The sequence below is a fragment of the Mobula hypostoma genome, chromosome 11 (assembly GCF_963921235.1).
Source record: "Mobula hypostoma chromosome 11, sMobHyp1.1, whole genome shotgun sequence".
NCBI classification, from domain to species: domain Eukaryota; kingdom Metazoa; phylum Chordata; class Chondrichthyes; order Myliobatiformes; family Myliobatidae; genus Mobula; species Mobula hypostoma.
The window spans coordinates 88,076,550-88,220,728 of NC_086107.1; the positions used below are offsets into that span (position 1 = coordinate 88,076,550).

Here is a 144,179-nt window from a genome sequence, read left to right on the forward strand (position 1 = left end):
CCCACCCTTTGAATCAGCATCACCTTTGCTTGCTTCTTCATTGTTTGTGGTGATAGATTACCACAGTATAATTCAGAAAAAAGTGTTTTCAGTAATGTTTTTAGTTGAATATTTATTTATTGCCCTTCTTCCACAAGTGACAACTTGTAATTTATGGTCCTTTGTTCTAAATCAGTTACCGAACCCAAAACCAGCTCATATCACTCAGGGCAGACACAAACACCAACATTCAAAAACTTGTATGTTATATCTAACCAATGAACACCTCATAAATAACTTCTTAGTTTGAAATGATTCCCAGTCCGGCAGGTTACCTGGAACAGGATTTCTCAACCGGGGATCCACGGAACCCTAGATTTCCCTGAGGGGTCGCTGGGGATTCCATGAGAGATCATGTTTCAAGTAAAATAAAACTTCCTTTTAAAAACTTTCAGGTAGAATGTGTTGTGTCTCCATTTCTGTTGCGTGTTTGTTTTTGTGACGCAGTTTCATTTTTAAAACGGAGGGTGTGTTCTGTTGCAAGATACAATATTATTGGACTGGAAATTTTTGGCTAGGTGTGTTGATTTACTCAATTCCAACAGTAGAAGGGAGACTGAAGAATTTATCGAAGTGTGGGATTGAAGGATCGAGAGGAGTCAGCATCATTTGGCAGTTTAATAAAGGAACAACCTTATTGAGTCTTCATTAGTGGAGTAGCAACCTGCATCGGAGATAACTCTTGCCAAAAAGAGCAAGGAGTTTATGCAACGGTTTGCTCTCTCTATAAAAGAATTTAAGATCAGTTGATTTAAACTGTTTATTTTTGGCATCGTGAATCCTGTGGACCGAACCAGCAGGAAAGTTGCGTCTGTGAAGAAATCCTTCTCCAGAGAAGTCTCTCCTCAGTTGAATGTATAGATCTGTTGGACTTTCAAATTTATCGCTTTAAGAACTATGTTTGACTTTATCGCTTTAAGAATTATTTTCGCATTTAACGCTTTAAGAACCAGAGCTGATTGGCGAATTGGTGAATGGCTGCATACCAGTTAACTTCTGGTTAAAGTTTTCATTTTTTTTTCCCTATCGTTTATCCGTTTTTAATAAATGTTTGGTTGTTTTATATAACCCATCTTGATTGATATTCATTGTTGCCGTTTACGTAACACACCCAATACTCTGTATAAACCCGTAAATTCCTGTTTGTTGTTGTTGAGTGCCGTTGAGTCATTGACAACCCATGGAAACCCTATGGATAGTGTAGTTGTTCATGGGGTTTTCGTGGCAAGATATGGAAGCAGATGATCAAGCTTTTCTTCTGTGCAGATATTGCTGTCCCCCAGGTTGCGATCCAGCTGGATTCGAACTTTTCACCTTGCAGTCCAGTGCTGATGCCATGACATCACCAGCCAGCGTTTACTGTCTTTTTTATTAAAATTAATTGTGACTTCCCTTCCAAGGAACACGTGCTGCTCCGTTTCACCTTTTGAACCTGCTCTTGACAGAGGTTGCCATGGGGGGATGGAAAATGGACACGAGCAGTTGCTGATCAGTAACAAGGGTAAACTCTCTTCTGTACATGTACTGGTTGAAACATTTTACACCCCAAACCAGACCCAAGGCTCCCCTGTCAATCTATGCATAACTTTTCTCTGCAGCAGAAAGGGAACATCAGGCAAAGGCCATTGGCTGGTCACTTCCATCACTCATAATATGTGACATGACTGCACCTATACCATAAGGTGAGGCATCACAGACAAACTACTCTGGATGATGTGGATCACATGTGTCAGTACAGAGTCTGACATCATCATTTCCTTTACTTTTTGAAAGCCATCTCACATTGCTTTGTTCATTGCCATTTCTTCCCAATCTGCAGTAATGAGTTCAAGGGGTGAAGCACAGTAGACAAGCTCGGCTGGAATAAGTTACTGTAGTTAAAAAAAAACCCTCTAGGACCACAACTGTTACACATCCTTTGGCCTTGGGGCATCCACCACACTTGAATTTTCTCAGCACACTTATGTAATCCTTGTACATCAATCACGTGACTACAGTAAATAATGATTGGTTTAAAGAATTCACACTTGTCCTGTAATGCTCTGAGCCAACAGAGTATTGAAATATTAAATACACAGAAAAACTAACTGCAATTTTGCCCTATCACCTGCCCGTCCTTCCTGACAATCTCGATACAAACCTCTTCCGCTTGCATCCAACATCTCTATCCTCAGACCTACCATTCCTTGGCTAAATTAGTTTAAACCCACCTAGTAACTCAAGCAAACCTGCCTGCAAAAATATTCATTCCACCTTGGGTTCAGGTGTAAAGCGTCCTCTTTCTACAGGTCATTCTTGCCCAGAAAAGCTTCCAATGATCCAGAAATTTGAAATACTGGCCCCCACACCAATTTCTTAGCCACTTACACAATGACCTATTAGCTCGTCTCTGGCTTATTTTTATTTGCCTTCACTAAGGAACTGTGATGGTGCCACCAAAGGAAGTGAAACAAGTCATTGATATGACACAGGAAGGGTTGTGGAGTGAGGATGAGCCTCTAGAATGGAGAAGAAGAGAAGAAGCACCAAGATGGTAATCCTGGGATGATTATTATTATGCAAGGCACCCGAGTCAGTAAAATGAGGAATTTGATTGAGAGCTTCAGTTGGGCTGGGTGAACCAACACATTTCTGGGAGTGGCTACAGGCTGGGATCTCATTCAGGGGTTTGGGAGTGGGCTACAGGCTGGGATCTAATCCAGGGAGTTGGAGGTTTCTGTATAAGACAGCAGATCTCTGGGATTGGGTTACCAGCTGGAATCAAATCCAGAGGGTTGGGGTTTTATATGTAGAATAACAGATCTCCAAGATGGGCTACAGACTGGGATCTAATCCAGGGGTTTGGTATGCTATGTGTCTCCATTGGTCTGGGTGCACCATGGATGTTATCTCCTTGCTGTCTAGATATATAAGCCTGGGCGGTATCATACGGACAGCAAGTTATCGCCCATGTAGCAAGCTCCCCCTCTCCATGCATCCGATGACCCCAAAGCAACAACAGAGACCAAATGGTACCGTCTAGCATCAGCAGCACTTCAGGAGTTGCCAGTCAGCACTAAGCTCAACATAAGACTGCCTCAAAGATTCCAGCTCTGGATTCTTCCCGTGGGATATTCTCCCGAAGCTTTCCCAGGAGTGGCTACAGCCACAAAACAGAACAAAACAGAAACTGGGCTGCCATATTTCATTGGTTGAAATCATTATTTGTCATTAACTCCGCTCCTCTATACACAAACAAGAAGTTATTAAAAAGATTCGGAAAAGGTCAACTTACATCATATGAAAATGTTGAATAAATGGCCTCCAAGTTTCTTCAGATTTAACCAAAGGATCACTGTACCACTCCTAATTTTTTCCAAATTTAAACATGTTATAGTTTGGAAAAACCATCGAATTACAGTAGGGGGATTCTTGTAGCATTCTTGATCTTGGACTTGAAAGCCTCTGGCTAGTTAGTTGACACACCAGGTACTTCGTCTGGTCCGATGCTTTCCTTGGCTTCATTTTCTTGAAAACAGCCCACGCATCATCTTCAGACACTGAGACCAAAGGATCATTGGGAGACATGGGGGGCTGTGTGATGGTTCCTCCCAGTTCTGGTGGTCAAGCAAACACAACAGGCATTGCTCTCATGTGGAAGCAAAGGGTGTTGTACATCGCAAGATTTAACTTTGTAGGAGGTTTAAAGCATTCAAAACCTGAAACAGTTGTCAAGCATCCCGTGTTCATTCAAGTCCAATCAGGGATCTCCACTTTGCCCGAGATGGCTTTCTGGAGATCATACCTGCACCCTTTGTAGCATTCTTGATCTCCAGACTTGATTGCCTCTGATCTGGCTCTCAGCAGGTTCTGGATTTCATTATTCATCCAGGGCTTCTAATTGGGGAAAACCCTGAACAATTTCGTGGGGACACACTCATCCACAGTTGTGTTAATTAAGTCCGTAACGACCCAGGAGTAGTCATTCAGGATCTCAGATGAGTTCTTGAACGCGGCCCAGTCCACCGACCCAAGGCAATGCCTTAACCATTCCTCAGACTCCCAAGACCATCTCTGAGTTGTCTTCATCTCTGGAGATTGCTCTTTAGGCTCTGTCTGTATGCAGGTAGCAAGCAGGAGTCCTGCCAAATGATTCGACTTGCCATAATGCGGTCTAAGGAAGGAACGGCGGGCATTCCTTATCGTAGTGTAGCAGTGGTCTAGTGTAATGGGACCTCTGGTGCAACAGGTTACTTACTGGTAATAATTATGCAGCATTTTCTTCAGACAGGCCTGGTTGAAATTGCTGGCTATAGTTTGAAATGCATCGGGCTCGTCCACTTCTTGTTTACAGACAGCATCGAGCAGTTTCACGAGCGCCTGCTTACAGTCAGCCACTGGTGAGATGTAAACTGCAGTCAGGATCACGGATGAGAACTCCCGAGGCAAGTAGAATGATCTACATTTAATCGTTAGTTGTTTTAAATCAGGGGAACAAGAACCAAACATAACCCCAATGTCCGTGTACCAACTAGAACTGACTATAAAGCAGTCCCGCCATCTATTTCCTTACCAGAACGCGAGGTTCGATCCATTCTGAAAATGGTAAAACCTTCTGGTCGGATTGCTGTGTCTAGCGTGTTTGCCGTTACCCAAGTCTCAATGCAACAAACAACTGAGATCTGCCTCTGATACAGCAGTCTTGCCCTGAGATTGTTAATCCTATTTTCAAGTGACACTACATTCTCCAACAAGATGCTCGGAAGAGGAGGCCTCATCCCCTTCGCTTCAGCCTGGTTTGAATCCCGCCTCTCTTGCCGCCTTTTTGGCCGTGGCCATGGAGTTGGCCCTTAAAGGCGCCGCACTGAACTGCTCCGCATTTAACCGTCAAACGTGAAATCTGAATACAATTGATATAGTTTCGTAGTCGGTTGTGAAAGGTGATTTACATGCTGCAAGTTACGGCAAAAGTAGTTTAAATGGAGTATATTTAAGAGGAAAACTGGAGTAATTTCCTGCAGTTCACAGAGAGTCGCTGGTGTACTTTGGCACCATTTTAAAGAACAAAGCTTTTCAAACCACAGTGAGTTCTTCAGTTTTGAGAGAACGTTTTCCATGGTAGGGGGAAGATCCAGAACCATGGGTATCATCTTGGAGTAAGGGTCAGCTCACTTCAGAGGGAGACAAGTAAGAATTTCTCCTTTTGGATCTTAGGAATTCTCATTAAAAGGGACAATGAGATATAGAAGCAGGTAGAGGACATCATGTCTTCTCCACCACTCTATCAGGGCTGAATTTTTTTCTCATCTCCATTCTTCTGCTACCTGAAACCCTTAACCCTTGAAAGCTCTGGGCATTACTCATTGGAATATAGAAATATGAAGGGAAATCTCACTGAAGCATATCCCAATGTTGGAAAACCTAGTTAGAGTGAATTCCCCTTGGTGGGGGAGTCTAGGACCAGGGGCATAGCCTCAAAATAGAGGTGAAGTGTTGTGACCAACGTCACCAGAGAGAGACATTGAACGAGTGAATATCGAAGTGTTTTATTCAAAAAACAAAAACAAGCAGCAAGCATCACATTGAAACACTCTGGGAAGAAGAGAACTGCTCAATCTAATATTACATGATGTTTTTATATGCTAAAGATCAAGGTAACAGTAGGACAATTCTCTAGAGAAGGTCTTTACAGTCCCTTCTTGTCCCACCAGGACAAAAATTATATTTGTTCCAGGAAAAGCCAAACTTTAAGGAGAATCTAATCAAATTGGGTAGTAAAAACCACCATGTAATTTAACTCTTTCCCCAATACCTATCATTTCCCTGTTGTGGATATACATCTTCACTATCATTCTTAATGGCTACCTAGAAAACTCTAAGCAGAGGTTGTTCCAGATATTCGTCTCACAAACACTCACACTACAATTATAGTCAGTTCAATTCTCTGCCGCATTTGAGACACTTTATGACCCCCCCCCACCCCAGTAACAGACTCAAACAGATGCAAGTGTGAGTGCTAAATTCAAAAATACTCACCCACTTAGACTGCTGAAATAGTTGGCCTACAATTGGTTACAGACGTATCATGAATGAGTTCCCAAATGCTGTAGCATAAACAGTTCCTGGAGAGACACTGAAGGTAGTGGCTAGTGGATATAGATGAGTTTTATTCAGCAAAAATGTGCAACAAGCATCATATTCAGACACTGTTGCAAGAAGAGGCCTGATTGATCCAATATTATGTGATGTTTTATATACTAATGATCAAAGATAATAGTAGGATAATTCTATAGTTACAATGTATCTACAATGCTTCCTTTAAATTACATATAGTTTTCAAACACCGTCATACTTTGCACCCACATGCCAGACACCCAAAATCAATGTTAATCCCCCACTGACTCGAGACCACATTCATGCTTATGCAGGCATCTCCATTTCTCTTACACTGATTTGCCTAAGAGCCTCTTAAATATCTATATTGCATCAGGCTCTAGGACTGTCCCCAGCAATGTGTATCACACTCTGTGCAAAATACCTCTCTCTGACATCTCTCCTAAACCTTTCAGCACTCAACTTAAATGGGTGTCCCCTGCTATTGGATGTTGCCGCCCTGGGGAAAAGTCGCTGGCTGTCCAAAATATCTATTCCTCTCATAATATTATCCACTTCAGTAAGGATGATCAACATCTTCACACACTAACCCACCCCTTCAGACCCCTCCCCACCATTATCATTTCCTGTCAGAGTCACCTGGTTTACAGACACTCCTGTGCCTACTATCTCTTATGGACACTCTTTATATAAGCAAGCTAATGTATGTATATTTATTGTTTTTTTTCATATATTACTGGATTCCTTAATGTGTTTTCTTTTGGGTTGCATCATATCCAGAGTAACAATTATTCTGTTCTCTTACACTTGGGGGAGAGGAGAATGAGAGCAAATCATGATATCTCTTTACACCTGTGTACCGGAAGTAACATTAAACTACCTTGAATCTTGAATCAACAAAATTATGGGAGGTAGAGATAGGGAAAATGCTTGCAGGCAGTTTTCCCTCCAGTTGGATGAGACTAGAACTAGAGGTCACAAGTTTAGGGTGAAAGGTGAAATATTTAAGGGGAATCTGACGGGGATCTCCTTCACTCAGAGGGTGGTGTGTGTGTGGAATGAGCAGCCAGTTTACGAAGGTTCAAGTGTAACTTTTAAGAGAGGTTTGGTTAGGTACATGGAAGAGAGAGGTATAGAGTGATATGGTCTGGGAGCTGGTAGATGAGACTACGAAAAAGATCAGGCCAACATGGATTAACCAGAACGAAGTGATTTATGATTCTATGACTCCAATTGTGGTCCAACCACAGTTCTATCGAACTGTAAAATTACCTTGTGGTGTTTCAACTCACTCCACCTACTAATGAAGACCAACAGACCATAGGTCTTCTTAAAGACCCAATCAAACTTGAACATCAAATTTCAGGAATCTATGGGCTTAGCTCCCAAGATCCCTGTTCCTTAATGCTGCTAAGAATAAGCTGGGACAGGGCTAATATTGGAGGTGTCAAACAATGACAAATGTCTTCCAAATTGGAAAAGTGTGGAGTATTGCATTTTCGGAAATTAAACCAGGGTACGACTTTCACAGTGAACAGTAGAACTCTGGAGTGTTGTAGAATATAAGGACCTAAGAGCGCAGGTACATAGTTCACTGAAAATGGGGTCACAGATAGAGTGGGTAGTGAAGGAGGCTTCTGGCATTAGTCTTTTTCTCCCCTCTCCACAACTTGTGGTGCATCAGGCAGCAAACTTGCTATTTCTTTACCATTGTCTGGTTTTTATGAGGCCAAGTTGCTAGCTCGACGCTCAAGCATGGATGGAAAGCGTGTAAGGAGCCGGCTGGATTCAGACCCGTGACCTCTCGTCTTGAAGTTTGGTGCAGATGCCACCACACTACTGGCTGGCTATAAGTCATTAGTCAGGTCACTTAATATAGAATTTGAGAGGTTATGTTGCTGTTGAACAAGATATCAGTCAGACATTACTGAGAGTATCGTGTTCGGTTTCAGTCATTCTGTTACAGAAAGAAAGACGTCATTAAATCAGAAAGAGTACAATTTTGACACCTTGTTTCAGAACGATATGGTTAAATTAGAAAGAATGCAAAAAGAATGAGGATGCTGCTTGTTATAAGGAGGGCTTAGGCAGGCTAGGTCTTTATTCCTTGGCATGCAGGAGAATGAGGAGTGACCTTGTGAAAAGGTTTTCATTTATGAGAGGCATAAGTAATGTGGGTGGTAATAATCTTTACCCCAGGGTCGGGGAGTCTAACCCTAGGGGACATAGGTTTAGGGTGCGGTGGGAAAGACCCAAAAGGACCAGAGGAGCATCTTTTTCACACAGAGGGTGGTGAGTATATTAAACAAGCTGCTAGAGGAAATAGTTGAGAAAGTTACAACAGCATCATTTCGGAAGCAATAACATGGAGGGAAATGGGCAGAATGCAGGAAATTGGGGCCAGCTGGTTGGAGAATGTGGTTGGCATGGACTAGTTGGGCTGAAGGGCCTGAATCCATGCTGTATTGCTGTGTCTCTATTGCCAAGCCCTTCTTATGTCTCATTCTACCTTTCATAAATCCTTTATTGGCCAACGTATAATTCTTAAAAGCCCTGTCTAATATTTATTTCTTTTAAACTTTAAATATACTTGCTTCTTCCTTTTGACCAAATGTTCCACTTCTCTTGTTCCTTCAGCTATACTCACTCAGTGGGATAGACCTACCTAGATGCAAATGTTCCCTAAACAACCTCTACAATTTTGCTGTGCATCTTTCTGAGAACACCTGCTCCCAAGTTCCTGCCCATTGCCACTTGACCTGCTCTTCCCATTTAAATACCTGGCTCTTGGCCTGAAACATCGACTGTTTATGCATTTCCATATTTGCTGCCTGACCTGCTGAGTTCCTCCAGCATTATATGTGTGCTGCTATAGATATCCATCAACTGCAGAATCTATTGTGTTTACATAAGCTAAATAAGTTTTACCAGAGCAAAAAGTGTATATTGCTGCGTTCCTCAAAAATGTTATATGGTAACTTATTGTACGCAACTTTCTTTTGTTCATTCAACAGTCTGTTTACTGTGCAAGGGTTTATTTGATAGTGGCACTGAAGCCTGTGAAGGTACCGTACATCCAGTTGTATAACAAAATGTGAACTGAATCTAAAGTGGTTTTTCCAGAAGAAAGGGAGCATACATTTCCAATGTCCTCAAAATCACAAACAGGTACTACACTTTGTTTAGAACAGTTTTATTTATTGCATTTCATGCTAGAGCACTTAAAATCAGTTATTTGAACATGTAACTTCATTCTTAGAAGATATATGAAGTTGTATGAGAATTGGAAGATTGCAAATATTACTCCACTCTTTAAGAAAAGAGGAAGACAAAAGAAAGGAAATTATAGGCCAGTTAGCCTAACCTCAGTTGTTGGGAAAGAATTGGAGTCTATTATTAAGGATGAGGTTTCATGGTACTTGCAGACTAATGATAAAGTAAGTCAAATTCAGGACAGTTTCTCTTAAGGGAAATCTTGCCTGCAAATCAGAGTTCTTTGAGGAACTAACAAGCAGGTGGACGAAGGAGAGGCAGTGGATGTCATTTACCTGGATTTGCATAAGGCATTTGATAAAGTGCCATACATGAGGCTGTTTAACAAGATAAAATGCTAAGGTGTTACAGGAGAGATACTAGCATGGATAGAGAAATGGCTGACAGGCAGGAGGCAGTGACTGGGAATAAAAGGGACCTTTTCTGGTTGGCTGCCAGTGACTAATGGAGTTCCTCAGGGGTCGGTATTGTGACCACTACTGTTCACATTTTTGGTGAATGATTTGGGTAATGGAATTGATGGCATTGCGGAAAGGTTCATGGATGATCAAAAATAGGTGGAGGGGTAGCAAGTGCTGAGGAAGCAATGTGATTGTTGCAGGACTTAGATAAATTGGAAGGACGGGCAAAAAAGTGGCATATGGAATACAGTGTTGGGAAATGTATAATGCATTTTGGTAAAACAACAATAGTGCAGACTATTATCTAAATGGGGAGAAGGTTCAAACATCAGAGGTGCAGAGAGACTTCGGAGTCTTCATGCAAGTCTCCCAGAAGGTTAATTTACAGGTTGAGTTTGTGATAAAGAAGGCAAATGCAATGTTGGCATTTATTTCAAGGGGGATAGAATATAAAAGCGAGGAGATAAGGCTGATCTTTCATACGACACTAGTCAGGCTGCACTTGGAGTATTGTCAACAGTTTTGGGATCTTTATCTCAAAAAGGATGTGTTGTCTTTGGAGAGAGTCCAGAGGAGGTACACAAGGATGATTCTGGGAATGATAGGGTTAATGCATGAGGAGTGTTTAGCAGCTTTGGCCCTGTACTTACTGGAATTTAGAAGAATGCATGGGGATCTCATTGAAGCCTACAAATGTTGAGAGGACTAGATAGGGTGGATGTGGAGAGGATGTTTCCTGTGGTGGGAGTATCCAGAGCTAGAGGGCACAGCCTCAGAATTGAGGGGGAACATTTTAGAGCAGAGGTAGGGAGGAATGCTTTTACCCGGAGAGTAGTGAATCTGTGGAATGCTCTGCCACAGACTGCGGTGAAGGCCAAGTCCGTGGGTAAAGTTAAAGTGAAAGTTGATCATTTCCTGATCGGTCAGGACATCAAAGGATATGGCGAGAAGGCAGGTGTATGGGTGTGGGATCTGGGATCAGCCATAATGGGCTGAATAGCTTAAATCTGCTCTTTATGGTCTTACGGTATTACAAAATTTCACATCTAGTGTTTCCAGAGCAAAACATATATATTGTCACTTTCCTCAAAGGTGCTATGTGATGTCTTGTTATAAACAATTTTATGTATTCCATGGTCTTGATTATTCCACAACCATTAAACCATAGAAACCATAGAAACTACAGCACAGAAACAGGCCTTTTGGCCCTTCTTGGCTGTCCCAAACCATTTTCTGCCTAGTCCCACTGACCTGCACACGGACCATATCCCTCCATACACCTCCCATCCATGTATCTGACCAATTTATTCTTAAATGTTAAAAAAGAACCCACATTTACCACCTCGTCTAGCAGCTCATTCCATACTCCCACCACTCTCTGTGTGAAGAAGCCCCCCTAATGTTCCCTTTAAACTTTTCCCCCCTCACCCTTAACCCATGTCCTCTGGTATTTTTTCTCCCCTTGCCTCAGTGGAAAAAGCCTGCTTGCATTCACTCTATCTATACTCATCATAATTTTATATACCTCTATCAAATCTCCCCTCATTCTTCTACGCACCAGGGAATAAAGTCCTAACCTATTCAACCTTTCTCTGTAACTGAGTTTCTCAAGTCCCGGCAACATCCTTGTAAACCTTCTCTGCACTCTTTCAACCTTATTTATATCCTTCCTGTAATTTGGTGACCGAAACTGAACACAATACTCCAGATTCGGCCTCACCAATGCCTTATACAACCTCATCATAACATTCCAGCTCTTATACTCAATACTTTGATTAATAAAGGCCAATGTACCAAAAGCTCTCTTTACGACCCTATCTACCTGTGACGCCACTTTTAGGGAATTTTGTACCTGTATTCCCAGATCCCTCTGTTCTACTGCACTCCTCAGTGCCTTACCATTAACCCTGTATGTTCCACCTTGGTTTGTCCCTCCAACGTGCAATACCTCACACTTGTCTGTATTAAACTCCATCTGCCATTTTTCAGCCCATTTTTCCAGCTGGTCCAAGTTCCTCTGCAGGCTCTGAAAACCTTCTTCACTGTCTACTACACCTCCAATCTTTGTATCATCAGCAAATTTGCTGATCCAATTTACAACATTATCATCCAGATCATTGATATAGATGACGAATAACAATGGACCCAGCACTGGTCCCTGTGGCACACCACTAGTCACAGGCCTCCACTCGGAGAAGCAATTCTCTACCACCACTCTCTGGCTTCTTCCATCAAGCCAATGTCTAATCCAATTTACCACCTCTCCATGTATACCTAGCGATTGAATTTTCCTAACTAACCTCCCATGCGGGACCTTGTCAAAGGCCTTACTGAAGTCCATGTAGACAATATCCACTGCCTTCCCTTCATCCACTTTCCTGGTAACCTCCTCGAAAAACTCCAATAGATTGGTCAAACATGACCTACCATGCACAAAGCCATGTTGACTCTCCCTAATAAGTCCCTGTCTATCCAAATGCTTGTAGATTCTGTCTCTTAGTTCTCCCTCCAATAACTTACCTACTACTGACGTTAAACTTACCGGCCTATAATTTCCCGGGTTACACTTCTATCCTTTTTTAAATAACGGAACAACATGAGCCACTCTCCAATCCTCCGGCACTTCACCCGTAGACAGCGACATTTTGAATATTTCTGCCAGGGTCCCCGCAATTTCAACACTAGTCTCCTCCAAGGTCCGAGGGAACACTTTGTCAGGTCCCGGGGATTTATCCACTTTAATTTTCCTCAAGACAGTAAGCATCTCCTCCTTTTCAACCTGTACAGTTTCCATGATCTCACTACTTGTTTCCCTTAATTCCATAGACTTCATGCCAGTTTCCTTAGTAAATACGGACGCAAAAAACCCAGTTAAGATCTCCCCCATTTCCTTTGGTTCTGCACATAGCTGACCACTCTGATCTTCAAGAGGACCAATTTCATCCCTTACAATCTTTTTGCTCTTAATATACCTGTAAAAGCTCTTTGGATTATCCTTCACTTCGACTGCCAAGGCAACCTCATGTCTTCTTTAAGCCCTCCTGATTTCTTTCTTAAATATTTTCTTGCACTTCTTATACTCCTCAAGCACCTTATTTACTCCCTGTTTCCTATACATGTCATACAACTCCCTCTTCTTCTTTAATCAGAGTTGCAATATCCCTTGAGAACCAAGGTTCCTTATTCCTATTCACTTTGCCTTTAACCCTGACAGGAACGTACAAACTCAGCACTCCCAAAATTTCTCCTTTGAAGGCTTCCCACCTACCAATCTCATCCTTGCCAGAGAACAACCTGTCCCAATCCATGCTTTTTAGATCCTTTCTCATTTCTTCAAATTTGGCCTTCTTCCAGTTCAGAACCTCAACCCTAGGACCAGATCTATCCTTGTCCATGATCAAGTTGAAACTAATGGTGTTATGATCACTGGAACCAAAGTGCTCCCCTACACAGACTTCCGTCACTTGTCCTAACTCGTTTCCTAACAGGAGATCCAATATTGCACCCCCTCTAGTTGGTCCCTCTATATGTTGATTTAGAAAACTTTCCTGAACACATTTTACAAACTCTAAACCATCTAGACCCCTAACAGTATGGGAGTCCCAATCAATATATGGAAAATTAAAATCCCCTACCACCACAACTCTGTTTCCTGCAGTTGCCTGCTATCTCTCTGCAGATTTGCTCCTCCAATTCTCGCTGACTATTGGGTGGTCTATAATACAATCCCACTATACGATATATTTACTATATTACTATATATTACTATATGATATATTTGATAGTGACACTTATGCATGGGATATTTTATCCAGTTGTAAAACAAAAATTGTATAGAATCTAGAGTAGTGTTTCCAGAAATAAAAAGCATAAATTTCCAATTTCTTCAAAAACACGAGGAGGTAACTTAGTGTAAGCAGTTTAATTTTCTGTATTAGGAGCCTGATGGTTGTTGGGTAATACATTTTCCTGAACCTAATGGTGTGGGATCGAAAGCATCTTTGCCTCCTGCCCAGTGGGAATAGTTAGGCTGGATGGGAGGTATCTTTGAAGATGGATGCTGCATTCTTGTGTAAATTTGGCTGTGATGGTCAGGGCTGCATCCACCTCTTCCTATAGATTTTTTTCCCCATTCCTGGGCATTGTTGTTTCCATACCCTGTGGTGATGCATCTATAGAGGTTTGTCAATTTTTTTGGTGATAGGCCAAATCTCAGCAAATTTCTTTGTGTATCTACACTGGTCCCAGGACCAATCCTCTGATATGTTAACAGCTGTAATGGGCTAGGTTGATCAGACCCAAAACATTTGAGTGTCCAGGAGGTTTAATAATAATCGTATAAGCACAGCAAGGTCACCTCAGCCTAATTTATAACAAGAGAACATCTGCAGATGCTGGAAATCCAAGCAACACCCACAAAAAATGCTGGAGGAATTCAGCAAGCCAGGCAGCATCTATGGAAAAGAGTAAGCAGTCAAAATGTCGGGTCGAGACCCTTCATCAGGACAGGAGAAAAAAAGATGAGGTCAGAGTAAGAAAGCGGGAGGAGGGGAGGAAGAAATACAAGGTGATCGGTGAAAACCAGGAGCGGGACTGAAGTAAAGAGCTGGGAAGTTGATTGATAAAACGGATAAAGGGCTGGAGAAATGTGAAATCTGATAGGAGAGGAAAAGAAGACCACGGAAGAAAGGGAAGGGTGAAGAGCACCAAAGAGAGGTGATGGGCAGGTAGGAGATAACGTGAGAGAGGGAAATGGGAATTGGGAAGGGGAGCATTAGTGACAGTTCAAGAAATCGATGTTCATTCAATTAGATTGGAGACTACTCCTACTTACTCCGAGTTGCTCCTCCAACTTGAGTGTGACCTCATCGTGGCAGTAGACTGACATGTTGGAATGGGAATGGGAATGGGATGTGGAATTGAAAAAGATGTCCTGAGATCGTGATCCATTATTCCATGCACTCCACATCGCCACATGACCTCATTCACTCCTACAGGTCAGCAGAGTGCTGGAATACTCTCCACATCCCTGGATGACAGTGGCTCAGCACCATCCAGAACAAACCAACCCATTCGATCTGCTCCCCATCCACCTGAAACACAATTGCTGTCCAACACTGACACACAGTGGCTGTTGTGTGCACATCAACACCCTTTATCACAATTTAATTTAATACAGTGTTTGTCCATGTTACTCCAGCAACATCTAACACACACAACACCTCTCTCTCAACCAGGACAAAGGCGGCAGGTAGAGGGGGGCTCCTGGCTCACCCACCAATTCCTAGCTCATACTGACTTGGATATACACTCAGTGGCCACTTTATTAGGTTCAGGAGGTGTATGTCCATGGTGTTTGGCTGCTGTAGCCCATTCACTTCAAGACTGAATTTTCTGTGTGTTCGGAGATGCTGTTGTGCACACCTCTATTGTATCATGTGGCTATTTGATTTACTGTCATCTTCCTGTCAGCTTGAACTAGTCTGGTCATTCTTTTCTGACTTTCCTCATTAACAAGGTGATTTTGGCCGCAGAACTGCCACTCTAAATAACTGGATGTTGTTTCTGTTTTTCACATCATTCCCTTTACATTCTACAGACTTGTGTGTGAAAATCCTCAGAGATCAGCAGTTTCTGAGACACTGAAACCGTTCTGTCTGGCACCAACAATCATTCTATGGTCAAAGACATTCAGATCACTTTTCTGATGTTTGGTCTGAACAACAGCTGAACTTTTTGACCATGTCTGCAGGCATTTATACATTGAGTTGCTGCCACAAAATTGCTTAATTAGATGTTCTTCACAAGCGGTGGGTTTCTGGACCAACTGTGTGGCCTAGCATTTTGCTATCACTAGGAACGGCCTGGAAGACGAGAGCCCTCAGGGCCGGGTGGTTCGAAGTCGGGGAACTGCCCCATGGGTGACCTGGTTCTCACTGATTTCACCGACTAAGACATCGTGGAGGACTGAAACATTAAGACTGTAACGCTGAGATAGCAGGCGGTGTGTTTGCTAACCGTCGTCTGCTGTCAGAGGAAGGCCCCTGTCCCCAGTGTTCACTCTCTTTCGAGAGACAGAGAGAGAGAAGCCGTTGGTCCTCAGTAACACTCCACATCTGCCACAGCATATCACTGCTATCCACAGATAAGGATTGTGATAGAATACTCCCACTTCTCTGGGTGGCGTTAGTCCATGCACTCCATATTTGCCACATTATATCTCTCCTATTTGCATGCTCTTATGCATTGGTTTGCTGCCACATAATAGTGTGATTAGATACTCTTCACATGCTGTGGGTTTCCGGACCAACTGTGCGGCCTAGCACTTTGCTATCTCCTGGATTGGCCTGGAAGATGTGAGCCCCGGGGTCTGGGAGGTCGGATTTTAGGGAAAAACCCCGTAGGTGACCCAGTTCCTCATGATTTTGCCGAATGAAGGGTCGTGGGGGATGAAGACATCGAGAGAGCAGTCAGTGTGTGTGCTAATGGTTGGCTGCTGTCGGAGGAAGGCCCCTGTACTCGAGCGATCCCACTCTCTCTCAGAGAGCATCTGTCGGTCCTTAAGACAGGGGTCAAAGTAGTTGTGACGCGGAAGACTAACATCGGAACAGCGGGTTGCTGGTCTCTGCTCTTGGCAGGAGTGACCTCTTTCTCTCACTGGAGAATGAGAGCCTGTCTGAGATACCGAAGTGCCGGTTTGTGATCTGTAGTTTGATGGACTCTGGATTAAGGACACTTTGGACTCTTCAGCTGCTGCTCACACGGTGGGGGTGTTGGGGGTTTGTCAGTGATTCTGCTGCATGGGTGGTAATTGGGGGTGGGTGGGGTTCGATGTTTTTGCTCCTGCCTGCGCAAGTGGAGGGGGAGGGGAAGCTATAGGGGTCAATGTTTCTATCATTCTGTGGGGTTTCTTTGTTTCATTGACTTCTGTGAAGAGGATGAACTTCTGGTGGTACACTGTATACATTTTCTAATATTAAATGTATTTTGAAATTTTGAGCTTTATTTGCATTAACAAGCAGGTGTATAGGTGTACCTAATAAAGAGACAGAAGATCAAGGAGTGACCCAGGCCCACCCATCTTCTTACCATCAATGCCAACATACTGGAAATTAATACTGAACTCTGTCACACCCAGTCAGTAATTTTTGAGATTTAGAAATCCCCATTTGTTTTTCTGAACTTGATTCTATAAGGTCCTGGAAATGAAATCAATTCTCATGTGTGAGACTTACAATTGCTGGAATCAGTGCAGTCCACCGCTGGTGACAATATATGGAAGGGCACTAAAACTTTCACTGTAACCCCATCAGTCCCCTTTCTCTGTAACTCCCTCTGGCCCTTGTTCTTCTTCCCAACATTATAACCACCCAGCCCAACCAGTCTTTCTCCTGAAATTACCACCAGCTGTTTCACTCCTCCTTAGCAACGTAATGCCCTCAGGCACTAAACCACCTTCATATTTTTGTAAAATCTTCCAGCCCTGTCACTTCTCCCTGTCTCTGTAACTCTCTCACCAATGGTTCTCAATCTTTTTCTGTTTGTGGAACACTTGTGACTTTCATTTACATCTGTGACTCCCCTAACATAGTCTTCGTTCGGTGCAAAAGCTTTTTTCCTCAGTCAACTCAATTCCAGCGCGGATGGAGACCACGCAAGCGGCCGGCCGGACTCGAACTCGGGACTCTCGTCTTGAAGTGCAGTGCTGATGCCACTACACCTGCAGCCGGCAATTTGCGCTTTGGCACAATTTGTGCTTCGGCAGCACATATATTATTCAACAAGATAATAGGTGGGAAATCCAATTAAAAACAACCTTGCTTGCTCCCAGAGCTGTGGAAAATTATTTTCAATATCACTAGTTATCCAGAAATTTTGCTTGCTGCACTTGAATTTTGCTTGGGCTGTTATATCACTCTGCAGCACAATTCTTGTGATATTGATGTTGTGGTGGCAACAACATTCGCATTCAACCCAAAGGGATCCACAGCGCAATCTGGAATAGGCATCTCCAGCAGGTCTCCATATCAGTGTGTAGTTGTTTCAAATGCTCAACATGGAAATCAGATCATCTCCTTGCAGCCAGTTGCTGACAGTGGATAACACAGTATATGCGACAAACACCAGGCACAGCAATTTTAAATGAGCCATGAATCTTCTGTACCTCTCGAAACAGCAACATCCATTGCACAAGCCATTATCTTTTCCAGTGGAATATTGTATTGAAAGAATTAGTTCTTCACATCTTCAAAAAATAGTTTCACCTTTGATATATGTATTAAGCTTTCCGGGAAAAATCATTTCCTCGCTAGCCTGATCATCATTCAAAAACCTACCCATTGTCATCAGAAGAGCTTCATTATCATTTAATGTGCTTTCGTTGATATGTAGGGCAAACTTCTTTACTTGCCATCGTTCAATTAATTGTTTTTCCACATCATCAATATGGCTCGATACTGATTAGTTGCTCAAGGAGATGGCTTGAGTCATTTAATATGTGCCCTGATTCACAACAGCAGAAATGACAACAAAAACTGGAGGCAAAATCAATGATTCACCTATAATATGTGGATTGAAAGCTTTTACAATGAAGTATGAAATTTCCTCGGATGCAAGAAAACATTTTTTCACTAAACATTTGCTTTACTGTCTGCCTTGATTTAAAATTATCACGTAGTTTTTTGAAGTAATCCAGTGACTTGTCTTCGTGTCCTTTTGCAGTGCTTCCAAATGTTTCCTCAGCTTATATAGTCACATACTTTCATTTGACAGTGTGGTCATACAAATTAGCCAAGTGGTATTCCTTTGTCCTGTGATAAAAGCATGGGCAAGATGCTCAAAGGAATATTGCTGATGGTTTTTCTTTGCTGCAGCAGTCATGTATAATCTGATATAAAATATATAATTAAAAGTATATATGTGTGTGAGCGAAAGAGACTTTATTAACAATACAATTGTGTGTGGGCTCTTTAGAAAATTAGTAAACGTTATCAGTGTTATCTCAGATGAAAAGGTATCACTGTTGTTGGATCTCTGTAATTTTCAATTTCTGGTTCTTTTAGGAGTTCAGGAATGAGCAAGAAACTTTGATTCATTGATTCTTCATGAACATTCATTATTAAATTTAAAAAATGATACAGACAAAATAACAAGGCCCGTGAGAGACGAGAGAAATTAAACAGATTCAGTAGATTAAATGAGAAAATGGCACCTTTGAAAAATCTATCACTTTATTCTCGAGATACACTTACTCCTCTCGGCACTGGCTGTTTTCCCAGCCTCATTTTATGCCCTTCTCAGGGTTATGCTGGGCACAGGTTCTGGTGGGGATATTGAGAAATTCTGCCAGAGTCATGATCCAGCTCTGCCTTTCCTGATGCATCACCCCATGATTTGTTTTGGCAGACGTTTGTCTTTCAGCTGCACAACATGACTGCTCCATCTTAGTTGGTTCCTGATGACGTAGGCTTCAATGCTTGTTGTTTTTGCTTCATTTAGCACACCGACATTGGTTCTTCTATCTTTCCAGCTGATATTTAAGATGTTTCAAAGACAACGTTGATGGAACTTTTCAAGTGCCTTCAGATGTCATCAGTATGTTGTCCAGGTTTCTGATGTATACAGGAGCGTTGGGATTACCATTGCTTTGTACACTAACATTTTGGTGTCTGTTCAGATGTCACAATCATGAAAGACTCTTGTTCGGAGACATCCAAAAGCTGTTCCAGCGCATTTAGGACGATATTGGATCTCGTCATTAAGGTCGACATTGGAGGACAGGTGACTTCCAAGATACGGAAAGTGGTCCACGTTTTCCAGGGTTGTTTCGCAAAGTTGAATTGATGGTTCTATCTGATTTGTCTCAATTGGTGACGGTTGATAGATGATCTGAGTCTTCTTGGAATTGATGTTAAGTCAAACATAAAAGAGGCGGACAACAGAAGAGATTCAAAGACGTCTTAAAAGCTAACATGAAGAAATGTAACATTGACATCAACCATTGGGAAATCAATGCAAAGGACAGGAAACTCTGGCAAGCCATCATCCGAGAAGGAACAGCAACTTCCGAAGCCAAGATGTGCAGAATTAGAAGAAATGAGAAGAAAATGGAAAGAGAGGCAGCAACAACCAAAGCCCGATCTGCCATCTGGAACTACCTGTCCTGAAAGCGGAAGAACTTTCAGAGCCAGGATTGGACTCATAAGCCACTTGAGAGCCCAAAAGTAGATCAACAGAACAAAGACCATCATCCTTGACCTCGAGGGATAGCCACGATGACCCCATGATATAACTTCAGTAGTACCTTCCACAGGACACCTGCTTCCCCGTGAGTCCAGCTCCCATCTGGACCCACCTTTGCTCCCTTTCGCCTCCATTTCTCTTTCTCCTCTGCCTCCACCTCTAAGTAGTTTCTTCCTGCACACTTGCAATTTCAACTGCCTCTTGTTCGTCTGCTGCTCCCTTCACACTGATGTCTGCCTACTCATCTCCTTTCTGCTCCTTACTCTCCCCTTTCTGGTGTCCGTTTACTTTAATCAGTTCAAACTCTGCTGGCAGCCTCACTGCTTCCAAAGTTCTTGTACCTGTGTTGAACAACTGCTCTTGTAGAGTTTACATATCTTTGATGTGCCCAAGCCATCAGATAATCATGCACCACCCCGAAGGAATACCTGCTGTGTATATGTATTTACTTGTCTCCCCTTACAGTAGTGTAGTGATTCTATCAGGGCCAGCAGTTCCATCACGTGAGCTGAGGAACCTCCTGGCAATTCTACTGCAGCTAATTCCTCAGATTTCCTTCACCACAGCCCATAGAGTCCGTGGCTTTCCATCTGTAAAAAACTCCTTTTTTTTCCTTTCCAGAGGTGTCTCTGTTACAACAATACCTTTGTCCAGTTCTATTTCCATTTGACACACATATGCCTTCCCTTCTGTTAGGATGGTGCTTGCTGGGTTCATTCCTGTGTCCATTACTATTCTCACTGACTTGTCTGTGGGGACAAAAATTGTCTCTCAAGCTGCCATTCTGCTCCCAGTCTCCCTGTGTTCAGGAGCTCTACAATGAGATGGAGAGTGTGTAGCGTGAGTTGTCCCATCATCACAACAGTTTCACTTAATTGGACAGCCCTCCTTGCACAGTCTTAAGCTGCTATGCAGCTGGGATGTTCTGCTACAATGACTGTGTATTCATTGAATAATATGTCACTGGTCCTCTTGTGTCCCCATGGTCCTGTACCACCACTGCATTGTAATTACTGCTGAATAGGTGAAAGGGACGAGCCGCATCTGGTAACACAAGTGCAGGTGCAGAGACCAGGGCTTTCATGATATTTGTAAAAACCTTTTCCTCATCCGGCACCCATCTCACTTCCTCCAGAGGAAAATGCCCTCCTTTAATTAATGCCTACATTGGCACCACTAGTGCTGAGAACTCTGGTATGAAATTACAGCAATAATTGATTAGACCCCACGCCCCTTCAGGGATGAAGCTGATTGCAGAACGTCCATCATCTGACATGTCCTTCCTCCTGTGGGAAATTCTGTAATCTAGGTACTGTATGATTTGCTTTCCAACCTGAGCCTTGTGTGGACTGATTTTAAACCACTCATCTTGCAATATCTCTAAAACACTGGCTTTCATCCCTAAATTATCTGCTTCATCTTACAAAGCAATTAGTAGATCATCGATATACCGTAAGATATCAGCCAGCAGAGTGTTAGATTGAGCTTTTCCAAAGTCTGCACCATGACCTTATGAGAAATGGACGAGCTATTGTCCAATCACTGGGGGAGTCTTCTCTATGTATACTGCTGCCAACCCTGGGTGAAAACAAATCAATCTTGGGATTTGGGTGCCAAAGGGAACCTCCAAAATTCTTTAATGTTCTGGAAACAGTCCATTCAGGATTGTTACAGGGCTCGCCACGATAGGATGCTATCTTTGTGTGGTCTTATTACAGGCAATATAGTCTATTGTTAACTGATATGATACATCTGGCTTCTTTACTAGTCGTATATGTGAGCTGGTGGTTGACATAATCTCTCTTATTATATCCTGGTCTTTTAGTAGCTTCACTGTACTCTGAACAGTTGTCAGAGCATCAGCTTTTATAGGGCACTGCTTATAGGGTTTTTTGCAGGTCCCTCTCTATTTTACCTGGGTTTATCTTCACTCAACCACAATCTTGTTTGTGTCTAGCCCACACTGCTGGAAACTGCTAACAAAGTAACCCATAGACACCATCCTGGCTCTAGTCCCTTATGATCAGAGCAGATGGAGCCATGCTGGCTATGTTGTCTACTCCATTAGTCCTACATGTTCGCTGCCCCTGACTTGTCCACATTATTTCTCCCTTTCTGGAATCTATAATGGCCCCTCCTCCCTTAGGATGTCCATTCCAAGGGCAGTGCAGTTATTATTTGGACAGACCCAGAAATACATTGGAAGCTGCGCTCTGCTGATTTCAAGTACCTGTGACTTGCTTCCTTCTGCCTTCACTGTTTTCCCTCCTACACCTGTAATTTTAATGGCCTGTCCAGTCATTGGTAAGGGCAGGTCAGTTATCAATACCGATTCCCCTGTGTTGATTGACATATTGCACTGCCGGCCGTCTAACAATGCTGTTGTGTACATCCGTGGGTCAGCAGCACTGGCAATGGAGGCTGCCATCAGCTGTTTGTCTGACCTCACCTGCTCTATAACCTGTCCGGCAGTCAAATCAGAAAGAAAGCACTCTGTTGTGGATTCTGTCTGCTTTGGTGAGTGATTCTCACAACTTCCTCTCTTCTCAGGATAATTGCGTCCAACTGTGGCCTGAGAGGCAACAGCTGTAACAAATCCAATCCTTTACCTACTCCACATGTCTATTCCACAGTTCCTTGTCCAGTTCCCTGGTTGGCAGCACACAAAGAAATTTCTCTGTGACATTACATCAGCTACATCCACTGCAGCCATTTACGTCTTCTCTTCCCTCTCCTCTGGTCTATCTCACTGGCCCATGATACTATCGCGGTGTAGGTCGATACCACTGTTATCCCCAAGTCCAAAACTTCCTGGTGAGCTGTGCTCAGACCTTACTTCACATTTTCAGGGAGACTGGGTCATCCTTCCCTAGATTATCCAACCCTGAATGCTCCTCATACACTTGCTATGTCCGTTCTGCATAATCCATGGCTGGTTTATCAGCTCTCTGAACCACTGACATTATTGCCCCCAGTTACTCTCACCTTCCTTTTAAAGAAGTGATATCTCTCCCCATTGCTGGTGTTCCTGTAGTTGTCCATGTACCATCCAGCACTCCTTGGGCCCTACTGTCCCACATATTCCTAGGGGACTGTGCTTTTGCTAACACAGATATGTCTTTGAGTGCATCTGGCAAATTTCAACTATTTCTTCAAGCTTTATTCAAGAGTTTCCTCAATTCTGAATTCCCACAGGCGACTTTAAGTAAGAGCAGCTCTGACAAAATGCTCTGCTTCTTCCCGGGGGTCAAGGGGTAATGGATGGTTGTAATCAAGGTCAAGGGCTGGTGGGTCATCAGGGTTCTCGACCTGACATTGCCTGACATCAAAAGGTGTCATCCTGACAGGTATATCTAGGTATAACCCTTCCCCCAAATATCTCCACTCTAATTCCCACATTATACAAAATAGAAATGACCGGTAAAAATTAAACAATATATGTACCACAGAGTATGTACTCTGCGATCTGGCACTTATATGTGTCTGAACTCATAATGCCTGTTATATTCTTTTGCATCGAACTGTAACTCCAAGACTCCAACTTATTCTTAAAACACAAGGATTCAGAAATGAGTTTGCTGCTATACAATTCCCAAACTGGTTTAATGGTGTCCTGAGCGGTCAATAGCCACCCTTCGCAAATAGTGACATTGTCTCTCTCTCTCTTTCACACACACACACCTTTTTATGCACCAGTTCAGCTCTCCACTGTGTTTGTGATCCAGTTATGCTGAAGGGTAAGTGTTCTATAATTACATTATGAAATTGAGTATTTCATTTTTGCTGTTTTAAATAAAGTTTCTGTTGATTAAGATAGTCTTGTTATATTAGCCAATGGGATTTGCCTTGTTAACATTTTTATTTCAGTGCTAATGTGTAAAAACCAGAACAGAACAGAGTAGCCGTTTTAGAGAGAGCGCAGAATCAATGGAGGAGAAAGAAGGAAAATGGAATTGGACAATGAACATGGCAGAAGAATGTTGAAATGCTCACATAATCCATTTGGAAGGACAGATACTGCTGTCAGAAGATTTTCACGCAGATTTTAGTTTCACGGAGATTGTACAGATGACCTTCAGTTAGATAATTTGCACATGAACTTGGAGAAAGTTTGAGGCCTTTTCCTTGGATGTTGTGTGAATATTTTTTTCCTGGGGTGAGTTCTACAGGGAAAAACTGTTTCAGTACCATAAGTAAAGGAAGTGAAGCAAACCGGATTGATTGTGCAACAATGAGCTCCAATGATTAAGGTCATGTTATAAAATTGAATTCAATTGACTTTATTTCTTACATCCTTCACCTACATGAGGAGTAAAAATCTTTATGTTACATCTCTGGCTAAATGTGCAATGTGCAAACATAATAATTTATAATAAATAGAACAGTCAATAGAACAGAAATGCACTCTGATGGCCTGATGGAAGAAGCTGTCCCGGAGAATGCTGGTCCTGGCTTTTATGCTGTGGTACCATTTCCCAGATGGTAGCAGCAGGAAGTTTGTGGTTGGGGGTGACTTGGGTCCCCACTGATTCTTCGGGTTCTTTTTACACACCTGTCTTTGAAGATGCCCTGGTCACGGGAAGTTCACAACTACAGATGCACTGGGCTGTCCGCACCACTCTCTGCAGAATCCTGCTATTAAGGGAGGTACAGTTCCCAAACCAGGTAGTGATGCAGCCAGTCAGTATGCTCTGAATTGTGCTCCTGTAGAAAGTTCTTAGGATTTAGGGGCCCATACCAAACTTCCTCAACTATTTGAGGTGAAAGAGACGCTGTTGTGCCTTTTTCACCACACAGCTAGTGTGTACAGACCATGTAAGGTCCTTGGTGATGTGAATGCTGAGGATCTTAAAGCTGTTTATCCTCTCAACCCCAAATCCATTTATGTCAATAAGGGTAAGCCCGTCTTCATTCCTCCTGTAATCCACAACCAGCTCCTTTGTTTTTGCAACATTGAGAGAGAGGTTGTTTTCTTGACGCCACTGTGTCAGAGAGTTGACTTCTTCTCTGTAGGCCACCTCATTATTGTTTGGGTTTAGGCTAATTAATATATTATCGGCAAATTTGATTAGCAGATTAGAGCTGTGCGTGGCGACACAGTCATGGCTCTACAGGGAGTAAAGGAGAGGACTTAGCACACAGTCCTCGGGGCTGTTGTAGACATATATATATTAATGGGTCCTTGTCTTACTTTGTTTGTATTGTTTACTTTGTCAATACAACTTTAATCTCGATGAGTCAAATGACCTAAATGGCCTAATTCTGCTCCTATATCTTATGGTCTGACAAGCTATCTTAGTTTAGTCCCGTATAGTCTATGCAGTTTCTTCATCCACCAACTTTGGTGACAAAGAAAATCACAGGCCTCAATGTGAGAAGTGGACAGTTGAATAAACCCAGAAATCAGAGCTTCTTGGACGTAGTCCTCCTTGGCTTTTCTCCCTGAAGCTGATAGAAAGTAGCACCGTACCTGAGGAGGGCAAGTACTCGGTAGCAGAAAGATGGCATGTCATAGTCCTGACGAGGTGGTAGAGTGGTGGCCTTTTTCTTGCTGAAGACCTCCAGCATGTCTGAATATTCCAGAGGTCTCTAGACAAAACAGATGCACTGGGGTTCCAGCTGGAAGCTTCAACAGATATTACGGGAGGTATTTCAGATGGTGTCTTAGGCCCCTTTTTAAGGCATTTCTTTTTGCACTAGTTTGACCTGCCCACAATGGGCTGCCAGTAATCCAATTGACTCTCCGAATGTGGAATGACATCCAGGGATGACCCACAATGAGTGGCATTTGTGGGGAGCGAATGAGATGGAGCTGGATTGATTCCACATTCTGACCAATTTTCAGCATGAGCAGGGAAGCTTGGTGGCACCAAAGGTCATGGCAACGAGCCGCTGGATGAGATGTGAAAGGAGATTTTCAATCTTCTGGCCAGTCTGTGCTCCAATAAATTTCCCACTGCACAGGAGTCATTAAGGTGTCTGGGGAATGTTTTTGATCTTTCTGTAACAGTGACATGGGAAGCACCACTCCAGCAGGAACTGAACTGAGAGTGAGTCTAGCAACCATCACAGCCCTCCCTACTCTGGACGGATATGTGAGTTTCCCAGCAGTTTGAGACAAGAGGTCCAATAGTGTCCAGCCTCTGCACAGTAAATGAAGTAACTCTCCCTCCTTGTCTCCCTTTCAGCTCGAGAGAGTCTGGTCCAGCACAATTGCAGAGGCTCCTCAGAGTCCTAGCACGAGGAATAACAATAGGAGAGGACAGCAGTTAGTCAAAGGGAGAGTCTGCTCGGTGTAATCCCCTTTGTCTATCCCTTCTTTCCATTAATTGGTTGTTGAATCGAATTGCCCAGTCCATAAGACGGATAAAATCACCAACTGGGTGTCAGGCCACAAGGGCATCCTTTAGCTTGTCACTCAATCCCTTATTGAATAGATCAGTTAGTGCTTCCATATTTCAACTGCTCCCTGTGGCCAAGGTACAAAATTCCATACAATAATCGGCTACAGACCGATTTCTCTGGCACAAGTTGAGGAGCTTTATCACAGACCCATGTCCTCCAGTGGGGTGATAGAACACCCTCCTCTAACTCTCTGAATAGAGGGTTACATTGTATAGTTGGGGAACACTCCTCCCAGAGTGCGGGGACCTGACAATGGCTCTTCGAGGAAGGAGACGGATGATACAAGCGACCCTACTGACTTTCAATAGCAACCTGAATGGCTGTAGCTCAAAGGCCAAGGAGCATTGCACCAGGAATATACAGCATACTTTGGGGTTCTCATCATACCACCTGGGAGCCAGTAGGTGCAGTGATCCCTCACCTGTATTAAATCACAAACACAGGAAAGTCTGCAGATGCTGGAAATACAAAGCAAAAACACACAAAATGCTGGCTGAACTCAGGCAGCAACTATACAAAAGTGTAAACATTCAATGTTTTTGGCCAAGGCCCTTCTTCAGGATAGAGAAGGAAGGGGGGAATGTGTCTCAATAAAGTGTTGGTGGGGTGGAAAGGGTTGCTGGGAGATGAGAGGTGGAAAAGGTGTCATGGTCCGTATCGGGGTCCCTTTAAATTTACCTTGTTTTTGTTAAGATCCGGACCATTGATTCCCTGTTTTTCCGTGTCCCTCGACTTTGGTAATTAGAGGCAATTAACGCTTGGCTGAACCAGTAGCTTATAGTCTCTGGCTTTCAGCAGTTCGGTGCAGGAGCGTCTGCAAAGTCATTTAAGGTACGGTGTGCCGATGTCATCTGGCCGGAGCAAGCCTAGTCTCCGCTGAAGCGAGTGCCGGTAATTCGCCTTTTCTTCACTGGAGCAAACCTGTCCAGTTACCTCACCAAAACGAGCCTGCAAAGTTTCCTCACTGAGTTGGGTCTGTCAGTTAACCTGCCAGAGGGAATCAAGAACCGCTGTCTACTGTTCCCGGGCCGAGTTGAGAGCTCACCACTACTCAGAGGCTCCAAGTCAAGTCCTGGCTCTGGTGGCATTCAAGCACCAAGTCAAGTCCTGCCCCCTGGCAGCATTCGAGCACCAAGCCAAGTCCTGACCCTGGCGGCTTCCCAGTTCTGAGTCAAGTACTGGCCCTGGCGGTCTGTGATTCCTGTCCTACCCCCTTGTCTGAATCCCTTCTCTGCCCCTCTCGCCTCTAGCCCTCATCTGCAGCCCCCGCCTGCACTTCGGTCTAGTTCCATCACCGGAGCTAGATAGGTACTGTCTGGTGTTCATTCATGTTGGTCTTGTCTTGTCTGGTCCTCGCCTCCATGGGGTTAAGTCTGGCCATCTTGCCATTGTGACAAAAGGCCATGGGTAAGAAGGGTCATGGGGTGGAGATAAAGAATCTGGTAGGAGAGGGAAGTGGATAATAGGAGAAAGAGAAGGAGAGGGGGACCTGGGGGAAATAACCTGGGTGATAAGTGAAAGGTACAGTGGCAGCATAACCTCCCTGCTCTTAAATTCATTCTCTCATATATTATTCAACAAGATAATAGGTGGGAAATCCAATTAAAAACAACCTTGCTTGCTCCCAGAGCTGTGGAAAATTGTTTTCAATATCACTAGTTATTCAGAAATTTACTTGTTGCATTTGAATTTTGCTTGGAGTGTTATATCACTCTGCAGGACAATTCTTGTGATATTGATGTTGTGGTAGCAACAGCATTCACATTGACCCCAAACAGATCCACAATCCAATCTGGAATAGGCATCTCCAGCAGGTCTCCATATCAGTGTGCAGTTGTTTCAAATGCTCAACATGGAAATCAGATCATCAGCTTGCAGCCAGTTGCTGACAGTGGATAACACAGTGTATGCGACAAACACTAGGTACAGCAATTTTAAATGAGCCATGAATTCTCTGTAACTTCCTACCATCGAAGCAGCAACATCCGTTGCACAAGCTGTTATATTTTCCAGTGAAATATTGTATTGAAAGAAATATTTTTTCACATCTTCAAAAAATAGTCTCACCTTTGATATCTGTATTGAGCTTTCCGGCAAAAGTCACTTCCTCGCTGGCCTGATCATCATTCGAAAACCTGACCAAGAGCTTCATTATCATTTAATGTGCTTTCGTTAATATGCAAGGCAAACTTCTTTACTTGCCGTTGTACAATTAATTGTTTTTCAACATCATCAATATGGCTCGATACTGATTAGTTGCTCAAGGGGATGGCTTGAATCATTTAATATGTGCCCTGATTCACAACATTGGAAATTACAAAAAAAAAACTGCAGGCAGAATCAATGATCCACCTGTAATATGTGGACTGAAAGCTTTTACAATTAAATATGAAATTTCCTAGGATGCAAGTAAACATTTTTTTCACTAAACCTTTGCTTTACTCTCTCCCTTGATTGAAAATTATCACATAGTTTTTTTTTAAAGTAATCCAGTGACTTGTCTTCTTGTCCTTTTGCAGTACTTCCAAATGTTTTCCCAGCTTATATGGTCACATACTTTCATTTGACAGTGTAGTCATACAAATTAGCCATGTGGTATTCCTTTGTCCTGTGATAAAAGCATGGGCAAGATGCTCAATGGAATATTGCTGATGGTTTTTCTTTGCTGCAGCAGTCATGTATAATCTGATATAAAATATATAATTAAAAGTATATATGTGTGTGAGTGAGAGAGACTTTATTAACAATACAATTGTGTGTGGGCTCTTTAGAAAATTAGTAAATGTTATCAGTGTTATCTCAGATGAAAAAGTATCAGTATTGTTGGATCTCTGTAATTTTCAATTCTTGGTTCTTTTAGGTGTTTAGGAATGAGCAAGAAACTTTGATTCATTGATTCTTCACAATCATTCATTCTTAAATTTATAGAATGATGCAGTCAAAATAACAAGGCCCATGAGAGACGAGGGAAATTAAAGGGATTCAGTAGATTAAATGACAAGATGGCACCTTTGAAAAATCTATCACTTTATTCTCGAGATACACTTACTCCTCTTGGCACTGGCTGGTTTCCCAGCCTCATTTTATGCCCTTCTCAGGGTTATGCTGGGCACAGATTCTGGTGGGGATATTGAGAAATTCTGCCAGAGTCATGATTCAGCTCTGCCTTCCCTGATGCATCACCCCATGATATAACTTCAGTAGTGCCTTCCACAGGACTCCTGCTTCCCTGTGAGTCCAGCTCCCATCTGGACCTTCCTTTGCTCCTTTTCTCCTTCATTTCTCTTTTTCCTCTGCCTCCACCTCTCAGTAGTTTCTTCCTGCACACTCGCAGTTTCAACTGCCTCTTGTTCGTCTGCTGCCCCCTTCACACTGATGTCTGCCCACTCATTTCCTTTCCGCTCCTTACTCTCCCCTTTCCGGTGAGCCTTTACTTTAATCTGTTCAAACTCTACTGGCAGCCTTTACTGCTTCCAAAGTTTTTGTACCCATGCTGAATAACTGCTCCTTTTGAGGTTACATATCCTTGATGTGCCCACGTGATCAGATAATCATGCACCACCCCGAAGGAATACCTGCTGTAATGTATTTACTTGTCTGCCCTTACAGTAGTGTAGTGATTCTATCAGGGCCAGCAGTTCCATCACATGAGCTGAGGAACCTCCTGGCAATTCTACTGCAGCTAATTCCTCAGATTTCCTTCACCACCGCCATACAGTCCGTGGCTTCCCATCTATAAAAAACTACTCTGTTTCCCCTTCCAGAGGTGTTTCTCTTACAACAATACCTTCATCCTGTTCTATTTCTATTTGACACACATGTGCCTTTCCTTCTGTTCGAATGGTGCTTGCTGGGTTCATTCCGGTTTCCATTACTATTCTCAGAGGTGTCTGTGAGGACGAAAACTGTCTCTCAAGCTGCCATTCTTCTCCCAGTCTCCCTGCGTTCAGGAGCTCTACAATGGGATGGAGAGTGTGTAGTGTGAGTAGTCCCATCATCACAACAGGTTCACTTAATTGGACAGCCCTCCTTGCACAGTCTAAAGCTGCTATGCAGCGGGGATGTTCTGCTACGATGACTGTGTATTCATTGAATAATATGTCACTGGTCCTCTTGTGTCCCCATGGTCCTGTACCACCACTGCGTTGTAATTACTGCTGAATAGGTGAAAGGGACGAGCCGCAGCTGGTAACACAAGTGCAGGTGCAGAGACCAGGGCTTTCATGATATTTGTAAAATCCTTTTCCTCATCCGGCACCCATCTTACTTCCTCCAGAGGGAGATGCCCTCCTTTAATTAATGCCTATATTGGCACCACGAGTGCTGAGAACTCCGGTATGAAATTACAGCAATAATTGTTTAGACCCCACACCCCTTCAGGGATGAAGCTGATTGCAGAATGTCCGTCATCTGACATGTCCTTCCTCTCCTGGAAAATTGTGTAGCCTAGGTACTGTATAGCTTGCATTCCGATCTGAGCCTTGTGTGGACTGATTTTAAACCACTCATCCTGCAATATCTCTAAAACACTGGCTTTCATCTCTAAATGGCCTGGTTTATCTTACAAAGCAATTAGTTGATCATCGACATATCATAAGATGATCGACCAGTAGGGTATGAGAAAGAGTTTTTCCAAAGTCTGCACCATGACCTTATGAAAAATGGATGAGCTATTGTGAAATCCTTGGGGGAGTCTTGTCTATGTACCCACCCTGGGTGAAAGCAAATCGGTCGGGATTGAGTGCCAAAGGGAACCTCCAAAATCCTTTAGCAATATCCAGGACTGAGAAAGTTTAATGTCCTGGAAATGGTCCATTCAGGATTGTTACAGGGTTCGCCACAATAGGATGCTATCTTTGTGTGGTCTTATTAAGGGCAATATGGTCTATCCTTAACCGATATGATTCATCTGGCTTCTTTACTAGTCATATAGGTGAGCTAGAGGTTGACACAGTCTCTCTCAGTATATCCTTGTCTGTTAGTAGCTTCACTATACTCTGAACAGTTGTCAGAGCATCAGCTTTTATAGGACACTGCTTATAGGGTTTATGCAGATCCCCCTCTATTTTAACTGGGTTTATCTTCACTCGGCCACAATCTCGTTTGTGTCTAGCCCACACTGTTGGAAACTGCTGACAAAGTAACCCATAGACACCATCCTGGCTCCAGTCCCTGATGATCAGAGCAGACAGAGCCAGGCTGGCGAGGTTGTGTACTCTATTAGTTCTACATGTTCGCTGCCCCTGGCTTGTCCACATTATTTCTCCCTTTCTGGAACCTATAACGGCCCCTCTTCCCTTAGGATGCCAGTTCTGAGAATAGTACACTTATTATTTGGACAGATGCAGAAATACTCTGGAAGCCGCACTCCACTGATTTCAAGTATCTGTGACTTGCTTCTTTCTGCCTTCACTGTTTTCCCTCTTACACCTGTAATATAAATGGCCTGTCCAGTCATTGGTAAGGGTAGGTCAGTTATCAATACCGACGTCAATGTGTTCGCTGACATATTGTACTGCCGGCCGTCTAACAATGCAGTTGTGTACATCCGTGGGTCAGCAGCACTGGCAATGGAGGCTGCCATTAGCTGTTTGTCTGACTTCACCTGCTCTACAACCAAGCCAGCAGTCAAATAAAATAGAAAGGACCCTGCTGTGGATTCTGCCTGCTTTGGGGAGTGATTCTCACAACTTCCTCTCTTTTCAGGCCTCCAACCGTGGCCTGAGAGGCAACAGCTGTAACAAATCCTCTCCTTTACCTATTCCACAGTTCTGTGTCCAGTTCTCCGGTTGCCACTGTAGCTACTTTATGTCTTGTCTTCTCTTCCCCCTCCTCTCGTCTGTCTCACTGGCCCATGATACTATGGCGGTGTAGGTCGATACCACTGCTCTAGCCAAGTCTAAAACCTCCTGGTGTGCTGAGCTCAGGTCTTCCTTCAGCACTTTAAGGAAGTCTGTGTCATTCCTCTCTGGATTATCCAACCTTGAATGCTCCTCATTAGCTCCATATTTACATTCTCTTCATCCATGGCTGGCTCATCAGCTCTCTGAAACACTGACATTATTGTTCCCCAGTTACTCTCACCTCCCCCCAATCGCTGCCTCAGTTCCCTTTAAAAGAAGCGATATCTCGCCTTATTCCTGGTGTTTCCGGTAGTTGTCCATGTACCATCCTGCACTCCTTGGGCCATGCTGTCCCACATATTCCTCGGACACTTTGCTTATGCTTACACAGATATATCTTTGAGGTGCATCTGACAAATTTCAACCATTTCTTCAAGCTTTATTCAAGAGTTTCTTCAATTCTGAATTCCCACAGGCAACTTTAAGTAAGGGCAGCTCTGACAAAATGCTCTGCTTCTTCCCCGAGGTCAAGGGGTAATGGATGTTTGTAATCAAGTTCAAGGGCTGGCGGGTCATCAGGGTTCTCAACCTGACACTGCCTGACATCAAAAGGTGTCATCCTAACAGATCTATCTGGGTATAACCTTTCCCTCAAATACTTCCACACTAATTCCCACATTATACAAAATATAAATGACGGGTAAAAATTAAACAGTACATACTTCAAACCAGAGAGTATGTACTCTGTGATCTGCCACTTATGTGTGTCTGAACTCATAATGCCTGTTATATTCCTTTGCATCTAACTGTAACTCCAAGGCTCCAATTTATTCTTAAAACACAAGGATTCACAAATGAGTCTGCTGCTATACAGTTCCCTGAACTGGTTTAATGGTGCCTCGAGTGGTCAGCAACCACCCTTCGCAAATGGTAGCATTGTCTCTCACACACTCGCACACAATGAGTGGCATTTGTGGGGAGCGAATGAGATGGAGCTGGATAGATTCCACATTCAGCTTGAGCGGGGAAGTTTAGTGGCATCAGGGGTCATGGCATTGAGCCACTGGATGAGATGTGAAAGGGGATTTTCAATCTTCTGGCCAGTCTGTGCTCCAATAAATTTCCCACTGCACAGGAGTCATTAAGGTGTCTGGGGAATGTTTTTGATCTTTCTGTAACAGTGACATGGGAAGCACCACTCCAGCAGGAGCTGAAATGAGAGTGAGTCTAGCAACCATCACAGCCCTCCCTATTCTGAACGGATATGTGAGTTTCCCAGCAGTTTGAGACAAGAGGTCTAATAGTGTCCAGCCTCTGCACAATAAATGCAGCAACTCTCCCTCCTTGTCCCCCTTTCAGCTCGAGAGAGTCTGGTCCAGCAAAATTGCATAGGCTCCTCAAAAGCTGGGTTCTACGGTAGTTGAGGAGGAGTTCTAGCGGGGGGAATAACAATAGGAGAGGACAGTGATTAGTCAAAGGGACAGTCTGCTTGGTATAATCCCCCTTGTCTATTCCTTCTTTCCATTAATTGGCCGTTGAATCGAATTGCCCAGTCCATTAGGTGGACGAAATCACCAACTGGGTCTCAGGCCACAAGGGCATCCTTCAGCTTGTCACTCAATCCCCTATTGAATAGATCAGTTAGTGCTTCCATATTCCAACTGCTGTCTGTGGACAAACTACAAAACTCTAGGCAATAATCAGCTACGGTCCGATTCCCCTGGCACAAGTTGAGGAGCTTCATCACAGACCCATGTCCTCCAGTGGGGTGATAGAACACCCTCCCCAAACTCTCTGAATAGAGGGTTGCACTGTATAGATGGGGGAACACTCCTCCCAGAGTGCGGGGACCTGACAATGGCTATTCCAAGAAGGAGACAGATGATACAAGTGACCCTACTGACTTTCAATAGCAACCTGAATGGCTGTAGCTCAAAGGCCAAGGAGCATTGCACCAGGAATATACAGCATACTTTGGGGTTCTCATCATACCACCTGGGAGCCAGTAGGTGCAGTGATCCCTCACCTGTATTAAATCACAAACACAGGAAAGTCTGCAGATGCTGGAAATACAAAGCAACACACACAAAATGCTGGCTGAACTCAGGCAGCAACTATGCAAAAATGTAAACATTCAATGTTTTTGGCCAAGGGCCTTCAGGATAGAAAAGTGGGGAACATGTCTGAATAAAGTGTTTGTGGGGTGGAAAGGGCTGCTGGGAGGTGAGAGGTGGGAAAGGCCATGGGTGAGAAGGGTCATGGGGTGGAGATTAAAGAATCTGGTAGGAGAGGGAAGTGGACAATAGGAGAAAGAGAAGGAGTGGGGGACCCAGGGGAAATAACCTGGGTGATAAGTGAAAGGTACTGTACCATGGTTTTCAGTCGGGCACCAGACGCTCGGAGAGATTCAGCGGTGGGCGGGTGCCCGGCGCTCGGCCGGGGGCTGTGGTTGAGTGGTCAGCGACTTGGGCCGGCTCCCCCACTGGACTTAGTCTGGTGAGGAGGGTGTGAGGTCACCCAGCAGGACTTAAAAAAAAAGAATTGACAAAGGGCAGATGAGCACCTTGTGAGCCAATGGCCATCTTCCGTGGAAGAGATTAAAGCCTCCCCATGTATCTATGAATTGTATGCTATGCACCTAGTTAGAAGAGATATGATGAACTTGGGTGCTGCACCGTGTGCCTGGACCTGCCCAAGGCCTCCGCCCAAGGAAGGTCTGAGTTCGAAGAAGCAGCCACGGCAGGAAGCCGACACAGCCTCGAGGTCGAGTTCAGCGGGGGCAGCGGTGGGCGGTGCCAAGGCGGCCAGCCAGAACAAACTGGAGGAGAGGCTGTTCTCGGTGCTGTCGCAAGATCGAAGAAGATGGAGGTGCATAGCCGCCAATCCCGGATTCGGGACAGCACCCACTGACTGACTGACAGTGGCAGCATAACCTCCCTGCTCTTAAGTTCAATCTCTCTAGCAATGAAGATCAACATTCCATTTGCCTTCATGATACTTGTTGCACCTGCAAACTAATCTTATGTGGTCTATGCACAAGCACTCCCAAGTCCCTCTGCACAGTAAAATGCTGCAATTTTTTAACCAATTAAATAATAATCTGCTCTTTCATTTTTCATTCCAAAGTGGATGTTCCCACATTTAGCAACATTGTACTCCATCTGCCAGACCCTTGCCTATTCACTTAACCTATCTATATCTCTCTGGAGACTGCCCATATATAACCATATAACAATTACAGCACGGAAACAGGCCATCTCGGCCCTTCTAGTCCATGCCGAACTCTTACTCTTACCTAGTCCCAACGACCGGCACTCAGCCCATAACCCTCCATTCCTTTCCTGTCCATATATGTATCCAATTTAACTTTAAACGACAACATCGAATCTGCCTCAACCACTTCTGCTGGGAGCTCGTTCCACACAACTACCACTCTCTGAGTAAAGAAGTTCCCCCTCATGTTACCCCTAAACTTTTGCCCTTTAACTCTCAACACATGTCCTCTTGTTTGAATCTCCCTCATTCTCAATGGAAAAAGCCTATCCACGTCAACTCTATCTATCCCCCTCATAATTTTAAACACCTCTATCAAGTCCCCCCTCAACCTTCTACAGTCCAAAGAATAAAGACCAAACTTGTTCAACCTTTCTCTGTAACTTAGGAGATGAAACCCAGGCAACATTTTAGTAAATCTCCTCTGCATTCTCTCAATTTTATTGACATCTTTCCTATAATTATCTTAATATCTTTTCCACAATTTAATTATATCCCTCACCAAAAACTTTGATGAAGTTCTATAGATGTACAGTACACTGGAGATACACAAGACTGAGTTAATGACTGGGACCTCACCCACGGTTTCAGAAGGTCACTAATAGAAAGACACATCACTGGGAGTGGATTACAGGCTGGGATCAAGCACAGAGGTTCAAGGGGTTGTATATGGAATAACAGACCCCCAGAAGGAAGTTCATACTGGGATTCAGGTTAAGGGTTGAGGGGTTTATATATAGAATAACCTATCCCTGTGAGTGGACTACAGACTGAAATGTAATCCAGGTTTTTGGGGTAGAACAGATCTCTGGGAATGGATTACATGATGGGTTCTAATTTTGAGTTTGGAGGGTATATACTGTATATTCGATAATAGATACGCACAATGATTTACCAACTGGCATTTAAGTGTCTGATCACAGCAGAAAGCAAAGCTGTGTTTTTGTAGTGACCTAAGTATATTGTTCAGGTTTCACTTCCCATGTTCGTCATTTCTACCTGACTCAAACTTGAATTCTACAAACAATGTAATTTTAAGGTGGCACGCTATAAAGTGTCAACTCCCTCTCAGGGTGTTGTTTCCTGGACAGAGGTGTGTCATTGCAGTCAGGTGACGTGTACATGCTGACAACATTGAAAATAAATCTGGATCCTGGTGAAAGCTCAGTGCCCTTCAGGAAGGAATGCTGGTGAGTACAGGAAGGCAGTGGTCTTCATAACCATGAGTTTGAGGGACAGGAGGATCAAGTGGGCTGGGGTGGGGTTGTGGTTTATACTATAGAACAACAGATAGGCGAGAGTGAATTATAGGCTGAGTCCAAATCCAAAGGTTTGAGGGGGTTGCTGTTGTATTTGTAATATCCTGGTTTAAGACCTGGTTATGCTGTTGAGTAAGTGTTCTTGTAATTACTTTATACAATTGAATATCTCATTCTTGCTGTTTAAAATAAAAATTCAGTTGATTAAGTTAGGCGTGTTATGTTAGCCAATAGAATATGTCTTGTTGATATTTTTTTTGAGAGTTTATGTGAGAAAAAGAGCAGAGTAGCCATTTTAGAGAGGTTGGAAGGAGAAAAAATGAAAATGGAAATGGACAACGAACAGCATTGAAGAACATGTTGAAATGCTCACAGAATCCACTTGGAAGAACAGATGCTGCTGTCAGAAAATCCTTATGCAGACTTTGGTTTCACAGAGAATGTGCAGATAACTTTTAGTTATCTCATTACCACACAACCTTGGAGAAGCTTCAACACTTTTCCTTGCTTGTTGTGTGAATACTTCGTTCCTAGGATGGGTGCTTCAGTGTAAAACCAGTTCAGTACTGTGCGCAAACAAAATGAAACAAACTGGATTGATTACACCACAATCAAAAATATTTTGTCTATATAATTTTAATATAAGTTTATACTGGTGTGAGTTAAATTATTGCTTCCTGGTAAATAGTTGTCCATGGGTGTGTCATTATTCATACTAGTAAGAGTCCTACTTTCCTTTAAAGGGACATTAAAACTTTTATGTTTGAATTTACCCGAATCATACTTAAACTAGATGTGTTTATTTATTAGAAATGGCCTTTTCATCATTATTTCCATGAATTGTAGAGTTATGTTGCTGTTTGCTTGTATTCACAGCAAAAGCTAATTCATTACAAGCCCACGCTGAGAGGGTTACATGTTATATCTGTAATGAGAGAGATATGGAGGGTGGTGAATGTAAGTGCAGAGTAAGGGCCAGAATTAACTCAGCCTCAGACTGGATATAAACAAGACAACACCAACAAAATCCAAAGGCAAAATCACAAACAGTAGTACTGCAAACAGATCTCGTATTATTGAGCACTGATTGCTCAGCATGAGGTCTGTCAGTAGAGGCTTTCCATGAAGGAATGTGGCAGACAATAATTAGCAGTCTGTGTCGTAAAGGGATAATGGCAGCTAACCATACTCTGGGGAATTGGAGTGCCAAAACTTGGATGCCTGCTGCTGTTCACTCAGGACCATGACAGAACCACCTCCTAGGCAATCTCCTGATGACCCAGGGTGATCATGATAGTCCAGGTGAAAGTCCTCAGCCAGCATAGGGTCCAGGATGTCCCATGGAGGAACCAAGCTTCTTCATTCTGGGCCATATCCCTCCCAATTCACAAGGTACTGACTTTTACCTCTAGCTATGCGGGTGTCCAAAAGTCACTGTAATGTGTAGGTGGGTTGTCTTGCTACAATTCTGGGAGGTGGAGGAGTTTTGGGAACTAGAGCCAAGGGGTCGGCACCCAAGAGTTTGAGGAAGAATATGTGGAATGTGGCATGAATCCACATGCTGCTTGGGATTCTGCAAACTTAGCCCAGACCAGGTTGTCACCCTAGGTGGTAGAAATCCCCAAGGCGAGATATGTGAGTGTTCTCTTCAGGTCCTGGCTGACCCTCTCCATTTTCCCATTGGTCTGCAGAAGGATCCTGGATAACAGTCAGGCAGAGCTCACAAAAGGCCTTCTAAAACCTAGAGGCAAACTGGGGGCCATAATCATAGACAATGTGCTGGGGGGTACTGTGAACTCTGAAGTTGTGCTGCAACATGAGCTTGGCGTTCTCTGAAGCTGGTGGTAGTTTGGGAAGGGGTATGAAGCAGCAGGCCTTGGAGAATCATTCTATGATCACCGTGACTACTGTATAACCCTGAGATCCTGGAAGACCAATGACAATGTCCATAGAAATTTGGGATCTAAGGCTAGTTGGAATGGAGAGAGGCTGATGCAGAACATCAGGCTGCGCTTAAGATTATTTCGCGCACAGACATCACACATCCACAGACATCTGCAGTCAAGCCTGGTAAACAGTTACATCTCTTGACAAACTCTAAGATGTGAGTCACCCCTGAATGCCGAGCCTGGTTCAAAGCGTCTCTCCAGTTGAGCATCTCCAAACAAATAGTTTTGGTAACAAAGATACATCCGCAAGGATCATTACCTGGGTCTGCCCCAAGTTGCTCTTGGGCTCAGCATGCTATCAAGTATGTGTTCAGCAGATGTGTTCCACCACTCAAGGGCTGGAAATTATACCTGAATGGTTCTCTTCCCTGATAGTTGCTTCAAACGGTCGAGAGAGGGTTCCTGGTTTATGATATTGTGATCCTGAGTGATACATAATAAGGAAGTTGAACTTATATAAGAATAGGCACCAAATTGCCTCCCTGGAATTCAGCCTCCTCACATCCTGGAGGTAGGCATGGTTTTTGTGGCTGGTCCACATCACAAATAGATGTTTGGACCCCTCTGACCAGTACCTCTAATCCTTCGGCGACAGCTTAACAGCCAACAAATCCTGATCCCAGATGTCATCGTTTGCCTTCGTGGGAGAAAGATGTCTCCAATAGAAGGCCCAGGGATGTAGTTTATGATCTGAGGAGGTCATTGGGACAAGATGGCCCCTACTCCCATGTCCAACATGTTGACCCCCACCACAAAAATCTGGGTGTGGTGGAATGAGGATAGGAGCAGATGTGAACCTTTGTTTTAACTCTGCAAAAGCTGCCTCGGCATCTGAGGTCCAGCAGAAGGGCCCAGTAGATTTCTTGTTGAGGTTGGTGAATGGTGCCACCACTGAAATGAAATTGCAGATGAACTGCCTGAAAAAAACTGGCAAAATCTAGAAACCACTGGAATTCTTTCATGGAGGTGGGTTGCAGACAATTCTGCATAGTCTGGGTCTTATCAGGGTCAATTTGTATGTTGTCATTGGAAAAAACAAACCCAAGGAATGAAACTTGTTAGATGGGATATGATCTTTATGCTTGACAAATAAATGGTTCTTGAGTAGCTGTTGTAGAACCTGCCAGACTTGCTGGACCTGTACTTGAGTGGACTGGGAGAAAATGAGTAAATCATCTAGATCAGGGGCTCTTAACCATTTTTGAAAAATGTCATGAACCTCTTTGGCAGTCGAGTAAAACCTATGGACCTCTTCTCAGAATAATGCATTTAGATATATAATTAATATTCAGTTCAGAGGATACAAAAGAAACCAACTATATTGAAATAAAACTATCCACATTTTTAAAAAGAAATTTGAGATATAGTAATATAATATAATATATATATATATATATATATATATACACATATATATATATATATACATATATATATATATATGTATGTATATATATCTTCATCAAAGCTTTAAATAACATGACTCTACATTTAAAATATAGGCCAGCTAAAATTAAATTTCATTTTTTAAAAATATGTCAGTGTGAAGGCTGTTGCTGTTTAGCTTGAATGAGAACATTAACTTGTGGGATGGTCATATTGGACATCCAATCAATTTTGTCTTTTTTTTTGATGGTTTTAATTGAAAATCTCGGATCACAAATATAAGTTCTTACAAATGGAATTTACACTTCATAGCTTGCTTTACAAGATGAGGATAGGCTTTTGTCAAGGAACACCAGAATTCTCCAAGGCCTTTTGATGTAAACTCCAATTGCAGTCAGCTTTTTGTCCCAAAGTGAATAAGTTCATCTTTGGTTAGATCAACATCTTCGATACTGTTGATATCAGAAAGAAAATGATTACGGTTCCATGGCTGAACTTTAAAGCCATCAAGAAGGAAATAACTGTTGAGAGAGTTCTGAAGTGTTTCCAGGTATTTGCAGATGTCTCTCTTCAAAGGAATTGACAGAGGAATTTGTATCTCAAATCCATCTTGGTAAAGCACTTGCCCCAGTATTTGAAAGTCAGCAAAATCATCAGCCTCTACACCCTTCTTCCATATCGACAGCTTAGCCATGAAAGCTTGTAATTTTTCGGTAACATCCGTGGTGGTGGCTTCAGGATCTTGGACTGGAAGATTTATTTCATTCATTCGGTTAAAAATATCTGCCAGGTAAGCCAACCCATAGATACACTCCTGTCTTTTTTTCCTCAAACTGTCCCAAAAATGTGTTTTCTCTTTCTTTCAGAAAACGTGAAACTTCCATCCTCAGTTGGAAAATACACTTCAAGAATGATCCTCTTGAGCCACCAAACTTCTGTGTGGTAAGAAGCACTTCGCATTCTGCACCCATTTCTTGACAAAATCTTTTAAAAACGCGAATATTCAGAGACCTACTTCTAATACAGTTGATGGCTTTTATGGCTGTTGACAAAACTTCTTTCAGGGTTGTTGGAAGAGTCTTTGTGACAAGTGCATATCTGTGTAAAAGGTAATGAGTGACGGCAATGTGAGGAGTGTTCCTTTCTCGCTAAAGTAGCAAATCCAGATGCATTACCCAGCATCACAGGAGCTCCATCTGTGCAGAGAGCATGGAGTTTACTTTCCAGTCAAAGTTTTGTTTGGCAAAATAACTTTTTACCATTTCCACAATGTTGACGGTCTTTGTATTTTCCAAAAGGGACTGACAAAATATGAATTCTTCTTTGGTGGCATCAGCATGTGCAGAACAAACAAAAACAAGGAGCTGAATACATTTAGAGGTGTCTGTAATTTCATTCTGAATGGGAATTGTGAGGCTGCCAATGACTTACTTCAAAATGTTGAAAGAAATATCATCTATTCTAGGGTGTCAGATCACTTGATTGTTCTAGGCCTGTACTCACTGAACTTCAGAAGAATGAGGGGGATCTCATGGAGAGGATGTTTCCTGTGGAGGGGATGTTTCCTGTCACGGGGGAACACCAGAGGGCACAGCCTCAAAATAGAAGGAAGCCCATTTAGTCTTGAGTTAAGGAATCTCTTTGGCCAGAGCATGGTAAATCTGTGTAGATTAGCTCAATGGTTGGGGGTGGTTTACCCGTGATGGACTAGGCCGTATCCACTACTTTTTGCAGGATTTTCCATTCAAGGGCATTGGTGTTTCCATACCAGTCTGTGATGCAGCCATTAAATATACTCTCCACCACACATGTACAGAAGACTCTCAGTTTTAAATATCATGCTCAATCTTCACACTGCTAAGGAAGTAGAGGAGCTGCCATGCTTTCTTCGTAATTACTTTATAGGATGCTTTGAGAAAATGTTTTATGAAATGGCAGATCCAAGTTTTGGAAGTGTCCCAACATTTCCCTTCATGCTTTCTTTTCTTCAACATTTCAACTTAAATTGGGTCTGCAAAAAATAGAAAGTAAATATAGCTACAATGAATAATTTGATTCAACTTATATATTTGAAACTTGATATTTTCGGTGTTTTTAAGTAATGTTATAAATCTGCAAAGAAATAAGTAACCTATATGTTAAGTAAGTGCGGTGTAACTGACCTATAATTTCTTTCCCTTGCCCTCACGCTTCTTGAAGAGTAGAGTGACATTTGCATTTTCCATTCCTGTGGAATCATGCCAGAATCAATTGCTTCTTGAAAGATAAACAAGAGAAAATCTGCAGATGCTGGAAATCAAAGCAATATACACAAAATGCTAGAGAACTCAGCAGGCCAGGCAGTATCCATGGGAAAGAACAATCAGTCAATGTTTCAGCCTGAAATGCTGCCTGGTCTGTTAAGTTCCTCCAGCATTTAGTGTGTATTGCCCTGCTTCTAGAAAGGTCATTACCATAGTCTCCACAATCTCTTCAGCCACCCCTTTCAGAATCCTGGGGGTGTAGATCATCAGGTCCAGATAACTTGTCTAACTTCAGCTCTTTCAGTTTCCCAAGAAACTTCTCCCTAGTAATGACAACATCACACACTCCTGCCCCCTGACACTTTCAAACTTCCAGAATACCGCTAGTGTCTTCCACAGTGAAGACTGATGTAAAACACTTGTTCATCCACCAGTTCATTATCCCTTTTACTACCTCTCCAGCATCATTTTCCAGTGGTCAGGTTACCACATCACCTCTCCATCACACTTTATGTATCTGAAGAAACTATTTATATCCTCTTTATTATTGGCTAGCTTACCTTCACATTCCATTTTTTCATATTTTATGACTTTTTTAGTTGCCTTCTTTTGGTTTTTGAAAGCTTCCCAATCTGTTAGTTTCCCACTAATTTTTGCTCTATTATATGTCCTCTCTTTAGCTTTCATGGAGTCTTTGACTTCGCCTGATAGCCATGGTTGTATCATCTTACCTTTAGAATATTTTTTCCGCATTGGAATGTATGTATCTTACACTTTCCGAATTGCTTCCAAAAATTACAGCCATTGCTGCTCTGCCATCATCCACGCCAGTATTCTTTTCCAATCAAATTTGGCCATTTCCTCTCACATGCCTCTGTAAGTCCCTTTGCTCCACTACAATACTGATACATCTGAGTTATATTCATGCAATGGGGTGTTGATTGCATTCATACCTATGCAGACATCTCAGTCATATGGATGTCTCCCGGTCTGCGACTTGCTCTAGATGCTATGGACTTTGAGTTGTATTTATGCAATGGGATGTTGATTGCATTCATGTATATGTAGACATAAATCAGTCAATTGGATGTCTCCTGGTCTGCAATTTATTCTAAAATGTAGCTTCAGGAAGACCATTGCTCCAAATTGTATTTTTAAATTCAATCTAAATTCCATATTCAGATCTGAATGTTTGCCATTGAAATTAATATTTGCTATATACCCTAAATCCAGAATACACTGTAACAATAGATTCTTGATCAGTCAGGGCAAAAAGGGCCATGTAAAGAAGGGAGGAGATTGGGGCTAAGGGGGAAATGGATTAGCCATGGTGAAATGGCAGAGAAGACCTGATGGGTCAAAATGCCCAATTCTGTTTCATGACTCTAATTGGAGTCATTAAGTGGCTCTAATAGGTGGATTGCATGAACATCAATTTCTTGAACTTCCAGTAATTGTGCCCACCCTTCACCATTCCCGTTTTCCTCTCTCAACTTATCTTCTTACCAGCCCATCTCCTCCCTCTAGTGCTCCTGCTCCTTCCCTTACTTTCATGGTTTTCTGCCCTTTCCAATCAGATTCCCCCTTCTCCAACCATTTCTCACTTTCCGGTGTCAGCTTACCAGCTTTTTTTACTTCATCCTTCCCACTCTCCTCGTTTCACCCATCACCTACCACCTTGCACTTCTTCATTTCTTCCTCCCCACCCCCACCTTCTTGCTCTAACTTCTCATTTTTTTTCTCCAGTCCTGATGAAGTGTCTTAGCCCAAAACTTTGATTGCTTACTGTTTTCCATAGATGCTGCCCGGCCTGCTGAGTTCCTTCAAAATTTTGTGTGTGTAACACCCAAACACTAACCACTCCTACCTACACAATGCCTATATCCCTCCATCTACCTTACATCTATGTGCCTATCCAAACATCTCTTAAAAGCCTCTAATTTATTTGCCTCTACCACCATACCAGGCAGTGCAAAACAGGCATCCACCACAAGGAGTTAAAAAATTACCCCTCACATCCTCTTCGAAACTCCCCCCTCTCACCTTCAATGCAGCATCTCTTTCTTTCAACCCTGGGAAACAGATACTCCCTGTCTACATTATCTATGCGTCTCATTATCTTACAACCTTCATTTAATCTCCCCTCAGCCTCCACTGCTCCGGAGAAAAAAACTCATTTATCCAGACTCTCGTGATAGCACATGCCCTCTTAACCAGGCAGCCTCCTGCAAAAATCCTTCTGCACCCTCTCCAAAGCCTCAATATCCTTCCTGTATTAGTGTAACCAGAACTACAGTATATGCAATACTCCAGATATGGACTCATCAGAGTTTTATAAATTTACAACATAACCTCCTGAATATTGAACTCAATGCCTCCATAATAAAAGGAAACATTCCATTTGCCTTCTTAACCATCATTGTGACCTGTGTAGCCACTTTTAAGGAGCAAGTACTTGGATCCCAAGATCTCTCTGCTCAGCAATACTGTTAAGGATCTTGTCCTTAACAGCAAACTGTCTTCTTGCATTTGCCTTTCCAAGGTACAACACCTCTTATTAATCTGGGCTAAACTCCATCTGCCATTTCTCTGCCCATATCTGCAACTGATCTATATTGTGCTGTATCCTTTGCCAGTCTTGTACACTATCCGCAGCTCCACCAATCGTGGTATCATTACTAACCCACCCATCTACATATTCATCCAGGTCATTCATATACTTTACAAATGTCAGAGGTCCCAGCACAGATCCCTGCAGAACACCACTAATTACAGACCCCCAGCTCGAGTAAGTCCCTTCACCCACTACCCTCTTTTTTTATGTGCAAGCCAGTTTGAATCAAAATGGCCAATTCGCCATGGATCTCATTCATCTTAATTTTCTGGAACAGCCCCCTATGAGAGACTTTGTCAATCCATAGAACCATAGAACATTACAGCACAGAAACAGGCCTTTTGGCCCTTCTTGGCTGTGCCGAACCATTTTTCTGCCTAGTCCCACTGACCTGCACCTGGACCATATCCCACCATACACCTCTCATCCATGTACCTGTCCAAGTTTTCGTGAAATGTTAAAAGGGAGCCCACATTTACCACTTCATCTGGCAGCTTATTCCACACTCCCACCACTCTCTGTGTGAAGAAGCCCCCCCAATGTTCCCTTTAAACTTTTCCCCTTTCACCCTTAACCCATGTCCTTTGGTTTTTTTTCTCCCCTTGCCTCAGTGGAAAAAGCCTGCTTGCATTCATTCTACCTATACCCATCATAACTTTATATACCTCTATCAAATCTCCCCTCATTCTTCTATGCTCCAGGGAATAAAGTCCTAACCTATTCAACCTTTCTCTGTAACTCAGTTTCTCAAGTCCCAGCAACATCCTTGTAAACCTTCTCTGCACTCTTTCAACCTTGTTAATAAACACCTTTGTAAAATCCATGAACAGACATCCAATACCTTACCTTCATCAATCTTTCTCATCACTTGTCAAAAAATCAATCCATTTAGTAAGACACAACCTACCCCATATAAAGCCATGCTGGCTCTCTCTAATTAGTTCATGAGGTTCCAAGTGCTCATATATTCTATGTCTAATAATTTCCTCCAGCAATTTCACTACACTTGACATGAGACTCACAAGTCTGTAGTTCCCAGGATTTTCCTTTGTTTCCTTCTTACATAGAGGTACAACATTAGCCACTCGCCAACCTCCAGTTCCTCACCTGTGGCTAGAGAGGACATGAAGATACTGTTCTAGGCCCCAGCAATCTTGCTTCTTGCCTCCTTCAATAACCTGTGGCAAATCCATCAGGTCCTGGGTACTTAGCCACTTTAATACTCATGAGGAGACACAACACTTCCTCCTCCTTGACCTCTAAATGCCCTAACGTATTTATACACTCAGCACTGATCTCCTTAGCTTGGGCCCACACGAGTGCCCTTAGCTACCCCTTGGCTGTAGAGAAAGTGGGAGGAACCAAAGAAAAAGTCTTTTAGGGTGAGGACCAGTTCTGTCAGACAGAGGAGAGTGGTGGTGGAGCAGAATTGATTGGTTCTTTTGTCAAGAAAGAAGCAGGGGGCTTTGAGGGGATAGACGAATATTGACAGAGTCTCCAGCTTGAAAATGTCTGGATCTGTCAGCAGCTCAGGGCAAACTTGGATCCTGCATACTGGAGTATGAGAGTTTCTGGAGAGTGGTGAGGCTCTCCCAAAGCATGCTGTCAGGTTTGCCTACAATTGCTCGTTGGTCGGCCAGTGTGGTTTGCAGACATTCGTACTCTGCTGAGTTCATGATGGTTCCATCGTGCTGTAACGAGAGACCTATGGATAGTTGTTAACCCAAGTGCAGAGTAAGGTCCAGAATTAATTCAGACTCAAAGTAAACAAGATGATACAAACAAAATCCAAAAGCAAAAATCACAAACAGCAGTACAAGAAATGGAACTCCTATGATTGAGCACTGAGTGCTCAGTAGGAGGCCATTAAGTACAGACTTTCCATGAAGGAATGTGGCAGGCAATAATTGGCAGTCTGAGTCTCTGATGGACAGTGGCAGTTAACCATACTCTGGGGAATTGGAGCGCTGGATCTTGGATGCCTGCCGCTGCTCAGTCAGGACCATGACAAAATCACAACAGATCCCTTGGAGTGAGTAACAGAAGGGTTCTTTGTGGTGTTATGTTATACAACAATAGACAGCTGGGGGTGAGTTACAGGCTGAGACCTAATCCAGGGATTTGGCGATTTCATATAGAAAATAAACAGATCACTGGATCACTGGGAGTGCTTTAGAGGCTTGGATCTAATGCAGGGATTTGGAGAGATTATATGTTGAAGAACAGATTCCCACGAGTTAGTTACAGGCCATAGTCTATTTCAGGTGTCCAGAGGGAGTATATATAAAGCAACAAAACCCCGGGAGTAATTTAGAGGCTGGGATATGATCCATGGTATTGGGAGTTGGTAACTGCAGATTAACAGCTTCTGGTGAGTAAATTAAAGTTTGTGATCTACTCCATGGGTTCAGGATTGAGATGCAGTTGTTTTGTTGATGTGCTCTGTGTTTTGCCTGCTCCATTCATTTTGATTCAAACTTTGTGAGATTCCCTTGCTCGACTTTGTAGACATTTCGAGAAAGGACTGTCAGATGTCAGTAACCAGGGACCCTGCTGCCAACAAGATGGAAATGGAGAAACCCTTGCAGCTGGTTTGTAACAAGGATGGGAAGCTGCAACTTAACCCAGAGGCTCTGAAGGTCCTCCAGTCCATTGAGGATCCAATGGTTGTTGTGGCTGTGATTGGTGCTGCTCGTACAGGGAAGTCCTACCTCATGAACTGTCTCGCGGGAGACAAGAAGGGTAAGGGCAGTGGCTGTAAACTTCCACCTCTAACCTTTCACCTTTATTTACTATCACTCTTGTAGAAATTATCCTGAGACCTGGGACACACAGAGCACACTTGCATTCTTAAGCTGTCAGTAGTGGGAGATGTACTGGAGACATCCATTGGTGTCACGTTGGTGTTCCCATCACTGTTTTGGACAGTGGATCGAGAGACATCTGGGGAATTTAAACAGCTTGCTTCATATCTCGGATGCAGAGAGAACACTGGAGTCATTAATGGCAACCAGAGCTTCTTGCTGTAAAACCGACTCTGGGTCGACCATCAATTGTTCTTTTACACAAACTCTACAACAATCTCTTTTATTCTTCCCATGTTCCCAACAATTCCTCCCAAACCCTATTGCTCTCTCACAAATGAAGGATAGAGTACTCACAACCTCCATGTCTTTGTCTATGGAACTTGGCTTTTGTATTTGCAAAGTTTACCTCTCTGTCTCTCACTATCTCTCTCCCTCTGTAGGGTTCTCAGTGAGTTCAACTGTCCAGTCTCACACCAAAGGAATCTGGATGTGGTGTCGATCCCTCCCTCAGAGACCCAATGAGGTCCTCCTGTTGTTGGACACCGAGGGTCTGGGAGATCCTGAGAAGGTCAGTCCCTCCTTCACAACTATCACCATCCTCAGAACAATGGTTTCATTACCAAATGGGTAACCCACAGACAGAAGAAATATCCACAGACCAGAGTACAAATCCCTCCACAGGCAGTGTGGACATTGAAATGCTGTTTACAATCTAGATTTAAAGTAAAAATTAATGAATTATTTTATGAATTAACTAACATTTTTATCACAGGTTCATGCTGGGCTTCAGGGAGGAATTATGTCATCTTTTTCATTGAAACTGCATATGGTCCAATACCATTACCCACTCCGTTTCCTGTCCCACCCACACCAATTCCCATCCTCATCCTCCCAAATGAAAAGGATGTTAAGATGCCATGAGAATGTGCTCTCTCCCAGCACTGTGGTGGAGAGCACTGGCCAAGATTGTATCTGTAAGTCTTTCCTTGACCATACACCTGCTCCTGCTTGCATTGACAGGAAGGATGCTGTGGAATGAAGCCTCACCCACCAACCTCTGAAAACATTGAGCAAGAAATGTCCAGATGCTTATCTATTAGACTGATCTCTGAGCAAGAGCTCTCACTAACTGGTTGTCTGTTCACCTGCAGGGAGACAGCCACAATGATAATTCCATCTACTCACTGGCTATCCTTCTGAGCAGCGTCTTCATTTACAATGGGCAAAAAAACATAGACCAGAAATCCCTGCAAGATCTACAGTATCCTTCACTGGTGTCTCTCAGTCCCGCTCTTTCAGGGTGATATCTCAACAGTGACCAATGTCTCTCAGGCCCTCTCTCTCAGGAATATCTGCACAGTGACCGATGTCTCTCAATTCTACTCTCTTGGGGAGATATTGTAGCACCTGTCTCCCTCTGTGGGATACCTGTGTACAGACTGATGTTTCTCTGTCCTTTCTTTTGGCATATATCTGTACACTGACCATTGTCTCTCAATCACAGAGTCATTGAGTTATACAGCAGGGAAAGTATCCCTTCAGCCATGCTTGTCCACGCTGACTAAAATGTATTCTGAAGCTCATTCCATTTTCCAGCACGTCCCCACATCCCTCTGAATTCTCATCATCTTCAGACCTGTCCATGTACTTCACAAATGTGTCTGATGTAAGTGTCTCATCCACTTCCCCTGCTGGCTGGTTCAATAGAATCACCACCCTTTGTCAATATGAATTGACATCTCAGATTCTTATTAATCATTTCACTTTAACCGTAATAGTATACCCTGTAATTTTCATTTCCCCAACCTTGCAAACAAAGACCACTGACCCTATTAATGCCCTTCATGATTTTGTTATTACAGCTGTGAGGTCACCTCTCAATCTTCTATGCTCCAAAGAATAAAGGCCAGGTTGTTTAACTTCTTAATTCCATTACTCCTGGCAACATTCTTCTAAATGTTTCGTTGTACTCTTTCCAGTTTAATCATATCCTTGATAAAACTGTGTGACCAAAACTCTACACAATACTCCAAGTGTAACCACACTAATGCTTCGTACAATCACAGTGTCACCATCCACTTCAATTATAGTTTGTTAACTGATGACGGCCAGTCTGCCCAAAATTTCTTCACTCCCCCATCCTCTCTACTTTAAGGGAACCATACACCTCCACTCCAAAGGGACTTGGAGCCCTTGCATTTAATGTAAAACTCCTGCAATGATCAGTCCTTCCAAAATGTAACTCTACGTACTTATCTGAATTCCGTTTGGCATTCCTGAGCCCAGCTGCCCAGCTGACCAAGATCCCACTGCACTTGCTGGTACTCATCTTCACTGTCCACCGTGACAGTGAACTAATCCTTGAGAACTGTGCCCATCTCCAGCAGTTCCACAAATACATTTCCATCTTGCTCTTTCTGGTGCTCTAGTCCAGTGGTCCCCATTCACCAGGCCTCAAAGCATGTGCTACTGGTCTGTGAGGAAACGATATTATTTGGTGGTATGAAGCAATATAAGTCAGCTGCACCTTTCCTCATTCCCTGTCACGTCCACTGTTGAACTTGAACGTACGCGAGGTCATCAGTCGGTATGAGTAAAAAAGAAACGTCGCTTGAGAGTTTCTTTAGAAGAGGTGGTTGGGGAGATAAAAGGCCTAACAATGATGATAACACAGAGACAATTGAGGCAGAGACTGCAAAAAAAAGAAAGCTTCCTTCAACAGAAAATATGATGAGTCGTACATAAAATATGGCTTTATTGTGATAAGTGATTCACATGCTCCAAGCCCCCAGTGTGTGATATGTGGAGGCAAGCTGTCTAATGAGGCAATGAAGCCCTCAAAACTACTTTGGCACCTTGAGTCCAAGCACCCTGCTCTAAAAGACAAACCTGTTGAGTTTTTTGAGAGGAAATAACGTGAGCAAGCGGGACAGAAGCAAGTGGTGAGAGCAACCACCTCCACAAATGCTGCTGCTCTGAGAGCATCGTACTTAGTGGCTATCTGTGTGACATCTTCAACCTGCTCAATGAATTCGGTTTGTCACTTCACGGGAGAATGAAAACAAAGGAGGGGAGGAGAAAATGGCGGCGTGATGCGGCGCGCATGGCCGCTCAGAAATGATATCGGTATTTGTTAAGTAGGTACTGTGCACAATCCTGATTTGATGGAGACTGACGTGAGAAGCACAGAGGAACATCTGGAGAACTTCTGAAATGCCGCTTCGCTGCCGCTGCTACTGTGCGATCGAGAATCTCCGGAGGGGAAGGCTCCAAATCCTCGGCTTTGCCTATTGCCTGTTGCCGGAGCCGGGATCGAAGCGCTCAGCAGAGATGGTGCTTGATGCTCGATGTCGGAGGGCTGGTCGGAGGCTTGAAATTCTCGGATGGTCTCAAGAGTCGGCTGTGGTCGGGTGCTTCCAGGGCGCTGCATCGGCAAGTTTGCAGCGCTGGAAGCTCATGGCAGGAAGAGAGTTTTTCTTCCTTCTACCGTCTGCGTGAGATGATGGGACTTTCGAGAGACTCTGAGACTTTTTTTTACTTTGCCCATGGTCTGTTCTTTATCAAATTACTGTATTGCTTTGCACTGTTGTAACTATATGTGGTTTTTTGTCAGTTTTTCAGTCTTGGTTTGTCTTGTGTTTCTGTGATATCATTCTGGAGGAACATTGTATCATTTCTTAATGCATGTATTATTAAATGACAATAAAAGAGGACTGCGCGTCCTCATAATCTAATCTTCAAATTGGCAGATAAAGTGTCTGCTTTCAAAGCCAAACTGGAACTGTGGGGACGACGAGTGGACAGGGGCATATTTGACTTGTTCCCAACATTAACTGTGATTTTCTGAGAGACTGAGGCTGCACTGTCTTTCTCACAGCTGGTGCGCGATCACCCATCTTCGCTGTCAGCAGAATTCGAGCGTTATTTCCCAACCGCAAATGACCCAAGATGTGCAAAGGAATGGGTCTATGACCCATTTGTGAATGCCCCCGGTGAATCATCCATGTCAGCACAAGAAGAAGATCAACTTCTTGAGCTTGCAAATGACGGTGGGCTGAAAAGTATGTTTAACATAACATCCCTGCTGGCATTCTGGATCAAAGTCAAGGCCGAATATCCTGAAATAGCCACGAAAGCACTGAAAACGTTGCTTCCATTTCCAACATCATATCTCTGTGAAGCAAGATTTTCTGCAATGAATGCAACGAAAACTAAATTGCGGAATAGACTGAACATAAGAAACCCCCTTCGAGTATCGCTGTCTCTCATCACCCCTTGATTGGACCATCCCGTTGCAGGGAAACAAGCCCACACCGATATTGGTGTGTTGCAATGATTTTATATGTTCATACGAGGAAAATATGCGCTGTGTGTTTAATATCCAAACATTACTTGAAATGTTATAATGCTATGGACTTATAAGTGACTTATAATTGACTTATCACTATATTCATGGGAGGAAAATATGTGTTGTGTGTTCAATATTAACTTCGTTAGATAAACAGTTTTAGAAACAAAATTGAGTGTATTATTAGCCAATTATAAGTGACTTATAGTTTCACCTATATTCCGGTTGTGATTAACACCCCCCAACTCGGTCGGCCAGTCCGCAAGAATACTGTCAATATTAAACCGGTCCGCGGTGCTAAAACGGTTGGGGACCCCTGCCCTAGTCGCCCCATTTTACTCTTTTTTCATTAATATATTTGTAAAGTCACTTAGAATTCTTCTTAATTTTCTTAGCTAAAGTCAGCCCTATCTCCCTGTTGTCCTCCAAATTTCAGCTTGCGTTTACTCTGGCATACTCCATATATGTTCAATGATTCACTAGATCCAAGCTGCCTGCATCTTCATCAACACCTCCTCTTTTCATGACTAGAATTACAATAATCCTTGACATCCAGGGTTCTCTACTACCAGCAAGAATGAGTCTATAATGACTGGTGCTACTCAGTCTCTCTCCGTCTCTCTCTCAGGGGAAAATCTGTATATTGACCAGCGTCTCTCGGTTCTTCTCTCTCAGGGGCAGATCTGTACAGTGACTGACATTCCTCACTACTTTCCTGCCAACCAATCATTCTGTTATCCTTGATGTTGCTCCCAGTTTTGTGACTGAACTGTCTAAGCGGATCCTGATGAAGTCCCAGACCGATGGCTGTAACAGTTGGGACTATGTCCGTTTCTTCCCTGAATTTGTCTGGGTGATCCGTGATTTGACACTGGAAATGAACATCAATGGAAAAGATGTGACTCTGAATGAGTACCTGGAGCACAGTCTGAAACTGAAGGACAGTGAGTATGTGGCAGTGCCAGTCTCTGAGGAGATAGAGTGAACTTGGAAAGGGGCCAGAGAAGGGAGGGAGCAGGGTTGAATTCAGTGTGTGAGGGGGTGGTGGAGGAAGGGGCTACCGGTTACCTTTGAGAATCTGTGCACACACACAGTCCAGTGTTTCCCAGCCCCTTCACATCGCTCATTCTCCACTTACTCTGCATTCCCCTGCCCTGTTCACATTCACATTCCCTGCAATATTCTGAATCTCATGTACACCGTCCTCTGGTTTGATGGTATAAATGCATCACTCCTGCATAGCTGACACCAGTTTCATCTGATCGGCTGGGTGCCACTCTTCCACCCTCTCAAACAACATGATCCTCAACTACCCTGTATGACACCAATGTCACATCATTCCCCTCCATGACAAGTCACCCATGACCCAACTACAATGCACTTGATGCCCCTCCCACACATCCTGTCCTTCACCATCACATCTCGCAAACTGCCTCCCCTCTGTTTCATTCCTGTCCTTCCCCTATTCCTCCCCACAGCCCTGTGGGTAACAGTCACCATGTTGGGAAGGGGAGAACAGACTCAGTGAGGGTGATTCCTGCCTGATTCCTGGTTCTTTTTTACAGGTGAGGTCAGTGAGCAGGACAAGAAAAATAATGAACTCCGCAGGTGTATCCGTGATAATTTTCCCTCACGTCGCTGCTTTGCATTTCCCACTCCCGCATTCCGGAAGAAACTCAAGCAGCTCCAGGAAATGGAGGATAAGGATCTGGATGAGGATTTTGTTACGGAGCGACAGAACCTCATGGATTACATTCACACCCACAAGAAAGTCAAGAGAGTTGTTGGGGGTCAGCTGGTCACGGGCAGGAGTGAGTAACCGGGCAAAACCTCATTACCTCTGTTCAGTATAACACACTAACCTGGCATGAGAAAATCTGCAGAAGCTGGAAATCCAAAACAACACACACGAAATGCTGAAGGAGCTCAGTAGGCCAGGCAATGTGTATGGAAAGGAGTAAACAGTCTCCATTTCGTACTGCGACTCTTCCTCGAGACTGGAACGGAAGGGGCGAAATCAGAATAAGAAAATGATGGAGGGGGAGGAGGAAGAAGTACAAAGTGAAACCAGGAGAAGGGGAATGGTGAAGAAAGGAGCTGAGAAGTTGATTTTTGAAAAAGATAAAGGGTTGGAGAAGGGGGAATCTTATAGGAGGGGACTGAAGACCATGTAAGAAAGGGAAGGGGAAGGAGAACCACGTGGATGTGTGGGCGTGATAGGCAGGTGAGAAGGTGTGAGAGTGAAACAAGAACGGAGAATGGTGAAGGAGATGGGTGAGGGTGGTTGGGCTATACCAGATGTTTAAGCATTCTACGTTCATGCCAACAGGTTGAGCACCTTCACTCTGTCCTCCACAAAAAGCAGGATTTCCCAGTAGCCATCCATTTCAGTTCTACTTCTATTCCCATTTTGAACATGTCAGTGAGCGGCCTTCTTCTATTGCCACGATGAGGCCAGATCATATTCTGTCTGGGTAGCCTCCATTCTGATGACATGAACATCGATTTCTCTAACTTCTTCCCTGTCCATCACCTCCCTTTGTTGCTCTTCCCCCTTCCCTTTCTTCCATAATCTTCTACCCTCTCATCCCTCTCATTTCAGATTTTCCCTACTCCAGCCCTTTATCTCTTCCACCAATCAACTTTCCAGCTCTTTACTTCACCTCCTCTTCCTCTCTTGTTTTCACCTATCACCTGCCATCTTGGAGTTCTTCACTCCCCCCCCCCCCACCACCCACTTTCTTATTCTGATTTCTCCCCTTCCTTTCCAGTCCTGATGAAGGGTCTTAGCCCAAAACACTCACCTGGAATGGGAATATATTATCGGAGTACATGGGAATGTGGACAGTGAGATTGAAAGAGAAGAGATTTGGAGGTGTACAAGTGAGATGTACAAGGGATGTGAGTGAGAAGGTATTGGGATCCCATCGGAAGTGTGTAGAATGGAAGTGAATGGGAAGTTCAGAATCCCTGTGGGAATACAAATAATGGGAATGAGTGGGATGGTGTGGCATGGAGTGTAGAATGGAAGAGCGAATGGAAAGAGATACAGTCCACTGAGAGTGAGTGGGAAGGGTTGGAAATGTGGATCGTGGGAATGAATGGGAAAGGAGTGGGGTCCTATTGGGAGTATGAACAATGGGAGAGAACTGGAGGGGGTGGGGAATGGATGTGAACGTGAATGGGTTGGGTACGTTGGATGTGGAGGGTGGAAACTGATAGTGTGATCAGATCCCCAGGCACTGACCTCCAGAAATATCTCACACAGGATTTGTTGAATTGACCAAGGCATATGTTGGCATGATGGAGGATGGGGTCCTACCGTGTGTGGAGAGCTGTGTCGCCAGATTAGTGGAGGTGGAAAACCAAGCAGCAGTAGATGAAGCCCTGAAATTCTTTGATACTGAAATGAAAAAATTTTCAGAATCTGGCAGCCTTACTATGAGCAAACTCATAGAGAATTACAATGCGAGGAGCATAGAGGCATTCAATATCTTCCACAAAAGATCTATGAATGACAACAGCGGCAAACACATCCAACAGCTGGAGGTGAGCTTCTCATGTTCAATGATTAACAACTGTGTCATTTCAGAACACCAGTCCCTGGATCCAAACCATAACAAAATAGACTGAGAGACAGGCAGTATAGATATTATCCTGAAAGTGAGGGGCTGAGAAACACCGAGTAGTGCAGGCCACTCCCTGAGTGAGAGTGGCAGAGAGACACCGGTTTGTATACGGATCACTCCTTGTCAGTGTAGAGATCTCTCCCTGAGACAGAACAACTCAGAGATACAGTTAGTGGTCATCTATACCCCAGAGAGAATGGGACTGAGAGAGACTGATCAATGTACGGATCTCTGCCTGCGAGACAGCAATTCAGAGATAAAGTTAGTGTGCAGATCTGCCCCTTAGAGGGAGGGTCTGAGAGATACTGGTCAGTGTACAGATCTCCCCCTGAGAGACACCGGTTAGTATCCAGATCTCTCCCTGAGAGAGAGGGACTGAGAGACACCGGTCAGTGTAGAGATCTGCCCCTTGGAGAGAGAGATTGAGAGACACTGGTCAATGTACAATACTTGGTCTTCCAGTTTATTGTACATCTTTCCTTCACTCTCAGGAGACGATGAATTCCACTTACAAGTCTCTCATGGCCAAGATCAAGGAGAAGTCACAAGAGCAATGCAAGGCTCTTCTAGCAAAAGAAATGTCATCAATTAAAGAAAACCTGGCATCTGGACATTACCAGAGTCCTGGTGGTTTCCAAAAGCTAAAGGCAGAACTTGATAAGGCCATCGAGCAGTATGAAGAAAAGACCAAGAACGAGATGGAGGTGTGTTCAATATTATAGAGAAAGGCATTTACTTTCCAATTCTCAGAGCTTTTCTTTCCTCTGCCTTACCAGGATTCAGAAAATTTCCCCCCTCTACTTCCTTCCATTCACCCAGCAAAAGTGAATATGATTTCCACTTTCTGAAACATCTGGAATGGCATTAACTGGGTGTAGTGAGTCTGTGATCAGGAAACCAGTTATGGTACTCTGTCAGTGGTAGGATTTCAGTGGGTAACTTTTCTCAGTGATGGGGGGATGAAAGCCTGTGAGACTGTGGGACGGGATTCCATGGGTGAGAAGAGTTCATGATGGGGGAGATGTCTGTGGGATGTGAGAGGATTCAGTGGGTGAAGAGTTAGTGATCAGCCAGAGTATCCGTGGGCTGTGGGAATTATCTTTTTAATGCTGGATTTCAAAACCTTCCAATCTCGCTTCTAAAAAAATGTTAACTTTCTGCTTCCAGTCTGCTTCAACGGAGAGAGTTCCAAAAACCAATTAGGCATTGAGGGAAAAAATTTTTGTGTCATATCTCTGTTGATCAATCTAGCCAACTCAGCTTGCAGTTCATGACCATTTCCCATACACTAACCGATCCAGTCCATGACTCCTAGTTTTAGGTTTTCACACAGAAGTGTATAGCCCCAGTTGTCCTACCTTTTCTCATAAGGTAACCTGTCCTTCCAGGTATCAGTCCAGGAACCCATCTCTGAACTGCTTCCAGTGTGTTAGTGTTAAAGGAGACCTATGCTGTCCAAGATCTGATATAACTGAAGTATTACTCTTCTAATTTGTTACGCACTCTATCTCTCCCACTTACTTGCATACAAACATTTTGCAAATCTTGCACTAGGACACCCAGATCCCTCTACATCTCAGAACTTCACACACTCTCCCATTTGGATAATATACTTTTATCTATTTTTCTGCCATAATGGACATTTTGCATTATCCCACAATGTGCTCAATTTGCCTGATCCTTGTCCATTCACAGAACCCATCTCTCTACTCTTCGTCACCTCTGTGTGTCATTTTTACAACTTATCCTTGTGTCATTTAAAAACATGTTCTGCCTTCATTCAATGCCACAGTATAAATTGTATATAGTATCCAATCGTGGTTTTATGAATTTCCTGTCGATTGGTAAGAGGAGTTTTCTGATTGTGTATCAATCCCTAGCACTAGTCGTTTGACGGTGAGAGCCTGTCTCTGGTCTCTGTGGACTGGTGTGATGGGAGAGTGTTGGACGTGAATGATTGTATCTTCTTTTCTCTGTAGGGGTGGGCTGTCCTCACCCACTTCCTGGAAGAGGAAAAACCTCGTCTATACCAGGTACAGAAGATGCACAGTGGGATGATGGAGGAACAAATGTGTGTCTCTGGTGAGAAAATAAACAAAGTGGTCAAAATATTGAAGTCAGGGTGAATCTGTAGGTTTAAAATTAACTCTTCCAGTCTGAAAAAAAAATGTGACACTCTTGCTTCCTTCGCCTCAGAGTTCATCAGAAGGACCAAAGTCATAGTGAGGTCAGGGAGGGGTGTGCTGATGTTCTTGGACATGTTCACATGAAGAAAAAGTTGGTGTTGGGTTTCTTGCAAACATAAATAGAAATCCTGAGTGCTTGCTCAAGAGGAGGAGGTTGAGGCAGGAGTAAGGGTTATCAGTGAGGAGTGGGTAATCCTTGTTGAAGAGATATAGGTGCAGAGACAACAGAAGGGCTTGGCATATGATGTTATTCTAACTCGAGCATCAATATCAATTTATTAACCCTTTATTGTGCACTGGTAATTTATTTTTGAAATGCATAGACAATATGTCTTTGCCCGAAATGGTATTGCTGCCACACAAAAACAAATTCACATTATATGTTGGTGATAATAAACCTGATTCTGAATTCTGAACTCATTGAGGTGTCAGCACATGGAGAAGGGAAGGTCCTGGCTGAGGACAGAACTCTCCGTTTCAGAGAGAGGAAGTTCAGACAGGGTATTGAAGACATGGCAGGAGGTGGGGTTGGGATCAGGGGTGGGTGGAGGGTTGGAGGAATTGTAGGAAGTAGGGAGGTAAAAAGAGGGGGGCTCAGAGGGCTTAAGGGGTTGTGGGGTACTGGGAGGCATGGGAGACTAGGAGTGAGTGGGGAAAGATGTTAGAAGACGAGGAGCAGTAGGACCTAGTGGTGGCATGAAATAATAACATTACACTGGCAAAGGCATGTTAGAATATCCAATGCATGTTAGAATAGATTGGCATGTGTGATGAGGACTTGCTCATTGAGTGGATAGCTCAAATTTGTCAAGGCAGTCTTGAGGAGGACTTCACAGAATGCACCTGTGATAGCTTTCTAAAAGGGTGTTTTACGGAACCTACAAGAGAATGTTCCATCTTTTCCTCATCCTGGGTAATGAGAGAGGCTAACAATCTTGTAGGTCAAGATAATCTTGGAAAGGGTGATCAGAGTATCATTGAATTTCTCATACAAATGGAGAGTCAATAGTTTAATCCAAACCCGGTGTATTATGCCGAAACAAGGGAGAATACCACAGGATGAGAGACAATTTGGCTGGTGTAGATTAGAAACACGGTCCACGTGGAGTGGGGCCCCAGTATTTACACTGTTTGTAGCTGTGGGTGATGGGAATAGAAAAACTCCTTGGGACACCAACCCCTCTCATGGAGTAGACTCAGAGTGCTCCAGTGGTTGGGGGATGCCCAGTGTTGCTGCTAAGGGCAGTGAACTGGATAAAGAGGAGGACACAGGCAATAAAGATTGGGTTTTACATTCAGACTCCAGGGTAGGCCAAGAGCTGCCCATTTTGGAATGAGGAATACTTTCCCCGGACTTGTTTACCAGGGTTCAGAGACTGGGTGAAGAGCTGCGGTGAGATTTGCTCCTCGCTACCTCAGGGCATGGCTCTGGATAGACTTTCTGAGCCAGGAACAATGATCCATCCTTTGATCTGACGCCTGATGTGGAGAGGGTCCCTCCCTTGTGGTCACCAACTGACTTAGATTCCCCTGAGGTATCTGAGGATTCCTCCACCACTGATCCTTGGGTTAGGATTGTGTTGGAGATGGAACAAGCTGGTGGGTTTGGGACACCCGCTGCAGAGACAGGAATGCACGTGTCAGCTGTGAGTGACTTCTGCCTGGAGGGTGACAGGTACTTATGGTAGTTGGGGTGTTGGTGTCCATAGACAGTGAGAAGATAGATTGCCATGTGTCCTGTATGATAATTCCTCTCATCCTAGTCCCTGGAAAAAGATGTTAATGGCTATTTACTTCTAGTATGGAAATGGCATAGCTCATGAGGTGTGTCCACACCATTCTCCTATACACCTGGTGCTGTGCTCGGACACCACCTGTTGTGGGCAGAGCTCATTCTATCACAAATGTGGGCAGGGTCCACATACCAGCACTTTAACAACTAGCACTTTAGTAGGCTGGAGAACAGCCCATTTCAAAGATTTCTTCGGACTGTTGTGAGAGGCAGAGAGGGAGAGCAGGGGAGTTTCGCCCTCCCTAATGGACATGGGCAAACCTCACACTTGTCTCTTCTGTCAGGGGTATATTTGGCAGCCACTAAGGAGTGGATGAGATTGAGGAAAAGGACAAAGATGAGACTTTAAATATGTTGCTTTTGATTGCATGCATATTTGTAAAGAATAATCTGAAAAATTTCTAAAAATGGCTTTTTGGAAAGAAAAGAGTTTGATCAATGATGTCCTTCTTTTAAGAATGGAATTTCTCTCCCTCCACTATTGAGGCTGCAATCACCTGCATCTCTTCCATTTCCTGAATAAACACACTCACCCATGTTCCTGTAGTCTTAACAGTGTTATGGTATCTTTTGCCCTTACCTACCACCCCATCAGCCTCTACATTCAGCACATTATCCTCTGCAACATCTGCCATCTCCAAAGGGATCCTACAATTAAACATATCTTCACCAGCCCTCTCCTCTTTCTGTAGGGAACACTCCCATTCATTCATCTCTAAACTGCCCCCCCCCGTACCCCACCCAAATAATCTCCCCCGGCACTTATCCCTGCAAGTGGCTTAAGTGACACAGCTGCCCATACACCTCCTCTATCATCTCCATTCCAGACCCCAAACAGTCCTTCAAGGTGAGACAACACTTCACATGCAACTCTGCTGGAGTTATTTATTGTATCCGATCCCGATACAGCCGACTCTGCATTGGTGAGACCCATTGTAAATTGGGAGACAGCTTCATCGAGTACCTCCACACCATACGTCACAAATGGCCAAACATTTTGATTCCAATCCCCATTCCGACATGTTGATCCATGGCTTCATCTTGTGCCAAGAAGAGGCCCCTCTCAAGATAGAGGAATAACAACTTATATTCTGTCTGGGAGATCTCCAACCTGATGACATGAATGTTGATTTCTCCTGGGAAAAAAGAAAACATTCCCTCCACTTCTTCCTCTATACCCCATACTGACTTCTTCTCACCTGCTTATTACTACCCCCAGGTTCCCTCCTCCTTCCCTTTCTCCTATGGTCCACTCTCTTCTCCTATCAGATTGCTTCCTGTCCAGCCCTTGACCTTTCCCACCCACCTGGATTCACCTATTACCTTCCAGCTAGTATCTTTTCCCACCTCCCATCTTTTTATTCTGGCATCTTCCCCCTTCCTTCACAGTCCTGAAACCAGGTCACAGGTGAAACGTTGAATGTCTATTCATTTCCATAGATGCTTCCTGACCTGCTGAGTTCCTCCAGCATTTTGTGTATGTTGTCTTAGGCTGAACAGTGAGTGAATCTACCTCTCACTGTCCTGTCACACACACATAGAGAAGTGACCCCTTCACCACTCTGCACAGACTAATCAATTCATCCTCTGCCCTTTTTTTCAGCTTTTGAAGAGGAGCTCTCAAGGGTGAATCATGAGAAGGAGAAGATGGAGCAGGAGAGGAAGGCTGCTGAGGAACAAAGGATTAAGAAGATCATGGAGCAGATCAGGGAAAGGTTTGAGGAGGGTAAAGAGTGCAGTATGGAGGAGCTGAAGGAAGCCATGGAGCATGCAAGGAGTGAGATGGAGAAATACAAAGCTGAGGGCAGGATGGAGCATGCAGAAAGGGCTCAGCAGATATACGACTACCTGGGGAAGAAATATGAAGAGGCATCAAAATGGAGTTTCATGAAATTCATAAGGGAGAGTGCTGCTGAGCTCAGACTGTGGTGGGAAATCACAGGCTAGTGGTAAAACCATTTACATCCTGAGCAGAAAAGTAGACAAAAAAGATGTGCGGTTTAGAAATGTGTCCACAGCACCAACCCTGTGACATCCTTAACATATTCCAACCCCCCCCCCCCCCACACCCTGTCTGATCAATGAACTGGACCGCAAATATTGTCCACCTCACATATTCCACATCCAATCCCCAGCCTGATATTGGGGCACACACACTGGATCATTTAAAGTGGAGTCAGGAACTTTCCCCCAGTTTATCCGTAGATTCCAGTTGATGTGTCTCTGAACCCCAGCGATGTGAATAGAAACATAGAAACATAGAAAATAGGTGCAGGAGTAGGCCATTCGGCCCTTCGAGCCTGCACCGCCATTAATATGATCATGGCTGATCATCCAGCTCAGAACCCCGCCCCAGCCTTCTCTCCATACCCCCTGATCCCCATAGCCACAAGGGCCATATCTAACTCCCTCTTAAATATAGCCAATGAACTGGCCTCAACTGTTTCCTGTGGCAGAGAATTCCACAGATTCACCACTCTCTGTGTGGAGAAGTTTTTCCTAATCTCGGTCCTAAAAGGCTTCCCCTTTATCCTCAAACTGTGACCCCTCGTTCTGGACTTCCCCAACATCGGGAACAATCTTCCTGCATCTAGCCTGTCCAATCCCTTTAGGATTTTATACGTTCCAATCAGATCCCCCCTCTATCTTCTAAATTCCAACGAGTACAAGCCCAGTTCATCCAGTCTTTCTTCATATGAAAGTCCTGCCATCCCAGGAATCAATCTGGTGAACCTTCTTTGTACTCCCTCTATGGCAAGGATGTCTTTCCTCAGATTAGGGGACCAAAACTGCGCACAATACTCCAGGTGTGGTCTCACCAAGGCCTTGTACAACTGCAGTTGTACCTCCCTGCCTCTGTACTCGAATCCTCTCGCTATAAATGCCAGCATACCATTCGCCTTTTTCACCGCCTGCTGTACTTGTATGCCCACTTTCAATGACTGGTGTATAATGACACCCAGATCTCGTTGCACCTCCCCTTTTCCTAATCGGCCACCATTCAGATAATAATCTGTTTTCCTATTTTTGCCACCAAAGTGGATAACTTCACACTTATCCACATTAAATTGCATCTGCCATGAATTTTCCCACTCACTCAACCTATCCAAGTCACTCTGCATCCCCTTAGCATCCTCCTCACAGCTAACACTGCCACCCAGCTTCGTGTCATCCGCAAACTTGGAGATGCTGCATTTAATTCCCTCATCCAAGTCATTAATATATATTGTAAACAACTGGGGTCCCAGCACTGAGCCTTGCTGAGCCTTTCAAATCCCTTACTCACTCTTCCTTCAGTTAGTCCTGACGAAGGGTCTCGGCCTGAAACGTCGACTGCACCTCTTCCTACAGATGCTGCTTGGCCTGCTGCGTTCACCAGCAACTTTGATGTATGTTGCTTGAATTTCCAGCATCTGCAGAATTCCTGTTGTTTGCGTTATAATTCCCTGGTTTCTCTCTCACTCCTTTTTTAAAAAGTGGGGTTACATTAGCCACCCTCCAATCCTCAGGAACTAGTCCAGAATCTAACGAGTTTTGAAAAATGATCACTAATGCATCCACTATTTCTTGGGCTACTTCCCTAAGCACTCTAGGATGCAGACCATCTGGCCCTGGGGATTTATCTGCCTTCAATCCCTTCAATTTACCTAACACCACTTCCCTATTAACATGTATTTCGCTCAGTTCCTCCATCTCACTGGACCTTCTGTCCCCTACTATTTCTGGAAGATTATTTATGTATGAGACATATCATTTCCCCATGACCCACTGTAATGTGTCCCATTCATTAAAACCTCTCAACACACCATGGACACTATCCCTAATCACAGACTGTCCCCATCTATCAAATCCCCATGGACACTCTCTCCCCCACTCACTAATCCCCTCTCACAACCTACAGATACTCCCCCATCACCAACTGTCCCCACCCACTGAAACCCTTCCCACATTCCATGGACACTCTCCCCAATCACTAACTTCCACCACCCTCCGAACAGACTCCCACAGCTCACGGATACTCTCTCCAATAACCAACTCCCCTCCCACAGAAACCCCTTGCACACTCCACGTATGCTCCAAGTACAGCTAATGAACACACTCTCCAATAACCAGCTCTCCTCACCCATTGAACCCACCCTGCAATCTCACAGACTGTCTCCCTTATCACCAACTCCCCGACCTACTGAATCCCCTCAGACAGCCCACAGACACTCTTCCCAATTACTAACTCTCCTCACCCACTAAATCCCCTCCCGTAGGCCATGAACAGTCTCCCCCATCACCAGCGTATCTCCATCTACTGAATCCTCTCCTGCAGCCCACAGACACTCTCTCTACCCTTCAAATCCCCTCCCACAGCCAACAGACATTCTCCCCCATCACTGAATCCGCTCCCGCAGCCCAGGGACACTCTCCCCAACTGATTACATTCCCTCCCACAGCCCGTGGAGTTTTCCCCCCATCACCTACTCTCCCCCCACCCACCCACCGAATCCCTTATTTTGTATTTGATACATTGCATGAGAAACACGCCACATAATAATTTTGCCTGATAACTTTTCTTCATTAATCATAATTAGTTCAAACACATCAAAGCTTTAGTATGCAGATTCAAACAATTCTGGTTACTTTTCAGTATCACATCCTCCACTTGTGTTCATACATTACCTGCTCCAGGTGAGCATGCTTAGATTTCAATGCAGTGAGTTCTTCTCCGAGGCAGGGTTTCAGACATTTCTCCAGCAGATGTTGGACTCCAGAGTTACCACTGCCAAATATCTCCTGACACTCCATTTTATGCATTCCCACATACAGGTTCCAGACTCTGCCTAGTTATTGGTAGCTAATTATAAAGCTAAATGTCGAGTCCTTATCCCTGTTTTTTCAATCCTCTCATATACCTGTCCACCCTGTACACAATTATCTGAACTATCAATTATAAGGGGCTCTGTTTATCCTTGGACAATTCATCAAACTCTCCCTGGTGCACAGTGTCAGCTCCTACAGCCTCCTTATCTGCTGGTTCAGTGTTCTGGGACAGCGGTCAGCTCTATTCAATACTGAGCCTGTGTTGATAATGTGGCCTTCCTCCACTCTGCTCTGTGTTCTGTGGATCTCTCTCTCACCCGCAGAGTTTCCTCCCGGACGCTGATGGGAACTTGTCGTCTCCCTCTGGCTGTTACATTCCCACCATCAATCCACGATCAGTGTGATTACTGGATCACACTAATTATCTAAGCAATAAATCTGACCACCAGCAATGAACAATTGGAAGCTGAAATGCAAGAACAGATGAACATTCAGCAGAGATACGCGAGACTGCAGGTGCTGGAATCTGGAATAATAAGCAGGAAGATGGAGGAATCTCCAGTGGGTTGAGCAGCATCAGTTGGTGGGGGTGGGGGAGAATTAATTGTTGACACTGGGTCAAGATCATGTTTTAGAACTGATAGAGGTGTCCTCAGTACAGAGTCTCGACCCAAAATATCGACAGTTCCTTTCCTATCACAGATACTGCTTGATCCACAGCGTTCCTCCAGCAGGTTATTGCTTTACATAAGTTGAGTGAATAGTCTTAGCTGACAGATTTGTTAAATAACATAGATCGGACATTTGAACACAATACAACTTGATTAACAAATGAGTAATCTATCCAATTAGCCGAATCAATGTAGTTGCTGCTGCTCCTCATCCCACCACATGGAAGTGTAGACTTAAATACGAGCAGATTGTATATGCTGGTAAATCTGTGAAACTTCAATAAAGGTCTGGTGTGAAACAGAAAGTTGTTCTCTATTGCATTTAGGACATTCCGGGAGTAGAAGAATATGATAGCCATATCTTTGTAGGTAAGAATGGAGCTTATTGTTTCAAAGGTTCAAAGATTCCGTTATTAGCAAAGTATGTATGCAGTATGGAACTGTGAGATTCTTCTTCTCCAGGTAGCCATTAAACAAAGAAAAAACATGGGTCAGTTCAGAATAGAACAGCAAACCCACCCACCTGCCCCCCAACAAAATGTTGGCAGCACAAACATCAACTGCCCAGAACCCTGTCCCCCCGGCATGGAATGCAACAAAACATCAGCCCCCAAATCCCCATCCCCCACATGAAAAGTAACAAAAACACAATGAGAACATCGATCCAAGCCTGCCTCCCCCACACAAAATACAACAAGAACATCAACCACCACATTCCCCTCACCCCCCGCCCAAAAACACAGAATATAAAAACCAGAAGGCTGAAAATTTTACAGGCCATAGTGCCCATCTGTCATTGCAGAAACCTCCGTAACATTCTCTAACATCATCAAAAGAGGGTCACAAGGGGCTTTAATCGGCAAACAATGGAAGCGATAATCAGTGGAATGGAGTTGAACAATGGATCACAGTTTCTTCACTTTGAGGGTTGCGCTCGCTGCTTTCCGGAATCTTCTTAGAGACAGCAAAGTGCTGGTTCACTCCATCGATCTCCAAGCTGTAAATCACAGACTAACAGTTCCAGAAAAAACATTCAAAAGAGATGTAAAAGAAGTGAAATAAATAGTTCTGTCATCTATCCAGAAGATGTTGCCCAAGGGAGTGTTGTACGGAGGCGCCATCCTGACCCGAATTATTATCGCGATAGGAATCAGTGACATTTATGAAGATAGTCTCACATTAATGAATATCAACTAAATCATTGTGGCCAAACTAGGTTGGGAATTGAAGTGTAAAACAAAATGTCAGCTGGTTAATTTTCAATGTGATGGTTGAGATGGGAAAGGTGAGCCAATATTCGCCTTGCCTCCATAAGCAACTTTAGCGAGATGACGATAGTTCAAATTGTGAAGTTCTCTAGTGCAGGTAACTGGATGTTGGATTTTAAATCAGAGAAGGACAGGAACTGTGGCATGGATCAGAGAGGGACAAATATTGTATTTATTATCAGGAATTAACACGAGACATTATAACCTTCAATTATAATTCTTAAATTGGTAATTATATCCCTCATGTTTATTATATACTGATTGCTATTATATTAAATTCAGACCAGTGGCTCCATTGAAGGCACAATAATCAGGGAAACAAACTTGGGTGAACTTGTGGAGTTGACAGGTAGGAATATCTGCTGAATGGGTTTGTTTGGTGAGAGTAATAATCATCTTGTTGGGTCTCCAAGCAGGAACCGAAGCTTGCTCAGCTTGCTATCAATTCTGATACTGTTGCCCTACATCCAGCACCCACAGGTGCTACAGAGCAAACGGAACATCAATAAGTACTTGTCTCAGGATTTGGTTCATCATGTGTGGCATGTTCTTGTACAATACTCAGGTCAGCATCACTATTGCATCTTTGCCCTGAGCATCTGAACCTGTATTATCATTAGAACAAGTTAGAATACACTAAACCAGACAGGACACATAATCACACATCAATTAACTAAATATAGAGTACTAACAATGATATGACCAGAAGCTGTAGGTATGGACTCAAAGAGGCATCATTTTTAATGAGGCTGAATCACTGACTCAGAACTAGAGAAGGTAGAGGGGAGGAGAAGATGGCGCGCACGGCCGCTCCGAAATGATATCGTATTTGTGAAGTAGGTACCGTGCACAATCCTGATTTGATGGAGACAGACATGAGAAGCACGGAGGAACATCTCGAGAAACTTCTGAAATGTCCACTTCACTGCCGCTGCTACTGTGCGATTGAGAATCTCCAGAGGGGAAAGCCCCAGATCCTCGGCTTTGCCTATTGCCTGTTGCCAGGGCTGGGATCGAAGCGCTTGGCAAAGATGGCACTTGGTGCTCGGTGTCGGGGGGCTGGTCAGAGACTCGAAATTTTTGGACGGACTCAAGAGTCGGCTGTGGTCGAATGCTTCCAGGGTGTTGCATCGGCAAGTTTGCGGCACTGGAAGCTCGTGGCAGGGAGAGTTTTTCTTCCTCCTACTGTCTGAGTGAGGTGATGGGACTTTTGAGAGACTTTGAGACTTTTTTTACCGTGCCCATGGTCTGTTCTTTATCAAATTACGGTATTGCTTCGCACTGCTGTAACTGTATGTTATAATTATGTGGTTTTTGTCGGTTTTTGAGTCTTGGTTTGTCTTGTGTTTCTGTGATATCATTCTGGAGGAACATTGTATAATTTCTTAGTGCATGCATTACTAAATGACAATAAAAGAGGACTGCGTGTCCTCATAATCTACTCTAATCAAATTCTCCGAGCACTGGGTATGGGCCTCACTCTCGGACCCAGATTCCAACGCAGTGACATACTTGGGCTGCACAGCCGGAAGCCGTTCTCAATCTCAGCAAATTGGCTCAGAGCTTGGATCGATCCAAACTCACACCTGGTTTAGGTGGACCGGCATCAAAACTGTTCCACATCGATTCCTCTCCAAATCGCTCATTTCAACTCCATCAGCAATACCAACTGCATCTGCGACAATGCCTTGCACAAGCTGCACCTGGGCTTTGAAATGCACCTGCACAGCCCGTCCTTTGAATCAGCATCACCTCTGCTTGTTCTTCATGGATAGGTTACCACAATTTACTTTAGAAAAAGTGTTATTAAGTAATGTTTTTAGTCTAATTTCTATTTATTGCCCTTCTTCCACAAATGACAACTGGTAATTTAGGGCTCTTGGTTCTAAACCATTTACCAACCCAGTAACCAGCTTGACTCACTCAAGAGAGATAGACTCCAACATTCACAAACTTGCATGTTGTATCTAACCAATGAATATCTTACAAATAACCTCTTAGTTGGCAATGATCCCCAGTTCAGAGGATTACCTGGAGCAGGGTTTCTGATCCGCGGCACACTAGGGTTTCCTGAGAGGTCACTAGAGCTGCCGTGAGAGATCATGATTTAAAAAGATAAACTTTTTTTGAACCTCACACAACAGGTGATGCTAGCACTCACAGTTGTGGGCAGTGACTGAGCAGCCCTGTTAGTAATCTCCTTAGAGGACTCTTGGCCCAGTATGCCTCTGTGCAGAAGGGCAGTGTTTATTTGTTTGAGTCTATTATCAGTTTTTGACAGAAGGTAGGGGAGGCTGTTCATAATTGGGAGTGTTGTATTGCATAGAGGGGAGGACAGTAGGCTGTAGACGAGCGTGAAGTGTGTTTTCCGTATATTGAATGGACTCACCCGACTTGGGCTGTGATGTGGGTCTCCCTCCCAAATTACCTCCTCCAACATCCCCTTGGGTGCCGCCGACCAACTTATGGGAGCAAACAAACTACCAGTGTAGTAGAAAATTGGAGGGAGATTTTCATTCTAAAGATGGTCCGGTGTGGCGATCTTTGAGGAGGAAGATTCTAGGCCTAGGCCTAGGCCTGTGGACAAATCTGACAAGGTTAACAGTGAAGAATTACAATCTTCTGAGTCATTTCACTGCACTAGTGCAACAATGGACACAAAAAAAGTCCACGTTTAAAATGAAATGTACTTAGCAATGGGTTTTACATGAACTGGTGATCCAAGTTATCTTATTCTATTGTGCCTAGTCTGTGGAAAGTAACTTACAGATGTAGCAATGGCTCCAGCAAAATTGAAAAGACACTTCACTGCAAATCACAGCTAAGGCATGAAAAAGTGTTGTTGATTTTAAACAACTATTGGATTCTCAAACAATTCAAGCTTTTGAAAATGAAGTCACAGTCGGTAAAAAGATCCAGGAAGCAATTTATTTAGTAGCTTTAAGACCTGTTCACTCGAGAATATTTCTTTAAAAACTGTGTGAAAACCTGGACAAAGAGCACAACTATCTCCTGCATACAGAAATCAGGTGGCTGAGCAGAGGAAGAATTCTCAACAGGCTGTGAGCTGACAGGTGAATGGCAGTAGTCCTTTCAAGAAAATAGTAGGCCAGATTTTGCTGTGCATTTCGAAGATGAAGATTAGCTGCAGAACTTGCCAACTTAACAGACATTTTTCATCAAATGAATTAGTTGAACAAGTCTCTGCAAGGCCCTGTAGAAAATGCTTTGACTTCAAGTGACAAGATTCTTTGAATTAAACGGAAACTGAATCTTTGAAAAAATCATGTTGCAACTGAAATCCTGATATGCTTCCACTGCTGCTTGGGTTTGAGAGTGAAGAAGCATATCAGAAAGTCTCTAGTCTTATTGTAAACCACCTGGAATAACTGCAGAACAAAATTGAACAGTACTTTTCCTCCCTTTCAACACAAATGTATGACTGGGTGAGAGAGCCTTTCTTTGAATCTTCTGCTTAGCCTGAGAACTTGACTTTGAGAGAAGAGGATGAATTTTGTGAGCTGAACTCTGATCATGCACTCAAAATGAGATTTACTGACCTGCCCCTGTACAAGTTCTAGGTTTCTGTGAAGGAATTCATAGGAAGGCAATAAACAATTTGCTGCAGTTTTCAACTTCTTACATTTGTGAGCAGGCTTTTTCTTGTTTAACAAGCATCAAGAGCAAGGATAGAAATTGTCTGTTTTTAGCTGAAGGTAAATCTGTGTGTGCTTATCTCAAGTTCAACCCGGAACTGAGAAATATATTATGTTTGCCTTATGAGTTTTAAAAATTTATGAAAGGGAAAGAAAGATTAATTTCAAGAAAGGTAAGCTAAACTTAACTATCTGATCCCCCTTTCCCGCCCCCCCCCCAATAAAGGTTGGCTAAAAATTCATTCTCTACTCAAAAGAGCATTGACAATTATTGTTGGATTACTGTATATACAACTTACTGGTCATGCTAATGTACCGTGAGCTGTAGATACAATAATGTTTATGTACGTATTCCCAGAGACCTAAAAATTATTTCAAGAGTTCCTCCAGGCAAAAAGGTTGAGAAAGAATGACATGGAGCATCACTGCTTTGTAGACTATAGTTCTTTCAGGCCAACAGCGCCTTCTGAATAACTCCAAGAAACTTCAGCCGTTGCTGCATCTTCCTGCTAGTGTCCTCTTCCATTCAACTTTTGCCAGCTCCTCTTTCATGGCTCCATTATTCACTTTAATCCATTTCTGACTGTGATGTGATACATCTGACTTTGGCTTCTTCGCCTCAAACTGCATGGTGAATTCTAACACTTTATAATCACTGTCTCCTTAGAGTTCCTTTACTTAAACTCCCTAATCAAATCCAGTTCATTACACAACACCCAATCCAGAATGGCTGATCCCTGAGCTCAAAAAAAAAAGCTGCTCTAAAAAGCCATCATGTAAGCATTCTACACATTCTCTCTCTTGCAATCCAACACCAAACTGATTTTACCAATCTCGGTGTACATTGAAAGCTCCCATGACTGCAGTAACATTACCTTTTTGACATGCCTTTTCTATCTCCCACCGGAATTAGTTAACCACATCCTGGGTACCGTTTGGAAGCCTGTATATAACTCCCTTCAAGGTCTTTTTACACTTACAGTTTCTTAACTCTATCCACCAGCACAATCCAGTCTGCACATTACTGTTCTCTTTGAAACTCCAATGTTATGTTTCACAAATTCAAATCATTAAACTAATTCAAAGGAAGTCATGGGAGTCCAAAATGTGGGTCTAATTTTGAGTTTACTTTAAGCGAGGTCCTCACATTGACAACCCTATGGATAGTGTATTTGTCTATAGGGTTTTCATGGAAAGATACGGAAGCAGATTGCCAGGCCTTTCTTCTGCGCACCGGGAGGTCTTGTCTCCAGAAGTAGCTTGCAGAATGTGTGATGTGTGACTCCCCTTAACCTTTCACCTTCAAGCTTGCGGATCATGAAGAACAGAGCAGAGGGGATTCTATCTGCTGGACTCCAGAACAGTCTAGAGAAATGAGAAAAAACATTTAATTGCTGAGAGATTTTGACAGTTTAGTTAAAGGAAAGAGAAAGTAATCAGGACAGTTCAACGTTCAAAATAAAAATTATGATCAGAATACATATATGTCACCACATACAACCCCCAAGATACTTTTCTGTAGGCATACTAAGCAAATCTATTGAAAGGTAACTGTAAACTGCAAACATCAGGAGCTGTTAACTATAAATAAACTGCTCAAGTGCAGATAGAAATAAATAGCAACAAATAACGAGCATGAGATAACAATATAACAAAGTCCTTACATGAGTGCAGCTATCCCCTTTTGTTCAAGAGCCTGATGGTTGAGGGGTAGTAACTGTTCTTGAACCTGGTGGTGTGAGTCCTGAGGCACCTGTCCCTTCTACCTGATGGCAGCAGTGAGGAAAGATCACCGTTTGGGTGGTGAGGATCTTTGATGATAGATGTTGCTTTTCTACAGCATCATTTCATGTAGATGTGCCCAATGGTTGGGAGGGTTTTACCTGTGATGTACTCTGCCAATTCAACTACCGTTTGTAGGATTTTCCATTGAGAGACATTGGTGTTCCTATACCAGGCCATAATTCAACCAGTCAGCACACTTTCCAATATACATCTATACAAGTTTGCAGAGGTTTTCAATGACATGTTGAAATTCCGTAGACTTCCGAGCAAGTTGAGACGCTGTCATATTGTCTTTGCAATAATATTTTGTTATGTACCCCGTAACTGGGTTGCCAAACCAGCAAAAATGGATCACTCAGTTGGAGTCTGGATTACTAGAACTAAGAAAGTTTTATTATTAAAGAAGCAAGCAACACAGTACTCTAATCAAAAGGATAATAAATGCAACAGTTCAGCAATGATAAACACACATGTACACAGAATTAAGATAACAGGATCAATCAAGCTCTATCGTCGTCTAGGGGTAAATGATCAGTTTCAAAGTCACGCAAAGTTCAGTTCAATTTAGTTCAGTTCAGTTCGCAGTAATCGCTGCCGTGGGAGATGGACAGTGGGGGGAAGGAGAGAGAGAGCAAAACGAATGAATATTCAAACGGCTTCCACACAGACCTTCGATATTCTTCGCAGTCAGCTTTCGTGCGAGCCCTTTGTGATGTCATCTGAGGTCACCGACCGTGACCACTCCATTTCCAGATACGATCGTTTCTCTGCGGTGAACCTGGTACCCAGGCAAGAGTGGACACACACCAGGTTCCCGCTGATCGTGCCTTTCCACCCTGTGCGTCTATGGCTTGATCCCGCAACCAGCCGTCCAAAACTTCCCACCGACTTGTGGGAGACGCACCGCTTCCAGGGTCTCATTACCTCGGGGTGTCGCGTGTCCTGCCTTAGCGAACCTATCCCTTTTTATCCCCCTGCTGGGGTATCGCCCGTCCATCACTTCAAACAGTTCAAGGTTCAAAGGGGGAGCCAATCTTAACAGCTCTCCTTCCGTTAAACTCTCCCGTCCCTTCATTAACATCTCCAAATGCTGCTCCATTGTTTTCTTTATCTCTCTTTCTCCTGAAGACAGGTGGCAGACCAACTGCTGATCCCATTGGTGCCAGCACAAGACAGCTAACATCTTAATCTATGTGTCTTCTCATCACACTTCCCACCTTTAAGGATTTTTACCGGGGTAAAAATTACAAACATGAATACATTATTTGATACACACAGATACACATCTTTATCAGCCATTTGGCTAATACAGCGAATTTGAAGTTGTCAACACCTGACAGACAGTAGCCATCACACTTTCTGTTCCTTTTATATGTGTTATTAATAATCCCTTAGACCAGGCTCCAACTTAGCAAACTTCATAGTGGCCAAAAACACTGATGAATTGCAATCAATGTAACCTCTCATTGGGTTTCGTCCTGGACCACAATAACAAGGGTTGTCCCATTCCGACTTAGTTTTCTCTCGCAAGGGCTTAGTAGGAGGGGGAGGGGTAGTAACCGCAGAGTTATTGCAAAACTTCCTACAGTACCCCACCATCTCCAAGAGCCTTCTGAGGGCCCTCTTGTCTGTCGGGGTTGGGATGTCAGAGATAGCCCTCACTGTAGCTCGCATCGCTGCCAGCTGCCCGTGTGTCACCACAATTCCCAGGTAAGTGACCTTCATGTGGCCAAACTCATTTTTTTCAAGTTCCACTATCAAGCTGGCTTCAGACAGCCGTATTACATCACCAATACACACCTCTGTGTTCATCAGCCCTTTCGTCACTGAATTACTCATTCTATAGGAATGTTGCTCGCTAGGCTGACCTAGCATAACAAACACCACCCAACGTCCCAGTTCTTTGCATCGCCTCGGGACAATCAAACACACGTGTGTGAGTCGTTTAATTACTTCTCCTAAAGAGTTGCTTTGTTCGGGGATTAAGGGAGAGACCTTATCAGCAGAGCTGGCCAAAACAATAGCCTTCTCCCATCTGGTCGATACCATACTCATCTTTTCAAAATGGTTTTTTTCTCTTATCAGGGGGACCCTAGCTTCATTGATTTCCCTGCTAACACCGACTAGGTTTGTTAGCATATCTAAAGCCTGTGACCGTCTCAGTTCGCGTCGGCCATAATCAATAACATCCTTCCTCCGGTGCAGCCGGTAAACCTCTTTCATGATTCCACCAACTGTTTCCTCCAGTACCGCAAAATGTCCACCAAGGAGGACCTTGTGGGCCATGTTAAAAATCTCATCCCCATAACTCCTTTGCACCACCCCCCATTCCTCATCTGCGGGTACGGTACTTGGTCTCCCTTTCTTCCTTAGCACTTCCTCCTCCACACAATAGCCTACTGGTTCCCTTGTTAATTCTGCGTCAGAGAGAGCTGTCTCTGCCAAAACCATCAGCCCCTCGTCTCGCTCCTGCGCCTGCACAAATTCTTTCCTGGCTAATGCTAAGTCTGTCTCAGCTCCCTCACTACCTCTTGTTTCACTACACTCCTTCTTTTCACTTTCCACCCCCTTCTCGTACAAGGCTGGCAGAAACGTCTCAGCTAAATTTACTACCGCAGTCCCGTGATGAACCTGTGAGTCCATGGGCGGGGCCTCAATGCTGGCAGGCTGATCTGTAAATCTCACCCGCTGGGAACACGTTTCCCCCGGCGAGGTCATTACCGAGCAAGACTTCCACGCCTGTCATCGGTAATTCGGACCTCACCCTGATCGTGACTAGTCCAGAGACCAGGTTGCTTTGTAAGTGTATCTGGTGCAAAGGGACTGCCTCTGTCCCTTCCCCAATACTTTTGACCTTGACCTCCCCAGTCTGGGTCTCTGAGCTAAACTCTAATACACTCTTCAGTATCAGTGACTGACACACTCCCGTGTCTCTCCAGATCCGCACTGGAACTGGTTTTAACCCCTCCTTCACTGACACCAATCCGGCCGAGATAAACCTCTCGCGCCCTTCCTGAACTTTGGCAGACCTGTCCTCTCCTAGCGGTTCATTTACTAGCTCGATACAGCCAGTCAAAATCACCGTTTTTCCTTTTCCCATCTCCTTCTTTGGGGCAAAGCACCTGGACGCAAAGTGTCCGACTTTCCCGCAATTATAACAGACGACCCCAGGAGACTTCCTACCAGACTGCTCCTGATCTACCTCATCCTTCTCACTAGTCCCCGGCTTACTTTCTGACTTTTCTGGTGGACTCTCCCCGCCGTCCTGACTACCCTTCTGGTAGCCTTTACTCGGGGCAAACTTCGTTTTATGTGTCAATGCGTACTCATCCGCTAACTTAGCAGTTGTGGCTAACGTGGCTGCCTCTTTCTCATCTAGGTAGGGTCTCATACCCTCAGGGACACAACCTTTAAACTGCTCAATTAGGATCAGCTGTAGCAGTCTGTCATAATCCCCCTCTACCCCCTTCGAGACGCACCAACGTTCACAATATGTCTGCATCTCACGGGCAAACTCTAAATACGTGCGGTCCCACTGCTTCCTCGCATTCCGGAACCTCTGCCGGTATGCCTCCGGGACCAATTCATAAAACCTGAGGATGGCCTCTTTCACCACCTCATACCTCTGGGCATCTTCTGCGGACAAAGCTGAGTAAGCTTGTTGGGCTTTCCCTTTCAGTACACTCTGAAGCAAAACAGCCCACATCCCTCGGCCAGTCCTGACTTGTAGCAACTTTTTCGAAATGGAGAAAGTACCGATCCACGTCAGTATCGTCAAATGGAGGAACCAGCCTAACCTCCTGGGTCGCCCGGAACCCTCCACCTTGGTTCGGCACGGGTCCCTGCTCTGCCCTTATCTTTAACTTCTCCAGCTCGAATTCCCTTTCCCTCTGTTTCTCCTCTCGCTCCAACTGTCTCTCTCTCTCTCTCTCTCCTGCCTTTCTAACTGTTTCTCTTTCTCCCGCCTTTCTAACTATTTCTCTTTCTCCCGCCTTTCTAACTGCTTCTCTTTGTGTTCTAACTGCCGTACCCGGAACTCGTGCTCGAGTCTCAGTTTTTCAAGCTGCACCTGTACCGCGTCTCCAGCAGGTTTTTCTATAGACGCCACCTCCAACTCGCCTTGGGGAAACACACCTCTGGATACATAGTGCTCTACGATAGCTCTGTGTATCTCCTCTCTCCTCATTGTCGACTTCCCCTTAGCAAGATTCAACCGTTTGGCCACAGCTGCCAATTCCACTTTCCTGGCATCCTCTAATGCCTCCAAGGTCGGCGCCTTTATAAATCCCTCAACCTCCATTTCTGCTGTTTGTCTTTTCTTTCTTTCGGGAATTTTAACCCAATCAATTTACTCTGTCCCAAATTTAGCGTTCAAAATCCCGGATGAGCCCCCACTTACGGTACGTACCCCGTAACTGGGTTGCCAAACCAGCAGAAATGGATCACTCAGTTGGTCTGGATTACTAGAACTAAGAAAGTTTTATTAAAGAAACAAGCAACACAGTACTCTAATCAAAAGGATAGTAAATGCAACAGTTCAGCAATGATAAACACACATGTACACAGAATTAAGATAACAGGATCAATCAAGCTCTATCGTTGTCTAGGGGTAAATGACCAGTTTCAAAGTGACGCAAAGTTCAGTTCGCAGTAATCGCTGCCGTGGGAGATGGACAGTGGGGGGGGGGGGGGAGGAGAGAGAGAGCAAAACGAATGAATATTCAAATGGCTTCCACACAGACCTTCGATATTCTTCGCAGTCAGCTTTCGTGCGAGCCCTTTGTGATGTCATCTGAGGTCACCGACCGTGACCACTCCGTTTCCAGATACAATCGTTTCTCTGCGGTGAACCTGGCACCCAGGCAAGGGTGGACACACACCAGGTTTCCGCCGATCGTGCCTTTCCACCCTGTGCGTCTATGGCTTGATCCCGCGATCAGCCGTCCAAAACTTCCCACCGACTTGTGGGAGACGCACCGCTTCCAGGGTCTCGTTACCTCGGGGTGTCGTGTGTCCTGCCTTAGCGAACCTGTCCCTTTTTATCCCCCTGCTGGGGTATTGCCTGTCCATCACTTCAAACAGTTCAGGATTCAAAGGGGGAGCCGATCTTGACAGCTCTCCTTCCGTTAAACTCTCCCGTCCCTTCATTAACATCTCCAAATGCTTCTCCATTGTTTTCCTTATCTCCCTTTCTCCTGAAGACAGGTGGCAGACCAACTGCTGATCCCACTGGTGCCAGCACAGGACAGCTAACATCTTAATCTATGTGTATTCTCGTCACAATTTATATGATGGGTCCAGGACAGGTCCTCTCAGATAGTGACATCCAGGAATTTAAAGTTACTGACCCTCTCCACCTCTGATCCTCCAATGATTACTGGCTCAAGGACCTCTGGTTTCTCTCTCCTGAAGTCTACAATCAGTTCCATGGTCTTATTGACAATGAGTGACAGGTTGTTGTTATTACACCACCTAGTCAAGTTTTCAATATCCCTCCTGTATGCTGATTCATCACCCCCTTTGATACAGCCCACAACAGTGGTGTCATCAGCAAACTTGCATATGGTGTTGGAGCTGTCATTATTGTAAAGGGAGTGGATCTGGGGGCTAAGTACACATCCCTGCTCCTGTGTTGGTGGAGATTATGGAGGAAGTGTTTTTGCCAAACCAAACTAACTGCATTCTACAAGTGAGCAAATCCAGGATCCAATTGCACAAGGGGATTTTGAGGACCAGATCTTAGAGTTTACAGATCAGTTTTGAGTGGATGATGGTGTTAAATGCCAAGCTGTAATCGATAAAGAGCGTGCTTGCCTTAGATTTATTCTCCTGAAGGCAGCCCGCACAGTCCAACACCGAGACCAAAGGACCATCAGGAGACATCGGGGTGCATGATGGTGGTCAAAGTGAACATAACAGGCATTGTGCTCATCTGGAAGCAAAGCTCTGCTGTCTCCTCTGTCACTCAATTTATCTTTGTAGGAAGTTTGAAGCATTGAAACCCTGACAAAGCTGTCCAGCTCCCTTGTTTATTCCAGTATCCTCCAGAATTTCCACTTTGCCTGAGAAAGGACTTCCCAGAGATCATACCTGCACCTCTGTAGCATTCTTCATCTCCAGACTTGAATGCCTCTGATCTGGCTCTCAGCAGGTTCTGGATTTCATTGTTCATCCAGGGCTTCTGATTGGGGAAACACCGAACAGTTTCACACACTCATCCACAGCTGTTTTGATAAAGTCTGCAATGACCCTGGTGTAGTCATTCAGATTCTCGGAAGTGCTCTTGAACATGGCCCAGTCCACTGACCAAGGCAATCCTGTAACTGTTCCTCAGCATCCCGCTACCACCTATTAGTTGTCTTGATCTCTGGAGCCTTGCTCTTTAAGCTCTGTCTGTATGCTGGTATCAGGAGTCCAGCCAAATGATCCGACTTGCCAAAATGCGGCCTCAGGAAGGAACGATAGACATACCTTATCGTAATGAAGCAGTGGTCGAGTGTGATGGGACCTCTGGTGCAACAGGTTACATGCTGGTGTTAAGTGTGCAGGGTTTTCTTCAAACAGGCCTGGTTAAAATTGCCGACTATAGTTTGAAATGCATCGGGATGGGCTGTTTCTTGTTTACAAACAGCATCGAGTAGTTTCATGACTGCTTGCTTATTATCAGCCGCTGGTGGGATGTAAACTGTGGTGAGGATCATGGATGAGAACTCCTGAGGCAAGTAGAATGGTCTACATTTAATTGTTAGTTGTTCTAAATGAGGAAAACAAGAAGCTGACATAACCCCAACGTCCATGCACCAACTAGAATTGACTAAAAAGCATTCCCAACATCTATTTCCTGTCCAGAACTCCAGGTTCGATCCATTCTGAAGATGGTATAACCTTCTGGTTGGATTGTTGCGTCCGGCGTGTTTGCTATTAACCAAGTCTCAATGCAACAAACAACTGAGATCTGCCTCTGATACAGCAGTCTTGTCCTGAGATCGTCAATCTTATTTTCAAGTGACACTACATTCGCCAACGAGATGCTCGGAAGAGGAGGCCTCATCCTCTGCGCTTCAACATGGTTTGAATCCCGATTCTCTTGCCGCCTTTTTGGCCGTGGCCGTGGCGTTGGCCCTTAAAGGCGCCGCACTAAACTGCTCCGCATTTAACCAACAAACATGAGATCTGAATATCATTGATATAGATTCATAGTCTATTGCGAAAAGGAGATTTACATGCTGCAGGTTACAGTGAAAGTAGTTCAAAAGGAGAATATTTAAGAGGAAAACTGGTGTAATTTCCTGCAGTTCGCAGAGTCATCGTTGTACTCTGGCGCCATTTTAAGGAACAAAGCTTTTCAAACCACAACAACTTCTTTGGTCTTGAGAGGATGGTTTCCATGGTAGGAGGAAGATCCAGAACTGTGGGATCATCTTGGAATAGGGGTCAGCTCACGTCAGAGAGAGACAAGTAAGAATTTCTCCTTTTGAATCTTAGGAATTCTCATTCTGAGAATGGACAATGAGATATAGAAGCGAATAGAAAACTCCAAGTCTTTTCCACCATTCTACAATGGCTAATTTTTTTTCTCATCTCCATTTTTCTGCTATTCCCTGAAACCCTTAACCCTTGAAAGCTCTGGGCAGTACTCGCTAGAATGTAGAAGTATGAAGGTGAATCTCATTGAAACATATCCAATGTTGGAAGGTCTAGTTAGAGTGCATTCTCCTTGGTGGGGGAGTCTAGGACTAGAGGGCATAGCCTCAAAATAGAGGTGAGGTATTGTGACCAACGTCACGAGAGAGACACTGAACTAGTGGATATTGAAGTGTTTTACTCAACAAAAATGAGCAACAGGCTTCATATTGAAACACTCTTGGTGGAAGAGGACTGCTGGATCCAATATTACATAACATTTTTACATGCTAAAGATCAAAGGTAACAGTAGGACAATTCTCCAGAAAAAGTCTTTCCAGCCCCTTCTTGCCCCTCCAGGACAAAAATAAATTTCTTCCTGTAAAGGCCAAACTTTTAGGAGGATCTAATCAAATAGGGCAGCAGAAATGCCCTGTCGTTTGGAACCCTTTCCCCAATAACCCATCATTTCCCTACTGCAGATCTACATCTTCACCATAATCCCTAATGGCTACCTAGAAAACTCTAAGCAGAGGTTGCTCCAGATATTTGACCAACAAACACACACTACAATTATAACCAGTTCAATTCTTTGCCACGTTTGTGATACTTTGTGACACCCTGGTGACTGACCCGAATAGATCCGAGTGTGAGTGCTAACCTCAAAAATACTCACCCACTTAGACTGCTTAAATTGCTGACCACACGATGGGCTACTGACGTATCCAAGTGAGCTCCCAAATGCTGCAGCATGAACAATTCCTGGAGAGACACTGAAGATAGTGGCTAGTGGGTATAGAAGAATTTTGTTCAGTAAAAACATGTAACAGGCATCATATTCAGACCAACTTAAAGGAAACGGCCAGCTCAAACCACTATTATATGATATTTTTATATACTAATGATCAAAGGTAACAGCAGGATAATACTATTGTTACAATGGATCCACAATGCTTCCTTTAAATTAGATGTAGTTTTCAAACACCTTTGTTCTTTGCACCCACACTCCAGACACCCAAAATCAATGAAAATCCCCCACTGACTTGAGGCCACATTCATTCTTATGCAGGCATCTCTATTTTTCTTACATAGATTTGCCTAAGAGCCTCTAAAATATTGATATTACATCAGGCTCTACCACTGTCGCCAGCAATGTGTACTGCACACTGTGCAAAATACCTCTCTCTGACATCTCCCCTAAACATTTCTCCACTCAACTTAAATGGGTGTCCTCTGCTATCAGCCATTGCTGACCTAGGAAAAAGACACTTTATCTATTCCTCTCATAATATTATCCACCTATATTAAGTTGCCTCTCATTCTCCAAAGTGAAAAGCCCTAACTCACTCAACCATTCCTCATAAGACATGCTCTCTAATCCAGGCAGCATTTCCTCTGCACCCTCTCTGAAACTTCCTCATCCTTCCTATATTGAAGCAACAAATACCAAATGCAATGACGTTACAGTATGTAAGATGTTGGTGAAGTTGAATTTGGAGTACCTTGTGCAGTTTTCAACACCTATCTACATGAAAGACATCAATAAGATTGAAAGAATATAGAGAAAATTTACAAGGAAGAAGATGGTACCAGTGAACAACGCGACTAAAGATGACGACTTTCAGAAGGTTCATGAAACTGCTTCTTTCACTTCTTTTATGTCTTCTTTTTCTTTCTAATATGGGTCTGCTATTGTCAGAACCTGTCATCTACATGTTGGTGGCATGTTTTTGGGCCAATCGAGTGACCTAGTACTTCAGTGTCATTGAGGGATTTCGGTGAGGTATGTGGCCTTGAGGGCCAGAAGCCTGGAGTCGGGTTGCAAGACCATGATTGACTCCATTACTCACCGATTAAAGCATTGAGAAAGATTGAAAACATCGAGGAGATGGTGAGGGGTGGCTCTCGACCAGCTTCTCACTCACTGCTACTAGCTGAAGGGTCATGCTTTTGAATGGTTTCTTTCTCCCTCTCACCTGATGCTGCTGAAGGATTGTGCTAAAGACCACGGTCCTGGGCAAGTTTTAATTGATCCGTGTTATGATGTGGTTCTGGTTTCTGGTCACTCCTCTTCTGCTGCTCATTTGGGTGACTTTGATCGTGGTGGCCTGCAGGTGACAAATGAAGCTGAATGGAATTTGCCTGGACTCTTTCAATTTTGTGTTTTATATTCTATGTTTTTTGCTCATTTTTAATTTCTTTTTTTCCTGTTTGTACAATTACTTTTTTTTCACGTGGGATGGGGATGTGGTTTGATGATTTTGTTTGAACAGGTTCCAGGATTTTTTTTGTTCCATGTCTGTCTGTGGGAAGATAAATCTCAGGGTTGTATATTGAATACAAACTTTCATAATAAATGTACATTGGATCTTTTAATCTTTGGCTGTTGCTGGGACTTCGGGACCTCAGTTGTAGGGAAAGGTTGTGTTTTTTTCTTTTATTTATTGGATTCCTTGTGTTTTCTTTTCTGTGCAGCATCATATCAAGAGTAACAATTATTCTGTTCTCTTAAACTTGGGGAGAGGAGAATGAGGGCAGATCATGATATCTCTTTACACCTGTGTATTGGAAATAACATTAAACAATCTTGAATCTTGAGATATGAAAAATTATGATAGGTATAGATAGGGTGAATACTTGTTGGCATTTTCCCCCTTTGGCTGGATGAGACTAGAACAGTTTTAGGGTGAAAGGTAAAATATTTAAGTGGAATCTGATGGGGTCTCCTTCACTCAGAGGGTGGTGTGAGTGTGGAATGAGCAGCCAGGATATGCAAGTTCAAGTGTAACATTTAAGAGAGGTTTGGTTTGGTACATGGAGAGAGAGATATGGAGTGATATGGTCTGGGTGCAGGTAGATGAGACAATGCAGAAGACCAGGCTGGCATAGACAAAATGGAATGAAGTGATTGGTGATTCAATGACACCAATTGTAGTCTATCGAACTGTAAAATTACCTTGTGGTGTTTGAACCTAGTCCACCTACTAATGAAATTTAACCAACCATAGGTCTTAACCACCTGATCAAACTTATGCAGGAAGTTTGAGGGACCTATGAGATTAGATCCCTGTTCCTTCATGCTGCTAAGAATAAACTGGGGCAGGGCTAGTTTTGGGGGTGTTACACGGGATGTTTAAGAGTTTGTTTGGGTGAGGCAGTTTGCTGGTAAAGAAATGACTGGCAATGGGAAGCTTTTGAAAGTGTAATATCAAGGTCCAGAGGTAGTATGGCAAGGCTGGAAAACTGAGGGACCCCTAAATGACAAGAAGTATTCAGGCTCTGGTTATACATTGGGTTTAGGCAATTGGAAACAAGTGAATCTCTCAGCAATAACAAGAATTGTGTGAGTACACTTTAGAGAGAAATCAGGATGGCAAAAAGAGGGTATGATGTAGATCTGGAAGTCAAAGTTAAGGAAAATTCCAGGAAATTCAAAAGCTATATTAAGAGTAAAAAGGAGGCTAGGGAGAGAATAGGTCTCCTTGAGGATCATCAGAGCTGTGTATGTGTGAAGCTAGAGAAAAGGGACAAGATTTGTTAATGAATATTTATCATCAGTTTCTACTGATGGAGAAAATAGTGGATGTGAAATAAATGAGGGATACAAACGTTGATCTTGCAGAGCAGAGTTAAAAAGGTGACAGTTATTTCCTCAGTGGTTTGAACGGGGCACGACTGCGCAAGCGGGTGGAGGTCGCCCAGTGAGAACAGCGAGAAGAGTTTAAAAAGAAGACAGCTCAAGAATGAAATTAGGAAAGCCAGAAGGGGCCATGAGAAGACTTTGGTGGGCAGGATTAAGGAAAACCCCAAGGTATTCTACAAGAATGTGAAGAGCAAGAGGATAAGACATGAGAGAATAGGACCGATCACTTGTGACAGTGGAAAAGTGTGTATGGGACCAGAGGAGTTAGCAGAGGTACTTATTGAATACTTTGCTTCAGTATTCACTACAGAAAAGGATCTTGGCGATTGTAGGGATGACTTGCAGTGGACTGAAAAGCTTGAGCATGTAGATAATTAAGGAAGAGGATGTGCTGGAGCTTTTGGAAAGCATCAAGTTGGATAAGTCACTGGGACTGGACAAAATGTACCCAAGGCTACTGTGGGAAGTGAGGCAAGATGTTGCTGAGGCTCTGGCAGTGATCACTGCATCATCAATAAGGACAGGAGAGGTTCCGGAGAATTGGAGGGTTGCAGATGTTGTTCCCTTATTGGAGAAAGAGAGTAGAGGTAGCCCAGGAATTTGTCGACCAGTCAGTCTTACTTCAGTGGTTGGTAATTTGATGGAGAAGATCCTGAGCGTCAGGCGTTATGAACATTTGGAGAGGCAAAATATGATTAGGAATAGTCAGCATGGCTTTGTCAAGGGTAGGTCGTGCCTTACGAGCCTGATTGAATTTTTTGAGGATATGACTAAAGACATTGATGAAGGTAGAGCCGTAGATTAGATTAGATTAGATTAGATTATGAGGACACGCAGTCCTCTTTTATTGTCATTTAGTAATGCATGCATTAAGAAATGATACAATGGTCCTTCAGCATTCACAAGACAAACCAAGACTAAAAAAACTGACAAAAACCACATAATTATAACATACAGTTACAACAGTGCAAAGCAATACCATAATTTGATAAAGAATAGACCATGGGCACAGTACAAAAAAGTCTCAAAGTCTCTCGAAAGTCCCATCATCTCACGCAGACGGTAGAAGAAAGACAAACTCTCCCTGCCATGCACCTCCAGCCCCGCAAACTTGCCGATGCAGCACCCTGAAAGCACCCGACCACAGCCGACTCGAGTCCGTCGGAAAACTTCGAGCCTCCGACCAGCTCTCCGACACCAAGCACCGATCACTATTTCTGCTGAGCGCTTCGACCCCGGCCCCAGCCACAGGCGACAGGCAAAGCTGAGGATTTGGGGCCTTCCCCACGGGAGATCCTCGATCGCACAGTAGCAGCAGCAGCGAAGCAGGCATTTCAGAAGTTTCTTCAGATGTTCCTCCGTGTTTCTCACATCTGTCTCCATCAAATCAGGATTGTGCACGGTACCTACTTACAAATACCGATACCATTTCGGAGCGGCGACGTGCACTGCATCACACCACCATCTTCTCCTCCCCTGAAGTGTATATGGATTTTAGCAAGACATTTGATAAGGTACCCCATGCAAGGCTTATTGAAAAAGTAAGGAGGCATGAGATCCAAGGGGCCATTGCTTTGTGGATTCAGAACTGGCTTGCCCACAGAAGGCAAAGAGTGGATGTAGATGCGTCATATTCTGCATGGAAGTCGGTGACCAGTGGTGTGCCTCAGCGATCTGTTCTGGGACCCCTACTCTTTGTGATTTTTATAAATGACCTGGATGAGGAAGTGGAGGGATGGGTTAGTGCATTCCTGATGACACAAAGGTTGGGGGTGTTGTGGATAGTGTGGAGGGCTGTCAGAGGTTACAACGGGACATTGATAGGATGCAAAACTGGACTGAGAAGTGGCAGATGGAGTTCAACCCAGATAAGTGTGAGGTGGTTTATTTTGGTAGATCAAATATGATGGCAGAGTATAGCATTAATGGTAAGACTCTTGGCAGTGTAGAGTAGTCGTTGCCAACCAGTTGATCACGATCGGCCAGTCGATCTTTAAGACTTTCCCAGTAGATCCCGAGAAAGAAAGAAAAATAAATACACAAATACTGTTGAATGTGAGCATTATAAAAATAAGTAATACTATTAGGATAATGGTAATATAGCAATACTCCCGCTACGGAAAGCTGTTTGTATAGAGAGGCTGTTTCCGGGGTTGCAGGATTTTACTTTCATTCTTTCTGCCCGGTGCGCATGTGTGTATAGCCCCTCCATTCGGTGGTTGAGTCATGGCAAAGTGTTGCAACGATTTGTTGACTTGCTGCCTGAGATAAAGATTTTTCTGTTGACAAGAAACGAGGACCACGAGGAGCTGTCAGATGATGCATGGCTACTGGATTTAGGGTTTCTGATGGACCTAATGGCTAAATTAAACGCACTTAACAACGAGCTCATGGGAAAAGACCGACACTTGCCCCACATGATAAGCGCAGTAAATGCGTTTAAGGCCAAGTTTGGTGTTTGGATTTCAAATTTAAAGAACAGGAGGCCGAAACACTTTCCCAACTTGGAGAAAATGTTAGAGGCCATCAAGGAAAAAAATGTTTTTCTCCCTGAGCAGTAATGTGCTTACCTAGACAAACTGGCAAAAGAGTTCGATCGGCGTTTTGGAGAGATAAATATCATAAAAGATATTGCTGCATTTATTTCATACCCATTTCTGCCGATCGATATAGAACAGATAGCAGCCAAATTCCAGCAAGTATTTGGTGTGCCACGTGATATTGAAATGAAAATAATTGATTTGCAAAATGACATCGAGCTTAAAGCAAGATCAAGGGACGGTGATTTTTGGGGGTTATCAGCAGGGAGAAGTTTCCTCATCTCACCACATGTGCACTAAAAGTCAGTGCCTACTTTGGGTCAACTTATCTGTGTGAAATTGTATTTTCACAGATGAAAATTATTAAATCTAAGTACAGGAGCTGTCTTATTGACAGACACCTCACAGACTGTCTCAGACTGGCTGTCTGTAGTTATGAGCCAAATTTCAGGGAACTAGCAGAAAGTATTCAGCCCCAGTCATCACATTGAGTGCAACAATCAATATTTCTTAATTTATTTTTCATGTCGAAATAAAATTAAATAATGAAACATAGAATTAAAGGTATGAAGTACTGTAATATTCTTAAAGAAAGTCAGATATTGCTCATTTGATATGCTAGTTACAGTGTTTTCTTGGTTAAATTAATTTGAAAGTTTGACAAAAGCATTTTATGTAATTCAAATACAATTAGCCCAAATGACAGGCAATAGACAATAGGTGCAGGAGTAAGCCATTCGGTCCTTCGAGCCAGCACCGCCATTCACTGTGATCATGGATGATCATCCATAATCAGTACCCCGTTCCTGCCTTCTCCTCATATCCCTTGACTCCGCTATCATTAAGGGCTCTATCTCTTTCTTGAAAGCATCCAGAAAATTGGCCTCCACAGCCTTCTGAGGCAGAGCATTCCACAGATCCACAAGGCCTCATGTTGGAAGTACAATCTGAGCCGTTTTTTCTCTAAACAATTTAGTAGGTAGATCTTGCCTTTCACTAAGGCCGAGGTAGGGGATCTTGGGCTTAAAAAGGTTGGTGAACACTAGTGGAGAGGATCAGAGGGATCTTGGGGTCTGAGCCCATAGGACACTCGAAGCTGCTATGGAGGTTGAGTCTTTGGCCAATAGGTAATGTTGCAGCTATATAGGACCCTAGTCAGATCTCACTTGGAGTGCTATGCTCAATTCTGGTCGCCTCACTATAAGAAGGACGTGGAAACCACAGAAAGGGTGGAGATGAGATTTACAAGGATGTTGCCTGGATTGGAGAGCATGTCTTATGAGAACAGGTTGAGTGAACTCGGCCTTTTTTCCTTGAAGCGACGGAGGATGAGAGGTGACCTGATAGAGGTGTACAAGACAATGAGGGACATTGATTGTGTGGATAGTCAGAGGCTTTTTCCCAGAGCTGAAATGGCTAGCACGAGAGGGCATAATTCTAAGCTGCTTGGTCGTAGGTACAGAGGAGATGTCAGGGGTACGTTTTTTATGCAGAGAGTGCTGAGTGCATGCAATGGGCTGCCGGTGGCGGTGGTGGTGGAGGCGGAAACAATAGGGTCTTTTAAGAGACTCTGGATGGATACATGGAGCTTAGAAAAATAGAGGGCTATGGGTAAATCTGAGGTAGTTCTAAGGTAGGGACATGTTCGGCACAGCTTTGTGGGCTGAAGGGCCTGTATTGTGCTGTAGGTTTTCTATGTTTCTCGGACCACATTTGAATTATCGAGGAGTAGGTATTGGAGTACTTGGGGTGTTTTAGAATGGATAAACCCTAGAGCCTGACCAAGTGAAAAGCATCAAATGAAATTGTGGAGGCCCTTGCAGTGATGTTTGCTTCAGCTGTCGCCACAAGAAGACTGGAGGCTGGCTAATGTTGTACTGTTACTGAATAATGGCAGCAAAGACAAGAGTTATAGACAGGTGAGTGTGACATCAGTAGTAGGTAAGGTACTTGAGGGGATTCTGAGTGACGTTGCTTTTAGATAGTCAGTGCAGCTTTGTGCATAGGAAATCGGGTCTGACAAATGTTGTAGAGATTTTCAAGTTAAGCAAGATGATGATAGGGCAGTGAACATTCCTCAGCACAGCCTTTGACAAGGATCCACATGTCAGGCTAGTCTGGAAGGTTCGATTGCATTCAATCCAGGGAGAGATAGCTAATTAAATTTGTAATTAGCTTGATGGTCAAAGGTTTTTTCTCCTACTAGAGGCCCGTTGGTAGTGGTGTTCCTCACGGATTGGTGCTGGGACATTTGCAGTTCATTATATTATTTATGACCATCCAAGGTACAATCAGTAAGTTTGTGGATGACAGCAAAATAGGTAATATCATAGAGAGTGAGAAAGGTTATCAAAAATTACAGTGGCATTTTACGAGACTGTGTTGCTGGCTCGATGGTCAACCCAGCATGGATGGAAAGCGTGCAAGGAGCTGGCCAGATTCAAACCGGGGACCACTCTCCTCAAAGTTTGGTGTAGATCTCCCTACAGTTCCAGCCGGCTATTAGTCATTAGTCAGGTCATTTTATATAGAATTTAAGAGGTAATGTTGCCATTGTACAAGATATTAGTGAGACATTACCTAGAATATTATGTTCAGTTTTGGTCATTCTGTTACAGAAAAGAGACATCATTAAATCAGAAGGAGTACAATTTTGATACCTTGTTTCAGAACGAGATGGTTAAATTGGAAAGAATGCAGAAAGAGTGAGGTTGTTGCTAGTTATAACGAGGGCTGGGCCAGGCTAGGTCTTTATTCCTTGGAATGTAGGAGAATGAGGAGTGACTCTGTAGAAATGTTTTCATTTATGAGAGGCATAGATAATGTGGATGGTAATAATCTTTTCCCCGGGTTGGGGAGTCTAACCACAGGGGACATAGGTGTCGGGTGTGGGGGGAAAGATCTAAAAGGACCAGAGAAGTATGTTTTTCCACACAGAGGGTGGAGAGTATATGAAACAAGCTGTTAGAGGAAGTGGTTAAGGAAGTTACAACAGCATCTTTTCAGAAGCACTAACGTGGAGGGAAATGGGCTGAATGAAGGAAAATAGGACCAGCCGGTTGGAGAATGTGGTTGGCATGGACTAGTTGGGCTGAAGGGCCTGAATCCATGCTGTATTGCTGTGTCTCTATTGCTAAGTCCTTCTTATGTCTCCTTCTATCTCTCATAAATCCTTTATTGGCCAACGTATACTTCTCAAAAGCCCTGTCTAATATTTATTTCTTTTAAACTTTAAATATACTTGCTTCTTCCTGTTGATGAAATGTTCCACCTTCCTTGTTCCTTCAGCTACACCCGCTCAGTGGGACAGACCTACCTTGACGCATGTATTCCCTAAACAACGTCTAGAATTCTGCTGTGCATTCTTCTGAGAACACCTGCTCCCAATCTAGGCTCCAAAGTTCCTGCCACTTGACCTGCTCTTCCCCAATTAAGTACATGGGTCTTTGCCTGAAACATCGACTGTTTATGCATTTGCATAGATGCTGCCTGACCTGCTGAGTTCCTCCAGTATTATATGTGTGCTGCCGTAGATTTCCAGCATCTGCAGAGCCTCTTGTGTTTACATAAGTTAAATGAGTTTTACCAGAGAGAAAAGTGTATATTGCCATGTGCCTCAAGAATGTTATGTGGTAACTTGTTGTAAGCAACTTTCTTTTATGCATTCCACAGTCTGATTACTGTGCAAGGGTTTATTTGATAGTGGCACTGAAGCCTGTGAAGGCACCGTACATCCACCTGTATAACAAAATGTGAACTGAATCTAAAGTAGTATTTCCAGGGGAAAGATAGCATACATTTCCAATGTCCTCAAAATCACTAACAGGTACTGTACTTTGTTGAAAACAGTTTTATTTAATGAATTTCATGCGGTAGCTCTTAGAAATCAGTTCTTTGATTATGTAACTTCATTCTTAAAAGATATATGAAGTTGTATGAGAACTAGAAGATTGCAAATGTCACTGTACTCTTTAAGAAAGGAGGAAGGCAAAAGAGAGGAAATTATAGGCCAGTTAACCTCACTTCAGTGGTTAGGAAAGTGTTGGAGTCTATTATTAAGGATGAGGTTTCAGGGTACTTGGAGACTAATCATAAAATAAGTCAAAATCATTATGGTTTCTGTTAGGGAAAATCTTGACTGCAAATCTATTAGAGTTCTTCGATGAAGTAACATGCAGAGTGGATAAAGGAGAGGCAGTGGAAGTCATTTACTTGGATTTTCACAAGGCACTTTTTAAAATGCCACACATGAGGCTGCTTAACAAGATGAAATCCTTTGACATTACAGGAAAGATACTGCCATGGATAGAGAAATGCAGGGGGCAGCGAGTAGAAATAAAAGGGGCCTTTTTTGGTTGGCTGCAAGTGAATAATGGTGTTCCTCAGCGATCAGTATTGGGACCACTACTACTCACATTTTTTTGTGAATGATTTGGATAATGGGATTGATGACTCTGTGGCAAAGTTTGTAGACGATACAAAAATATGTGGAAAGGTAGCAAGTGCTGAGGAACCAATGCGATTGTAGCAGGACTTGGACAAAATGGAAAAATTGGCAAAATAGGGGCAGATGTAATACAGTGTTGGGAAATGTATGATAATGCGTTTTGGTAAATGGAACAATAGTGTGGACTATTATCTAAATGGGGAGAAGGTTCGAACATCAGAGGTGCAGACAGACCTTGGAGTCCTCATGCAAGACTCCCAGAAGGTTAATTTACAGGTTGAGTTTGTGGTAAAGAAGGCAAATGCAATGTTGGCATTTATTTCAAAGGGAATAGAATATAAAAGCAAGGAGATAATACTGAGCCTTTAAGACACTAGTCAGGCTGCAATTGGAGTATTGTCAATTGTTTTGGGCCCCATATCTCAGAAAGGATTTGTTGTCATTGGAGAGAGTCCAAAGGAGGTTCACAAGGATGATTCTGGGAATAAAAGGGGTAACGTTGAAGAGTGTTTGGCAGCTTTGGGTCTGTACTCACTGGAATTTAGAAGAATGCATGGATATCTCATTGAAGCCTACCGAATGTTGAAAAGACCAGATAGGGTGGATGTAGTGAGGATGTTTTCTATGGTGGGTGTATCCAGAACTAGAGGGCATGCCTCAAAATTGAGGGGCAACCTTTTAGAAAATTTTAGCCAAAGATTTGTGAATCTGTGGAATGTTCTGCCAAAGACTGCGGTGAAGGCCAAGTCCGTGGGTGTCTTTGAGGCAGAAGTTAATTATTTCCTGATCGGTCAGGGCATCAAAGGATATGGCAAAGAAGGCAGGTGTGTGGAGTTGTGTGGGATCTGGGATCAGCCATGATGGAATGGCAGAGCAGACTTGATGAGCTGAATGGCCTAATTCTGCTCCTTATGGTATCACCTCTGCACCCTTTCTATGGCTTCCACATCCTTCCTGTAGTGAGGCGACCAGAGCTGAGCACAGTACTCCAAGTGGGGTCTGACCAGGGTCCTATATAGCTGCAACATTACCTCTCGGCTCCTGAATTCAATTCCATGATTAATGAAGGCCAATACACCATATACCTTATTAACCACAGTGTCAACCTGCACAGCTGCTTTGAGCGTTCTATGGACACGGTCCCCAAGATCTCGCTGATCCTCCACACTGCCAGGAGTCTTACCATTAGTACTATATTCTGCCATCATATTTGACCTACCAAAATCAATCTCTGTTGTCCTGGAATGGAAAGCCACATCCTGGGAACTGATGAGGCAGAGGCAAAGAAACTGAGAAAAGGGAATGGTATTTTTACAGGAGGTATTTTTAAAAGAGGTATAGATCATAGAAAAGTACTGCACAGAAAAAGGCTCTTCAGCTGACAGCATTCTGCTCTATATCCTTTAAACCTATATCCTCTCACCTTCAACCCTGTCTATTTTATATATGCCTCTTATATTCTTATAAACCTCTATCAGATCTCCTCTCAGCCTCCACTGCTCCAGAGAAAGCAACCCAAGATTATCCAGCCCGTCCTGACAGTACATGCCCTTTAAACAAGGAGCATCCTGGTAAACCTCTTCTGCACCCTCTCCAAACTCTCAAAATCTTTACTATAATGGGGCGACCAGAATGTAATACAGTACTTCAGATACAGCCTCACCAGAGTCTTATGAAGTTGCAACACAACCTTTTGACTTTTGAACTCAGTGCCCCGACTAATAAAAGCAAGGATTCAATAAGCCTTTTTAACCACCATATTGATCTGTGTAGCTACGTAGAAAGAGTTATGAACTTGGCTCCCAAGATCACTCTACTAAGGATCTTGCCCTTAACAGTAAACTGTCTCCTTGCATTTGCCCTACCAAGGTCCAACACCTCACATTTATCTAGGTGAAACTGCGTCTGCCACTTCCCTGACCATATCTGCAACTGATCTATGCTGTACTGTATTCTTTGCCAGTCTGCTGCACTATCCACAACTCCACCAGTCTTGGTATCATCTGCAAATTTACTAACCCACCAAACTACATTTTAATCCAGGTTATTTACTGTGTATACATCACAAAACAGCAGAGTTCCCAGCACAGATCCCTGTGGAATACCACTAATTACAGACCTCCAGCTTCAGTAAGTCCCTTCAACCATTACCCTCTGTCTCTAATATGTAAGCCAGTTCTGAACCCAAACAGCCAATTCACTGTGGACCCCTTGCATCTTAATTTTCTTGATGAGCCTCACATGAGGGACTTTGTCAAACGCCTTATTAAAATCCATGAAAACTTCATCCACTGCCCTACCTTCAATCTCTCTTGACACCTTGAAAAAAATCAGTCCGTTTGGAAAACACAACCTGCACCGCACAAAGCCATGCTGGCTCTCTCTAACAAGAGAAAATCTGCAGATACTGGAAATCCAAGCAACACACACACAAAACGCTGGAGGAACTCAGCAGGCCAAGCAGCATCTATGGAAAAAAGTACAGTCAATGTTTCAGGCTGAGCACCTCCAGCAGGACTGGAGAAAAAAGAGATGAGGAGTAAACTTAAAAGGTGGGGGAGGGAAGGGAGAAACACTGGTGATGAGTAAAACCAGGAGGGGGAGAGATGAAGTAAATAGCTGGGAAGTTGATTGGTGAAGAAGGAGGAGTCCGATAGGTGAGGATAGAAGGCCATGGAGTGAAGAAACGGGGGCGGGGGGGAGGGGTAGGAGCACCAGAGGGAGGCAATCAGTGAGCAAGGAGATAAGGTGAGGGAAAGAAAACGGGGTAGGAAATGGTAAAATGGGGGTGGGGTTCATTACTGAAAGTTTGAAAGATCGATGTTCATGCCATGAGGTTGGTGGCCACGTAAACGGAATACAAGGTGTTGTTCCTGCAACACAAGTGTTTCCTCTTGACAGTGGAGGAGGCCAAGGATGGACATATCAGAATGGGAATGGGAAGTGGAATTAACATGGGTAGCTACCGGGAGATCTCACTTCTTCTGGCAGACAGAGTGTAGGTACTCAGTGAAATGGTCTCCACATCTACACCGGGCAACCCATTTTAATTCAACTACCCATTCCCATCCCTATATGTCAATCCATGGCCTCCTCTGTTGTTGCAATGAGGCCACACTCAGGTTGGTGGAACAGCACCTTGTATTCCGTCTGGTTAGCCTCTAACCTGATGGCATGAACATTAATTTCTCAAACTTCCGGTAACGCCCCCACTCCCGTCCTCTCCTTCACCAAAGCCCAACCCTGTTTCCCTCTCTCACCTTATTTCCTTGCCTGCCCATCACTTCCCTCTGGTGGTCCTCCCACTTTTCTTTCTGCCATGACCTCTATCCTCACCTATCAGAATTCCCATTCTCCAGCCTGATAACTCTTTCACCAATCAACTTCCCAGCTTTTTATTTCATCCCTCCTGCTCCCAGTTTCACCTATCACCTTGCGTTTCTCTCTCCTCTCCCCCACCTTTTAAATCTATTCCTCATCTTTTTATCTTCAATCCTGCTGAAGGGTCTCGGCCTGAAATGTCAACTGTACTTTTTTTCCATAGATGCTGCCTGGCCTGCTGAGTTCCTTCAGCATTTTGTGTGTGTGTGTTGCCTGGCTCTCTCTAATTATGCCATGTGTTTCCAAATGCTTATGTATCTTACGCTAAAGAATTTTCTCCAGCAATTTCCCTACAACTGACATGAGACTCACCAGTCTACAGTTCCCAGGATTTTCCTTTGGTCCCTTCTTAAACAGAGGTACAGCATTAACCACTCGTCAGTCCTCTGGGATCTCACCTGTGGCTAGAGATGACATGAAGATACTGGTCAAGGGCCCAGCAATCTCGCCTCTTGCCTCCTTCAATAACCTGTGGTAAATCCCATCAGATCCTGAGGACTTACCACCTTAATGTTCATCAGGAGACGCAACACTTCCTCCTCCTTGACCTCTAAATGCCCCAACATATTTATATACTCCGCTCTAATCTTCTAGTCGTCTGTGTGTTTTTCCTTGATAAATACTGAAGCAAAGTACTCACTGAGTACCCCACTCACATTCTCTGCATCCAAGCATGATATTGGTTCCCCCCCAGTTCAGGTGCAACCCACTCCTCTTGTACAGGTCACTCCTTCCCTAGAAAATGTTCCAGTGATCCAAGAACTTGAAACCCGGTCCCCTGCACCCCCTCCTCAGGCATTCATTGATCCGTCCTATTATCCATTCATACCTGCTCTAGGCATGACACCACTGGTAATCTGCAGATTAGTATCTTGGAGATCCTTGTCTTCAGCCTCTTTCCTAACTATATGTACTTACTGAGGAGGATCTCTTTCCATTTTCTGCCTGTGGCAATGATATGAATATGCTCCACAAGGTCTGGCTGTTCAACCTCCCCCCATGAGAATATCCTGCTGCCACTCCGATACATCCTGGACCCTAGCCGCCTAGGGTACACACAATCCTGGTGTTCACAGAATCTTCTTTCTAACCCCTAACTAATGAATCCCCGATCACTCCCACACTGCCTGACTTTAATGTCAGCTGTTTACCCCTTTCCATAGATGCTGCTAGGCCTGCTGAGTTCCTCCATCATTTTAGGTGTGTTGTTTTGGTTACCATCATCGGCAGATTTTTTTCTTGCCTGTAAAGCTAAAGCCTTCCCACTCTATCTCTGGCACACTCCAATATTAGCCACTCTGCTTGACCCGATCTTCATTTATCTGCAACTGAGTTTCAGCCTCTGATGCCAACACTTACCATGCCTGTGAATCTGAAAAAGATTGGCCTTACCCAAATCTGCTCCTTCTATACTCTTTCTCCCAACTACCATACAGCTCTGACAGTAACACTCACTGCGCCTGAGCCACTGAAAAAGTAGAGTCAAGAATCAGTAGGTTTATAAAAGATGTTGGTTGTCAGTTTCTCTCCAGAGATGGAGAAAGAGAGAGCAAGAAAGTGAAGGGAGGTGTCAGAGATGGACCAAGTTAAATTAAGTGCAGGGTGGAAGTTAGAAGCAATATTGATAAAATTGCTGAGCTCAGCGTGGGTACACGAAGCAGAACCAACACAGTCATCAGTGTTATGGAGGAAGAGTTGGAGAGTAAAACTGGGCAAGTTTTCGAACATAAACTGTTCTATACAGCCGACAAAGAGGCACGCATAGCTTGAGCCCATGCAAGTGCCCATAGCTACCCCTTGGGTTTAGAGAAAGTGGGCATTCAAGGTTCAATGTAAATGTATTATCAGTGTACATAGACATCACTACATACAACCCTGAGATTATTTTCCTGCAGGCATACTTAGCAAATCTATAGAACAGTAACCGTAAACATCAGGAACTGCAAACTGGAAGAGCCAAACAGAGAAAAAAAAATTCAGGATGAGGACCAGTTGTGTCAGACAGAGGAGGATAGTGGTGGAGGAGAACTGGTTGGTTCTTTTGTCAAGAAAGAAGCAGGGGGCTTTGAGGCCTTCTTGATGAGGAGTAGACGATTATTGACAGAGTCTCCAGCTTGAACATGCCTGGAACTGGCAGCCACTCCGGCCGAACTTGGATCCTGCTGACTGGAGTATGAGAATTTCTGGAGAGTGGTGGGGATCTCCTGAAGCATGTTGTCAGGTCTGCCTACAGTTGCTCCCTGGTAGGGCCAGTGTGGTTTACAGACATTCGTACTCTGTTGAGTTCATGATGGCTCAATCATGCTGTAACGAGAGACCTACGGATGGTGGTTAATCCAAGTGCAGAGCAAGGTCCAGAATTAATTCAGACTCAAAATAAACAAGATGATACAAACAAAATCTAAAGGCAAAATTACAAACAGTGGGACTAGAAATGGAACTCCTACGATTGAGCACTGAGTGCTCAGCACAAGGCCTATAAGTACTGTCTCGTACCCAGTGACGGGAATAAAGAACCAGCAGAGATGAAAAACACTTTGGAGTCCAGTATTGCTATAAACTAATAATATTTATCAGTAACTACACAATACAGTCATATAAATGTAGATAACTCAAACAGGTTAGCAATGATTATATATATAAGTAAGTATATCAGTAGGTGTGGAAATATATGTGTGAAAAAAACAAGCTTCTTTAAGTCTAGAGGTAAAAAGATACAGTCTTACGATGATGAGTAAAGTTCAGTTCAGTTCAGTTCAATTCATGGATTTAGTTGAGTAGTGATGGAGAGAGAGAGAGAGAGAGAGAGAGAGAGAGAGAGAGATTTGAGATTTGAGTCTTCAGGTGAGCTGACGCAGTAGATCTTCTCATTGTCGTTCGAAATCCTTTACAAGTCACCGACTGTGACTTTAACAAAGGGGACTGGTTTTCTGTGGTGGAGCTATCCCCCAGGAGAGGGTGCACACATGGACAACTCCCCACCAGTCAACCCCTTTTCTTCCTTCCACTGCAAGAGTGATTGGATCGATCCGCCTGATTGATCTTCCAAAACACACTTTTACTGCGGGCACAACAATGCTCATTCAGTGTCCAAACACGTGTCTGAGGTCTGTATCATCTGACCTCCTATTTTATTTTCCTGTACTGAGAATCAACTGTCATTCAAATAATCCCTCCTTCGTCTGTGAAGAAATGCACAAGCAGGCGAACTATCCTTGAAGTAATATCAACAGCCTGTCACCATAGCAACTTTTGAGCTGCTTGGTGCTGTCTCCAACTCCAAACTCAGTAGAAATCCAAAGTTACTTCCAGTTTTTAAAGTGACAGTTGAACCGTTAATCTTCCTCTCTCTCTTTCTCTCTCGTCACACAAGCTATCGATGTTAAATAACTCTCTCTCTCTCTCTTTTCAAAAGCACAGTTAATAGGGGTACTTCAGGGTCCCCTCACAGTACAGACATTCCATGGAGGAATGTGCCGGCAATATTTGGCAGTCTGAGTCGATAAGGGACAGTGGCAGATAACCATACTCCGGGGAATTGGAGCGCTGGATCTTTGATGCCTGCCATTGTTCAGTCAGGACTATGACAGTATCACAACAGATCCCTTTCTGTGGCATTTTATATTGTACAACAATGGACTCCCAGTTGTGAGATACAGGTTGAGACCCAATCCAGGGGTTTGAAAGTTTCTATATAGAAAATAAACAGATCACTGGGAATGTTTTAGAGGCTTGGATCTAATGCAGGGATTTGGGGAGATTATATGTTGAATAACAGATTTCTAGGAGTGAGTTATATGCCATAATCTATTCTAGGTGTTCAGAGGGAGTATTTATAAAATAACCGATCCTGGTAGTGATGTAGAGGCTGCGTTACAATCCATGGTATTGGGATTGGTATGTACTGTAGGTATCAGATCCCAGTGAGTAAATTAAAGTTTGGGATCTACTCCAGGCGCTCAGGGTTGAAATGCAGCTGTTTTGCTGATGTACTCCATGTTTTGTCGATACTGTTTACTTTAATTCAATCAGTGCATGATTCCCTTACTCAGATTTTGTAGATATTTCGGGACAGGACTGTCTGATGTCGGTAACCAGGGGCCCTGATGCCAACAGGCAGAAGATGGAGAAACCCTTGCAGCTGGTTTATAACAAGGATGGGAAGCTGCAACTTAACCCAGAGGCTCTGAAGGTCCTCCAGTCCATTGAGGTTCCAATGGTTGTTGTGGCTGTGGTTGGTGCTACTCGTACAGGGAAGTCCTACCTCATGAACTGTCTCGCGGGAGACAAGAAGGATAAGGGCAGTGGCTGTAAACTGCCACCTCTAACCTTTCATCTCTATTCACTATCTGTCTTGCAGAAATTATCCTGAGACCTGGGACACACAGAGCACACTTGCATTGTCAAGCTGTCAGAAGTGGAAGATGTACTGGAGACATCCGTTTGTGTCACGTTGGTGTTTCCATCACTGTTTTGGACAGTAAATCAAGAGAGATCTAGGGAATTTAAACTGCATGTTTGCTTCATATCTTGGATGCAGAGAGCACACTGGTCTCATTAATAGCGACCAGAGTTGGTTGTCGCAAAACCAACTCTAAGCTAACCGTTAATCATTCTTTTTTCATTGATTCTAGAACAATCCCATTTTATTCTTCACATGCTCCCAACAATTCTGCCCAAATCCTCACTAACTAGCGATAGGGTACTCAGAAACTGCATGTCTTTGGGCTTTGGAATATCATAGATCCTCTTATGTTCTTGCAAAGTTTACCTCTCTGTCTCTCTATCTCTCTCACTCTGCAGGATTCTCAGTGGATTCAACTGTCCAGGCTCACACCAAAGGGATCTGGATGTGGTGTTGATACCTCCCGCAGAGACCCAATGAGGTCCTCCTGTTGTTGAACATCGAGGGTCTGAAAGATCCCAAGAAGGTCAGTCCCTCCCTCACAACTATACCCCTCCTCAGAACAGTGGGTTCATTACCAATTGGGAAACCCACAATCAGAGGAATGATCCACAGACCAGAGTTCAAATCCTACCACAGGTAGTTTGGATGGCTAAACGCTGTTTACAATCGAGATCTAAAGTAAAACTTAACTAATTTGTTAGTTAACTAACATTGTCATCACAGGTTCATGCTGAGCTTCAGGGAGGAATTCTGCCATATTTTCCATTGGAACTATATGTGATACAAGACTATTACACACGCCAAGCTTCCTATCCCACCCACACCAATTCCCATCCCCATTCCCCCAAATGAAAAGGATGTTAAGGTACCATGACAGTGTGCTCTCCCCCAGCACTGTATTGGTGAGCACTGGCTGAGACTCGGGTCTGTAAGGCTTCCCTTGGCCATACACCTGTCACCGGTGGCATTGACAGGAAGAATGCTGTGGAGGGAAACCTCACCCAGCAACCTCTGTAAACACTAAGCAAGAAATGTCCAGAAATAGCATGCTTATTTATTCGACTGATCTCTGAGCAAGAGCTCTCACTAACTGGTTGTCTGTTCTATCTGCAGGGAAATAGCCACATTGATAATTCCATCTATACACTTGCTATACTTCTGAGCAGCATCCTATTTACAATGATCAAAACAAATAGACCAGCAATCTCTGCAAGACCAACAGTATCCTTTCAGCATGATATCTGTACAGTGTCTTTCAGTTCCTCTCTCTCAGGAATATCTGCACAGTGACCAGTGTCTGTCAGTTCCTCTCTCGGGAATGTCTGCACAGTGACTGATGTCTCTCAGTCCCACTCTCTTAGGGAGATATTGTAGTCTAATCAGTTTATCTCAGCCCCTGTCTGTCTCAGTGAGATATCTGTGTATGGACTGATGTTTCTCTGTCCTTTTCTTTTGGCATATATCTGTACACTGTTGCCCCTCAATCAGTCATTGAGCTATACGGCAGGGAAAACATCCCTTCGGCCATGCTTGTCCATACCGACTAAAATGTATTCTCAAGCTGCTCCCGTTTTTCAGCAGGTTCCCATAAACCTCTGAATTCTCGTCATCTTCATATCTGTCCACATACTTCATAAATGTGTCTCACGTACATGCCTCACCCATTTCCTCTGCTGGTGGTTCAACATAATCACCACCCTTTGTCAATAAAAAAAAATGACATCGCAGGTTCTTATTAATCTTTTCACTCTAACCATAATATTATATCCTGTAGTTTTCATTTCCCCAACCTTGTAAACAAAGACCACTGACCCTATCAATGCCCTTCATGATTTTGTTATTACACCTGTGAGATCATCCCTCAATCTTCTATGCTCCAAAGAATAAAGGCCACAGTATCTAATCTCCCTGTTCCCTGACTCCAGGCAACATACTTCAAATGTTTCTTTACTCTCTTTCTGGTTTAATCACATCCTTGCTATGACTGCATGATCCGAACTGTACACAGTGCTCCAAGTCTGACCACACCACTGTACTGTACAATTGTAGTGTAACCACCCACTTCAAACTTAGCACACCAACTGATGAACACCAGCATGCTAAAAACTTCCTTCGCACCCCTATCCTCTCTACATGCAACTGCCCTTTATGGGACTCCTGCACCTCTACTCTAAGCTCCTTGTGTTGTGCAAAGACATATGGAGCCCTTGCGTTCAGTGTAAAAGTCCTGCATTGATTAGTCCTGAAATGTAACTCTACATACTTATCTGAATTCCAGTTGCCATTCCTGAGCGCAGCTGCCCAGCTGACTGAGATCCCACTGGACTTGCTGGTACTCCTCTTCACTGTCCTCTGTGACAGTGAAATAATGCTTAAGAAATGTGCCCATTTCTGGCAGTTCCACAAATACATTTCCATCTTTCAGGGGCCCTATTCGCTCCCAAGTTACTGTTCTTTTATTAATATATTTGTAAAGTCACTTAGAATTCTCCGTAATTTTCTTAGCTAAAGTCACCTCGTTCTCCCTTTTGCCCACCAAACATCCATCCTGAGTTTACTCTGGCATCCTCTATATGTATTCAATGATTCATTTGATCCCAGCTGCCTGTATCTGGATCAAGATACCTCCTGTTTTCTTTACCAAAGTTACAATATTCCTGACATCCTGGGTTCTCAACTAGCAGCAGCTTTGTCTTTTACTCATCGAGACCCTCTCTCTCAGGGAGAAATCTCCACAATGACGTGTGTCTCTTAGTCACCCTCTTTTTGAGGGGGAGATCTGTACACTGGCCACTGTTTCAGTCCATCTTGCCAAGGGTGAGATCTGTACACCAGCCAGTGTTTCAGTACATCTTGCCAAGAGGGAGATCTGTACCCTGACCGGTGTCTCTCAGTCTGTCTCTCTCAGTGAGATATTTCCATAATGACAGACATCTCTTTGTCACACTCTCTCTTTAGAGGGAGATCTGTTTGTTCTCTCTCTCTTTATCTCTTTCACTCTCTATCTCTCCATTTCTATCTCCACCTAAGCCCTCTCTCTCGCTCTCTCTCATCTGTACACTGACTAATGTCTTCTCACTGTATCTGTCTCGGGTGCAGATCTGAACAGTGACTGGGGGAACTTGATGATGGTGAGGACAATATGAGTGAGGTTGATGTTCTCGAGCATGTTGATATTAGGGGAGAGGAGGTGTTGGAGTTGTTAAAATACATCAGGACGGATAAGTCCCCGGGGCCTGACAGAATATCCCCAGGCTGCTCCACGAGGTGAGGGAAGACATTGCTGAGCCTCTGGCTAGGATCTTTATGTCCTCGTTGTCCATGGGAATGGTACCGGAGGATTAGAGGGAGGCGAATGTTGTCCCCTTGTTCAAAAAATGTAGTAGGAATAGTCCGGGTAATTATTGACCAGTGAGCCTTACGTCTGTGGTGGGAAAGCTATTGGAAAAGATTCTTAGAGATAGGATCTATGGGCATTTAGAGAATCATGGTCTGATCAGGGACAGTCAGCATGGCTTTGTGAAGGGCAGATCGTGTCTAACAAGCCTGATAGAGTTCTTTGAGGAGGTGACCAGGCATATAGATGATGGTAGTGCAGTGGATGTGATCTATATGGATTTTAGTAAGGCATTTGACAAGGTTCCACACGGTAGGCTTATTCAGAAAGTCAGAAGACATGGGATCCAGGGAAGTTTGGCCAGGTGGATTCAGAATTGGCTTGCCCACAGAAGGCAGAGGGTCATGGTGGAGGGAGTACATTCAGATTGGAGGATTGTGACTAGTGGTGTCCCACAAGGATCTGTTCTGGAACCTCTACTTTTTGTGATTTTTATTAACGACCTGGATGTGGGGGTAGAAGGGTGGGTTGGCAAGCTTGCAGACGACACAAAGGTTAGTGGTGTTGTAGATAGTGTAGAGGATTGTCAAAGATTGCAGAGAGACATTGATAGGATGCAGAAGTGGGCTGAGAAGTGGCAGATGGGGTTCAACCCGGAGAAGTGTGAGGTGGTACACTTTGGAAGGACAAACTCCAAGGCAGAGTACAAAGTAAATGGCAGGATACTTGGTAGTGTGGAGGAGCAGAGGGATTTGGGGGTACATGTCCACAGATCCCTGAAAGTTGCCTCACAGGTGGATAGGGTAGTTAAGAAAGCTTATGGGGTGTTAGCTTTCATAAGTTGAGGGATAGAGTTTAAGAGTCACGAAGTAATGATGCAGCTCTATAAAACTCTGGTTAGGCCACACTTGGAGTACTGTGTCCAGTTCTGGTTGCCTCACTATAGGAAGGATGTGGATGCATTGGAAAGGGTACAGAGGAGATTTACCAGGATGCTGCCTGGTTTAGAGAGTATACATTATGATCAGAGATTAAGGGAGCTAGGGTTTTACTCTTTGGAGAGAAGGAGGATGAGAGGAGACATGATAGAGGTGTACAAGATAATAAGAGGAATAGATAGAGTGGATAGTCAGCGCCTCTTCCCCAGGGCACCACTGCTCAATACAAGAGGACATGGCTTGAAATGTCCTCTTGGTACATTTTGGTCGCTTAACCAAATGATGTCCCCAACAGTGACGTTTCTCTGTGCAGTATGCCACTTGCTCCTGACAAACCAATTAGGACCAGCAAGTTGGCTCCAGCACCTCCAGAACTTGGTCACCTCCGACTGCTTTGCTCGGAGTCTTTTGTAGGGGTAGCTGGAAAAGTCAAAGGTTTTGAAATCCCTGCTTTGAGATGCTCGACCGAGTAGAAGAGTGTTGGGTGTGACATACTGAATCGTCTTCCCGGTTCTGTATCCTGGCGTCATTTGGGTGCTCATTGACAAGGTTGACTGCTATGTGAAGAGTTGTCTGGAACTCGCTGTAACTGAGCCCAGACCCTTTCCCAAGACTTTGGAGTGCTCGCTTTACAATGTGTACAGCGGCTTCTGCAGCACCATTCCTGTGTGGAGAATCAGGCGAATGGATATTTCACATCCACTCCGTTCTATTTTTTGCCGTGGTCTCCTGCAGGGCTGCTTCATTCAGGCCGTCCAAGAATCTGTACAGCTCCTCTAAGACGGGTTTTTCTCCAATGAAATTGGTGCCTGGATCTGGCCAGATCTTTCTTGGATGTCCCCTGATTGCTGCAAACCTTTGATAGGCCATCAGGAATCCTTCGGTTGATAGGGTGTTTACCAGGTCTTTTTGGATGGCTCTGCTGGTCATGCAGCAAAAGACCACTCCCCAGACTTTCAGTGTTATTCTTTTCTTGATGTCATCTTTTACTTGGTCAGGTCTGAAAAGGTCCACCATTGTGAACTGGAACGGTGCAGCAGGTTCAGTTCTTTCTGGCGGCAAGTCACCCATTACTTGTTGACATTTCCTTGCTTTTGCCTTCCTGCAGAACTTGCAGCCATCGACAACTTTTTGGGCAATTTTCCTTCCCCTTATGACCCATGCCTTTCTTCTCATCTTGAGCAAGGTTCTGCCACTCCGTCATGACTCTCAATGTGGGCCTCCCGAATTAACAGTGTGGACGCCCACGCATCATAGGGCAAGGTGGGGACAGCAACTTGATCTTCTTTGAAGATTTGCACTCGGCCACCACAAACCAACACCTCGGACTTCTCCAGCTTGTCATTGCACTCTTTCCTCCCACTTTGCCCAGAAAAGCCCAAGGCTTAAGCTCGAAATCTCCAGCCTTCAGGATCTGCTCCACATTTGCTGTGATGGTTTTCAGCTGGTCAAGGTTGTTGTGGGATGTGAGAATGTCATCAATGTAGCTGTCGTGTTGGAGCACCAGCCGCTCCTCTTTGAGGTGGGTGAAAGGAGAGAGGTTAGCAGTTTCGCGCATTGCTTACTGTGCAATGCACCCTGCTGGTTTATCTCCGATATTCACTCTTGTGATTGCGTATTCCCCTGGCTTCTCGTACTCGGAGTCTCGCAAGAGGAATCTATGCAGGTGTACTTCTCAGTCTTCCAACCAAACCGAATTGTACATCTGTGGCGGTCACCTGTGACATAGGTGAGGCCTCTTCTTACAACTTCAAGTTCCCTCTCCTCAGTAAGAGTCATTCCCTTGCCACCTGGCTGGCAGTTTCCGCAGTGGCAACCCCCGCATTTTGGCTCGCATGCTGCGCCAATACTATCCCACTTCTACCACTCGAGGAAGTTCCGGTTGGTGCTTGACGTACCTGACTCCTGGAGCTTGATACCATCCTGCTTGTTTGGTGGATGTTGCTCTGGGACTCTGCTGGTGAGCTCCTCCTACTTTACAGCAGCCACTCTCATTGATCTTGCAAAATGTGTCTTGGACATGTGGGCCAACACAGACAGCTCCTCAAAGAGATCAGGATGTGCTCCTCCAACCGTCTTCCCCAGTGGACCGTCCCACAGCACGAGGTCTCCAACAGCTCTGGTTCTCTGAGGCGCTAGCTGACCTTCTCTGTGGCTTATGAGTAAATTTATTTCTCTGGGTCTCACAAGTTCATCAAGCGGTATGTCTAGGAAGAATTTCTGCACTTGCTTCGGTGTCACATATTTGTGGACATTTGCAATGCTGTCTAGTCCATAACAAACTAATTGGTGTGATTTGAGAGTGCCCTTGGGAGTGTTTACTCTGATTTTTAGAAGGTACCGCTTTGTCTCCATCTGAACCTTCATCCCCCCAACTCCATAGGCGACGAGAGTGATTTCCTCACTTCTGAGGTTCAGTCTGCTTGCAGCCTTGCGGGTTATATAATTGGTGTCTGAAGCCAAGTCAATTAATGTCCCGACTTTTCGCCCAGCATTAGCTGTGACCTCGAGAAGCATCATAATCACTGGCAGCTCTTGCAATCCACTTTCCACCAGAAGACCCGGTTTATCTTTCACAGTGCTGAAGGCTCTGGATGCAGTGTTTGAAAATACATTGTGACCTTGGCCAATTCTGGTGAAAGTTTTCTGAAGAGCTCCTCTGGATTCTCTGTATATTTCTTCCTGCCTTTATCTTTCTCTGGACCAAATCTGCTCTTTTTCTGACCTGCGCTGCTTTTCTTTATTTCAGCATTGGGGCACAGATGCTCAGGGGTATGCTCATCCTTGCAGTCTTGGTTTTTACACAGATAGGCGGGTTTGCAGTATGAACTGTCATCATGAACCTCGAGACACCTCTTGCATGCCCCCAACTTTCTTACTGCAGCCTTTTTCTCTGGTAGCTTTAGAGCTCGCAACTGTTTGCAAAAGTAGAGCTTCCTTTTGTGCTTTCCATCACCACAGACTACACACCCTGCATGGTCGTCACCTGACATGGTAGACTTGGTTCTGGAGTGTCTTGGCACAGCCCTGATTTCTCTTCTACCTGGCTCTTCATCCCTCAGTTGCTCGAGCTGCTCATATATGCTCTCTTGCCCTTTGAGGAATTCAAGAGACTGTCAAACTGATTTTCTGGTGCCACAGCATTTCTCCTGTCAGTGACATAGACCAGCCATTCCTTTTTGAGAGTTTCTGGAGGTTTACTTTCAATTGATTTTGTCACCAGTGGATTTTTGATAGCGCCCGTGTCTCCAAGCTCACTCAAGTCTTGAAGTGTCTTCTCCACAGCTTGAATTAATTCCACTATTTTCCGTGACTGATGACTTCTGACAGATGGCATTTTCTGTAACTCTTCCACTATTTCAATAGCAATGCATGTTTGATTTCAATAGTGGTTTTCTAGAACATGGAAGATGTCATCTGCAGTGTTATAAGTAGTGAGCCGAAGGTCTCTTCTGATTTTGTTGTCAAGCCTGTCCAGTAATTGAACCTATATGAAGTGGGCCTTCTTGGAAACCAACTTGGGGTTGCAAAGCTCGAGCCCCTTTAGGTGACTCTGAGGCCCTTCTGATCCCCTGGTGGGATCGATCATTTCCACCGACCCCATGCACCTCCTTTGCTGTCTTTACCAGTCCTTGCAGGTGGTTAAGCATGAAGTCATACGCCTCCTGGTCGCCATCGGGTTGTACAGCAGCGATGTTTTTACATTCATCCTCTGCTGCTTGTAGTGCTGTGAACAATGCAACATTTCCAAAATTGATCCAAAGAGTCTGCTGGATTAGGCTTCTAACCTCATTAATAGTTTCAACTGACACTCATTTGCTGTCTTTGCCAGGTCGGCTTTTTGCTGTTCAGTTAACACAGCTACTTCCTCTGTGTTCAGCTCCACCTCCAGTTCTGCAAAGAGTCCGGCCTCCACATCTTCATTGGCTTCCATGACTTTCTCAGCTTCTATTGTGAGCTTATTGAAACTGACTCTGAGCTCCTCTTCAGACATGTCTTCATAGGTTCTGGTAATACTGTTGACCAGATGAGAAAATAATCTTTTTGCTGTGGTTCACTCTACCTTGAGTTGCTCAGCTGATTTCCAATAGCTTGATCAGCCATGTTTGATTTCCTCAGCAGGCTGTTCACAGGTGAGAAGGTCAGTACAACTTTTTAATGATGCTTTGATGTTGTTTTATCTTAACTTGATTTTCTTTCTTTTCAGGATTCCAAGTTATCGCTCCTGCTGTTCCAGCTCAAAGCTCCCAGATTTGTTTCCTGGTCCTCCGGTTTCCTGGTCAACCAGTTTTTTCACTGTCAAGTTGGATTTGTTTTTGTTCTTTGAACATGTGCTGCTTCCCCACTTGAAAGATATTGAATGCGTCTACCCGAATGTCTTTTTAACTAGATTTCACTCAATGACAAAACAACTTTTCCTTCTTTTATTTTTTGCAAGTGCGGCAGTTTGATAGTTCCATTAGTTCCATCAACCCTTAGACATTAGTCACTAGTCATAATGCACTAGACAGTAGACACTAGTCATAAGTTATAAGACATTAGCTATTAGACATTTTGGTGAAAAACTGGCTACCTCTGCGGACTTTGTAGACGGATTCCGACCCGCACCTCTCCACTCCTAGTAGGACCGTTATATTTTCAAACCGGGCGCGCCTTCCCGAAGGTTCCCGAGCTCTTCTTAAACCTCGCGCTATTTTCCAGAAGCGCCTGCGCGCGATGATCCCCGTGACGTGAAGCTAACGCTAACCCGAAACGCAATGACAGCAGTGCTCTTTTCCATGAAAAAGTCTCTAAAGTTATTTAAAGTTCAGCAACTTACCGCTGATTTCGACTCTGCTCCCGGACCGCCGCTGTGATGCTGCCGGGTCTTCCCGATATTCCGGGCAGAAGCAGCACTCAGGCAGCAGGTTCCATCCGGTCCATCAATGCATTCTTCCTATTACTTTTAAATTTTATTTTCTTTTGTCTCTAGATCCCAATACTTTCTAGAAACTCTAGTTTGACTTGACACCCACACATCCTGTCCCTCGCCATTACGCCTCGCAAACTGCCTCCCCTCTATTTCTTTCCTGTCCTTCCCCTATTCCTCCCCACAGCCCTGTGGGTAACAGTCATCATGTTGGGAATGGGAGAACAGACTCAGTAAGGGTGACTCCTGCCTGCTTCCTGGTTCTTTTTTACAGGTGAGATCAGTGAGCAGGACAAGGAATATAATGAACTCCGCAGGTGTATCCGTGATAATTTTCCCTCACGTCACTGCTTTGCATTTCGACCTCCCACAGACTGGAAGAAACTCAAGCATCTCCAGGAACTGGAAGACAAGGATCTGGATGAGGATTTTGTTACGGAGCGCAGAAACTCATCAATTGCACTCATGACCACAAGAAAGTCAAGAGGGTTCTTGGGGGGTCAGCTGGTCACGGGCAGGAGTGAGTAACTGAGCAAAACCTCACCACCTCTCTTCAGTATAACACGCTAACATGGCACGAGAAAATCTGCTGATGCTGGAAATCCAAAGCAACACACACAAAATACTGGAGGAGTTAAGCAGGCCAGGCAAGATCTATGGAAAAGAATAAACAGTGGACATTTCATGCCAAGACCCTTCAACAGTACTGGAAAGGGAGGAGAGAAATCAGAATAAGAAGATGGGGGAGGGGGAAGCCAAAAAAGTATAAGTTGGCAGGTGATAGGTGAAACTGGGAGAGGGGGAGGGGTGAAGAAAAGAGCTGGAAAGTCGATTGGTGAAAGAGATGACTGCAGGAAAAGCATGAAGCTGATAGGGGAGGACCGAAGACCATGGAAGAAGGGGAGGGGATTGGAGCACCAGTAGCAGGTGATGGGAAGGTGAAAAGAGGTGCGAGAGGGAAGAAAGAATGGGGAATGGTGAAGGAGATGAGTGGGGGGGATTACTGGAGTTCAGGAAATTGATGCTCATGCAATCATGTTGAGCACCTTCACTCCGTCCGCCACAAAAAGCAGGATTTCCTTGTGGCCACCTATTTCAATCCTACTTCCCATTCCATTCCAAATGTCTGTCCATGGCCTCTTTTGCCACGATGAGGCCAGGGTATATTCTGTCTTGGTAGTCTCCAACCTGATGGCATGAAGATAGATTTCTCAAACATCTTAACTGCCCATCACTTCCCTCTGTTGCTCCTTCCCTTCCTTTATTCCATGATCTTCAGTCATCTCTTATCACATCCCCTCTACTCCAGCCCTTTATCACTTTCATCAATCAACTTCCCGGTTCTTTACTTCACCCCCTCCTCCTCTCCTGGTTTCACCTATAACCTGCCACCTTGGATTTCTTTCACCCCCACCTTTCTATAAGATGGAATTCTATAAGATGGATTTAAGACCAGCGCTGCTGTACCCTGCACGTCTAAGGATTCGCATGTTAGATGGAGCTCTTCGTTTTTTTGATTCTCCATCGGATGCCCAGAGTTATCTGGATCAACTTTCATCTTCAACATCTTAATTGCCTTTTTTTTAATTTTCTCCGTTGATCGGAGGCTGTGAATTGGTTGGTTTTAACTTTTCTGTGCCCTATTTGGGCAGAAAAGTTTACTTTCGATTTCTTAATATGGCTGCTAAACTTTCTTTTTAACTGCGTCATTTCTTTCTTTTTCCAGGGGATTCTGGGTGGTTACTTCCCTTTTGTCATCTTACGTATTTCCTGTGCGGCCTTAAATTTTGTAGTTTTTTTTAAATTTTATTCTGTTTTGCTTTTTATAATCATTTTATGTTAATAATCCTATTTTTTTTGTTGCTGTGTCTATTCATGAGTTTGAGGTTTATTGTGGTTTTTTTTTTAATATATACTTTCCGGCTTTTGTTCTGTTCTGTGTGTATTTTAATTGAGCTAACTTTTTTTTACTTATTTTTTTTACTGTTTTACAATTAGCTGATCCTTTTCATATTTATACCTTTTTTTTAGGGAGCGTATACCGGAAGTCATGGGGGTAGTTTTAGCGCTTGCTTCTTTCTGGCGGGTCTGCTTTAGATTTCGCCTTGGGGTCCTGGGGTGGGGGGCGGTGGGAGGGGCTTCACGTTTTAGTTTGTTTCTCTTTGGGCTATATACATTATTGAAGTATTGGTTACGTCCTTTTCCCCGGTATCTTTTGTATGTTCTGTTTCCTCTCCGGGTCTGTGGGTCGCGCCTATTGTCAATCCTCCTTGTTATGGGTTGACTTTAGGATTTATGGAGTCTATTATTAATTTTGTCTCCTGGAATACTAATGGTCTTAATCATCCTATTAAAAGGAAAAAAGTTTTTAAAGTGTTCCGGAGACTTAAAGCACAAATTTTATTTTTACAAGAGACCCATGTACGGAGGGGGGACAGACTACGTTTTTTCAAATTTTGGAAGGGACAACAATTTCATTCGAACTCCAATGCTAAGATTCGAGGCGTCTCTATTTTTATAGACTCCTCAGTTACTTTTATACAACAGGATATTATCTCTGATCCGAATGGTAGATTTTTATTGGTTAGTGGTTTATTATTTAATAAAAAAGTAGTTTTGGTTAATGTTTATGCTCCTAATATGGATTGTCCGGAATTTTATAAATCATTGTTTGATCAGTTTCCGAATTTGAACGAGTTTTCATTGATTTGGGGCGGAGATCTTAATACCTGTTTATCTCCAGCTTTGGACCGTTCGGCTCCTTTACGGACTTTACCTAATAAATCTGCAAATTTGATTAATTTTTTCCTTTCTGATTCTGGGTCGACGGACATTTGGCGTTTTCTGCATCCTCAGGAAAAAGATTTTTCCTTCTTTTCACATGTTCATCATTCCTATTCAAGAATTGATTATTTTTTCATTGATTCTCGTCTCATTCCTTCAGTGATTAAATGTGATTATGATTCTATAACCATTTCGGATCATGCTCCACTTAAGCTTTCTATTAAAATTATGGCCAATATACCAAACAATAGACAATGGCGTTTTAATTCGCTGTTGCTTCAGGACTCGGACTTTGTTAATTTTATGAATGAACAGATTGAGCTTTTTTTTACAATTAACCATACAGAAGATATTTCGGTTAACACTCTTTGGGACACTTTTAAAGCCTATATTCGGGGTCAGATTATTTCGTATTCCGTTGCTTTGAGGAAGAAACAGAAGCAGGAGGAGATGGTAATTGTGGACAAGATTAAAGAAATTGATAAGAAATATGTTATGGCTCCTTCTGAGGAGCTATACAAACAAAGAACTGAACTTCAAATGGAACACAGTTTACTACTCTCGTCCTCGATTGTAAACCAATTAAAGAAAACAAGAAGTGATTTTTATGTTCACAGTGATAAAATTGGCAAGCTGCTGGCTAATCAATTGAAATCTAATTATGTTAAATCTCAAATCAATCAGATTTATAACCAAAATGATCGATTGATATTGGATCATGTGGGGATTAATCAAACCTTTTGTGATTTTTATTCTTCTTTATACCAATCAGAGTCTCCTCGAGATTCTAAATATATGAATGATTTTTTAGATAAGTTAGACTTCCCTCTGATTTCACAGGATATGTCTTCTTTATTAGATACTTCCATTACAATGGATGAGATTAAGAATGTTATTTTTTCTATGAATCTGGGGAAAGCTCCTGGCCCTGATGGGTTTACCGTTGAATTTTATAAATGTTTTGCTTCTTTATTGATTCCTTGGCTCTATAAGGTTTTTGAGGCTTCTTTGAAACTTGGTAAACTTCCGGAATCTTTTAATAGAGCATCAATTTCTTTAATACTAAAGAAGGATAAAGACCCTGCTCAATGTGCATCTTATAGACCAATATCTTTATTAAATGTTGATTCTAAAGTTTTTTCTAAGTTATTAGCAAATAGACTAGAAAAAGTACTTCCTTCTATTATACAGGTCACTCCTGATCAATCTACAGATCTCTCCCTGGGAGAGAGCAACTCAGAGATACCGTCAGTATGCAGATCTCTCCCTGAGAGAGAGAGACTCAGAGATATTGTTAGTGTACAGATCTCTCACTGAGAGAGATTGACTGAGAGACAGTGGTCAGTGTATAGATCTCTCCCTGAGAGAGAGAGAACAACTCAGAGATACAGTTAGTGTGCAGATCTCTTCCTGAGAGTCAGCAACTCAGAGATATTGTTGGTATGCAGATATACCACTGAGAGAGAGGGACTGCGAGACACTGGTCAGTGTACAATACTTTGTTTCTGAGTTTACTGTACATCTTTCCCAGGAGACAATGAGTTCTACTTACAAGTCTGTCATGGTCAGGATGAAGAAAAATTCACAAGAGGAATGTGAGACATATCTAAAAAAAGTAATGTCATCAATTAAAGAAAACCTGACATCTGGACATTACCTGAGACCTGGTGGTTTCCAGGAACTGAAGAAGGATCTTGATAAGGCCATCAAAGAGTATAAGGAAAAGACCAAGGATAAAATGGAGGTGTGTTCAATATTTTACAGCAAGGTATTTACTTTTCAGTTCTCATAGCTTGTCCTGCCCCTGCCTTACATGGATTCAGAAAACATCCCCGCTCTGCCTTCACCCAACAAAATTGAATTTGATTTCCACTCTCCATAACATCTGGAATGGGATTATCTGGGTAGATGGGGTCTATGATCAGGGAATGAGTGTTATAGGTTGTGGGAGGATTTTCATTGGGTGGGGTCAGTGCCTGTGGGACTGTGGGAGGGAATTACATGGGTAGGGAGAGTTTGTGATGGGGAGATGTTCGTGGGATGTGAAAGGGGATTTGGTGGTTGGAGAGTCAGTAATGGGGCTGTGGGAATTATCTTTAATCCTAGTTTTCAGGAGCCTTCCAATCTCTCCCTTAGAAATCCTAACTCTCTGCTTCCACTGTGCCTCAATGGAGAGTTAAAAAACTAATCATGCATCAAGAGAAAAATGCTTGTCTCATAACTCCGTTGATCAAGCTACCTGTTTATCTCACTCAGCTTTGTGACTCAAGACCTTCTTCCCTACATTAAGCATCCAGTCTGTGACTCCTAGTTCTGGGCTTTCCCACAGAAGTATCTAGTCTCAAACTGTCCTAACTTCTCGAGAAAGGTAATCTGTCCTTCCAGGTATCAGTGTAAAACCCATCTCTAAAATGTGTCCAGTGTATCAGTGGTAAAGCAGACCTATACTGTCCATGTTGCAGATGTCATCTCACCAAAACCTGATATTACTGAAGTATTTCCCTCCTACTTTTGTTACACACTTCACCTCTCCCACTTAATTGCACCCAAAGAGTTTGCAAATCTTGCACTAGGACACCCAGATCTCTCTACATCTCAGAACTTCACAAACTCTCCCATTTGATAATATGCTACTATTTATCTTTCTGACATTATGGATATTTTGCATTATTCCACATTGTGCTCAATCCTTGTCCATTCACACAACCAATTCTCTACTCTTTGTCACCACTGTGTGTCATCTTTACAATTTAGCCTTGTGCCATTAAAATAAATTCTGCCTTCATTCAAAGCCACAATATAAATTGTACATATTTTCCAATTGTGGTTTTACCAGTTTCCTGTAGATTGATAAGAGGAGCTACTTAATTGTGTATCAGTCCCCAGCACTAGATATTTGATGGGGAGAGCCCGTCTCCGGTCTCCTTTGGACTGCTGTGATGGGAGAGAGTGGGACATGACTGATTGCATCTTCTCTTCTCTGTAGGGGTGTGCTGTCCTCACCCACTTCCTGGAAGAGGAAAAACCTTATCTAGACCATGTACAGAAAATAGACAGCAGGCTGATGGAGGAACAAAAGCGTGTCTCTGGTGAGAAAATAAACAAAATGCTCAAGATATTCTGGTCAGGGTGTATCCGTATATTTAAAATTAACTCTTCAAGTCTGAAAACTAAAAATGTGATACACTCTTGCTGGGTACTTCACCTCAGAGTTCATCAGAAGCAGCAAAGTCATAGGGAGATCAGGGAGGGGTGTGTCGATGTTCTTGGACTTATTCACATGAAGAAGTTGGTGTTGGGTCTCTCGAAGAACATAAACAGAAATCCAGATTAGAGTGCCCAAGAGGAGGTAGTAGATTTGAGGCTGGAGAAGGGGTCATCAGTGAGGAGTGGGTAATTCTTGTTGAAGAGATATAGGTGCAGAGACAACAGAAGGGCTTGACATATGATGTAAGTGGAACTCGAGCATAAATACCTACATTTATACAAATGGAGAGTCAACAGTTTGATCCAAAACCTGGTGTATTATGCCGAAATAAGGGAGAATACAATGAGATGAGAGAGGGGTTTGATAATGTAGATTAGAAACACAGGCTACATGGTGGGAAGATGATTGCAGGAGTGGGACCCCAGCATTTACCCCGATCTTGGTTGTGGGTGATGGGAATGGAAAAAAGCCGGGGGACTGCTTTGTTGAGCACCTCCGCACTATCCGCCACAAGTAGGAATTCCCAATGGCCAAATATTTTAATTACAATTCCCATTCCTATTCTGACATGTCGTTCCATAGCCTCCTCTTGTGCCAAGAAGAGGCGATGCTCAGAGTAGAGGAACATCACCTTATATTCCATCTGGGAAGCCTCCAACCTGATGGCATGAATATTGATTTCTCCTTCCTCTATTCCCCACTCTGACCTTTTACTTCTTCTCACCTGCCCATTACTAAACCCTGGGTTCCCTCCTCCTCCCCCTTCTCTGATAGTCCACTCTCCTCTCCTATCAGATTGCTTCCTTTCCAGCCTTTGATCTTTTGCATCCACCTGGATTCACCAATCACCTTCCAGCTAGTATCTTTCCCCTCCCCCACCTTTTTATTCTGGCATCTTCCCCCTTCCTCCTCAGTCCTGAAATCAGGACTCAGGTGAAACATTGACTGTCTATTCATTTCCATACATGCTGCCTGACATGCTGAGTTCCTCCAGCATTTTCTGTGTGTTTTCTTAGATTGAACAGTGAATGAAGCTCCCTCTCAATGTCCTGTCACACACATATAAGGAAATGACCCCTTCACCACTCTCTGCACGGACTAACCAATTCATCCTCTGCCCCTTTTGTCAGCTTTGGAAGAGGAGCTCTCAAGGGTGAAACATGAGAGGGAGAAGATGGAGCAGAAGAGGAAAGCATTTGAGGAATGTAGGAATAAGGAGATCATGGAGCAGATCAAGAAGAGGTTTGAGGAGGGTAAAATGTGCAGCGTGGAGGAGCTGAAGGAAGCCATGGAGCTTATGAGGAGTGAAATGAAGAAATATGAAGTTGAAGGCAGGATGATGGATGTAGTAAGGGCTCAGCAGAGGTATGAGTACCTGAAGAAGAAATATAAAGTGGCAACAGAATGGAGTTTCATGAAATTCATAAGAAGACTGCTGAGATTATTTCAGATCAGGTAACTGTGGTAGGCGCTGTGGCAAAATTGAATCCATAGCAGGAAAGCAGTCAAAAAATATGTACATTTAGAAATGTGTCACCATCACCAATCCTGTGACATCCCTACCAGCTTCCCTCCCCAGTCTGATCAGTGAACTGGACCCCAAATATTGTCCACCACACACATTCCACATCCAATCCCCAGCCGGATATCAGAGACACACACTGAAACACCTAAAGTGGGGTCAGATTCCTGCTGGTGAATCTCAGAGCCCCAGGGATGTGACTGGGCCAATGTAATAAGTCCCACTCACCTAATCCCCTCACACTGCTGACGGACACTCTCACCCATGACCGACTCTCCCCACTGACTTAATCCCCTACCACAGTCCATGGACACTCACCCCCACTCAGTAAATCCCCTCCCACACCCTACAAAAGACTCTCCCTGTCACTGACTCCCCTCCTTCAAATGCCCTCCACAGCCCATGGACACTCTCCCCCGTCATCAACTGTCCTAACCTACCGAACGCCTCCCATGGCCCATGAACTCTCTGCCCAATCACTCTCCCACCATCCACTGAGCAAATTCCCACAGCTCACGGACAATCTTACCAATTATCAACTCCCCCCACCCCCACCAAACCATTTTACAGATTCCATGTACACTCTCTGTCATCACCAACTCTTCCCTCCTCCAGCTCATTGAATCCTCTCCCACAGCTGATGGACACACTCTCCGAAAACCAGCTCCACCTTCCACTGAACCCACTCTGCAATCTCACAGACTGTCTCCCTCATCACCAACTCCCCTACCTACTGAATCCCCTCACACAGCCCACAGACTCTTCCTAATTACCAACTCTCCCCATCCACTGAATCCTCTCCTGCTGCTCAGAGACACTCTTCTCACCGATTGAATTCCCTCCTATAGCCCATCTACATTCTCCCGCACCACTGACTTCCCCCACCCCAACCACTGAATTCCCTCCCACAGCCCATGGACATAAAGCTATAAAGCTATGTATCCAGTTCTTATCCATGTTTTTTTTCAATCCTCTCATATACCTGTCCACACTATTCCACAATTATCTGAACTATCAATTATAAGGGGGTCTGTTTTTCCTTGGGCAATTCATCAAACTCTCCCTAGCACAGAATGTCAGCTTCCACATGCTCCTTATCTGCTGGTTCAGTGTTCTGGGTCAGCAGTCAGCTCTATTCAATACTGAGCCTGTGTTGATAATGTGGCCCTCCTCCACTCTGCTCTGTGGATCTCTCTCACCAGCAGAGTTTCCTCCCAGAGGCTGATGGAAACTTGTCATCTCCTTCTGGCTGCTACATTCCCACCATCAATCCTCGATTGGTGTGATTACTGGATCACACTAATTATCCAGGCAATAAATCTGACCGCCAGCAATGAACAATTGGAAGCTGAAATGCAGGAACAGATGCACATTCAGTAGAGATACGTGAGACTGCGGGTGCTGGAATCCGGAACAACAATCAGAAAGGTGGAGGAATCTTCATTGGGTCGAGCAGTATCTCTTGGCAGGGATGGGGGAGAAGAATTGGTGAAGCTGGGTCAAGATCATGTATTAGGACTGATAGGAGTGTCCTCAGCACAGGGACCCGACCAAAAATGTCAACATTTCCTTTCCTAAAACACATGGTGCTTGATCCACTGAGATCCTCCAGCAGGTTATTGCTTTATATAAGTTGAGTGAATAGTTTTAGCTAATAGATTTGTTAGGTAACATAGATGCTACACTTAAAGACAATATAATTCTATGTATAAATCAGTAATCTTTCCAATTAGCTGAATCAATGTAACTGCAATAATAAGAATCAGGATATATATGTGTGGATGAACTTAGACATTGGATCCTCATCCCACCACATGGAAGTGTAGATTTAAATACTAGCAGTTTGTATTTGCTGATAAATCTGTGAAACTCCAATAAAGGTCTGGTGTGAAGCAAAAAGTTGTTCTCTATTGCACTTAGGGCATTCTGGGAGTAGAATAATGTAATGACTGTACCTCTGTAGGCAAAATTGGAGATTATTAGCTCAAATGTTCATTTATTATCAAAATATGTATGCAATATGAAACTCTGAGATTCTTATTCTCTGGATAACCATGAAACAAACCAAAATACATGACCACACACTTCCGAACACTGTATTCCATCTGCCAATACTTCCCATTTCTCTCTTCTAAGTCTTTCTGCAAACTCCCTGCTTCCTCATTTCAAACGGCCCTTCACCAATCCTTGTATTATCTGCCAACTTGGCCACAAAACTAGCAATTCCGACATTCAGATCATTGACATATAACTTGAAAAGAAGCAATCGCAACATTAACCCCTGCAGAACACCACTAGTCATCAGATCATTACAAATATCTCCACAATCTCTTCAGCTGCCTCTTTCAGAACACTGGGGTGTTGTCCATTGAGTCAAAGTGACTGATGCACCCTCAGACCTTTCAGCTTCCTGACCAATTTCTCCTTAGTAATAGCAACTACACTCATGTCTGCCCCCTGACACTCTCTAATTTCTGACACAGTGAAGACTGACACAAAGTAATTCATATGTTTGTCCATCATTTCTTTGACCCCATTACTACACGCTCAGTGTCATTTTCCAGAGGTCTGATATCCACTCTCAGCGTTCTTTAATTCTTTATATATTTGAAAAAAATGATATCCTCTTATATTATTGGCTAGCTTATCTTCATATTTTATCTTTTCACTTTTTATTGCTTCTTCAGTTCCCTTCTGTTGGTCTTTAAAAGCTTCCCAATCCTCTGGAATCATATTAATTTTTATCATATTATATGCCATCTCATTTATTCTGTCTTTGACTAACCTTGTCAGCCTAGGAGGTGTCATCCTCCCTTTAGAATACTTCTTCATCTCTGGTCTGCATCTATCTGCACTGCTACAAGGATCACCCCTTGTAATAATGATCAGAGAGGCACAGAGAGAATCTGTGATTACCAACAACTACCTTCATTGTCTATACTAACAAGCACATGAAAATTAACAAACAAGTACCTGTCTGCACTCACAGTTGGTTTCCCTGACTCTGCTGAACGGCCAAACAGTAGAAAGGGTCTACGCTGGCCAGGTGTTCCTTGTAGTCCTGATCCACTCTCCATGTGTTTCACGTAGGGTCTCTCACTCTTGTTCTGAGATGGTTAATCTTTGAAGTTATTGCTATTTTGTATTTGAAACCCTCTGCTTTTATATCAAATCCCTATCAGATGTTGCATTTCTGTGTCATTGGCTATGGATTATCTGACTGTGCTACATTTTCTTATTGGTTCTGGTCCAGGCCAGCATCCATTTCAAAGATTGAAAAAACATTTATTGTCAGAGAATCTATAAATTATACACCTTGAGACTTGATTGCTTACAGGCAGCAGCCACAGAGCAAGAAAACTGAAGAACATAATTTAAAATAAAGACCATAACCACTGCGCTGAGAAAGAGAAAATAAAACACGCACACACACCATGCAAACAATCAGAGCAAACAACGGCATCCCGACTAGACTGAGTCCTTAGATCCGCTCCCCAGAGCAGCAGGAGGAGGCCCAGGCCTCAATCTTAGTTCATCATATTAGCCGGGCAAAAATGCTGGAAAACTCTCAGATGGGCAGTTCACAGCCTCGGTGCTGCAGAGAAAAGTATGAACATCACAGGAGAGTGAGCAAAATCATCCCAACCCTCGCCTCTGGTCCTGACACTCAAACTTCCCAGTCTATCTAGACTGTCGTTTAAATCTCCAAGCACTGGGTAATACCTCGCTCTAGGACCCAGATCCCAGTGCAGCGACAAACTTGAGCTGCACAGGCCAAAGCTTCTCTCAATCTCACGAAATTGGCTCCGCACTTTGATCAATCCAAACTCACACCCGGGTTAGGTGAACCAGCATTGAAACACTTCCACATAGACTCCTATCAAAATTGTTCACTCCAACTACAACACCGATACCAAACTCCATCTGCAACTTTGCCTTGAACAAGTTACACCTTGGCTTTGAAATGTACCTGCACGGCCCTTCCTTTCAATCAGTATCACCTCTGTTCACTTCTTCATTTTTGGCTTCCTGATTAAATTCAGTTCATTACATGGCACCCAATCCAATGGCTGATCCTCTAATGGGAAATGGGAGAAATCATGAGCTTCTCTAGAAAGCCATCTCATAGACATTCTACAATTTCCCTCACTTGTGATCCAGGACCAGCCTGATATTCCCAATCTACCTGCATATTAAAACAACCCCCCCACCCAAGACTATCACAACATTGCCCTTTTGACGTCCCTGTTCTACCATTGTTCCTGGCTTCTGTTCTTAGGCCTGTATACAACTCTCATCAGGTTCTTTCTACACTTGCACTTTCTTAGCTCCATCCACAAGGATCCTGCATCTTTAAAAAATGAAATTAAATCTTTAGAAAGAGGTGACACAGGATCAGAAGACAGATTCACACTACCCATCTTCCCTACTGCCTGTCATTCCAATCCAATATGTATTCTCTGCAGTGGTAAGTGAGAATCATGTATAGGTCACTTTATCGCTCATAATATGTGACATGACAGCACCTATACCACAAGACGAGGCATCGCAGGAAAACTTCTCTGGACGATGTGGATCATAATGTGACAGTACAGTGTCTCATGTCACCATTTCTTTTACCTTTTTGAAAGCCATCTCACATTGCTTTCTTCATTGTTGAGAGAGGAGAAGGGTGAGGATACGGGGGAGGAGGGAGGACGATGACGGGAGGGGGAGGAGGAGGGGGGAGGATAAGGGAGAGAGATGAGGAGGATGACGTGCAGAGATGGGGAGGATGTGTCATGGTCCGGATTGGGTTCCCTTTCAATTTATTTTATGTTACTATCCGAACCGTTGACTCCATGTTTCCCTTCGGTTCCCTGTTTTCCTGTGTCCCTCGGCCTTGGTGATTAGAGGCAATTTACTCTCGGCTGAACCGGCAGTTTATAAGTCTCCGGCTTTCAGCCATTCGGTGCGAGAGCGTTAACAAAGTCTCTGAAGGTACTGCGAGCCAATATCATCTGGCCGGAGCAAGCTGAGTCTCCTCCCGAAGCGAGTGCCAGCAAGCCGCCTTCCCTTGTCAGTACCGGTCAGTCAAAGTTAACCCGCTGGGGTGAGTCAAGAGCTCGCTGTGGCTTGGAGCGTACTTGAACCCAGTTATAGGTCTGTCCATCGTTGTGTGGTCTCTGTATCCATGTCGTGCGTCAAAAAGGGGTCCCGGCCCTCTACCCTGAAAGGGTCCTGACCCTGTGTCAAGAAGAGTCCCGACTCCGTCCTGTGTCTACGGAGGATTCCCGGCTCAGAGTTTTATGTCCTGTGTCTAAATCTGTCCGATGAATAAGAAGAGTCCCAACTCCGTACTGTGTCTACGGAGGATTCCTGGCTCAGTGTTTTATGTACTGTGTCTGAGTCTGTCCCGTGAATAAGAAGAGTTCCTGGCTCTGGAGGCTCCGAGTATCGGGCCCCGGCTCCAGGGGGCTGCGAGTATCGAGCCCCGGCTCCAGGGAGCTGCGAGTATCGAGCCCCAGCTCCAGGGGGCTGCGAGTATCGAGCCCCGGCTCCAGGGGGCTGCGAGTATCGAGCCCCGGCTCCAGGGGGCTGCAAGTATCACATCCTGGCCCTGGAGATCCGTGATTCCAAGTCCTTGCCCAGACCCTTAGTTCCAGCCTAGTCCTTGTCCAGTACGCTATTCCTGCTTCTGCTTTGCTCTCCTTGTAACAAGCAATAAACTTAATTTAAGTTAACCTCACAAAATGTATTAGTGGCTTGCATTTGGGTCCACCCTTGCTCCCAACATCCCATTTTGTGACAGGATAAGGTGAAGTGATAGGGAGGATGAGGGAGAGAGAAGGGGAGGATGCTCGGGGGGTGGAGGGAGGGAGGGAGAGACGGGGATGGGGGGAGCATAAGAGGGAGCAGGGGGAGGATGTGGGTGTGGAGGGGAGAGGAGGGGAGGATGAGGGAGAGAGAGGGGGAGGATGCGGAGGAGGGAGGGGAGGAGGGGGGAGCATGAGAGGGAGCGGGGATGATAAGGGAGAGGAGGGGGAGGATGAGGGAGAGAGAGGGGAGGATGCGGAGGAGGGAGGGTGAGAGAGGGGGAGGAGGGAGGAACATGAGAGTGAGAGGAGGGGGGAGGAAGAGATAGAGATGGGGAGGATGCGGGAGTGGGAGTCGGTGATTGGGGGAGAGATGGGGTTGATGAGGGAGGAGATGAGGGGGAGAAGTTGGTGGGATGAGGGGGAGAAGAACAGGTGAAGAGGGTGGGATGAGGGGAGAAGGGGGATGAGGGGGAGAAAGGGGGATGGGGAGAAGGGAGGATGCGGGGCAGAGATTGGGAGAATGCGGGGAGGGAGAGGGTGATGAGCGGCAGAGATGGGGAGGGTGAGGGGCAGAGGGGATGTTGGGGAGAATGTGGGGAGAGAAGGGTTTGATTTGGGGTAGAGATGGGGAGGATGAGGGGAAGAATTGGGGGATGAGGGGAAGAGATGGAGGTAATGAGGATGAGAGATGGGTAGGATAGGAGATGGGGAGGATGTAGGGGAGGATGCAGGTGGGATGGGGAGAAGAGGGTGGGATGAGGGGGAGAAGGGGAGGATGACGGGGAGAAGGGGAGGATGATGGGGAAGTGAATGGGGGATGAGGGAGTAGGATGAGGGGGAGGAGGGGAGAAGATGAGGGGAGGATGGGAGAGGAGGAGGAGGGGAGAAGGACGAGGGGCAGGAGGGGAGAGGATGCGGGGGGAGAGAGGGGGAGGGTGTGGGGGAGAGAGGGGGAGGGTGTGGGGGAGAGAGGGGGAGGGTGCGGGGGAGAGGGGGGAGGGGGGTAGAGATGGGAAGGATGTGGGGGAGACCCTGAGGGTGGCCAGGGGAGCTACACATATAACCATATAACAATTACAACACGGAAGCAGGCCATCTCGGCCCTTCTAGTCCTTGTCGAACTCTTACTCTAACCTAGTCCCAGTGACCTGCACTCAGCCCATAACCCTCCATTCCTTTCCTGTCCATATAGCTGTCCAATTTAACTTTAAATGACAACATCGAACCTGCCTCAACCACTTCTGCTGGAAGCTCGTCCCACACAGCTACCACTCTCTGAATAAAGAAGTTCCCCCTCATCTTACCCCTAAACTTTTGCCTCTTAACTCTCAACTCATGTCCTCTTGTTTGAATCTCCCCCACTCTCAATGGAAAAAGCCTATCCACGTCAACTCTATCTATCCCCCTCAAAATTTTAAATACGTCTATCAAATCCCCCCTCAACCTTCTACGCTCCAAAGAATAAAGACACAACTTGTTCAACCTTTCTCTGTAACTTAGGAGATGAAACCCAGGTAACATTCTAGTAAATCTTCTCTGTACTCTCTCAATTTTGTTGACATCTCTCCTATAATTCAGTGACCAGAATTGTACACAGTACTCCAAATTTGGCCTTACCAATGCCTTGCACAACTTCAACATGACATCCCAACTCCTATACTCAATGCTCTGATTTATAAAGGCCAGCATACCAAAAGCTTTCTACTCCACCCTATCCACATGAGATTCTACCTTCAGGGAACTATGCACCATTATCCCTAGATCCCTTTGTTCTACTGCATTCTTCAATCCCATACCATTTACCATGTATGTCCGATTTTGATTAGTCCTACCAAAATGTCGCACCTCACATTTATCGGCCAAGAACCCGCAACGATGACCCTTTCCCCCATCTCCAACCCTTTTCCTCTTCCTGGACTCCCCACTCTGGTCTTCAACCTGCTCTGGATCTTTTCATTGCTAACTGCCAACGAGATTCAGTAGATAATCCCTTCATGACTTCCTCCTTTTCTGCAGCTGTGGCACTATCTCTGATCAGCAGTGCCACGCCCCCACCCCTTTTGCCTCCCTCCCCGTCCTTTCTGAAACGTCTAAAGCCTGGCACTTGAAGTAACCATTTCTGCCCTTGAATCATCCAGGTCTCTGTAATGGCCACAACATCATAGCTACAAGTACTGATCCATGCTCTAAGCTTATCCGTTTTGTTCATAATACTCCTTGCATTAAAATAGACACATCTGAAACCATTGTTCTGAGCACATCCCTTCTCTATCACCTGTCTATACTCCCTCTTCCACTGTCACCAAGCTTCCTCTATTTGTGAGCCAACTTTCCCTTCCTCCATTTCTTCAGTTCAGTTCCCACCCCCAGCAATTCTAGTTTAAACTCTCCCCGATAGCCTTAGCAAACCTCCCTGCCAGGATATTGGTCCCCCTTGAATTCAAGTGCAACCCACCCTTTTTGTATTGGTTACACTTGCCCCAAAAGAGGTCCCAATGATCCAGAAATCTGAATCCCTGCTCCCTGCTCCAATCCCTCAGCCATGCATTTATCCTCCACCTCATTCTACCTCTGTACTCACCGAAACGTGGCACAGGCAGTAATCCCTAGATTACTACCTTTGAGGTCCTGCTTCTCCAAACTCCCAGTAGTCTATTTTTAGGACCTCCTCCGTTTTCCTACCTATGTCATTCGTACCAATATGTACCACAACCTTTGGCTGTTCTCCTTCCCACTTCATGATATCATGGATGTGATCAGAAACATCCGGACCCTGGCACCGAGAAGGCAAACTACCATCCGTGCTTCTTTCCTGCCTCCACAGAATTACCTGTCAGACCCCATAACTATAGTGTCCCCTATTACTGCTGCCATCCTCTTCCTCTCCCTACCCTACTGAGCCACAGGGCCAGACTCTGTGCCAGAGGCGCAGCCACTGTTGCTTCTCCCAGGTAGGCCATCCCCACCCCCCAACAGTACTCAAAGAGGAGTATTTATTGTTAAGGGGGACAGGCACATGTATCTGACCCTTGACCTCTCCTCTCCTGACTGTTACCCACTTATCTGTCTCCTGAGGCCCCGGTGTGACTACTTGCCTATAGTTCCTATATTTGATAGTGACACTTATGCCTGAGGTGTTTCATCCAGTTGTAAAACAAAAATTGGATGGACTCTAAAGTAGTTTTTTCCAGAAGTAAAAAGCATAGATTTCCAATTTCCCCAAAACCCTAGGAGGTAAATTGATTTAAACAGTTTTATTTTCCGTATCAGGAGCCTGATTGTTGTAGGGTAAGACGATTTCCTGAACATAATGGCGGGGGATTGGCTGAGGCATCTTTGCCTCCTGCCCAATGGTAATAGTTCAGGGGAGATCTTTGAAGATGGATGCTGGTTTCTTATGGCAGCACATGATGTAAATTTGTCTGTGATGAACTGGACTGTATCAATCAATTCCTATAGATTTTTGGTGCATTCCTGGGTATTGCTGATTACATACCATGCCATGATGCAACTTATGAGAATACTCAACTCTGCACATCTATAGAGGTGTGTCAATATTTTTGGTGACATGCTAATGCTGAGCAAATTTCTTCGTGCTTATGCACTGGTCGACGGACAGATTTCTGATATGTTAACAGCTGTAATGGGCTGCGTTGACCAGACCCAAACAATCTGAGTGTCCAGGAGCTTCAGTAATCAACATATGAACATAACAAGGTAACTTCAGCCGAATTTCTAACAAGAGAACATCTGCAGAAGCTGGAAATCCAAGCAACACACAAAAAGTGCTGGAGGAACTCAGCAAGCCAGGCAGCATTTATGAAAAAGAGTAAGCTATCGACATATCGGGCCAAGACCTTCATCAGGGCTGGAGGGAAAAAGATGAGAAGTCAAAGTAAGAAAGTGGGAGGAGGGGAGGAGGGGAGGAGGGAGGGAATGTGATTGGTTAAATTGGGTGAGGGGGAGGGCTGAAGTAAAGAGCCTAAAAGTTGATTGGTGAAAGAGATAAAAGGCTGGAGAAGCGGGAAATCTGATAGGAGAGGAAAGAGGGCCACGGAGGAAAGGGAAGTGGGGGTGGGGGAGCACCAAAGGGAGGTGATGGGCAGGTAGGGAAATAAAGTGAGAGAGGGAAATGGGAATGCGGAAGGGGGGCATTACCAGCAGTTTGAGAAATCGATGTGTATTCCATCAGTTTGGAGGCTACCCAGACATAATTTAAGGCATTGCTCCTCCAACTTCAGTGTGGCCTCATCGCGGCAGTAGACTGATATGCGGAATGGGAATGGGAAGTAGAATTGAAATGGGTGACCATCGGGAGATCCAACTTTCTCTGGTGCTCCATGGATCGGAAGGTCATCTGTCTACAGACTGCAGAACCTACAGTCTCCAACGCCGCAGCCACGGATGTCCTCAGACAGCGATCCCTGTTGCCAACCTCAATGGTTCTAACAATCCCGAGGTGATTCAGAACCAGGACTCCACCGCCATCAGTGCAGTTTCTAACGACCCCGGACACCGGAGTGCTGACTGCAGAACCTCCAACCCTGACCCCAGCCTGGACCTTGACTGACGGCACCTCCAGGCCGGGTCTTTGTACTTTGCCGCTGGAACCCCAGTCTACCCTTCCCACACCACTCTGAAGTCCCGTGCCTCTCAGGTCCCACTGCCTTCTCTTTGGTCCTCAGAAATCCATTTTCCTTTCACCCAACCGTCCTTGAACACCCCAACCCTCCCCTGTCCTCAGACACTACCAACCCTCTTCTCGTCACTGATACCAGCTCTTGTCCTTGCCGGGTCTTCATCATCCTCTCCGACATTCCCCTCTCTGAGGCAGGACGTTATGCCATCAGTAAATGCCTCACTTTGTCCCCCTGCACCCACACCTCAGTGAGTCCGCGCTCGCCACGACGCTGAGTTCTTCTTCCGCCTCCTCGGTCTCCGTGCCTTCTTCTTTGGCAAGAACTCTCCAACCCACAACGATGACCCTTTACCCCATCTCCAACCCTTTTCCTCTTCCTGGACACCCGGCTCTGGTCTTCAACCTGCTCTGGATCTTTTCATAGCTAAATGCCGATGAAGCATCAACACTTACATGTCATAATTTGTTTTTGCAGCAGCAGCAGTGCAGTGCAATAGATAAAATTACTACAGTACTGTGCAAAAGTCCTAGGCTCCCGAACTTTATACTGTATGTGCCTAAGACTCTACACAGTAATGTATATTCCATCTCATCATCCCTAACTCGCGATTAGATTCCAGCGTGAAGGGCTCGTTTTCTGTGCTGTGCCACTCTACAAACAGCCACTTTGGATACTTGCTCAGCTCAGGGCCAGAGCTGCCTCCACTGGGAAACACTGGATCAACACTGGAATTGAGACCTGGGGCAAAGCTGCCATAAACAGTGGGATCGGCTTGAGAGGATGTGTGGCCTACACCTGCTCCCATTTCCTTGTTCTCATTTGTTCTTTTGATTCGTTTTGTATCCAATAACCAATTCTCAGTCCATGTCATGACATCAGCCCCACCTATCCCATGTGGTCTAATCTTGCTGACCAACTTCCTGTATGGGACCATATCAAACACCAGTGCATCACATCCACTTTTCTGATGTGGATCAGTAACTTTGCAGATGACAACAAGATTGGGGGCATAGTGGACAGTGAGGAAGACAACCAAATCTTGCAGCAGAATGTGGACCAGCTGGAAAAATGGGCTGAAAAATGGCAGATGCAATTTCATGAATACCATAGAACCATAAAACAATTACAACACGGAAACAGGCCATCTCGGCCCTTCTAGACCATGCCGAACTCTTACTCTCACCTGGTCCCACCGACCTGCACTCAGCCCATAACGCTCCTGTCCATATATCTATCCAATTTAACTTTAAATGACAACATCAAACCTGCCTCAACTGCCTCTGCTGGGAGCTCGTTCCACACAGCTACCACTCTCTGAGTAAAGAAGTTCCTCCTCTTGATACCCCTAAACTTTTGCCATTTAACTCTCAACTCATGTCCTCTTGTTTGAATCTCCCCCACTCTCAATGGAAAAGCCTATCCACGTCAACTCTACCTATCCCCCTCATAATTTTAAATATCTCTATCAAGTCCCCCCTCATCCTTCTATGCTCCAAGAATAAAGACCTAACTTGTTCAACCTTTCTCTGTAACTTAGGAGATGAAACACAGGGTAACATTTTAGTAAATCTCCTCTGTACTCTCAATATTATTGACATCTTTCTTATAATTCGGTGACCAGAACTGTACACAATACTCCAAATTTGGCCTCAACAATGCCTTATACAATTTCAACATTACAGCCCAACTACTATACTCAATGCTCTGATTTATAAAGGCCAGCATACCAAAAGCTTTCTACTCCACCCTATCCACATGAGATTCTACCTTCAGGGAACTATGCACCATTATTCCTAGATCCCTCTGTTCTACTGCATTCTTCAATGGCCTACCATTTACCATGTATGTCCTATTTTGATTAGTCCTACCAAAATGTAGCACCTCACATTTATCAGCATTAAACTCCATCTGCCATCTTTCAGCCCACACTTCTAGGTGGTCTAAATCTCTCTGCAAACTTTGAAAACCTACTTCATTATCCACAACTCCATCTATCTTAATATTATCTGCATTCTTACTAATCCAATTTAGCATCCATCATCCAGATCATTAATATATATGACAAACAACATTGGACATTGGACCCTAAGGCACACCACTAGACACCGTCCTCCAATCTGACACATAGTTATCCACCACTACTCTCTGGCGTCTCCCATCCAGCCACTGCTGAATTCATTTTACTACTTCGATATTAATGCCTAACGATTGAACCTTCCTAAGTAACGTTCTGTGTGGAACCTTGTCAAAGGCCTTGCTGAAGTCCATATAGACAACATCCACCGCTTTACCCTCGTCAACTTTCCTAGTAACCTCATCAAAAAATTCAGTGAGATTTGTCAAACATGACCTTCGACGCACAAATCCATGTTGACTGTTCCTAATCAGACCCCGTCTATCCAGATAATTATATATACCATCTCTAAGAATACTTTCCATCAATTTACCCACCACTGACTTCAAACTCATAGGCTGATAATTGCTAGGTTTACTCTTAGAACCCTTTTTAAACAATGGAACAACATGAGCAATACACCAATCCTCTGGCACCAACCCCGTTTCTAATGACATTTGAAATATTTCTGTCAGAGCCCCTGCTATTTCCACACTAACTTCCTTCAAGGTCCTAGGGAATATCCTGTCCGGACCCGGAGATTTATCCACTTTTATATTCCTTAAACGCGCCAGTACTTCCTCTTCTTTAATCACTATACTTTCTATAACTACCCTTCTTGTTTCCTTTACCTTACACGATTCAATATCCTACTCCTTAGTGAATACCGAAGAAAAGAAATTGTTCAAAATCTCCCCCATCTCTTTTGGCTACACACATAGCAGTCCACTCTGATTCTCTAAAGGACCAATTTTATCCCTCACTATCCTTTTGCTATTATTAGAACTGTAGAAACCCTTTGGATTTATTTTCACCTTACTTGCCAAAGCAGTCACACATCTTCTTTTAGCTTTTCTAATTTCTTTCTCAAGATTCTTTTTACATTCTTTATATTCCTCGAGCACCTCATTTACTCCAAGCTGCCTATATTTATTGTAGATCCCTCTCTTTTTCTGAACCACGTCTCCAATATCCCTTGAAAACCATGGCTCTCTCAAACTTTTAACCTTTCCTTTCAACCTAAAAGGAACATTAAGATCCTGTACCCTCAAAATTTCGCCTTTAAATGACCTCCATTTTTATATTACATCGTTCTACACAGTCAAGAGTCAAGATTGTTTAATGTCATTTCCTGCACACAGCTGTTGAGGAGGCTGAAATAATTGTTACTCTGGATTAATCCAGCACAAAAAAAATCACAATAATATGAGGACATAATAATAGTAATGAAAAAGACAATAAATATAAATATGAAAGATAGCTTTTACAGATACATGGATTGTATGTCCATCAAGTGAAGCTAGGTTAGAGATAGTTTATATGTAAAGTGACTGGTGGTTAGGAATGTGGATGGGCGAGTTAGTGGGTGGAGGGGTTACATGTATCTAAGAGTGCCTTAAACATGTCGATTGTAATATCTCCACCAACACCCCCGCAGTGCAGTCCCAGTGCCCGTCACTCTCTGTGCAAAGACTTGTCTGGCATATCTCCTTTGAACTTACCCCTCTCATTTCAAAGGCATATCCTCTGGTATTGGACATTTCCCCTCTGGGGTAAGACATACCAGCTATCTATTCTAGTTTTGCCTCTCATAATCTTACAGATCTCTGTGAGGACCTCCATCAGTCTCCGCTGTACCAGAGGAAACAACCCAAGATTGTCAAGCTTCTAACCTCCAGTTCCTGGTCTGAACTTGTAGAACTCTGACCTCTGGAAATGCCGACCCAAGGGTTTTGACCTTCTGGACTTCCACCTCTGCACTTCACCGACCTCTAGGAGCCAACCCCAGGAATTACCTATCATGGGATTCGCATGGGCCTTGCCAACCTGAGGGGATCATTGGGCCTTCTGCTCCAATAGATCTTTAATTCTGCGATTTGTTGACCTGGGAAGGAATCACAAGCCTTTAACTTTGGGCCACAGTGTTCTTGGTCATTGACCACAGGGATCCGCTGGCCTATGGCTAAGGAGCACTTCAACCACCGGCTCCTGCCCTTGACCTCTAACTCCTCCTCATTCCTATCCCTTAACTGTAACCTGTCCTCCAGTTCTCCATGTCATCCCCAAAACCATCCATATGAACCTAAAAAAACAACTCTTTCTAATCTCAGAGGGTAAAAACCTGCATGGTTTTACCTTTTCTATATCCTCAGAATTTTGTATTCCTTGATGAAATCTCCTTTTGTTTTCCCACGTTGCAGGGAATAAAGATCAAACCTATTCAACCTTTCCTTATGACTCAATCTTAAAGTCCAGGCAACATCCTTATAGAATTTCTCCGCACTCTTTCAATCTTATTGATATTTTTCCTGTACATAGGTGAACAAAATTGCACACAATACTCCAAATTAGGCCTCACCAGTGTCTTAGACAGATTCAACATAACATCTCAACTCCTGTAATTAAATGCTCTGAATTATTAAAGTTTGCAGTGTGATCCTAAACCAGCAATTAAGGGCAATATGCGAACAGCTCTGTTTATGGCTTGTCTACCTGTGATATCTCTTTCAAGGAATTATGGGTCTGTATTCCCAGATCCCAGATCAAACTCACTCCTCAGTGCCCTAACATTCACCCTGCAAGTCTGACCCTGGTTTGACAATCCAAATTGCCATGCCTGAGACTTGTTTATATTAAACCCCTTCTGACATTTTCAAACCAATTTTATCTGTTGGTGCAGATCACACCGCAAGCTTTGATAGCCTTCCTTGCTGTCCACCACACCCCAAGCCTGGGTGTCATCAGCAAATCTGCTGATCCAGTTTACCACATCGTCATCTAAACTTACTGAGAACTGATATGGCAGCACGCTACCAGTTAACGGTCTCCAGTCAGGCAGATAACCATGTTCTCTCTGGCTACTCCCACAAAGCCAATGCTGAATCTAATTTACTGCTTCATCCTGAATACCAAGCAACTTAACCTTCTGGACCCGCCTTTCAAGCAGGATCTGTCAAAGGCCTTGCTAAAATCCATATAAGCAATGTCTACAGCCTTTCCATCAACAACCTTCCTTGTAATGTCTTCAAAAAATTCTGTGAGACTGGTCAGACACAACCTCGCACCCGCAAAGCCATGTTGATTCTCTATTCAGGCCCTCTCTATTCAATTCTGAAATATCCTGTCTCTGAGAACACCCTCCAATAATTTGCTGAAGACTGACATCAGACTCACTGGCCTATAGTTTTCCAGTTTATTCTTAGAGCATTCTTGAACAACAGAACAAAATTTATTAACCCCCAGTGCCTTACCTGTGGCTAAGGATATGTTCAAAAACTACCCATTTTAAGTACCCCTGCAATTTTTGCAATAGCCTCCTGAAAGTACTGAGGGGTCACTTTGGCCCTGGAGATAGAAACATAGAAACATAGAAAATAGGCGCAGGACGAGGCTGCACCACCATTCAGTACGATCATGGCCGATCATCCAACTCAGAACCTTGTACCTGCCTTCTCTCCATACCCCCGATCCCTTCAGCCACAAGGGCCATATCTAACTCTCTCTTAAATATAGCCAATGAACTGGCCTCAACTGTTTCCTGTGGCAGAGAATTCCACAGATTCACCACTCTCTCTGTGAGGAAGCTTTTCCTCATCTCAGTCCTAAAAGGCTTCCCCTTTATCCTCAAACTGTGACCCCTCGTTCTGGACTTCCCCAACATCAGGATCAATCTAACTGCATCTAGCCTGTCCAATCCCTTTAGAATTTTATATGTTTCAATCAGATCCCCCCTCAATCTTCTAAATTCCAGAGAGTATAAGCCTAGTCGATCCAGTCTTTCATCATATGAAAGTCCTGCCATCCCAGGAACCAATCTGGTGAACCTTCTTTGTACTCCCTCTATGGCAAGAATGTCTTTCCTCAGATTAGGGGACCAAAACTGCGCACAATACTCCAGGTGTGGTCTCACCAAGGCCTTGTACAACTGCAGTCGTACCTCCCTGCTCCTGTACTTGAATCCTCTTGCTATAAATGCCAGCATACCATTCACCTTTTTTACCGCCTGCTGTACCTGCATGCCCACTTTCAATGACTGGTGTACAATGACACCCAGGTCTCATTGCACCTCCCCTTTTCCTAATCGGCCACCATTCAGATAATAATCTGTTTTCCTGTTCTTGCCACCAAAGTGGATAACCTCACATTTATCCACATTAAATTGCATCTGCCATGAATTTGCCCACTCACCTAACCTATCCAAGTCACCCTGCATCCTCTTAGCATCCTCCTCACAGCTAACACTGCTGCCCAGCTTCGTGTCATCCGCAAACTTGGAGATGCTGCATTTAATTCCCTCATCTAAGTCATTAATATATATTGTAAACAACTGGGGTCCCAGCAGTGAGCCTTGCGGTACTCCCACGAGTCATTGCCTGTCATTCTGAAAAGGTCCCGTTTATTCCCACTCTTTGTTTCCTGTCTGCCAATCAATTCTCTATCCACATCAATACCTTACCCCCAATACTGTGCACTTTACGTTTGCACACCAATCTCCTGTGTGGGACCTTGTCAAAAGCCTTTTGAAAATCCAAATATACCACATCCACTGGTTCCCCCCTATCCACTCTACTACTTAAATCCTCAAAAAATTCTATGAGATTCGTCAGACATGACTTTCCTTTCACAAATTCATGCTGACTTTGTCCAATGATTTCACCGCTTTCCAAATGTGCTGTTATCACATTTTTCATAACTGACTCTAGCATTTTCCCCACCACCGATGTCAGGCTTACCGGTCTATAATTCCCCGGTTTCTCTCTCCCTGCTTTTCTAAAAAGCGGGGTTACATTAGCCAGCCTCCAATCCTCAGGAACTAATCCAGAATCGAAAGAGTTTTGAAAAATTATCACTAATGCATCCACTATTTCTTGGGCTACTTCCTTAAGCATTCTGGGATGCAGACCATCTGGCCCTGGGGATTTACCTGCCTTTAATCCCTGCAATTTACCTAACACCACTTCCCTACTAACATGTATTTCCCTCAGTTCCTCCATCTCACTAGACCCTCGGTCACCTACTATTTCCGGAAGATTATTTATGTCCTCCTTAGTAAGACAGAACCAAAGTAGTTATTCAATTCCTCTGCCATGTCCTTGTTCCCCATGATCAATTCACCTGTTTCTGACTGTAAGGGACCTACATTTGTCTTAACCAATCTTTTTCTTTTCACATATGCGTGAAAGCTTTTACAGTCAGTTTTTATGTTTCCTGCCAGCTTTCTCTCATAAAAACTGACTGTAACAGTTACAGATCCCCTTAAGAAAACATATGTGGCATGATGCACTGGTTTCAGGTACGGGTACGATTTACGAAGGTCTTAGACTCCCACTACCGACTATCCTGCTGACGAACGTACAGTCTCTGGAAAATAAAATTGAAGACATCAGAGCAAGACTGCAGTACCAGAAGGACATCAGGGACTGCTTCATGCTGACTCTAATTTCTAATGCAGGGTTGTAGTTCGATGGCTTCACTATTTGCGGTAAAGAAAGGATGGCCAAGTCTTAAAAGTAGAGGTGGTGAAGTATGCTTAATGACTAACTCATCTTGGTGCACAGATATGGTGGCTTTGTCTCCATCTTCTTCACTCAACTTGGAATGTCTGGTGGTCAAATGTCATCCATTTTATCTGCTGAGGGACTTTACTGCCATCGCCTGGTATTGCTATACATTCCATTTCTTGTGAATGTTGCTTATCTGATGCTATGTGCCTGCAATGCTGCTGTAACTAAGCTTTTCACAGCATCTGGATATGCATGTATTTGTGCATTAGAAAATAAACTGGACTTTAACTGAACTTTAACTTAAATTTATTGCAACATTTAGTCCCAGAAAAATTCAAAACTTATTAGCAAAACCACTAGGTAGTAGCATCATGCTGGTATGGCTATAAGACACAACACGTAGTAATAGGCCAAATCAAAATCTCATTGCTACAGTCAGACATTCCCACCTGCTTTAAAAGGGTGACAATCATACCAGTACACAAGAGCAAGGTGAGCCGCCCCAATGACCACCACCCAGCACCGTTCACATCCACTGCGATGAAGTTGACCATGGCCAGAATCAATCCCCACGTGAGCAAGTTGATCTATCCACTCTAACTTGCTTCAAAGTTCAAAATAAATTTATTGTCAATAAACAATCTCATGAATGTGCTCATCTCGCTTCTTAATTCCACACAGGTGAGTCTTCCAGTATGTCCCCTCCTAACACTGCTGTGACATTTTCCCTAATGAATAATGCCAGAAGCTCTCTCTTCAAAAGCTCTTTTACTCTGTCTCACTCACTATATCTCTCTGTCCCTCTCTCTTTCTATCTATCATGTCTAAAACAACGGTATCCCAGAAAATTCATCTGCCAGTCCTGTCCCTCCTGCAACCAGTTCTCACTAATGGCTACAACATCATAATTCCTCGTGCCTACCATCGCTTTAAGTTCATCTGCCTTAGCTACAATACTCCTTGCATTGAAATACACACAACTCAGAACATTAGTCCCACCGTATTCTGCCTTTCAGCTTCTTTTTTTGCATGTAGGTTCAACATATATTTCCCCAAAGTCACTCCACTCGCTGACCTGCCACTCTGGTTCTCACACCACAGAAACTCTCATTTAACCCCACCCCCCACCCCACCCTGGGCATCATTAGCAAACCTTTGCACAAAGGTATTGGTCATCCTTCAAATCAGGTACAAGCCAGCCTATTCCACTTTCCTGGAAGAGAGCCCAATGATCCAAAAATCTGATGTCCTCCCTCTTGCGCCATCGCCATAGACACATGTTAAAGTGGATTATCTTCCTATTTTTGGTCTCACTAGCAAGTGGCCAAGGTAGAAATCCTAAGATCACCACCCTGGAGGTCCTGTCTTTTAACGTAGTATCTAACATCCTGAATACTCTTAGCAGGACATCATCACCCTTCCTGCCTGTATGATTGGCACAAACATTGACCATGACCTTTGCTTGCTCACCCTCCACATTAAGAATGCTATGGACTCAATCAGTTGCATCTCGGACTCTGCACCTGGGGGACAACATCCCATCTGGGAGTGTCATTCTAGTCCCATAGAGTCTCCTGTCTATCCTCCATAACCAGTGAAGTCCTATCACCACTGCTTGCTTCTTTCCCTCCTGAGCCATAGAACCAGACCCAGTTCCAGAGACCCGACTGCTGTGACTTTCCTCTGCTGGGTCAGTCCTACCCTCTATAAGTTGTATATTGTTTATTGTGGAGACTGGCCACAGGGGTCGCTTGCACTGACTGCCTGTTCCATTTCCCTCTCCTGAGGGACCCCCAGATACCTGCTTCCTGCGACCAAGGAGTAACTGACTGCCTGTAACTTTTGCCAGTCAGCCCCTCTGACTCCCAAATGATCTGTAGGTTATTCGTCTCCAACTTCAGTTCCTGGACACAGTCTGTAAGGAGCTGTAGCTGGATGCACTTCTGGTTGGTGTAGACTTCAGGGATACTGGAAGTCTCCCTGTCTTCCCACATCCAGCAAGAGGGGCACTCCACTGCCATGACTGTCATTCTCACTCAACACACACAGAATGCTGGACAAGTACTGCAGCATCTACAGACATGAATAAACGCAGCGGTCCCCAACCACCGGGCAGTGGACCGATACCGGGCTGCAAAGCATGAGCTACCGGGCCACGAGGAAACGATATGAGTGAGCTGCACCCTTCCTCATTCCCTGTCACGCACTGTTGAACTTGAACATAGGGTTGCCAACTATCCGTAATTGCCAGGACATCCCGTATATTGGGCTAAATTGGCTTGTCCCATACGGGACCACCCTTGTCCAGTATTTCCCCCGCTAAGGTAGAACATTCCTATGAAACATTTCCTGCTGAAATGGCATAAAGCGAAGGAGCAATAACTGTTAATTGATATGGAAAAGGTTGGAGTTCCGCCTGCTGCTCAATGGAGTAACATACAAATTCTGTGGCTGCCTTTAATTCCTCCTTTTCCCCAGTTTAATCCTTGAATTATTCAACTTTTATTTTCTGGATCTTGGAGGCAAATAGTGGTTATTATGTCGTATCCTTTAAGAAGTGGAAAACAGTCTTTTGAACCCAGCAATGGAAAGGGAAAAACTTCGAAAGAAAAATCAGAAGACATGCCTGTCCAGGCTGAGCGTTTTGAACGTATGTTGATGGATCTCAATAATAAAATGGATAATAACACTTCTGAGTTGAAGTCGTTCCGACAGAGTTTACAGACTATTGAGGAAAATATTCTTTCCCTGAATACTGAGCTTAAAGAATCAAAATGTCAAATTGCGGATATTTCAACCTGACTGGAACAGGCTCAACGCAAAATTGTCGATTTAGAGGCAAAGTCTCGAAGAAACAACATTCGTATTTTAGGTCTTTCGGAAGGTTCAGAATATGGAGATCTATTGGATTATTTTGCCAATATGTTTCAATCTCTGTTCCCGGATATTCTATCTCAGCCTCCCGACATTGAAAGAGCTCACAGAATTTTCACTGCGTCTGGTAAAGCTCGACCAATTTTAGTCAACTTTCTTCGCTTTAAAGTTAAAGACCAAATTATAAAATGTGCAAGAAAACAGAAAGTTTTAAAATTTAACAGATCCGAGATCCGTTTTTATGAAGATTGTCTTTGGGAAGTTATGCAACAACGCATTAAATTCAAACCGGTCATGAAGATTGCTTACGAAAAAGCTCTGTTTCCAACTCTGAGATACCCAGCGAAATTAAAGCTATTCCCTAAAGACTCTACTCCTCGTGTCATCTTGGATCCCCAAGTGGCATTGGATTTTGTCAATTCTATTGTGGAATCGTCTGATGTATGAAAGATATTAGAGTCTCTGAATAATTCTCCGAAAGAAAACAGGTTTTTGAAGATCTCGGTATGCTGAAGATATCTTTTGATTGATGGATTACTTAAAGAAGAGATGGTCTTCTTGGTTTGATTAAAGAATGACTTTTTTTGAAGACTGTTTAGTACACGGAGTGAATTAATACAGCGGATAGATTGTGAACTGGTTTGATTATCTGTTTTTATTTTTCTTTTTCTTTATTAATTAAGCGATAGGTTGCTTGCGGTTTATATAGATCTTTTTTTTATTTTTTGGAGTGTTCAGTAATAGATAATTAGCTTTCATTCTTTTGTTACATAAGGTAGTAAATTAATGAATAATGGTGCTGCTTTTCTGTCTTTAGAGATCAAACTGGGTTAATTGTTGTTCTCAATAATTGTAGTATTGTTTTGGCGTCTTTGGAGACTGTCGTTGCATTCTTTTAGCTTATGTTTATTGATTAAGTATAAACATTTTTTTTCTTTGCTGGGCACTTTTATCTTAAGGTTAAGTAATTTCTTTGTAAGGGGGAGGGGGGAATTGGGAGTAAAAACTTTTAATCATTATTTAAACTGAGCGGCACGCGGAACCCCGTTCTTATGTCTTTTTTCTTGGGGATGCATTACGGCTCTTTCTTTCTTTTGCCGGATTTTCTTCCTTGGGGATGGTGGGATGTCTGGGGGTATTTTTCTATCTTGAGGTTTATTGTGGGAATTTTGTTTCACTCACGCTTTTTGTATTTTGTCCCATTATGGAGTTCCGGAGCATGCGCATTTTCTATTTGGTTATGTTCATCACCGCCATCTTTGATTAGCCCGCGATGGTATGCGTGTATTGTCGTGCTCAGAATAATATCCAATGGTATTTAAAGAGATACACGTTATTAGTTGGAATGTACGTGGCTGGAATCACCCGATGAAATGAAGGAAGACATTTAAAGTATTAATCGATTCCAGCCCAATATAATTTTTGCTCAAGAAACACATATCAGAATGGGCGATCAAAGTAGGTTTTCTAAAACATGGACGGGCCTTCAATATCATGCTACTTGTCATAATAAAACAAACAGAGTATCTATTTTTATTAAATCTAATATTTTATTTATTCAAGAAGACATTGTTTCAGATAATAATGGTAGATTTTTAATTATTAAAGGAACTATTTGTAATAGAAAAATCGTTCTGGTTAATCTATATGGACCTAATGTAGATGATCCTTTTTTAAAAAAAAATTATTTGGTTTATTACCAAACTTAAATGAATATATGCTGCTGACGGGAGGTGACTTCAACTGTTGCTTAAATCCTTTGATTGACAAACGTTCAACCAATCAGCAGCTTCTGAGTCGTTCGGCAACACTTATTAATTCATTTTTAACTGATTATGGTTGGATAGAAATCTGGAGAAATTTACATCCTAATGACAGAGATTATTCTTTTTATTCACATGTTCATAATAAATATTTGAGGATTGATTATTTGATAGCTGATTTCTGATTTTTATCCGAAGTTCAGAAATGTGAGTATGATGCTATTGCAGTCTCGGATCATGCAGTCTCGGATCATGCGCCTTTAAGTTTGACTTTTGAGTTAAATGATGTTAGTAATGTAAACTTGCCTTGGCGCTATCCAGAAAACTTATTACAAAGTTCGGACTTTGTTATATTTATAGAGATTCAGATAAAAGATTTCTTTCTTTTTAATAATACGGGAGATGTTTCGAAATTGATTATATGGGATACACTCAAAGCATATTTGCGAGGTCAGATAATATCTTATTTGGCTAAACAAGAAACAGACAAAAATAGAATTAGATAGAATTTCCAAACTAATTGAAGATCTAAATAATACTTATTCAGTTTCTCCTAATGTTGATCTATTTAAACAAAGGGTTGAACTTCAATCTCAATATAATTTACTATTAACTTATCCGATTGAAAGAAATTTGCTTAAATTAAATATTCAATTTTATATGTCTGGAGATTAAAGTAACAAGCTATTATCATCTCAACTTAAAGCAATTAGAGCTAAAAGACAAATTTTAAAAATTTGTAAGAGAGATGGTAGTTTAGCTTGTAATTATGAAGATATTAATAAAATTTTTCAAGACTATTACAGTGAACTTTATAAATCTCAGTTTCCAACTGACCCTTCTAATATGTATGCCTTTTTACAAAAGATTGATTTTCCAAGAATATGTGTTGAAGATCAGCAAATTCTTGATACTCCTTTTACTGAAAGAGAAATTCAGAAAGCAATCTGGTAAAGCTCTTGGATTGGATGGTTTTACTGTAGGATTTTATAAAAAAATTTGAACATTTGCTTATTCCTTATATGTTAGAAATGCTTAAAGATTCTTTTATATCAGGAGTGTTACCTTCCACATTTTATGAAGCTTCCATTTCCTTAATCCTTAAGAAAGATAAAGATCCTACTGATTGTGCTTCATATAGACCTATTTCATTATTAAGTGTGGATGCCAAAATTCCTTCAAAAATAATGGCTAATCGGATGGAGAATATATTAGCAAAATTATCTCTCAGGATCAAACGGGTTTTATAAAAGGCCGTTATTCTTTTTCTAATACTCAGAGATTGTTAAATATTATATACTCATCCCTCTCTAAGACTCCCCAATGTGTTGTTTCTCTAGATGCTGAAAAGGCATTTGATAGAGTTGAATGGAAATATCTATTTAAAGTTTTAGAGAAATTTGGCTTTGGTACTAATTTTAATAAATGGATTAGATTGATATATAAAAGCCCTATTGCCACTGTTATCACTAATAACTGCAGAGCCCCCTTTCTTCAACTTTCTCGGGATACGAGACAAGGATGTCCGTTAAGTCCTCTGTTATTTAATTTGATGTTGGAACCTTTGGCTATTGCACTTCATGAAGCTAAAAATATTCAAGGAATTTCTATAAATGGGACTATTCATAAGATCTCCATTTATGCAGATGATCTTTTGGTTTATATTTCGAATCCCGAAGAATCTATTCCTAGCTTATTGAAATTATTAAATGAATTTGGATTGTTTTCAGGATATAAATTAAGCCCGCATAAAAGTCAATTATTTCCTTTAAATGATTCTGCTTCTATATATGATAACATTCCTTTAAAAGTTACGGATTCTTGTAAATATTTAGGTATTACCATTACTAAAAATTATGGAGACCTTTATAGAGCTAATTTAATTCCCTTAGTGGATTTTATGAAGCAATTTTTTTCTAGATGGAATCCACTTACACTTTTGTTAGCAGGTCGAATTCATGCAGTTAAAATGATGATTTTACCAAAATTTTTATATGTATTTCAAAATATTCCTATTTTTCTAACTAAGAAGTTTTTTGATCAAGTTGACTATTATTTCATCTTTTGTTTAGAATAATAAAAGACCAAGAATTGGAAAATGTCATTTACAAAAATTAAAAAAGGATGAAGGTCTTACTTTGCCTAATTTAAGAATGTATTATCGGGTGGTTAATATACGTTATGTGTGTTCTTGGTTGTATTGGACCGATAAAAAGGAACGACCATCTTGGGTTGACTTGGAATTGAAAACTGTGATACAATTTCATTTAGCTTCATTATTAGGAGCTCCTTTACCTGTACAATTAGCCAAAATTTCTATTCCAAGTATAAATCCTATGATTAATCAATCATTACGAATTTGGTATCAGTTTCGTAAGTATTTTAATCTTAGAAGAATTAATCTTCTTAGTTTAATTTATTGAAACTATTTATTTAAACCTTCACTTAATGATCCTACCTTTTCTCTTTGGAGGAATAAAGGAATTTTTTCATTAATGGACTTGTTTCAAGAAGGTCGATTGATGTCATTTGTGAAATTAGTAACTAAATACTCTCTCATATTCACATTTTTGCAATATCTTCAGGTCAGACATTTTTTACAAGCATATTTAAGTAATTTTCCATATATACAAGATTCTGACCTGTTACCCATTATTTTAAAAATGAACCCTTTAGTGAAATGTTTTATTGGGAAAATTTATAATTTACTATTACCACAGGACAATTATTCTTTACTTAAGATCAATCAAGATTGGGAAAGATATGACCTTGATAACAGAGGATCGGTTGCGAATTTTGAAGCTGGTTAATTCTTCTTCAATTTGTGCCAGTCATTCTCTAATTCAATTTACAATTGTACATCATTATTATTTGATGAAGGAGAGATTGTTTAAAATTTTTCCTAATGTAAATAATCAGTGTGATAGATGTAAAACTGAGATAGCTACATTGACACACATGTTTTGGTTGTGTTCTGTGTTAAAACAATTTTGGAAATCTACTTTTTCTATAACCTCTAAAGCTTTAAGAATCAATTTACAGCCCAATAAATTGACAGTTTTGTTTGGTGTAATTCCTAAACATATTCACGATATTTCCATATCTGACCAATATGTAATTGCATTTGTCACATTATTGGCTAGAAGGGCTATTTTATTAAAATGGAAAGATGCCTCTGCTCCCACTTTGATACAATGGTTCTCTCAGGTGATGTTATGTCTTAGTTTGGAAAAAAATAGAAGTCGAACTTTTGATCCTAAATTTGACTTTGAGAAAAGGTGGGGCTCTTTTGCCGGTTATTACCATTTGACTTGAGTTAATTAAGATGGTCCTCTTCTGATGCTTGGTTATATGAATTTGTTTGGCGGTTTGATGTCTTTTTTTATGGAAGCTTGTAGGGCGCATAGTTCTGGGTTTGTGCTCCAAATGGGTTTTTCTCCCTTTTTTTTTAGTTATTTGGGGTTTTTCTCTGTTTTAGTTAGTAGGGTTTTTTTTCCTTCTTTCCTTTTTTCCATAAAAAAAGCTTTAATACTTTGTTTTTTGATTATTATTGATATACCGTTTAGCCTGGTTGATAGATTAACTTTTACTCCACATATGGATATGTTATCTTGATTATTTTGATGTATTTTTCTCTGTTGTTGATTTTCAATAATAATTAATAAAAATGTTTTTAAAAAATTTGTATGGGAAAAATTTTTGAGCGTTCCCAGACCCAAAATATAACCTACCAAATCATACCAAATAACACATAAAAGCTAAAATAACTCTAACATACAGTAAAACCATTAATGATATGATAAATACACAGCCTATATAAAGTAGAAATAATGTATGTACAGTGTAATGGGGAAGATGAAGCCAAAACTGATTTGTGGAGAAAAAAAAAAGTCACGTACGCGCATACGCACTTCACATATGCGCACGGCACGCATGCGCGCACAGGTGCCCGCGTGAGGCTTCATGGTCATGGTAGTCTTTATGGGTTAAGTGCAAGTGTTCCGTCATCACACACAAAAAATGCTGGTGAATGCAGCAGGCCAGGCAGCATCTATAGGAAGAGGTAACAGTCGACGTTTTGGGCCGGGACTCTTCATCAGGATTTGACTGCGACTTTTGTCCCTTATTTGGGTGTGAGAAAGTTGGCAACCCTAACTGTAAAAGACATGTTGAGGTGAGTTTAACCCTACTTGAACACCACCCTCCCCCAGTCAGCCGGTCCGCAAGAATATTGTCAATATTAAACGGGTCCGCGGTGCAAAAAAGGGTTAGGAACCCCTGAATAAACAGACAGCATTTCAGGCTGTGGATCTTCTTCAGGACTGAAATGGAAGGGGGAAAATGCCAGAATAAAAAGGTGGGGGGGGAGGGGAAGGAGGCTAGTTAGAAGGTGATAGGTGAAGCCAAGTGGTTGGTAAAGGCTGGAGAAGAAGGAACCTGAAAGGAGAAGAGAGTGGACCTTAGGAGAAAGGGAAAGAGGAGGGAACCCTGAGGTGAGTGATGGGCAGGTGTGTAGAGGTAAAGATCAGAGTGAGCAAATGAAAAAGAGGAGAGGGGAAGGGAATTTGTTTTTACCTTAAGGAGAAATTGATAATCATGCCTTTAGGTTGGATGCTACCCCAGATGGAATATAAGATGTTGCTACTCCACCCTGATGGTGGCCTCATCTGAGCACAAGAGGAGGCCACGGACCAACATGTAATGGGAATGGGAATGAAAATGATTGGCCACCAGGAAGTTCCGCTTTTGGCAAATGGAGTGGAAGTGCTTGACAAAGTAATCCCCCAATATACGATGTAGAGGAGGCCACCTCGTGAACATCAGACGCAGCAGACGTGCAGGTAAAGTGTTGCCTCACTTGGAAGGACTTTTTGGGGCCCTGAATGGAGGTGAGCGAGGAGAATGGGCAGGTGTAGCACTTAGGCAACTTACAGGGATGAGTGCCAGGAGGAAGATAAGTGGGGAGGGACGAATGGACAAGGGAATCATGGAGGAAGTGATCACTGCAGAAGGCCGAGAGGCGGGTGGGAGGTAGTGATATGTTTAGTAGTAGGAACCTTTAGGGGAATGCAGAAGTTGTGGAGGATGATGTTATTCCCTCTGCTCTAATTGCAGTAAGAAAGAAACAGAAACTTCCCCTAGCCTCTCCCTCTTCTGCATTTGTTTGTGTGTGTGTGTGTGTCTATTAGTCTGGGTATTTGTGTACACGTGTCAATCGGTGTGTGTATGTGGATGTTTATCAATAAGTGTGTGGTTGCACCTGCGTGTTTGAGCGCACGTCACAGAGCGATCGACTCTTAATGCACAGAAACTAGCCATTCTGCCCATTGAATCCACACTGACCCAACGGCACCCATCCAGGTTTATCCCATCTTCCAATAGTCTCTGTACCTGGGCAATGCAAGTGTTCATAAGGACACTTCTTCGACACTGTCAGTGACTCTGCTTCCACCACACTCTCTGGCTCTGTGTTCCAGGTACTCATCTCTCTCTGGGTCAGAAGACACCATTGGATCCCCTCTGCATATCTCATCCATTTCCATGTCTATTTCCCCCTAGCCCTTATGCTATGGGAGAAAGGTTTCTAGTAGTACACCCTCCCCACACTTGTAACTTTTATAAAACAGCAGCATATACTATCTCCATCTGTATTCTACTTCTGACTGATAAAGGCCAGTGTCCCTTAGGCCTCCCTAACCATGATATCTACCTGCATTGCCACCTTCAATGATCTATGGACATATGCAAGGTCTCTCTGTTCTTCAATACTAATTCTATCAATGCCCCATCAGTAGCTCCCAAAATGCATTAGGTCGCATTTGTCTGGATTAAACTCCAATTTTCAGTCCGTTTCACGAATACATTGATAACTCTCTGTCACCTATCAACTACTTTCCACATGGTCAACAGCTCCACAATCTTCATGTCATCCATGCACCTGTTGACCCCACACTCCACATCCAAATCATTACAAACAACTTGGATCCGAGCACTGAATGAAATGAAATACACAATTGGAAGTGAAATTAAATCCCAAGTTATCAACCAATTTTGAATTCCATTTTATCAAATGAATTTATACCAATTCCCGGTGCACCTACATGCACCGTGATGAAGTGTTTTGAGAGGCTGGTGCAGAAGCATATCAGCTCCTGTCTGAGTGGCGACTTGGACCTGTTCCAATTTGCCTAGTGAAGTAACAGGTCTACAGTGGATGCCATCTCATTGGCTCTTCTCACAACCCTGAAACATCTGGACAGCAAAGATGCATATGTAACCCAGGTTAATTAAACCCAAAGATGTAATGTCAGAAGGTTCCACCGGTGGAGGGATGAAAACTAGATTTACCAATTTAAAAAAAAAGAGAATTTGAAAAAAAATATACACGAGGGCGGGCGTGGCTGATGCAGGACGGAGAAGGAGAGAAACGCAGCAACAATTCGAAGCTGAAGACATGAACTGTTATGAGTGGAATTAGTAGTGAATACCTTTACCCTACTAACTTAAAAACCTCAGGGTGAAGCGCCTGGAGGAGAGAAACAGTGAGAAAAGTTACATTGAAGCTACAGCTATAACAGGCAGCAGCTATAACGAGACAATATCAGCAGAGACGAGCGTCCAAAATCCCTACCATGTAGTTGGGAATTAGTTCTGTAAAATCATATGAAGTGATCTGGTCAAGTTTTTGTAAAAGTCTGTGAAATGGCTTTCTGTGGATGATAAACTATTTCATCCAATGAACCAAGAAACAAGATGGCAAGCCATCGGAGAAGAAG

General features: G+C 43.5%; 1 protein-coding gene and 1 pseudogene across 1 annotated transcript; both read left to right on the forward strand.

Moving 5' to 3' along the window:
- Positions 1 to 41,028: 41,028 nt before the first annotated feature.
- LOC134353494 (guanylate-binding protein 1-like) lies at positions 41,029 to 61,729 on the forward strand. Its single transcript, XM_063061498.1, has 10 exons — positions 41,029 to 41,105; positions 47,529 to 47,762; positions 48,268 to 48,395; positions 48,979 to 49,088; positions 52,932 to 53,119; positions 53,741 to 53,986; positions 55,444 to 55,724; positions 56,296 to 56,508; positions 57,784 to 57,886; positions 61,386 to 61,729. The coding sequence occupies exons 2-10, from the start codon at positions 47,552 to 47,554 to the stop codon at positions 61,727 to 61,729; spliced, it is 1,824 nt and encodes a 607-aa protein (XP_062917568.1). The 5' UTR covers positions 41,029 to 41,105; positions 47,529 to 47,551.
- Positions 61,730 to 66,590: 4,861 nt separating this feature from the next.
- Positions 66,591 to 120,361, forward strand: LOC134353495 (guanylate-binding protein 1-like; annotated as a pseudogene).
- Positions 120,362 to 144,179: the final 23,818 nt, after the last annotated feature.

Bases quoted from the DNA above. Each gene is read 5' to 3' on its own strand.
- LOC134353494 (XM_063061498.1), top strand. From the start codon at position 47,552: ATGTCAGTAACCAGGGACCCTGCTGCCAACAAGATGGAAATGGAGAAA. The intron at 53,120-53,740 runs GTGAGTATGTGG...TCTTTTTTACAG, and splicing joins CAGTCTGAAACTGAAGGACA to GTGAGGTCAGTGAGCAGGAC. The intron at 56,509-57,783 runs GTGTGTTCAATA...TTTTCTCTGTAG, and splicing joins AGACCAAGAACGAGATGGAG to GGGTGGGCTGTCCTCACCCA.